Source organism: Bufo gargarizans, chromosome 3, assembly GCF_014858855.1.
Source record: "Bufo gargarizans isolate SCDJY-AF-19 chromosome 3, ASM1485885v1, whole genome shotgun sequence".
NCBI lineage: Eukaryota > Metazoa > Chordata > Amphibia > Anura > Bufonidae > Bufo > Bufo gargarizans.
This window is the reverse complement of record NC_058082.1, coordinates 95,823,300-95,967,478: the sequence shown is the minus strand read 5'-3', so window position 1 is coordinate 95,967,478 and position 144,179 is coordinate 95,823,300. Positions and strand designations below refer to the sequence as shown.

General features: G+C 44.4%; 1 protein-coding gene across 3 annotated transcripts; it reads left to right on the top strand.

Moving 5' to 3' along the window:
• Positions 1–33,511: 33,511 nt before the first annotated feature.
• Positions 33,512–116,366, top strand: PFKM (phosphofructokinase, muscle). 3 transcript variants are annotated; one of them, XM_044284528.1, is made up of 24 exons: positions 33,512–33,648; positions 37,957–38,013; positions 50,805–50,900; positions 57,041–57,114; positions 57,226–57,303; positions 67,206–67,395; positions 70,189–70,354; positions 74,588–74,632; positions 75,273–75,381; positions 75,748–75,843; positions 75,936–76,028; positions 78,655–78,780; positions 81,500–81,564; positions 82,831–82,894; positions 84,825–84,971; positions 89,677–89,747; positions 94,678–94,765; positions 102,589–102,741; positions 106,244–106,408; positions 107,796–107,857; positions 108,677–108,788; positions 112,975–113,074; positions 113,160–113,265; positions 114,793–116,366. In XM_044284528.1, the coding sequence occupies exons 1-24, from the start codon at positions 33,525–33,527 to the stop codon at positions 114,935–114,937; spliced, it is 2,532 nt and encodes an 843-aa protein (XP_044140463.1). In that variant the 5' UTR covers positions 33,512–33,524; the 3' UTR covers positions 114,938–116,366. The 3 variants fall into 3 exon arrangements, with proteins under 3 accessions (XP_044140463.1, XP_044140464.1, XP_044140465.1); XM_044284529.1 differs by having other exon boundaries at positions 33,516–33,648; positions 37,960–38,013; XM_044284530.1 differs by lacking the exon at positions 33,512–33,648 and adding an exon at positions 33,689–33,706 and having other exon boundaries at positions 37,960–38,013.
• The last annotated feature ends 27,813 nt before the right edge of the window (positions 116,367–144,179 follow it).

The window sequence follows — 144,179 nt, the reverse complement described above, 5'->3', positions numbered from 1 at the left end:
GGCACCGGCCTCTCCATAACTTCAGCGCATCCAGCGCCAGTGTAAATGCATATCATCCAGACTGAATCCTGACCCGTTATCTTCAATAGGTCTGTGTGAGGGGCACATATCTGGCCATAACTACTGTATGGAGGCACATATCTGGCCATAACTACTGTATGGAGGCACATATCTGGCCATAACTACTGTATGGAGGCACATATCTCGCCATAACTACTGTTAGGGGGCACATAATCTGGCATAACTACTGTGAGGGGGGCACATATCTGGCATCATAACTACTTTGAGGAGGCACATATCTGGCCATAACTACTGTGGTGGACACGTATCTGAGCATAACTACTGTGAAGGGGGAACAACATTTGGGTATAGCTACTGTTAGGGGCACATATCTGGCCATAACTACTGTGAAAGGGGGACAATATTTGGGTATAGCTACTGTAAATGGGGCACATATCTGGCCATAACTACTGTGAGGAGGCACATATCTCGCCATAACTACTGTTAGGGGGCACATAATCTGGCATAACTACTGTGAGGGGGCACATATCTGTCATCATAACTACTGTGAAGGACACATGATCTAGGATAACTACTGTGGTGGGCACGTATCTGTCCATAGCTACTGTGAAGGGGGCACAATGTGAATATTACTACTGTGTGCTGGCACAAAGGGGCAAAATTACTATGTAGGAGCATTAACCCCTTAATTGCCAGAATGCATTCCGCCGTACATGCACAGCGCGATGATTGAAGCAGTGCGCGCCCGATCACTGCAGGGGTCCGGCCGTATCCGCCGGCATAAGAGGGCTTATTTTTTGCGGGAAAAGATGCATTTTTAATGACAACATTTAATTTGTCTTATATTGGAAAACAGGAAAAATTTATTTGGGGGGTAAAATTGAAAAAAAAAAATTGGGGGGGTTTGATATTGCAGTGTTCATTGTGCGTTAAAATAACATGTCCTTATTCTGTGGGTCAATACGATTCCAGTGATAAGAACATTTTTTTTTTTTTTTTTTTTGCAGAACCAACTGTAGTTTTTATTGGTACAATTTTTGGTGTATCTACAACTTTTTGATCACGGAAGGAGGGGGGGTGAGCACATAGCCCCGAAACGAGGCGTATCAAATGCGATGCATCTATAGTATTGAAGTAAATCTCTCATTCCACTCAAACCAGGGAGACCACAATGTAATAAATTCATCATGGGAAAGTGGTCCTACTCTAAAGTTCATGGAAGTAGATCTTTGTTGCCAGGTTTCATAGACCCTCCCCCTTATTGGTGTAGAAACTGCATGGCCTGTTTTAAGCCCTATGTGCACACGCCACAAATTAGTTAAATCGTTGGGTGATAACAGATGTCTAGCGATTCGGCATCCTAGCTTAGAGGAATGCTGATTAATTAATTCAGAGTGAAGTCTTAATTGTATAGCCTTAGGCCTCATGCACACAACCGTTGTGTGCATCCGCGTCCGTTCCGTCATTTTTCACAGTTTAGCAGGTGTCCCATTTATTTCTATGGAGCTGTGGAAAAAAAACTGATAGTCCTCAGTTTTTTTTTCTCCGCATCCGTGATTCCAGTCCGTCAAAAAAAATAACCTGTTCTATTCTTGTCAGTGGAAAACGGAGGACGGACCCATTCAAGTCAATGGGTCCGTCAAAAAAAAAAAAAAAAGATGCACAATTTGTATGTCCCCTGTGTCCGTGTACTTTTTTTCTACAAGACCTTGGTGCATATGCTGTGAAGATACGAGATGTGCAGCACCTGACACTATGGATACTGGAAGCCTGTGCTAGCATTTCTCCTGCGGTGTTGCTATCAGTGTGTGAAGAGTGGGAGAAGAGGCTTGCATTGACAATCCAACACAATGGGCAGCACATTGAACACATTTTATAAGTGGTCAGAAACTTGTAAATAACTCATGAAAGAATAAAGTTACTTTACCATTGTTTTTCTTGTGAAATTCCCTATAAGTTTGATGTGTCACATGACCCTCTTCCTATTGAAAAAACTAAAGTTGGATTCAAAATGGCCGCCATGGTCACCACCCATCTTGAAAAGTTTCCCCCCTCACATATACTAATGTGCCACAAACAGGAAGTTAATATCACCAACTATTCCCATTTTATTAAGGTGTATCCATATAAATGGCCCACCCTGTAGATAAATCTTTTAATTGCTGTTTAATACTGGACAATAACTCAGTGTAATTTATTTGGTTCCATTGACCGGGGTCTTTAGAAATGTTAATTCCTAGATAGCTAATGTGTGAGGCGGCCCATTTGAATGGATATGTCTCGGAAAGTTGGCACTGGGTTCGATTAGAAATATTAATTCCTAAAACCTGACATTTTGCCAAATTTATTTAGAAGTTGGACAATTGACCAAACTTGTCTAATATGGAGAGAACCGCTGGAAACGCCTTTGCAGAGTCAGTTAGAAACAGTAGTATGTCATTAGCAAATGCCGCCACATGATGGCTCATAGTATACAGGGCCTTGTTGTAGAGACTATCATCTTGTCTAATAGCACTCAGAGTCTCCAGGCAGAGTATAAAAAGTGTGGGAGACAATGGGCAGCCTTGTCTTGTTCCATTCGATATAGAGAATGAAGGGGAGAGCACTCCATTGATTCAGATTTTTGCAGAAGGGAGATGAGTACAAGGACAGCACAGCTGATATGAACTGGTTAGGAAAACCAAATCTTTGGAGAGTGGCCATCATAAAACTCAAACGCCTTTTCAGTGTCTGTGCTTAAAAATGTGAGACGTGAGTTAGTGGCTATGGCATACTCAATTGCCTTCTGCACTCTGAAGATGCCATCCCTGCACTCCCTCACTCCCTCCCTCCCTCCCACAACGCCTGATTGCTTCGGGAGAAATCAATTTCTGAAGGTAAGGGGCTATTCTGTATGCTAAGATTTTTGGCCAGAGTTTAATATCAGTGTTTAAAAGTGAGATGGGCCTATAATTTGAGGGAATTTCTGGGTCTTTACCGGGTTTGGGAAGAATGGTGATATGGGCCTCCAGAGCTTGTGGTGAGGGGTTTGTTCCTTGAAGAAGTGAATTGAAGTAAGATTCTAAACGTGGTCCCAGGGTCTGCCAGAATTTTTTATAATATAGTATTGGGAAGCCTTCAGGGCCTGGGCTTTTCCCATTAGGCGTTGATTTAAGGGCATTCTGCAGCTCTGGCAAGGTGATTAGTGCCGTCAAAGTCGCACCATCTTCTAAAGTTAGTTGCGGGAGCTGAAGAGTTATTGAAAATTATTTTATGATGTCTAGTCTAGCGGTAGTTTCACGTGGTGATTCATTTGGGCGGAGATTATAAAGAGATTAATAATAGGTGCTAAATGCTTTGGCTATTTCTGATGCAGTATCTTTACACAGGCCATCTGGGGTCTTAATCTTTTTGATGTGTGTTTGTTCTATGCGCTTTTTAATCAATGTTGTCATGGTTTTATTTCCTTTTAGCTCCATTGGCATAAAATCTCTGTTTAATCTCAAGGTAGGCTCTGGCCACCCTAACATTTAGTAAAGTTTTCAATTCCTGTCTAAGCTTCACCAGGGCCTCATGATCCCGCATTGTGAGAGTTTCCTTATGACAAGATTCTATGGCCGTAATTTGGGCCACTAGCTCTGACATACGTGCCATGCATTATTTTATAAGATGTGAGCTCAAGGCAATTAGTTCCCCACGAATGACCACTTTATGAGCTTCCCAAACATAAATGGGGGAAACCTCTGATGTGTCATTCACTTTGAAGTAATTCTGAAGTTTCTTGGAGAGATTGCTAATGTTTGAGGGCGTATATAAAATTGTGTGATTGAGTCTCCAAGTCCATTCTCTATTAGGTATCTCAGGGATGTTCAACACAAAGGAAACTGGTGCATGGTCAGAAATTGTGATATTATGAATATTAGCACGCTGAATTTGGGGCAAAACTCTAACATATATAAGAAAATAGTCCAATCTCTGGTAGGACGTATAGTCCCTCCTATCTGCGCGCAACAACCTCCAAACATCACTTAAACCTAACTCTCTTAACCCCTTGTGAACCCTTTTGAGAGCCCCATAGGAGATGGCCAAACGTTTGGAAGAGGTGTCTAAAAGAGGGTTAAGAGTAGAGTTGAGCGAACACCTGGATGTTCGGGTTCGAGAAGTTCGGCCGAACATCCCGGAAATGTTCGGGTTCGGGATCCGAACCCGATCCGAACTTCGTCCCGAACCCGAACCCCATTGAAGTCAATGGGGACCCGAACTTTTCGGCACTAAAACGGCTGTAAAACAGCCCAGGAAAGGGCTAGAGGGCTGCAAAAGGCAGCAACATGTAGGTAAATCCCCTGCAAACAAATGTGGATAGGGAAATTAATTAAAATAAAAATTAAATAAATAAAAATTAACCAAAATCAATTGGAGAGAGGTTCCATAGCAGAGAATCTGGCTTCCCGTCACCCACCACTGGAACAGTCCATTCTCAGATATTTAGGCCCCGGCACCCAGGCAGAGGAGAGAGGTCCCGTAACAGAGAATCTGTCTTCATGTCAGCAGAGAATTAGTCTGCATGTCATAGCAGAGAATGAGGCTTCACGTCAGCCACCACTGCAACAGTCCATTGGCATATATTTAGGCCTAGCACACAGGCAGAGGAGAGAGGTCCCGTAACAGAGAATCTGGCTTCATGTCAGCAGAGAATCAGTCTGCATGTCATAGCAGAGAATGAGGCTTCACGTCAGCCACCACTGCAACAGTCCATTGGCATATATTTAGGCCCAGCACACACACAGGCAGAGGAGAGAGGTCCCGTAACAGAGAATCTGGCTTCATGTCAGCAGAGAATCAGTCTGCATGTCATAGCAGAGAATGAGGCTTCACGTCAGCCACCACTGCAACAGTCCATTGGCATATATTTAGGCCCAGCACACACACAGGCAGAGGAGAGAGGTCCCGTAACAGAGAATCTGGCTTCATGTCAGCAGAGAATCAGTCTGCATGTCATAGCAGAGAATGAGGCTTCACGTCAGCCACCACTGCAACAGTCCATTGGCATATATTTAGGCCCAGCACACACACAGGCAGAGGAGAGAGGTCCCGTAACAGAGAATCTGGCTTCATGTCAGCAGAGAATCAGTCTGCATGTCATAGCAGAGAATGAGGCTTCACGTCAGCCACCACTGCAACAGTCCATTGGCATATATTTAGGCCCAGCACACACAGGCAGAGGAGAGAGGTCCCGTAACAGAGAATCTGTCTTCATGTCAGCAGAGAATTAGTCTGCATGTCATAGCAGAGAATGAGGCTTCACGTCACCCACCACTGCAACAGTCCATTGGCATATATTTAGGCCTAGCACACAGGCAGAGCAGAGAGGTCCCGTAACAGACAATCTGGCTTCATGTCAGCAGAGAATCAGTCTGCATGTCATAGCAGAGAATGAGGCTTCACGTCACCCACCACTGCAACAGTCCATTGGCATATATTTAGGCCTAGCACACAGGCAGAGCAGAGAGGTCCCGTAACAGACAATCTGGCTTCATGACAGCAGAGAATCAGTCTGCATGTCATAGCAGAGAATGAGGCTTCACGTCACCCACCACTGCAACAGTCCATTGGCATATATTTAGGCCCAGCACACACACAGGCAGAGGAGAGAGGTCCCGTAACAGAGAATCTGTCTTCATGTCAGCAGAGAATTAGTCTGCATGTCATAGCAGAGAATGAGGCTTCACGTCACCCACCACTGCAACAGTCCATTGGCATATATTTAGGCCTAGCACACAGGCAGAGCAGAGAGGTCCCGTAACAGACAATCTGGCTTCATGTCAGCAGAGAATCAGTCTGCATGTCATAGCAGAGAATGAGGCTTCACGTCACCCACCACTGCAACAGTCCATTGGCATATATTTAGGCCTAGCACACAGGCAGAGCAGAGAGGTCCCGTAACAGACAATCTGGCTTCATGACAGCAGAGAATCAGTCTGCATGTCATAGCAGAGAATGAGGCTTCACGTCACCCACCACTGCAACAGTCCATTGGCATATATTTAGGCCTAGCACACAGGCAGAGCAGAGAGGTCCCGTAACAGACAATCTGGCTTCATGTCAGCAGTGAATCAGTCTGCATGTCATAGCAGAGAATGAGGCTTCACGTCACCCACCACTGCAACAGTCCATTGGCATATATTTAGGCCTAGCACACAGGCAGAGCAGAGAGGTCCCGTAACAGACGATCTGGCTTCATGTCAGCAGAGAATCAGTCTGCATGTCATAGCAGAGAATCAGGCTTCACGTCAGCCACCACTGCAACAGTCCATTGTCATAAATTTAGGCCCAGCACCCAGGCAGAGGAGAGAGGTCCCGTAACAGACAATCTGGCTTCATGTCAGCAGAGAATTAGTCTGCATGTCATAGCAGAGAATCAGGCTTCATGTCAGCCACCACTGCAACAGTCCATTGGCATATATTTAGGCCTAGCACACAGGCAGAGGAGAGGTTCATTCAACTTTGGGTAGCATCGCAATATAATGGTAAAATGAAAATAAAAATAGGATTGAATGAGGAAGTGCCCTGGAGTCCAATAATATATGGTTATGGGGAGGTAGTTAATGTCTAATCTGGACAAGGGACGGACAGGTCCTGTGGGATCCATGCCTGGTTCATTTTTATGAACGTCAGCTTGTCCACATTGGCTGTAGACAGGCGGCTGCGTTTGTCTGTAATGACGCCCCCTGCCGTGCTGAATACACGTTCAGACAAAACGCTGGCTGCCGGGCAGGCCAGCACCTCCAAGGCATAAAAGGCTAGCTCTGGCCACGTGGACAATTTAGAGACCCAGAAGTTGAATGGGGCCGAACCATCAGTCAGTACGTGGAGGGGTGTGCACACGTACTGTTCCACCATGTTAGTGAAATGTTGCCTCCTGCTAACACGTTGCGTATCAGGTGGTGGTGCAGTTAGCTGTGGCGTGTTGACAAAAGTTTTCCACATCTCTGCCATGCTAACCCTGCCCTCAGAGGAGCTGGCCGTGACACAGCTGCCTTGGCGACCTCTTGCTCCTCCTCTGCCTTGGCCTTGGGCTTCCACTTGTTCCCCTGTGACATTTGGGAATGCTCTCAGTAGCGCGTCTACCAACGTGCGCTTGTACTCGCGCATCTTCCTATCACGCTCCAGTGCAGGAAGTAAGGTGGGCACATTGTCTTTGTAGCGTGGATCCAGCAGGGTGGCAACCCAGTAGTCCGCACAGGTTAAAATGTGGGCAACTCTGCTGTCGTTGCGCAGGCACTGCAGCATGTAGTCGCTCATGTGTGCCAGGCTGCCCAGGGGTAAGGACAAGCTGTCCTCTGTGGGAGGCGTATCGTCATCGTCCTGCCTTTCCCCCCCAGCCACGCACCAGTGATGGACCCGAGCTGCGTTGGGTGCCACCCCGCTGTGACCATGCTTCATCCTCATCCTCCTCCACCTCCTCCTCATCCTCGTCCTCCTCGTCCTCCAGTAGTGGGCCCTGGCTGGCCACATTTGTACCTGGCCTCTGCTGTTGCAAAAAACCTCCCTCTGAGTCACTTCGAAGAGACTGGCCTGAAAGTGCTAAAAATGACCCCTCTTCCTCATCCTCCTCCTCCTCCTCCTGGGCCACCTCCTGTTCCATCATCGCCCTAAGTGTTTTCTCAAGGAGACATAGAAGTGGTATTGTAACGCTGATAACGGTGTCATCGCCACTGGCCATGTTGGTGGAGTACTCGAAACAGCGCAACAGGGCACACAGGTCTCGCATGGAGGCCCAGTCATTGGTGGTGAAGTGGTGCTGTTCTGTAGTGCGACTGACCCGTGCGTGCTGCAGCTGAAACTCCACTATGGCCTGCTGCTGCTCGCACAGTCTGTCCAGCATGTGCAAGGTGGAGTTCCACCTGGTGGGCACGTCGCATATGAGGCGGTGAGCGGGAAGGCCGAAGTTACGCTGTAGCGCAGACAGGCGAGCAGCGGCAGGATGTGAACGCCGGAAGCGCGAACAGACGGCCCGCACTTTATGCAGCAGCTCTGACATGTCGGGGTAGTTGTGAATGAACTTCTGCACCACCAAATTCAGCACATGCGCCAAGCAAGGGATGTGCGTCAAATTGGCTAGTCCCAGAGCTGCAACGAGATTTCGCCCATTATCACACACCACCAGGCCGGGCTTGAGGCTCACCGGCAGCAACCACTCGTCGGTCTGTTGTTCAATACCCCGCCACAACTCCTGTGCGGTGTGGGGCCTGTCCCCCAAACATATGAGTTTCAGAATGGCCTGCTGACGTTTACCCCGGGCTGTGCTGAAGTTGGTGGTGAAGGTGTGTGGCTGACTGGATGAGCAGGTGGAAGAAGAGGAGGAGGAAGCCGAGAAGGAGGAGGTGGCAACAGGAGGCAAAGAATGTTGCCCTGCGATCCTTGGCGGCGGCAGGACGTGCGCCAAACAGCTCTCCGCCTGGGGCCCAGCTGCCACTACATTTACCCAGTGTGCAGTTAGGGAGATATAGCGTCCCTGGCCGTGCTTACTGGTCCACGTATCTGTGGTTAGGTGGACCTTGCTACAGATGGCGTTGCGCAGTGCACACTTGATTTTATCGGATACTTGGTTGTGCAGGGAAGGCACGGCTCTCTTGGAGAAGTAGTGCCGGCTGGGAACAACATACTGTGGGACAGCAAGCGACATGAGCTGTTTGAAGCTGTCTGTGTCCACCAGCCTAAATGACAGCATTTCATAGGCCAGTAGTTTAGAAATGCTGGCATTCAGGGCCAGGGATCGAGGGTGGCTAGGTGGGAATTTACGCTTTCTATCAAATGTTTGTGAGATGGAGAGCTGAACGCTGGCGTGTGACATGGTTGAGACGCTTGGTGACGGAGGTGGTGGTGGTGGTGTTGGTGGTACATCCCCTGTTTGCTGGGCGGCAGGTGCCAACGTTCCTCCAGAGGAAGAGGCCGAGGCGGCAGCAGCAGAATAGGCCGAGGCGGCAGCAGCAGAAGAGGTAGCAGGGGGAGCCTGAGTGACTTCCTTGGTTTTAAGGTGTTTACTCCACTGCAGTTCATGCTTTGCATGCAGGTGCCTGGTCATGCAGGTTGTGCTCAGGTTCAGAACGTTAATGCCTCGCTTCAGGCTCTGATGGCACAGCGTGCAAACCACTCGGGTCTTGTCGTCAGCACATTGTTTGAAGAAGTGCCATGCCAGGGAACTCCTTGAAGCTGCCTTTGGGGTGCTCGGTCCCAGATGGCGGCGGTCAGTAGCAGGCGGAGTCTCTTGGCGGCGGGTGTTCTGCTTTTGCCCACTGCTCCCTCTTTTGCTACGCTGTTGGCTCGGTCTCACCACTGCCTCTTCCTCCGAACTGTGAAAGTCAGTGGCACGACCTTCATTCCATGTGGGGTCTAGGACCTCATCGTCCCCTGCATCGTCTTCCACCCAGTCTTGATCCCTGACCTCCTGTTCAGTCTGCACACTGCAGAAAGACGCAGCAGTTGGCACCTGTGTTTCGTCATCATCAGAGACATGCTGAGGTGGTATTCCCATGTCCTCATCATCAGGAAACATAAGTGGTTGTGCGTCAGTGCATTCTATGTCTTTCACCGCTGGGGAAGGGCTAGGTGGATGCCCTTGGGAAACCCTGCCAGCGGAGTCTTCAAACAGCATAAGAGACTGCTGCATAACTTGAGGCTGAGACAGTTTCCCTGGTATGCATGGGGGTGATGTGACAGACTGATGGGGTTGGTTTTCAGGCGCCATCTGTGCGCTTTCTGCAGAAGACTGGGTGGGAGATAATGTGAACGTGCTGGATCCACTGTCGGCCACCCAATTGACTAATGCCTGTACCTGCTCAGGCCTTACCATCCTTAGAACGGCATTGGGCCCCACCATATATCGCTGTAAATTCTGGCGGCTACTGGGACCTGAGGTAGTTGGTACACTAGGACGTGTGGATGTGGCAGAACGGCCACGTCCTCTCCCAGCACCAGAGGGTCCACTAACACCACCACGACCATGTCCACGTCCGCGTCCCTTACTAGATGTTTTTCTCATTGTTATGGTTCACCACAACAACAAATATATTATTTGGCCCAATGTATTGTATTCAAATTCAGCGGGATATAAATTTGAGGCCTAGTATTTAGGCGCTGGGTGACCGGTATGGATTTAGTGACAGAATTAGACTTGGAAATGCACAGAAGCGTGTGTGTGAAGTTATTCTGAATGACCCAATGTGCACCTTGAATATTATATACCCTTTTTGGGATAGATTTCAAATAGCTCTGATATAGCAGGAACCACTAAATTATGAAATTGCTAAATTGGGAATTGTACTTCAACCCAGAACAAAAAATGTGCTTTGACGGGCACTAAATAACTTTCCCAGCTACAACAGTACAGCGGTAACGAGAGATTTAGAGGGATTTAAATTTGAGGCCTAGTATTTAGGCGCTGGGTGACAGGTATGGGTTTAGTGACAGAATTAGACTTGGAAATACACAGTAGCGGGTGTGTGTGAAGTTATTCTGAATGACCCAATGTGCACCTTCAATATTATATACCCTTTTTGGGATAGATTTCAAATAGCTCTGATATAGCAGGAACCACTAAATTATGAAATTGCTAAATTGGGAATTGTACTTCAACCCAGAACAAAAAATGTGCTTTGACGGACACTAAATATCTTGCCCAGCAACAACAGTACAGCGGTGGGTAACGAGAGATTTAGAGGGATTTAAATTTGAGGCCTAGTATTTAGGCGCTGGGTCACCGGTATGGATTTAGTGACAGAATTAGACTTGGAAATGCACAGAAGCGTGTGTGTGAAGTTATTCTGAATGACCCTATGTGCACCTTCAATATTATATACCCTTTTAGGGATAGATTTCAAATAGCTCTGATATAGCAGAAACCACTAAATTATGAAATTGCTAAATTGGGAATTGTACTTCAACCCAGAACAAAAAATGTGCTTTGACGGACACTAAATATCTTGCCCAGCAACAACAGTACAGCGGTGGGTAACGAGAGATTTAGAGGGATTTAAATTTGAGGCCTAGTATTTAGGCGCTGGGTGACAGGTATGGGTTTAGTGACAGAATTAGACTTGGAAATACACAGTAGCGGGTGTGTGTGAAGTTATTCTGAATGACCCAATGTGCACCTTCAATATTATATACCCTTTTTGGGATAGATTTCAAATAGCTCTGATATAGCAGGAACCACTAAATTATGAAATTGCTAAATTGGGAATTGTACTTCAACCCAGAACAAAAAATGTGCTTTGACGGACACTAAATATCTTGCCCAGCAACAACAGTACAGTGGTGGGTAACGAGAGATTTAGAGGGATTTAAATTTGAGGCCTAGTATTTAGGCGCTGGGTCACCGGTATGGATTTAGTGACAGAATTAGACTTGGAAATGCACAGAAGCGTGTGTGTGAAGTTATTCTGAATGACCCTATGTGCACCTTCAATATTATATACCCTTTTAGGGATAGATTTCAAATAGCTCTGATATAGCAGAAACCACTAAATTATGAAATTGCTAAATTGGGAATTGTACTTCAACCCAGAACAAAAAATGTGCTTTGACGGACACTAAATATCTTGCCCAGCAACAACAGTACAGCGGTGGGTAACGAGAGATTTAGAGGGATTTAAATTTGAGGCCTAGTATTTAGGCGCTGGGTGACAGGTATGGGTTTAGTGACAGAATTAGACTTGGAAATACACAGTAGCGGGTGTGTGTGAAGTTATTCTGAATGACCCAATGTGCACCTTCAATATTATATACCCTTTTTGGGATAGATTTCAAATAGCTCTGATATAGCAGGAACCACTAAATTATGAAATTGCTAAATTGGGAATTGTATTTCAACCCAGAACAAGAAATGTGCTTGAACGGACACTAAATAACTCGCCCAGCTACAGCACTAGGGACAGATTTAGCTGGATATAAATTTGAGGCCTAGTATTTAGGCGCTGGGTGACCGGTATGGATTTAGTGACAGAATTAGACTGGGATATGGCCAAAAAATGAACAGACTATTGCTGGTTAAATGCACTTGGTGTGACAGCTTCACCCTGATGTAGGCTTTAGCCAAAAAACAACCACACCATTGAGGGTTAAATGCACTTGGTGACAGGCGCAGCTTGCCCCTGATTTTGTATATGGCCAAAAAATGAACAGACTATTGCTGGTTAAATGCACTTGGTGTGACAGCTTCACCCTGATGTAGGCTTTAGCCAAAAAACAACCACACCATTGAGGGTTAAATGCACTTGGTGACAGGCGCAGCTTGCCCCTGATTTTGTATATGGCCAAAAAATGAACAGACTATTGCTGGTTAAATGCACTTGGTGTGACAGCTTCACCCTGATGTAGGCTTTAGCCAAAAAACAACCACACCATTGAGGGTTAAATGCACTTGGTGACAGGCGCAGCTTGCCCCTGATTTTGTATATGGCCAAAAAATGAACAGACTATTGCTGGTTAAATGCACTTGGTGTGACAGCTTCACCCTGATGTAGGCTTTAGCCAAAAAACAACCACACCATTGAGGGTTAAATGCACTTGGTCGCAGCTTGTGCTGGCGCACCACAAGACACAAAATGGCCGCCGATCACCCCAGAAAAATGAGACTGACAAACGGTCTGTGCAGCCTAAAAACAGTGAGCAATTGAGGATCAGCAGCTCAATGATCCACAGCTGCAGATCGATCAGTTAATCAAGTCCTTTGGAGGAGTTAATCTGCCTAATCTCGCCCTACTGTCGCAGCCGCAACCTCTCCCTACGCTAATCAGAGCAGAGTGACGGGCGGCGCTATGTGACTCCAGCTTAAATAGAGGCTGGGTCACATGGTGCTCTGGCCAATCACAGCCATGCCAATAGTAGGCATGGCTGTGATGGCCTCTTGGGGCAAGTAGTATGACGCTTGTTGATTGGCTGCTTTGCAGCCTTTCAAAAAGCGCCAAGAAAGCGTCACAAAAGCGCGAAGAAAGCGACGAACACCGAACCCGAACCCGGACTTTTACGAAAATGTCCGGGTTCGGGTCCGTGTCACGGACACCCCAAAATTCGGTACGAACCCGAACTATACAGTTCGAGTTCGCTCATCCCTAGTTAAGAGCCATATTAAAGTCTCCCCCCAACTATTAGCAAACCTGATGAGAACATTGAGATGGTCTGCAGCATTTCACATACCCAATTAACTGTTTTCACGTTGGGGGCAAAGATATTACATAGTGTGACCTCAACATTTCCAAGGGTGCCCCTTAACAGAAAAAATCTCCCCTCCGGATCTACCATCTCTGCTGTCAAGGTAAAGGGAACATTCTTATGTATTCCTATACTAACCCCCCTGGAGGAGGAGCGATCATAACATGAATGATACCAGGTTTGATAAAAAGAATGGGACAACTTCGGTACCTTACCCTTCCTAAAATGAGTCTCTTAAAGCATTACAACATCAGCCCCGATCTGTTTTAAAGTCTGAAAGGCTCAGCTCCACTTAATTGGATTATTGCAACCGTGCACATTTAAACATGGCGAGGTAACGTTTTAAAGCCACCATCTTGTAATCCCCAAGAGATCATGTGAGAAAGCCACGTATGTCCTAACTTCAGACTGTTTAAACAATAACAAACAACAAAAATAATTATAAAGGTAGAATACAAGTTCAACATGAACTCCGGCTCCATAGGGAGTCTTGGCAGAGGGGTAGATAATCACCTTCTGTGATGCCTAATCTGCCCACTCCACCAATATATCAGCCTGATGAACAGATAAAAGCTGGGGGTAAACCTCTCCCAGACAGATGACACATATCACATAACTATGGTGGTGAAAGTAGTGTGTACCATAGCTAATACACCTTGCAAATAGATGACTCAAAATAGGACTATCTAAATGTAGGTCCTATCAATCGTTGTGAACTTGATACTCAGTCATTCGCATCTCTATGTAAGGGGCTCTTATGCTTCTTGTAAGTTGTCCAGAGTGGCGGACATGGGATCAAGGGTAAGTCTTCATCTTATGGTATAGGTAGCCATGAGGGGACTTTCACTGGTGATAATTTCAGAGTTTCCCACAGCTGCTGTAGGTCGTCTGGGGTGCGTATGATGAGGCGATGATTCCCAGATGTGATCAGAACACCAAAAGGGAAGAGCCACCTATATGGAATATGTGCTGCTCATAGCTGGTCAGTAAGAGGCTTCATGATATTCAGTTTCTGGAGGGTTGATGAGGTGAGGTCCTGAAAGATCAGTATCTTAGTGCCTTGTAAAGCCACCTCATCCAGTTCTCTAGCCTTCTTTAATATGGCCTCCGTGTCAAGGAAACTTAGAAGTCCACATATTATATCACGTGGCACGTGTGAGGGTGCAGGTTTAGGGCGTAAAGCCCTGTGTACTCTTTCAACAATGATATTGTTAGCTCTTGCTGGGCCCAGGAGATTTTGGAACAGGGTCTGCATAATGGCGGGCAAATCCTCCTTATCCGCTGCCTCTGGGAAACCCCTAATCCTTATATTCTTACGGCGGCTTCTATTCTCCTGATCTTTTAGCATTGCTAGGGAGGTATTAATCGCATTTCTGTATACCCCTAGTGTATTTCTAACTGTGGAGTTGTACATGGACAGTGCTTCCTGCGTTTGCTCGAGAGACTCCACTCTGTCACCTATGTGGCGTATGTCAGCTCTGATGGAGACGAGATCTGTAGCAATAGGGGCTAAAGCTCTCATAAGGGCCCGATTAAAGTACTCACGGGTGAGTGGTGCAGATTCCAGACCACCATGATGCGTACGAGATGTGTCTGTGTCTCCGTCTGAGCCCTCATACAGCTCCCCTGCTGACCTGTGCTCCTTCTTCTTCGGCGCCATCTTGGGAGCACATGCTGCAGCGTGAGCCGTGTCACTCCAGAGCTTTCTTTGGCTTGAATCTTCACCATAAGATCTAAGTATCCGTCATCCAGCACGGTCAGGCTCTGCCCCCGACCTGGGGTCTTTTGATCCCTTGCCCCATACACCATAATAGAGAATTATTAGGATCGACGCTCTGCCTGCTGAGCTGTGCCTGATGCACAGGTTTGCAGGCAGATTACCATGGCAGAGCTCCAGATGGCGACCAAAATGGTCGCAAATGCGACTTACAGTTAAAAAATGGCGACAAGACTTTGTAGTCTTGTCACCATTTGCGCCTAGACCCTCCGCTGTTCTGCCTCTTTAAGAATAAAGGGCTTTCAATCCAGCAGACACACTCGAGTTGCACCGACATGGCACGTGCTGCTCTCGGGAAGGGGAGAAGGAGGCAGTCCCTCTCCCTTGTGCCCCTGCCACCAATGGACTGATAGTAGGGAGGAGGAAGGGAGGGGCTGTGGCCACTGCGCCACCAATGAATATAGTTTATGCCTGAATACAAACGCAGGCTGAGGGTGCCGGCCATATCCCATACCTGGCACCCAGCCTCTATGACTACGCAATGCGATCCACCGCAATTAACCCCACAGGTGCCGCACTTGAGAGGTTAATTGCAGCAGATCACAGCGCGCAGTCATAGAGGCCCGGTATGGGATATGGCCAGCACCCGCAGCCTGCGTTTGTATTCAGGCATAAACTATATTCACTTAAATTAATGTGTTAATTATATTCATTGGTGGTGCTGCACCACTTGGTGGTGCTTCAGCTGGAGCCCTGCGATTTCACTGTGGGGGCTCTGATCGGATGTGGCTCCCTCTGCCTAACCTCACAGATGTACCATTCATTATTGAAAGCGGCATTTGAGGGGTTAAATAACTGGTGATTGTGGATAGGTGCCTGCTGTATTATAAAGCCATCACCCACCACATATGGAGCAGGCAGAGTGCAGCAGCCCACCTCATACAAGCCCTTAAGCATAATGCCTTACATGTACGGCATTATGCATTGAGGGGTTAAGATTTCCTTTCACTGTAACTAATGGACTTAGAACAACTCCTGAAATACAACCCCGTAGCATTATCCCTCCTCGACCAAACTTCAGTTTGCACAGTGCAGTCAGATAACGGTCTCCTGGCATTCGCCGAAACCAGACTCATCCATCAGACTGCTAGATAGAGAAGTGTGACTCCTCACTCCACAGAACACTGCTCCAGAGTCCATTGGCAGAGTGCTTTACACCTCTCCATATGGCGCTTGGCATTGTGCTCGGTGATACAAGGCTTGCATGCAGCTGCTTGGTCCTAGAAACCCACGCCATGAAGCTCCAGGTGCACAGTTTTTTATGCTGATGTTAATGCCGGAGGAGGTTTGGATCTCTGCAGCTATTGAGTCAACGGAGCGTTCGGGACCTTTTTGCAATATGGGGTACATTTATCAAATGTGTTACACCAGTTTTTTGGCTTAAAATTGTTTCATTTTGTGGAGTTCATCTTGGCCTCTTCATGCCACTTTCGAAAGTGTAGTGAGATTTAGGCCAAATTTGTTATGTAGTGCACTTTAGGCTCCATTCGCATGACAGTAAAAAACATCTGTCTGACCGTTATCACAGTTATTTTTAGAACAATAGAGGTCTATGGGCCTTTTTTTATTTTTATTTTTTTACGGACAGTGAAGAACAGCTGTCCAAAAATAGGACATTTCCTATTTTGGGCTATTTTCATCACGGAACGCACGGGTACAACTAAAGGGGACCATTTTATAAACGGACATGTTTCAGAAAGCACCCATTAAAAAAAGCCATTATAAATAGTCCATTTTACTGTTTTTAACTGACATTTTTTTACGGTCTTGTGAATGTACTTTTAAGGTCTCATTTATCTCTTGCAACTTTTTAAAAAGTCACTGTAACTTTATGTGGTCTCCACTTCAGGGCTGAGTTGTTGTGGTTCCTAAATGCTTCCACTAGGGGCTGGATTTTATACACCTGTGGCAATGGGGCTAAAATGAAACACCTGAATTAAGTGATTTAGAGGTGTGTCCTAATACTTTTATCCATATACTTTAGCTCAATATACCCCTTTTTTTGTTTTTGCTGCATAGAATACTGTTACCTTTTTTCTTCGCTTGGGAGCTTATGGAGATGTATGAATACACCCTAGTGTACTACTAAATGCATAACAGTTCTGTCACTATTTTATGTGTTCATTATAAGGCTCTGGTGTTCAGCTAGAGCATATGTCATGGATTTTATTTTTATTTTTTTGTGTAACTTTGCTTCTGCCTCAGAGCTACTAGACTAAGATGTGCCCACAGGACAGGCCTGCAAAAGGAAGCATTCTTGCCTGCTCCCTGCCACTGGGTTCTGGCTCCTCTCTCCAGCCTTGGCTGCCTCTCTCTGTTCCCCTGCTGTTATCCCGCTGCAGCCAATCATTGGCCTAGGTGCTGACCTACTCCCCATGAGTCATGTCAGTTGGCCATGTGTCGCAAGGGGAGCAGGTCACCACTGTCATGTGTGTCAAAGCAGATGTTAATAGCGGGGGATATGAGTAAGAAACCCAAGGCCGGTGACCAAAGGAAATAGGACCAGCCGTGGAGAGCAGGTAAGTATCCTTCCCTTTACAGGTCTGCCTAGGAGGAATAGTTTGCCCAAAAAAATCCAAAAAGTAGCCAACCCCTTTAAGAAGCGCATCATCTTGGGCAGTTCCTGTCCAGAAAAATAAATCTGTGCTTCTGGTGTAAAATCTACTGGTATGATGGTGGCCCCAACCTTCCCAGTTAACCTCACCACTTATTTGAGAGGCGTGAGCAGTGAAAAATGTAATAAAAAAATGATATTTCTATCACACTTTTTGTAGTCTTTGTTTTGACTAGTATATAGAGACAAATATTTCTGGGATATTTTTGGATATGTTAAGTGGTCATGCCATTACTTATAGATCTGTAACAAGATCTCGAGTCACATTTCTGCCTTCAAATACAGCATGCTTTATAAAGAGAGTATCGGGCACTCAAAGGGTTGGTTGAAGCAATACTTTCACAGATCTCTTGTCATTTTGTTTGAAGAAGAGATCCAACAATCATTGACCTCTGTTTTTGTAATCAGTGAGCAAAAATAAAGGGCACAGTCACATGGGGGATTTCAGCTGTGGATTTGTCACACATTTGATCATATGCATTGCAAAGAGTGAAATCCACACTGAAAATCTGCAACATAAGGCCTAATGGACAGGGCCATTGCCTGTTGGCCGTGATCCGTCGGCACCGCAAAAAAAGGCACGGAAACAACACGGAAGCACTTCGTAGTCCTTCCGTGGGGTTCTGTGCCTCCGTTCTGCACCTTCTGGATTGCAGACCCGTTCAAGTAAATGTCTGTCTAAAAATGATCATGTTTTAGGTTTCTACCACTTGCTTTGCACACATTTCGTTTTCAGTCACTAGCGATCCGCTAGTGTCTGATGTACAATACAAGCTAAGTATTATATTCTTCTGTTCGGCCGTTTGGTTTAAAAAAGCACTTTTGTATTTATGCAAATGAGCCTCTAGGTGCTATGGGGGCGTCTTTTCAGCACCTAGAGTCTCCGTCTACCTTCATAAACTGCCGCCCAGCTCGTCGCTCCAGCACGCCCATCTCCTAGTGAATTCGATCCTCCCCCTGCTTCTGGCGTCTGAAATCTCGCGCCTGCGCCGTTCGTCTCTGCATTCGGCGCAGGCGCAGTTAATGTCTGACCGCTCCCTGCTCAGACATTTCCACTGCGCCGAATGCAGAGACGAACGGCGCAGGCGCGAGATTTCAGAGGCCAGAAGCAGGGGGAGGATCGAATTCACTAGGAGATGGGCGTGCTGGAGCGACGAGATGGGCGGCAGTTTATGAAGGTAGACGGAGCCTCTAGGTGCTGAAAAGACGCCCCCATAGCACCTAGAGGCTCATTTGCATAAATACAAAAGTGCTTTTTTAAACCAAACGGCCGAACAGAAGAATATAATACTTAGCTTGTATTGTACATCAGACACTAGCGGATCGCTAGTGTCTGAAAACGAAATGTGTGCAAAGCAAGTGGTAGAAACCCTTTAATAAGGGGTTCTGCACTTTGTTTTAACTGATCTCTGGATAGATCTAGAGTTGTTGCGATACCAAATTTTTGATTCGGTTTCGACACCATAAAAAAGTATTGCGATACTCGATACCATTCGATACCACGCAAAGAAATAAACCCAAAAAGCCACGTGCATTCCGCATTTTAAAAAATATTGAATTGTGCAGTTTTTACTTATTTTTTTTCTGTTACGGCGGTCACCGCCTAGATTTTTTAAAATATTTTAATAGTTTGGACTTTTCTGACGTGGCGATATGTTTATTTATTGTTTATACATTTTATATGTGAAATTGGGAAAGGGGGTGATTCATACTTAATATGATTTTTATTTCGTTTTTAGTTTTTTTTTTTACACTTTTTATTTAATAACTATTTCCCCCCTTAGGGGCTAGAACCTGGGATTTTTTTCATCCCTTGTCCTATTCACCCTGATAGAGCTCTATCAGGGTGAATAGGACTTCACACTGTCCCTGCTGCTCTGTGCACACAGCATCAGGGATGTTACTCACCCAGTATGGATGGACTAGATTTAATATTTGACTAATCCATTGATAAACATCTACCCCTAGGATCCGACATGAATTAAGACCCACCTGTCATGGATATGAACCAGATGTCCGATTGTCGGCCCTTAGAGCACGTATCAAGGGACACTAGCTACCTGGGTGTGAGCAAGAGGAAGCTTGAGTACATCTGTTCACATATGGCAGAGGGCTGAGAAACCGCAGACCACTACTGCCATGTAAACGCCATTTAAGCAACCATCAAAAAACATATGTCTGCCCCCATTAATTGCTAATTGGGGCTTACACTGCTGGGGCTCCGATCAGAAGTTGCCACTGCACCACCAATGAGGGGGAGGGGAGAGGACCCTGTGGCCACTGCCACCAATGATTTTAATACTGGGGGATGGGGGGAGGGGGCACTGTGCTACCAATGATTTTAATGGGGAGGGCGCACTGCGCCACCAATGATAATTACCCCTTCATACAGGAGGCGGGTACTGGCAGCAGATCAGCGGCAGTTAACCCCGCAGGTGCCGCACCTGAGGGGTGAACTGCTGCTGATCGCAGCTCCCCGTCAGGGTGTTGGCAATGCGATTCTGCTGTCGGCACCCGCCTCCTGTATTATGTGTTAAAGTCTGGACCCATATAAGGTCGTCTTTAAGTATTAGGCTACACAGAGCGGCGCCCAGAGATGTCCCAGCACTTACTGGGCTCCACTCCGTTCACCCGCTGTGCCCCATTACTGTCTCCTCTCCTGCTCCATATGCTAGTTACTATCGGAGCAATGGGGAGGAGACATCAGCTTCTCTAGTGGGCGTTCCTTCTCCCTGCGCTGTAGCGCTGTCCAATTGCAGCGCAGGGAGAAGGAACACCCACTAGAGAAGGTGATGTCTCCTCCCCATTGCTCTGATAGTAATTGGCATATGGAGCAGGTAAGTGCTGGGACATCTCTGGCCGCCGCTCTGTGTAGCAAAAGTCCTATCATTGGTGGCGCAGTGCGCCCGCCCCTCTCTCTGTTCATTGGTGGCAGCGGCAGCACAGGGGGAGGGAGAGACTGCTTTCTTCCCCCCCCCGTGCTGCTGAGGGAACATGAGCGCGCTGACAGCAGCGCACTCATGTTCAGAGATACTAGATTGCGCAGCATCGCAGCCCAGTATTGAAAAAATAGAAATCCCAGTATCAATACGATACTGGGACAAAAGTATCGATTCAGTATCGAAATTTCGATACCCGCAATAACCCTAGATAGATCATCTGCTTCTGATCGGCAGGGGTCTGACACCCGGGACCCCCCGCCGATCAGCTGTTTGAGAAGGCAGCGGCGCTCTAGCAGTGCCACGGTCTTCTCACTGTTTACCGCCGGCCCACTGACGTCACGACTTGTATCAACTAGCGTGGGCGGGGGTAAGCTCTATTCACTTGAATGGAGCTTAGCCCCGCCCACTCTAGTTGATACTAGTCGTGACGTCAGTGGGCCGGCGGTAAAAAGTGAGAAGGCTGCGGCGGCGCTGCCTCCCCAAACTGCTGATCGGCGGGGTCCGGGTGTCGGACCCCCGCCGATCAGAAGCTCATGATCTATCCAGAGGATAGATCATCAGTTAAAAAAAAATAAAGTGCAGAACCCCTTTTAAGTAATAAAATCACTCCATACATGTAGTTTGTAGATAGTATGAATAGGATAGCTATGTCTGTTTAATTATATGTGCAGATAGGATGGTGTATGATAGTATTTACCACAAACTGCACAACAATATATAGGACTATATACAGTATATAACTATAGCTAAACTTAAATTATAAAACAATAGGATCACTGAACACAATAAGTAATAAAGCCTAAATGACAAAATAATCCTGGTCCAATTGCAGCCAAAGTGGGACCCTGTCATATATGGCTGCTATTTATTGAATCGTATTGAATAATGCTGGAAAAAAATTCATGAAATCCGTAGTGCATATACTGTTATATATAGGCAGATATCAACTGGCGCTTCTCACTCACTTCCTGATAGTATAGTTTGTGCTACTACTACGACCGTAAAAGGTCCGTGCCCCTATTGCGGCCCTCAAACAGCGAGTCCACAATAAACGGGCACTGGCCGCGTGCGCACGTACTGTATCACGGATGCGGACTTATTCACTTAAAGAAATTGCCCTGCAAAATAGCAATATAGGTGGGTGCATGTAAGTTAAACACTTGTATCCTGTTCTTGGTACTGCAGTCCACGCCACCATTATGGGCCTTGCGGTTCTCCGAGTGGTAGTTTTGCGGCAAACTTTGCGCGTTAATGATACGCTGAACATGCGAACATATGGCGGTGTCTGCCGGCGCCATATTCTTTTGCATTGTGCCAAACGTTGACCCATGACACATCCATCAGGTAGGACAGGACAGCCGATTGAGACATTTCAGCACATGGACACACCCCCACCCTATAAAAGAACCCGATCTGGCAGCCATTTTACATTCAGTCTTTTGCCAGTGTAGGGAGAGGTTGCTGTGTGGAGCAGGGACAGGCTGTTGGGGACACCAAACGCTAGCAAATAGGGCCACAAAAGTCCTTTTATGGACTGGTATAGGTGTGATATTCTTATAATATACTTTCTAACATAGAAAGTATATTATAGTGCATTTGTATTGCGCAGCAGTTGTGTGCGGTTCTGCTGCGATACCGCAGCTATATAGAGAGACAAGCGCTATTGGAACAACTATTTGCAACGGGTGTGATATACCTGTTGCCCCCCCCCCCCCCCCCCCAAAAAAAAAAATGATTGAGGGGTATGATATACCTGTTTCCACAAAATACTGATTGACGGCTGCAATGTACCTGTTGCCCCAAATAAACAGGGTGTCGAGGTATAAATGTTGTGGCAAAAAATAATAATTGAGGGGTGTGATATACCTGCTTCCACAAAATACTGATTAAGGCTCCATTCACATGTCCGCAGAATGTGTCCGCATCCGTTCCGCAATTTTGCGGAACGGGTGCGGACCCATTCATTCTCTATGGGGACGGAATGGATGCGGACAGCACACAGTGTGCTGTCCGCATTTGCGGTGCGCGGCCCCGATCTTTAGGTCCGCAACTCCGCAAAAAGATAGAGCATGTCCTATTGTTGTCCGCAGCTTGCGGACAAGAATAGGCTTTTTTTATGGGGGTGACGGGCTGGTGTGTTGCGGACCACGGACATGTGAATGCAGCCTTAGGAGTTTGATATACCTCGAGAGCAGAGAACAACCTCTCTACAGTGACAACACAGGCAACATCTGTGACAATAAAATAAGAGCCTTAGGCCTCTTTCACACTACCGTATGGCTATTTCGGTGTTTTGGGGTCCGTTTTTCACGGATCCGTTGTTCAGTTTTTTTGTTTCCGTTTCTGTTCCGTTCCGTTTTTCCGTATGGCATATACAGTGTACAGTAAATACATAGAAAAAATTGGGCTGGGCATAACATTTTGAATAGATGGTTCAGAAAAAAACGGAACGGATACGGAAGCCATACGGATGCATTTCCGTATGTGTTCCGTTTCTTTTTTTATTTTTTTTGCGGACCCATTGACTTGAATGGAGCCATGGAACGTGATTTGCGGGCAATGGACATGTTCTATCTTTCAACGGAACGGAAATACGGAAACGGAATGCATACGGAGTACATTCCGTTTTTTTGCGGAACCATTGAAATGAATGGTTCTGTATACGGAACGCAAAAAACGGCCCGCAAAACGGAGACAAAAAACGTTAGTGTGAAAGAGGCCTTAGGCTTAGTTCACACTTAAGTTATTTGGTCAGTTTTTCCCATCAGTTATGCCTCATTCACTCGTCAGTGTTTTGGTCAGTGATTTCCATCAGTGATTGTGAGCCAAAACCAGGAGTGGAGGCTACACAGACATAAGGGAAAGATCTGCACCTGGGTGGGCTCAGAATCGCTGATGGAAATCACTGACCGAACACTGTGTGAATGAGGCTTTATTGTGAGCTAAAACCAGGAGTGAAGCCTACTCAAAGATAAGGTATAATAGAAAGATCTGTATCTGTTCTGTGTTTTTGACCCGCGCCTGGTTTTGGCTCAAAATGAACTAGGCCTTATATTGATAGAACATAAATTTATTTTATTATTAACAATTATACAGTATTAGACTTACATGCACATGACCGTATGTGTTTTGAGGTCCGCATGCCATATGCCATCCGTCTTTTTTGTTTTTTTTGCGGATCCATTGTAACAATGCCTAAAACAGAATAGGACATGTTATATTTTTTTTGCCGGGCTACGGAACGGACATACTGATGTGGAGAGCGCACGGTGTGCTGTCCGCATTTTTTGCGGACCCATTGGAATGAATGGGTCCACATCCTATGCGCAAAAAAAACTGAACAGACATGGAAACAAACAGTGGCAGGACACCATGCTTGCTGAGACACCGTGACGTGGTGCATGAGGGGCTCCGATATGTTCCTGACTGGAAGATATTGGCAAAGTTCTCAGCTTTTAACATCAGCTTGAGGAATTAGCTAGTATTGTCAGTTGTGTATCATTTTGGTATACTTTTTGCAGTGATTTGTGTGTATATATTTTTTTTTTCATCTGCACAATGTATCATTTTGTGTAAGATGTCCTTGCAGTCAGCCCCGACCTCCTCCATTGTACGCATTTTTTGCTGGGGATTGCCGTTATCTGTGGAACGCATGTGGAGGAATTTTTTCCCTTGGTTATAGACACTCTACAGTGTCTCGGTTTGGAGCATTTCCACCCGTTTAGGCCACTATTTTCAGTGAGTTTTTTTTGTCTTTGTGTATGGAATGTGCCACTTCATTGTGGTGGTAACATTCTTCTGCACCTGGTAGCTTCTGTGTCACATGGTCTGTTGTGGGTGCGGCTCACAGCTTTATCCTACCTCACAGTGCACTGGTGATACCACTATGGAGGCAGGTGAGAGTCTGGCTGTGAGTTGGTTTCTAGCACTGTTCAAACCTTGTTCACACACCACGGGCAGGTTATTGGTAGGACCCCATACGTGCTGAGACACAGTGACGTGGTGCATGAGGAGCTCTGATATGTTCCTGACTGGAAGATATTGGCAAAATTCTCAGCTCTTCACATCGGCTTGAGGAATTGGCTAGTATTGTCAGTTGCGTATCATTTTGGTGCATTTTTTTTCAGTGATTTGTGCAGCCAATCATTGGCCTCAGTGCTGATCTGCTCCCCATGCGTCATGTCAGTTGGTCAGGTGCCGCAAGGGGAGCAGGTCACCACAGTCATATGTGTCAAAGCAAATGTTAACAACGGGGGACATGAGTAAGGAACCCAAGGCCGGTGACCGAAGGAAATAGGACCAGCAGTGGAGAGCAGGTACGGTAAGTATCCTTCCCTTTACAGGTCTGCCTAGGAGGAACAGTTTTCCCCCCCAAAAATCCAAAAAGTAGCCAACCCCCTTTTAAGAAGCGCATCATCTTGGGCAGTTCCATGTCCAGAAAATTTTAATCTGTGCATCTGGTGTAAAATCTACTGGTATGATGGTGGCCCCAACCTTCCCAGTTAGCCTCACCACTTATTTGAGAGGCGTGAGCAGTGAAAAATGTAATAAAAAAATGATATTTCTATCACACTTTTTGTAGTCTTTGTTTTGACTAGTATATAGAGACAAATATTTCTGGGATATTTTTGGATATGTTAAGTGGTCATGCCATTACTTATAGATCTGTAACAAGATCTCGAGTCACATTTCTGCCTTCAAATACAGCATGCTTTATAAAGAGAGTATCAGGCACTCAGTCAAAGGGTTGGTTGAAGCAATACTTTCACAGATCTCTTGTCATTTTGTTTGAAGAAGAGATCCAACAATCATTGACCTCTGTTTTTGTAATCGGTGAGCAAAAATAAAGGGCACAGTCACATGGGGGATTTCAGCTGTGGATTTGTCACAGATTTGATCATATGCATTGCAAAGAGTGAAATCCACCTTAAAAATCTGCAACATAAGGCCTAATGGACAGGGCCATTGCCTGTTGGCCGTGATCCATCTGCACCGCAAAAAAAGGCACGGAAGCACTTCGTAGTCCTTCCGTGGGGTTCTGTGCCTCCGTTCTGCACTTTTTGGATTGCGGACCCGTTCACGTGAATGTCTAAAAATTATCATGGGTTTATTATTGAGTAATAAAATCACTCCATGCATGTAAGTATGTAGATAGTATGAATAGGATAGCTATGTCTGTTTTGTTATATGTGCAGATAGGATGGTGTATGATAGTATTTACCACAAACTGCACAACAATATATAGGACTATATACAGTATATAACTATAGCTAAACTTAAAGGGATTCTGTCATGACATTTTAGCCCTATAAACTAAACATACGGCCAGGTCCATACAAATAACATGAATCCGAAACTGTACTTATTAAATCTGCCTGTGGCTCTATTAGCACATAAAACAGGTTTTTATAACCGGTCAATTGCTTACCTAAGGTGCCCAAAGGAACGTCAGTTAATACAGGCTGCCCGGCCGTCTGGTGCCCAGCGCCTCCTTCCCAGTCATAATCGCCGCCTCCGCCAGATCCGGCCGTCCCTCTGCTAGATCCGACACCTGCGCACTATGCTCAGCCTGATGCGCTCAACGAAGTCGCTGCCAGGAGTCCGCTGCGCATCAGGCTGAGCATAGTGCGCAGGCGCCGGATCTGGCGGAGGCAACGCTGAGGTGAGGAAGGCGGCGATTATGAATGGGAAGGAGACGTTGGCCACCAGACGGCTGGGCACCCTGTATTAACTGACATCCCCTGCTTAAAAGTCAATGGGGGACGGATCCGTTTTCTATTGTGCCATAATGTGTCCGTGAAAACTGATCCATCCTCATTGATTTACATTGTGTGTCAGGACAGATCCGTTTGCCTCCGCATCATCAGGCGTTTTGGTGTCCACCTCCAGAGCGGAACGGAGGCAAACTGATGCATTCTAAACGGATCCTAATCCATTTAGAATGCATTAGGGCAAAACTGATCCATTTTGGACCGCTTGTGAGAGCCCTGAAACGGATCTCCCAAACGGAAACCAAAACGCCAGTGTGAAAGTAGCCTAAGGGGTTTGATATACCTGCTTCCACAAAATACTGATTAAGGGGTTCGATATACCTGTTTCCACCAAATATTGATATACCTGCTTCTACAAATACTGCTCTTCTATAGGGACTTCTATAGGCACAGGGTCATTTTGAAAATGACAGGCAGAGGAAGAGGCAGGCCATTCCACAGGGGTGGTAGTGGTCGGGCAGGTGCGCCAGGCTGGAGCCTAAGTGGGAAGTTGGAGAAGGCGCATGCGATTACTTTAAAGGACGCACCAGAGTTGGTTGAGTGGCTCATTCAGCCTTATGCTTCTGCACCCTCCACATCCTCTGTATATGCACCCTCCTCACTCTCTGCTGTGTGCACCCCGAAAGACAACACCATAGTCAGAGGAATTATTTTCCCATCCATTCGCAGACCTTACCGATGCACAGCCATTCTTGACATCGGATGAGGAAGAGGAGGTAGCAACGGCCGCCACCCAGCGGTCTGACGACAGTACCCAGATCCACCATGCACGGTCACTTTTGGCGCTTTTTTTTTAACCTGTCAGCTGCTGACAATAGTGTTGCCATCTGCAGCCTGTGCTGTCAACGCATAAGTCGCGGTAAGCCCAACACTCACCTAGGGACGACCGCCTTAAGAAGGCACCTGGCCACCCATCACCAAGCCCAGTGGGAGCAACGCCGTCAGAACCCACAAAGCCACACTCCCTGCGCTCCACGTCTCTTCTCTCTCTCCTCCCATTTGTCCTCCACTTCACCGTCCACAGTGCCGCCGTCGCGTTCATCTGGCAGAAGGCAGGCTTCCGTGGCCCAAATGTTCGAGCGTTTATGACACCGGATAACCCTCTGACCTATGGCTTGTTGGAACAGCTAGCCCACCAACTATGGCCATATAAACTGGTGGACCTGGAGGCCTTTAGAAAATTTGTGGCCATTGGCACACCGCAGGCCCTTAGAAGGAAATATTTCTCCCAGAAGGGCATCTCAGAGCTATATGGCCATGTTCAGTGGCAAGTGAATATATCTCTGGCACACAGTGTCCATGCCAATATACATCTGACCATAGACACGTGGTCTAGCAAACACGGGCAGGGAAGGTACATAACTTTTACTGCCCACTGGGTGAACCTTCTGACGGCCGTCAAGCATGTAACCCGTGGCTCCCGTGTGGATTCGGTGTTACCGCCACATATTGCATGCAGGCCTGCCTCTTCTTCTCCTCCTCCTCTTCCACTGCTACCGCCTCTTCCGCTTCGCTCCCCAGAAACAGTTCGACGTGCCAGGTGAGACGTTGCCCTGCTGTGCTGCAGCTGTTGTGTCTGGAAGCCAAGAGCCACACCGGTCCTGCACTGCTTTCAGCTCTGCAGTCACAGGCCGATTAGTGGCTAACCCCGCTCAATTTAACAGTTGGTAAAGTGGTGTGCGACAATAGTGCCAATCTGCTGAGCGCGCTTAAACAGGGCAAAATGACTCATGTGCATGGCACACGTCCTAAACGTAGTCGTGCAGTGATTTGTTGCCAAATACCCCTGGGTCCAGGACGTCTTGCGGCAGGCCAGGAAAATCTCTGGCCATTTTAGAAGATCTTACATGGCCATGGCTCGCCTTGCTGACGTTCAGCAGCGACACCACCTGCCTGTCAGACGTCTAACTTGTGACAGCCCGATGCGCTGGAACTCCACCTTGTATATGCTTGATAGGCTGATCCAGCAGCAACGTGCCTTTTAACGACTACCTGTACAAAGTCAGCAGCAGGACAGGTTCTGGGGAGCTTGTGTTCTTTTCACCGCGCCAGTGGCTTCTGAAGCGTGATGCATGCAGACTTCTGCAGGCATTTGATGAAATCACCAAACTGGTCAGTCGCAGCCAGGACGCCATCACTGATATCGTACCTTACGCCTTCTTTCTGGACCGTGCTGAATGAATTCCCAGGGAGGGGGGGGGGCTACTCCTTCTGAGACGAGTCAGCAGGAGTCTGAAGAGGAGTCAGGAGGATGGTGGCTGGGGGGAGGAGGGGGAGCAAGAAGAGCTTTGAGGGGGACTTTAAACTTTTCAGTGATCCCTGGTGTTGTCCGTGGCTGGGGGAGGATACGGACGACGACATTCTTATGGGCGATGAGCAGGATTTCCAGGCCTTGCTGCGAGAGATGCTGTATTCTGCTGTTGCAGGTGCTGGCAGAGGAATTTTCACCCACAGCGAAACGGGTACCAATCCTACCGTGCCTGCAAAAAGAGGGCGGTTTGAAGATGTGTTGGTCATTTCGGATATGAGATCATTTTTGAAGCCAACCCATCGAGAGCTGCCCTCCGGATCCAGCCTCAGGGAACGCATAGACCGACAGGTGTCCGACTACATCGGGTTAACAGCCGATGTGGACACTCTGAGAAGCGAGGAGCCCCTGGACTACTGGGTGTGCAGGCTGGACCTGTGGCCATTGCTGGCACAATTTGCCATGGAATTCTTTGCTTGCCCCTCGTCGAGTGTCCTGTCAGAAAGGACGTTCAGCGCAGCAGGGGGGATCATGACCGATAAGCGCACTCTCCTAGCTCACGACAGTGTGGACTACCTCACATTTCTAAAAATTAATGAGGCATGGATCTCTGAGGAATTTAACACCTGTGACGATCACATATCCGCCACCACCCAGAACAAAGAATGGTCCTTGTCTTATGTATATACAGCGGCATAAAAGGCCTTTTCTTTGAGGTGAATGCCTAATTTTTGGGGCCTGTACGCTCGTGGCCTAAAAAAATAAAATTCGAGGCTCCATCAGGGCACATTTTTGAGAGTTTCCCTTTAAAATTTCCTTTTTGCCAATGATCCCTCTCTGGTATGTCACTGTCTATGTTGTGGGACTATTTGTGCACTTCTAGTAGGTATTTGATAGCGAACGCGCGTTTGCGAACAGTCCCGGCCGATGTTCATCCATCACTAATTACTGCATCTTATACTCTGCTTCCAAATGCGTTTCGGAGCTGGCTTGCCACTTCTTAAGTTGAAATAAATATAGAAATATATACTGTGGTGCAGATTTACTAATGTGGAAAAGACAAAAGTAATAGTGGCTTACTGTGCCTTTAACAAAGGAGTGGTGCTACAAAGCCAAAACCAACACAATAGTAAATCTAGAAAGTTCAAAATTGGGCTGAGCACTCAAATACTGGAATACTGCATGTATAGGGTCATAAATTATTTATTCACTGCAAAGCATACACAATAAAAACAATATAAAAACTGACATATATAGCAATTACGGACTTAAAATAAATGTTTCCAATTAGATAATGGAATATAATCTCAGTTGATCCTCTCACATGAAGGGGTTAAATGCATGTAGTAGTAGAATCAGCAGGTTTGGTGTGTGTATCCACCTCAGGTTATAATGGTGAGTGTGTATACACCTCAAGTTCTCAGTGTATTAATAGATTAATTGTCAGGTGTGTTCCTCCACCTGCAGGAATATACCCACTCTATTCCAAGACGGATTGGTAACAAATGAAGTGGTCATAGGTAATCTGTAAAACAATCCTAAAATAGGCGATATGGCAGAAAGATTTGCGGTGTATATGTGGCGTACCACTATACTGCACTGCCTAAAATGCCTTTTACCTTTCCGGACGGCTTCTATAGCTGTAAGTTTCCTTTTTGAACGGGCCCGTTCATATGATCCTCAATTGACCAGGTTGGTGGTGAGTATAACAGGGATCTCAAGGTGTGTAATGCAGCCAACGTCCGGCAACACCAGGGAGTCGGTGGGGTTCCAGAGGGATATCTTTCAATCTGGATTTTTCAAAGAAGACAGTGGATAAAGGCTAAATATGTTGTTGTTCATCCATACATACAGCAGGTCCTAACCAAACGCGTTTCGGGGTTTCCACTTTACCCCATTCCTCAGTGGTGACCGTGTGTATGGCAGTTGGTTTATGAAGAGAAAGACTTCCAGGCTTGTATCGGCTAATGCAGGTCATTTTTGAGGAATATCTCAGGAACTAGAGAGCGGAGACCCCCACAATATTTCTTTCCAGGTAGCAAGGGATGTGTATACCAAGTTTTGTTGAAATCAATTGTTACATTTTTGAGTGATCGCGGAACATACATACATAAATATACAGTGCCTTGCAAAAGTATTTACCCCCTTGACTTTTTTTTGTATTTTGGTGCCTCACATCCTGGAATTAACATCGATTGTTTGAGGATTTGCATCATTTAAAGGGGTTCTGCACTTTTATTTAACTGATGATCTATCCTCTGGATAGATCATCAGCTTCTGATCGGCGGGGGTCCGACACCCGGGACCCCCGCCAATCAGCTGTTTGAGAAGGCAGCAGCGCTCCAGCAGCGCCGCGGCCTTCTTACTGTTTACCGCCGGGCCGCCCGCCCACTGACGTCATGACTTATATCAACTAGAGTGGGTGCGGCTAAGCTCCATTCAAGTGAACAGAGCTTAGCCGCGCCCACTCTAGTTGATACAAGTCGTGACGTCAGCGGGCGGGCGGGCGGCCCGGCAGTAAACAGTGAGAAGGCCGCGGCGCTGCTGGAGCGCCGCTGCCTTCTCAAACAGCTGATCGGTGGGGGTCCCGGGTGTCGGACCCCCACCGATCAGAAGCTGATGATCTATCCAGAGGATAGATCATCAGTCAAATGAAAGTGCAGAACCCCTTTAATTTACAGATCATGCCTACAAGTTTGAAGATGTTTGTTTGTTTCACAATAAAAAAAACAAATAGGACAAAATAGCAGAAAAAGTCAATGTGCATACCTATTCACCCCCCCCCCTCCCTAAAGTCAATACTTTGCAGAGCCACTTTTTGCGGCAATCACAACTCTTTGGATAAGTCTCTATGAGCTTGCCACATCTTACCACTGGGATTTTTGCCCATTCCTCCTTGCAAAACTGATCCAGCTCCTTTAAGTTGGATGGTTTGCGCTTGTGAACAGCAATCTTTAAGTCTGACCACAGATTTTCTATTGGATTGAGATCTGGGCTGTGACTAGGCCATTCCAACATATTTACATGTTTCCCCTTAAACCAGTCAAGTGTTGCTTTAGCCGTGTGTTTGGGGTCATTGTCCTGCTGGAAGGTGAACCTCCATCCGAGCCTCAAATCACGCACAGAGTGGTACAGGTTTTGCTCAAGAATATCCCTGTATTTAGCACCATCCATCTTTCCCTGAACTCTGACCAGTTTCCCAGTCCCGATTCTCCCCCCCCCCCCCCCAGCATGATGCTGCCACCACCATGTCTCACTGTGGGGATGGTGTTCTGTGGGTGATGCGATGTGTTGGGTTAGCGCCAGACATAGCGTTTTCTTTGGCCAAAAAGTAAAATTTTAGTCTCATCAGATTAGAGCACATTCATCCATACATTTTGTCGTCCTATGTACAGATACTCCAGTCTCTGCAGCTCCTCCAGGGTTACTTTAGATCTCTGTGCTGCCTCTCTGATTAATGCCCTTCTTGCCCGGTCCGTGAGTTTTGGTTGGCGGTCGTCTCTTGGCAGGTTTGCTGTTGTCCCATGTTCTTTCCATTTGGTTATGATGGATTTGATGGTGCTCCTGGGGATCATCAAAGATTTGGATATTTTTTTTTTTGTAACCTAACCCTGACTTGTACTTCTCAACAACATTGTCCCTTACTTGTTTGGAGAGTTCCTTGGTCTTCATGGCAGTGTTTGATTAGTGATGCCTCTTGCTTAGGTGTTGCAGCCTCTGGGGCCTTTCAAAAAAGGTGTGTATATGTAATGACAGATCATGTGACACTTAGATTGCACATAGGTGGACATCCTTTCACTAACTGTGACTTCTGAAGGTAATTGGTTGCACCAAAGCTTTTTATGGGCTTCGTAACAAAGGGGGTGAATACATACGCACATGGCAATTTTCTGTTTTCTATTTCTAAGCAATGGTGTTATTTATATATTTTTCTCATTTCACTTCACCAACTTAGGGTACTTTCACACTTGAGTTTTTCTTTTCCGGCATAGAGTTCCGTCCTAGGGGCTCTATACCGGAAAATAACTGATCTGTTTTGTCCCCATGCATTCTGAATGGGGACATTCCGTTCAGGATGCATCAGGATGTCTTCAGTTCAGTCTTTTTGACTGATCAGGTAAAAGATAAAACCCCAGCATGCTACGGTTTTATCTCCGGCCCAAAAAACTGAAGACTTGCCTGAATGCCGAATCTGGCTTTTTTTTTCCCCATAGGAATGTATTAGTGCCGGATCCGGCATTCAAAATACCGGAATGCCGGATCCGTCCTTCCAGTCTGCGCATGCGCAGACCAAAAAAAGGTGAAAAGAATAAATGCCCGATCCGTTTTTTCTGGATGACGCCGCAAAGATGGCTCCTGCATTTCAATGCATTTTTCTGACTGATCAGGATCCTGATCAGTCTTACAAATGTCATCAGTTAGCATACGTTTTGCCGGATCTGGCAGACAGTTCCGGCAACGGAACTACTTGCCGGATCACTCTTCCGCAAGTGTGAAAGTAGCCTAAGACATGTTCAAGGAATTAGACTATTGTGTTCTGGATCCATCACATAAAATTCTGATTAACAAAACATTGAACTTAAGGCTGTAATGTACCAAAATACAAAAAAAAGTCAAGGGGGGGGGGGGTGAATACTTTTGCAAGGCACTGTATGCATCTTTCTCTCTCTCTCTCTCTCTCTCTCTCTCTCTCTCTCTCTCTATCTATCTATCTATATATAGATTATAATGTGTAAAAGGTTCTAATATTTCTGCTTTCCAGCATTGATGAAAAATGCTGTATCACTTTGATGGCTGCTGTGCTTGAGGGTTATTTTGGCTGTGCCTGGCATGTAACTCATGTTCCCAATATCACAGCTATGCCCCGTCTCACCAGTAGGAGGGGCTTTTCCAGCAGCTGCTGCTGGCTTCAAAACTGCTGCTATAAATATCAATGAGCCAATGAATGCAGCCACGGGCTATGTGTGCTGCTATTGAACTTGATAGGGTTTTAATCAAACTTCTTATTTCGGTGAGCGTCTCACTAGGAATCTACCTCATCTTCGCCTTTTTCCAGCTCAACAAAAGAAAAAATCACTTTACTGGTCAGTATTTTAGGATCGTCATTCATTTAATCTTGATGTAGCAGTAGCCTTATGTAAGGTAATGTATAGAATTATTATTACATTCTTTTACGTGTTAACTGGTTAATGCAGTAGCTAAACATGCAATGTTAGTAAATTGTGTACGTGACGTGTACACCCTGTGGTCTATTCACTAATACTGTTGCACCACTGATTGGCACACAAATGTGCAGTTTACATGCAATTCTTATTCCTCAGTACGGCACATCATTTAGTGCAGCGCTTGACTCTTGAGTAAATTTTTCAGAAGAAGCTGCCATATTGGTGTACCTTACGAATTACACTATTTCTGGCTATTATGTGAATTGTACCTGGCATTTTGTAACGGTCTTAACGATCTATCTTTAATACAGATTTCTTTTTCTGAGCTGGTGGTGGAGACTATTTGGCATTACATCTGCCCATACATTACTCATAGACAAGCAGGGCATCCAGCATCCACTGTAGCACACCCAAAGAAGCAGCATCAGTAACAGAGGATCTTATACAGCAGACCTAAGCCGCTTAGATTCACTTACTAGCAAGCAGCAGTCTCTGTGTCAGTCTCTCGCTGCCTGTCTGCAGCAGCCTCTCCCTCCTCCCCTCCACTCTCCACAGACTTCTGGTCCTTCTGATCTGGCAGCCAGTATTCACTGAAGACAGATCTGAGCGGAGATTTAGTGAAGGGAGCAGGAGATGAGTCTGATAAGAGGAGAAGGAAGCATCTTTCTCTGATAAGATATATGACAAAGTTTTTTTTTTATATTTGTACTATTCATTTATGAAAACAAATAAACAACAGCTACTCTTTAGGGAATGTGGCAAGCGCCTGAGCTACTAGTCTTACCTGTTGTAAAGCTACCTGTGTCTGCTGATGGACTGACAAGAAATCCACTTTTCCTCTCCTTTTCATATGCTCTATGGGCGCAACAGGTGAAATGCAAAGTTCACAGCAGCTTCACCATCATACACCGCTTTAGGCCTCTTTCACACGGGCGTCATGTTTTTTGCCCGGATAAGAGGTGGGTGCGTTGCGGGAAAATGCGCGATTTTTCCGCGCGAGTGCAAAACATTGTCATGCGTTTTGCACTCGCGTGAGAAAAATCGCGCATGTTTGGTACCCAAACCCGAACTTCTTCACAGAAGTTCGGGCTTGGGATTGATGTTCTGAAGATTGTATTATTTTCCCTTATAACATGGTTATAAGGGAAAATAATAGCATTCTGAATACAGAATGCTTAGTATAATAGTGCTGGAGGGGTTAAAAATAATAAAAAAGTTAACTCACCTTCTCCTCTTGTTAGCGTAGATCCCGGTCTGTTCTTTAGCTGTGGGCTGAATGACCTGAGGTGACGTCAGATCACATGCTCCAATCACATGGTCCATCACCATGGTGATGGAGCATGTGATCTGACGTCATCAAAGGTCCTTCAGCCCACAGCTAAAGAACAGACCGGCCTCTACGCGAACAAGAGGAGAAGGTGAGTTAACTTTTTTATTATTTTTAACCCTTCCAGCACTATTATACTAAGCATTCTGTATTCAGAATGCTATTATTTTCCCTTATAACCATGTTATAAGGGAAAATAATACAGTGAATAGACTGTCACCTAGAACCCATGCGTGAAAATCGCACCGCATCCGCACTTGCTTGCGGATGCATGCGATTTTCACGCAACCGCATTCATTTCTATGGGACCTGCGTTACGTGAAAAACGCACAAAGAGGAGCATGCTGCGATTTTCACGCAACGCACAAGTGATGCGTGAAAATCACCGCTCGTGTGCACAGTCTCATAGAAATGAATGGGTCAGGATTCAGTGCGGGTGCAGTGCGTTCACCGCACGCATCGCACCCGCACGGAAAACTCGCCCGTGTGAAAGGGGCCTTATACCTGTAGTCTGTAGAGCTGGACTTGCAGAGATCAGCTGACTGCTGTATTGGCTCTCATATTAAGTTTTAATGTAATCAAAGTGTTCTGGCTTTAGCCCCTTAACTCAATGCTCTGTAATGGTATATGTTGGTAAACGGGTATGTTCCGCATCCCCAATCCGGGCCTTTTACGCCTTTTAGGTGACACAGTTAATGCTGAGTGGCCTCACACTGTCATCCCATCTGCTCCCTGTGACTCAATCGCACATGGCCGCCAGAGACCTAACAATGACCCCCATGTATCTAATCCAAATTTAACCTGCCAGAAATAAGCCCTCCTACAACTATGTTGATGAAAAAATAAAAAAATTATAGCTTTCAGGATGTGGATTTTGTGGCAGAATTATTCAGCCGTTGACTGAAGTTCCAGCTCGCCTGTGCCGTCAGCACCTGCAAGGATCTCAGTGCACATCCTTACTAGATTTAAGCAAGTAACAGCATTCAATAATGTTCTCCAGCATCACAATAAAATCCAAGATTTTCTTTACTGAAGACGCAAAGGATCACAGCAGTACATATTGGGGAGACAGCACCCCCGACAACACGAGTCGGGGTTACTGTCTCCCGAGTATGTATCACTGTGATCCTTTGTGTCTTCAATAAAGAAAATCTTAGATTTTATCCTAATGCTGGACAACATTATTGAAAGCCATTTACTGCAGTATGCGCCCGTCCAATGTGCCCCTGAAGTCTGCGCACTACGTAGGCGCCAGAAACAAATGAGGATGGCACAAGCGCAGGACATTTGTCACATTGCGCCTGAAGAAAGAAATAACAGCTGTCTGTTGAGAGTGAAGGAGGCAGGAAGGGGGCAGGGCAAGCTTGAATTGAAGCATGAAGGCCCCCATCCCCTTGCTTATTTGGGTACACAGATTGGGGGAAATAAAGGTGTTTTTCTGCAAATTTGGCCATCAGATCCCACAACAAAAGACTGCATTGGAGACAAGATAACTTGAGCGTTAAGGTGCTATTCGCGGTTGGGGGCATTATGGTGATGTCAGGTTTCCTTTAAATCGGCTCTGTCACCAGGATCAACCCTATACAACCAGGCATATAGCTTGGTAGGGTTGATGAAGCTGAACAGTGACGTGAACGGCGCATGCGCAGTATTTATATTCGCTATTCTAGAAGCAGCCAAAGATGAAGGCGCTGCCACTACAGTTAATTGACGTGAACCGTAAGCAGCCAAAGGCGTTGTGCACAGATGCAAGGTAGCACTGTCAGTCTAAGGGGAGGCGGGGGGGTGTTTTTAAGGGAAGAGGCGTTAGTTTCCTCCAATAGCTCATTTGCATATCAATAAAAGTTGACATTTCTCCTGAACACTAGTACCTAGAGGTACCATTTTAATCCGCTTCATCAACCCTACCAAGCTATATGCTTGGTTGTATAGGGTTGATCCTGGTAAAAGAGCTGCTTTAAAAAACAAAATCGCCAAAAATTCTAAAAAATAAAAATATGTTTATCATAAAAAGATGGTTTAAACAACAGGTCAATTTCTGATGACACTTTGGGGGACATTTATTAAGACTGGCATTCCCTTTTGGCAGTCTTGATCCTCTGTACACTTGAGAAAGATGCGCCTAATTTATTAAGAAGCAGATGCATCTAAATAAATCAGGCGCATCTCTGACAAATAAATCGGGTGCATCCGTGACACTCCATGCATTAGAAACTCAAATCTATGTAAGCCAGGGGCCAGCTGAGCTATAGTTAATCTGGTGGGCAGTGATTGGCCTTTACCGCTAAGCCCTGCCCCTTCTCTCGATACTTTTTCTAAAGGTGAAAAAGCCCCAATATGGTGTGCAACTTTTTAATGCCACAATAGTTGCATGAAGACACTGATAAATGCCCCTTCATTCTCAGGCTCGTTGGGTTTCTTCAGCTTCTGAGATGAGACAAGCGCTTGAACAGTGGTGTGTTGTAAATTGTTCAGAATCCGTTTTCATTTTAATTATGAAAGAAATTGGGTCAAATTCAAGAGGACACAGATCATTTGTTTTATTTTTTTATATTACTAATTATTAGGTGTTGATGAGCTGCATAATCTTTCAATGTCAATGTTTGGCTGCCTTTTCTGCTGTGCCTGACCAGATTACTGAGCGCTGGTTTCTTTGTCTCTACTGCCAGGCGTGAACCTTCTTGAATAACGTCTATTATCTGCTTCAGCACTTTTACCGTGGTTTCTTGCTTGGAGTCTGTGTTCGTTTAACAGTTTTGCAATTGTGATAATTGCAATCTCAAGTAGAATGATAACTTAACTGGTATCAGGCTAGAAAGTCTTTCAAGAAAGGGATTATTTTTAAAAGATTACCTAGGAGAGAACATGTCTGGACTCTGAACATCTATGCTTTTTTTTAGCAGGTAGTCTAGAAGAGGAGATCTTCACCACTGAAAACCCCAGTGAGACAAGAACTGGTAAGATGAAAAAAAAAATGTTATCAGTTTTGACTGCTTGTTGTTAATTTCTAACTTTACAACAAAAAACATTCTTTAGAAACCTAATTTATGATTCTAATTTCTTGACAATCATATATTTTACTGTAGCTCTAACTAGAAATTTGGTCATAGACCGTATATTGTGGGAGATCCCCTCTCACTGCCCGTTGCCACCTATAAATATTGCAGCTGCTGCTCATCCTGGACATGGCCTTCCCATACATTGCACAGAACAAAGCTTGGTCATGTGACCTTGTAGCATACAACTGCAGCATTTAACCTCTTCCTGACTAAGCAATTTTCCTTCTGTTTTTGTTTATTTAAAATGTTTTACTCTCAGAGCCCTAACTTTTTGATTTTTCCATTCACATAGTCGTATGAGGGCTTGTTTTTGCAAGATAAGTTTTTTTTCTCTAATCACACTATTCGATATTACATAGGTGGGAAAAAAATTCAAAATGGGGTGGAACTGGAAAAAAAATGCAATTTACTACAGTTTTGTGGGTTTCGTTTCTATGCAATAACACTGACCTGTAACTTTGATTCTGTGGTTCAGTATGATTACAGGCATACCACATTTTTATAGTGTTTTTCTTGCATTTTAATTAGAGATGAGCGAATTTCTCAAAAATTCAATTCGGCCGGTTTGCTGAATTTTCCCAAAAGATTTGATTCGATCCGAATTTATTTGCGGCGAATAACGTTAAACAGCTATTTCCTGGCTACGGAGAGCCTGTTTAGTAGAACACTGTGCCTTGCAGTAACACTGGGTCAGCATTTGGTCAGTAATCCATCAGTATTGCTAAAGCCCAAAAAAAAAACAGGAGTGGATCCAAAACAGAGGTGACACGTGAATGGAATATTTGCATGTCTTCTGTGTTTTGTACCCACTCCTGCTTTTGGCTTCCAAATCATAAGCCAATTCTGATGGGACCACACAGGCCTTACAGCTGCTACACAGACGGGATACGTTGTGCGTCTTATTTTTCCTTCCTTCTGACAGATCAGAAGGGTCAAATAAATGATGATGTCAACCAGTCCAAAAAGGCAAAATAGTGTCCCAGTCATGGAGTTGGGAGGGTGGGGGAACAGCATGAGGAGACCACAGAGTGTCCATTTACATAATGTTGAGGTGGCAGCAGCATGAGGAGGCCACAGAGTGGCCCAGTGACAAAGTGTTGATTTAGCAGCAGCATGAGGAGACCACAGAGTGGCAAGGTGAAGTAGTGTGAAGGTGGCAGCAGCATGAGCAGGCTAAAGACTGGCAAGGTGACATAGTGTGGAGGTGGCGGCAGCAGCAGCATGAGGAGACCACAGAATGGCATAATGACATAGTGTGAAGGGGGCAGCAGCATGAGTAGACCACAGAGTGGCCCAGTCACATCGTGTGCAGGTGGCAACAGCATGAGGAGGCCACAGACTGGCAAGTTGACATAGTGTGGAGGTGGCAGCAGCAGCATGAGGAGGGAGACCTGAGTGGTGAGGTGGCAGCAGCATCAGGAGACCATAGAGTGACCCGGTGACAGAGTGGGGAGGTGGGTGGCAATAACAGTACCCGCTGATGATGGTGGATGTAAGAAGGAGCACTTGGCATCAGGTGGGTGGCAGCAACAGAATAGTAGCTGAGGCAGGTAGCCAGAAGAAACCGGTCTCTTTTGTCAAGGTTTGGGTGAGGCAGCATGGATGATCTAATCTGATGCATCAGGCATTGGTGGGTGGAAATCCTGGCTGATCCATGCCTGATTCATCTTGACAAACGTCAGTCTCCCCACATTTTGGGTGGACAGGCGAGTTCTCGTTAGGGTAACTATGGCCCCCGCCGCACTAAACACCTGCTCTGATGCCACACCACTGGCCTGGCAGGACAGCTTTTCCAGGGCAAACTCGGCCAATTGCGGCCACAAATCCAGTTTGGCTGCCTAGTAGTCCAGCGGATCTTCAATGTGGGGTCAGGCGCATACATACAGGGGTCGCAGCGGTCGCAGTTGCGACTGGGCCCGGCACTCCAGGGGGCCCGGCCGCCTGTGGACCCCTGGCCCCTGCAGTAGTGCTGTACCCAAGAAGGCAGCTGGGGCCCGCAGATTTTAAAAGTTTTAATAGTATATGGCCGGTCGGGCCCCGGCCTCTATGCCTGGCCGGTGGTGCAGCACTGCACACTCGCAGTAAGTAACTTACGCGGCGGCCCCTCCTCCATCCAGGGCTGCTGCCAGTGCCTCGCTCCAGACCCGTGACCTTCGCACCAGGTCTCGCGGGATCACGCTGCTTGACGGGATGACGCGGCCGACGCACGCCAGAAGACTGGATTATGAACAAGATGGCGGGTTCAGAGTAGGTAAGATTATTATTTTTTTTTTTTTTTTTTTATAACACAGGGAGCATCTGGCACAGTGGGAATTGCAGCAAATCCTTCATAGGGGCCCTATATACAGAGGGGGCAAAATATATATATATATATATATATATATATATACAGACACACACACAGGGCCCCTGTATATATATCCATGTTGCCCCCTTTGTATCTATTCAGTTTTTTGCCTGTAACTGAGAGGGACACATATCTGGCCATAACTACTGTTAGGGGGACACATATCTGTCCATAACTACTGTAAGCGGGACATATCTGGCCATAACTACTGTAAGCGGGACACATATCTGGACATAACTACTGTAAGCGGGACACATATCTGGACATAACTACTGTGAGGGGGACACATATCTGGCCATAACTACAGTGAGGGGGCCATATCTGGCCATAACTACAGTGAGGGGGCCATATCTGGCCATAACTACAGTGAGGGGGCCATATCTGGCCATAACTACAGTGAGGGGGCACATATCTGGACATAACTACTGTAAGCAGGACACATCTGGCCATAACTACTGTTAGGGGGACACATATCTGGCCATAACTACTGTGAGGAGGCACATATCTGGACATTACTACTACTACTGTGAGGGGGCACATATCTGGACATTACTACTGTGAGGGGGCACATATCTGGCCATAACTACTGTAAGCGGGACACATATCTGGACATAACTACTGTGAGGGGGGCATATATCTGGCCATAACTACTGTGAGGGGCCACAAGGAGGACATAACTATTTTGAAGGGACCACAAGGTGGGCTTAATTACTGTGAGGGTCCATAAGATGGGCATTAGTACTGTGTAGTAGTACTTAGGGGAAATGTATGCTATACATTGGCATGGCTCAGTGTTACAGGCCAGCACAGCGCCCCCTGCTGGTGATTTGACAGAGGCAGTCACCATCCCTTCCTTATGTGATTATTCTTTTTTCTCTATCACCACAGGGACCTTGTTCTGGATCCAGCGGACTACACGCCGACCCCAGCGACACCCTGGGTGAGGTAGGACCAGATTTTATTAGGGCTCTATTGGGCTTAGGGCTCTTTCACAGGAGCGGATGCCGTGCGGGTAATCTGCTGCTTGAAAGAGAGCCATGCCCCGTCCCGGACAGCCGAGATACGGAGCATTAACACGATTAATAATGCTCTTTGCCTCTCTGTGATCTATTTGCTACAAAATCACAGTGACAACTTTATCTCACTGTGATTTTGTAGTAAAAAGGTCACAGAGAGGCACGGAGCATTATTAATCCCAATCCAGGGGGCCCAAGTAAATTCTTGCGGCAGGTTGGGGGGGCCCCATGGATCAGTTTCGCACCGGGGCCCCATGGATTTTGTGTACGCCACTGTGTGAGGTGGCAGGGTGCTGTCCAAGTATGCCACCACCTCCTATGTAGGCAGTGGCCAACTGACTACATAGGATGTCTCTATAGTAGTTCAGTTTGTCCTCCCTCTCAGCGGGTGTAAAAAAAAAAAAAAAGGCCCCCATTTTGGACCGGTAGCGAGGGTCCAACAAGGTGGAGAGCCAGAAGTCGAAGTCATCCCTTTGCCGAATGGTGAAAATTCGGCTGTCACTACCCAAGCAAGTAAGCATGCAGCAGGCCATTTGCGCAAGTGACTCGGAGGGACTCCCTGCCTCCATCTCCACTGCATACTGCCACGGTGTGCCTGGGTCATCTCCCTTTTTGCTTCTTTGGCTGCTTCTCCTCTCCTGTCACCTGTGTAGAAAAACTACCCATTTCGCTACACATTGCTTGTGCTCCAATGTCCTTCTCCTCCTCCAGTTCAGCCCCCACAGGCTCATGAGATATAGGCGCCACGTCTCCAGTCCCCTGACCGGCCAGATTGACCACCATCTGTTCCAGGATATGAAGCAGTGGAATGACGTTGTTCATCCCGTAGTCCTGACAAATAACGTGGCATCCTCAAAGGGCCTGAGCAAACGGCAGGTGTCACGCATGAGCAGCCACTTGCTGACATCAAAGTTACACAGGGGAGTACTCCCTTCCGCTTGGATCATCAAGAAATCGTTTATGGCCTTTCTCTGTTCGTATAGTCGGTCCAACATATGGAGGGTGGAATTCCAACGGGTGGAAACGTTGCATATTAGCCTTTATCGGGGGACGCCTTTCTGCCACTGCAGCTCAAGGAGGGTGTGCTTGGCGTTGTACAAGTGGCTGAAGTGCATGCAAAGTTTCCTGGCCATTTTTAGGATGTCTTGCAGGTGGGTGGAAGACTTCAGGAACCGCTTGACAACCAGATTGAACACTTGCGCCATGCAGAGTGCATGACGCAGCACCGACACCATGTTCTTCCCATTGTCGGTCACCATGGTTCCGATTTTGAGTTGTCGCTGAGAAATCCAGGATTCGAATTCTTGATGAAAGACACGGAGCAGTTCCTCTCCTGTGTGACTCTGTTTGCCCAGGCAAACAAGGTGTAGAACAGCATGACACCGCCGTGCCCTGCACTTAAGGTATGCTGGAGGAGCACATTGTCCCTGCAGTGGAGGCTGACGACACGGTGGAGGATTAGGAGGCAGAGGCGGACATTGTCGCAGGACCAACGGCATGAGAACGTGGAGGCAGAAGTGGCATCACCTGGCCAATTTGCTGGTTTGGCTGCGCAGGAACCACATTTACCCAGTGGATCGTAAAGGACATATATTGTCCTTAACCGTAGTTACAGCTCCAGACGTCGGAGCTGCCGTGCACTTTGGCAGACGCCGACAGGCTCGAGGACTGGCCCACCCTCTGTTCTGCATATTTGTGCAGGGCTGGTACTGCCTTTTTGGCAAAGAAATGACGGCTACGGACTCTCGGCACAAGCCATCAGTTCTCTGAAAGGTGCAGAGTCCACCACTTGGAAAGGGAGGGACTGCAGCACCAGCAACTTGGTCAAAAGCACGTTCAGCTTATGCTCCGTTGGAAGAGTGCACGCATAGTGTTGTCTCTTGGCAATCACTTCGGTGATCAATTGCTGAACGAATGACTGACTAGGAGCAGGAGCATCAGGACCGGTAGATGATGGGATGGACAGACAGCTCCCTTCGGCTGAGGTGGTGGAGCCTTGACTGCCTGAAATCGGGTGCGTGCTGCTGGGTGATGCAGCGGCACCCTAGCCACGCTTCACCCTCTGTCCACAGATTCGGCAAATGGCCATGTTCACCTCCTCGGGCGGCTTAACAAAAAACTGCCACACCACTAAGTTGGTGATTTTACCCCCAACACTCAGCACTAACTGACTGCTACTGCTGCTGCCTACGTGAACCCCTACACCACTACTTAATGGGCAGGTAGACTCCTGCGAAGCAGGAGGTCTACCCCGGGCACGTTTGTCTCCCAACTTTCCACTGCTGCCACCATGCTGACTCCTGGCCACGCTACCAACTTGCTGGCTCCACCACTGCCTCACGTGCAAGCTGCCACCCTCTTCTCCAGATGATAATGAAGCCCCTTCGTCACCCGGCTCCCAATTGCGATCGGCTATATCGTCATCGAGTACTGTCTGCACGTCACTGATGTCCTCCTCAACGGTCTCTGAGCCAGGAGCCTGAACGCTCACAACACCAGCTCCCACGCCACTCTCCTCATCACTACTTTCCTGCCGAAAGAAGCGCCGGGTGTCTCCTCCAGATCTTGGCTGGGCGTAGCTGCTGACTATCCTCTAGTAGCTCGTCCTCGCTGTATAGTGGATCTGAGCCCACAGCATATAATAATTCTCTGGCTGAGGGAACAGAAAAGGACAGAGGCAGGTTGAGGACAGGTGAGGGCACAGGGCCTGCTCCCGGGCCATGCCAACTAAGGGTTGTGTCAGAGGAACCCACCGACTCTTGGCTGGGGGTGTCCGATGTCACTTGGGATGAAGTGAATAACCGAGTCAACCATTCAAGAACCGCTGGGTTGCTGGTCAAGACACGACCACTAGATGACACCGGGAGCTCAGGCCTCTCGAAGAGACCCTTGCTGCCACACCCCCTTACTCTGCTGCGACCTGTGCCTGCGCCAGAAACATTTAGGCCTCTGTCACTTCTCTGTCTGACATACTGTTAGATAAAATAAGTAAATAAAAAGGCAAATAGTATACCCCAAAAAAGGCTGCAATTTTGTCACTTCACCACACAATGGCAAATAATACTTTTTTTGCCAGTAATACACACAAAAAAAGCTTTAGAATATATAACTTTGTGGGACATTCGCCTTTTTGATCACTTGGATTTGCACTTTTTGTGATGTAAGGTGACAAAATGGCTTTTTATGACACTGTTTTTTATTATTATTTTGTATGGTGTTTATCAGACGGGGTGGATCATGTAATATATTTATAGAGCCGGTCGTTACGGACACAGCAATACCAAATATGTTTTTTTTTTTTTTTGTTTTTGTTTTTTTCTATTTTTAACCTTTTTTTATTACTTGATTGGGGATTTTTTTTATTTATTTTTTACATGTGAAACGTTTATTTTTTCATTTTTTATATTTTTATTTTATTTTACACTTTGCGTCCCCCATAAGGTCATACAAGACCTCTGGGGGACATTTAACTTCACTTTTTTTTTTTCACTATTGATTTCTCCTGTAACTGGGGCTCACATAGTGGCCCCAGTTACAGGGGAAATACAGCCCTCAGAGAGGCTGGACAGCAGAATACAAAGCTGTACAGCCTCAGTGTAGGGCTGATCGAGGTCTGTGGAAGACCTGACAGCAACTGCACTCTCTCGACCCCGGCGGTCACATGACCACCAGGCCGGGACAGGAAGTGCATAGCGCTTCCTGGTCTGTATACACAGCGCTTGTTGAGCACTGTGTATAAACCGATCTAGAAGGCAGGGACACCTGGGAACTGTCCCTGCCTTCTCTCTGGGTTGCCCTGCTGTCACTGACAGCGGGCAACCCGATCTGCAGCTGCACGATCAGCGTGCAGCTGCCATTAGTGTTGAGCAAACTTGTGTTTTAACTTCGGCATCTAACGTTCGGGTTATCGAAGAATCGCGTTATGGATTCTAAATTCCATTATGGTCCGTGGTAGCGGAATCCATAACTCGATTCTTCGATAACCCAAACCCGAACTTTAGATGCCGAACTTAAAACACAAGTTCGCTCAACACTAGCTGCCATCTCTGAATGGACGTTCCAGAACGTCTGTTCAGAGATAAACATCCACCCATAGAGTGGATGTGAAGTGGTTAAAAGGGTTGTCCTACCATAATGACCTATCGCCTATCTACAGGATAGGTGATAAATATCACATTGCTGGGGTCTGACTGCTGAAACACCCACTGTCAGACCCAATTACATTACCGCCAATCTATGTACACAAGAGTCTTAAGACCACATTCCCTTGATCATGGGGGTCCCAGCAGTCAGACCCCTATCAATCAGACACTTATCACCTGTTGTGTCATGGCTGTTGGACCTTTTCACATTCCCTATCTTTAAAGGTTTTCTTTGGGTGTAAAAAAAAAAAAGTCAAATAAAAAATCTGGCCTAAAATATGTGTCAAACTAAAATAGAAATGCTCGCCTGTTAAAGGACCTGTGTCCACTTTTCTACTTATACCTGATCCTGTGGATAGAGGATAACTAAGTGATCCGTGGGGGTCTGAACGCTGGAGCTCCCACTAATCCCCTTTTTTTGATTGAGTGACAGGTCCAGCATATGCTCTGCCTCTCCATCCATTCTATATGGGGTCGCTGGAGATGGCAGAGTACAGCGCTGGCTATTTCCAGTGGTCCCAAAGAGAATAAATGGAGCAGCAGCGCATATGTGTGGCCTGCCACACCATCAAAAAGGGGGAACAGGACCCGTTCCTGGAATCAGTGGGGGGGTCGCAGAATCGGACCCCACAAGTCATATAGTTATGCCCTATGGTGTGGAGAGGATAACTTGTAAACCTGGACAACCTCTTTCAATCCTCCACCACTCCACCAGTATCTCTTTACATGGCAGCAGTGATGCCTGTAAATACGGAATATCATCACTGCCACCATGTAAACCATTTGTGTCAATACTGAAGAATGTGACGCAATGTGCACATTTTTTCAGTCATAAGTACAACCCCCTTTGCAGGTCATAACCTTTAACAAAGCCCAAGCAAAGGTGCTAGAGGAGCAATGGTGAGCAAAGGACACAAACGGAGTGTCATAACTGAAGCAGAGGCATTAGGGTCACCTGAGGCAGGGTAATAGTGGTGATCCTGGAGCAGGGGTAACTGGAGAAGAGGCAATATTAGTGGTGCATTTAGCGTGGAGGCATCTGGATCTGGGGCACTAATGGGGGTGCACCTAAAGCAGAGGCATTAGGGTCGCCTGAGGCAGGGTAATAGTGGTGATCCTAGAGCAGAGGTATTAGGGGGGCAACTAGAGAAGAGGCAATATTAGTGGTGCATTTAGAGTGGGGCATTGGGGGACATCTGGAGCTGTGGCACTAATGGGGGTGCACCAAAAGCAGAGGCTTTGGGGGGACCTAGGGCAGAGTCCCCCCAATGCCCCTCTGAACTCTGCAGAGAGCAGCACACATTCATAGATCTGTGTCTGCTATAAACAAATCCCCTATTTCCTCTTTACAGTCTCCTACAGCTCACTACTGTCACACACCTGACAAATCAGCCCAGCACCGCAGAGGAGTCTTTCTCTCCAACAGCCAGTTTTCTGACAGCAGAAAGGGCAGAAGGATGGACAGACATGTTCTCTCCTCCTTCACTGTCAGCAGCGGGGACGTTTAGAAGATACTGTGGGGCCTCAAGTACAATTTACACTAGTAGGAGGCTGCATCGCTGTGCGATACTGCCACCTAGTGGCTACAAGAATTATCTCTCCTGAGAAACAAGAGAGTAATTACTCCTCAGTCTTTATCTCTGGGCGCAGGAGACTGGGGACCCACTGAGGAAGCCCCCGCCTCCCTGGTGGGCCAGTCCAAGCCTGGTATCATCTATTGCAAACCTGAAAGCAGCAGTATAATTGCAATTTGGATCCCCAGTCGGAGCAGCAAGGTGCAATAGAATTGTTCCTATTACCCAGGCTGTACACTCCCCTACTGGACCCTGTTCTGCTTCAATACTGTGAAATAATTCCTCCCTATCCTTTCCATACACTTCTAAGGGCTGTTTCACACGAGCGAGTCCATTGCGGGAATCGCGCTCCATGTTTGGGTGTGATCCTATGCTCTGGGCTTGCAGGAGCGCACGGCATTATCATGATCTATTTGACCTTATTTCTACAGAATCATACTGACCGCTTTATGTCACTATGATTCTGTGGAAAAAAGGCCATGCAGAGGCACATAGCGTTATAAATCATGATAATGCAGTGCGCTCCTGCATGTGCAGAGCAGAGGATCACACTCACACGGAGCGCGATTCCCGCTATAGACTCGCTCGTGTGAAACAGCCCTAATGGTTTTTTACTGAACTTCTATTCCACAAAATAAAAGTTTTCAAGTTTTTCCTAGCACTTTCCCAAACGCCTGCCGACATCTCTCCCTGCGCAGGATAGGTGATGAGTGTATGATCCCTGGGAATCCGACCTCTAGGATACACTGATTATGAGAACAGTGTGAATGGAGTGGTGATGCACACGTGTGACCACCGCTCTATTCACTTCAATAGGACTGCTGGAGATAGCTGAGCGGTGGTCAGGCATGTTTACCGAGAGGACACCCGTTCTTCGAATTGGTGGGGACTTTATCGGCTAGACCCCAGCGATCATACATTTATCACCTATGGGAAACCCCCTTTAAAGATTAGGTGCACCAATGCACATAAAATAATAAAGCAACTTTACAAATAGTCTGGAATAAAAATGTATTGCTAGCTTGTGTGTACACTCCATGGATACAGACTACAGTCGAACCTGTGTAGTCTCATCTTGCAGCCATATGCTACCCCTCTCCGTCTGATCCCTGCTTCTGACAAGCCCACCGATGGTGGTAGCAGGAGCAGATGTAATGGATTAACACGTGACTACAGGATAAGACTACACACAGGTTTGGCTGTAGTCTATTACTATGGAGACACATAGTTCTGCACAGGAGGCAGACAATGGTTGGGTGTATTGGATTTCAATATGACTGATTCTTTGTTCCTTCAAAGACAAAAATGCAGCCAGGTGTATTTAACCTCTTAAGGACCAGCTATTGTTTTCAGCTTTACCTCTCCATGTTTAAGCAGCCATCATTTTGTTTATTTTCATTGACATTGCTGCAAGAGAAATTGCATTTTTTTTGTGCTGCTTGAGGGTACATATAAATTACTTCATAAATTAGAAAAATAGATTTTTGCCTTTTTTTTAATTTTTACTTTATTGTTTACACTGTACATATTTCACACTGAATAACCTGTTAAATGAGTTGTTCAGGTCATTTCGATTGTTTATACCTAATAAGTGTTTTGTTTTTGTTTAGCTTTTACATGTGTTTGCAGAATGAAATTTGTTTATGAATAAAACTATTATTTTGTGATTTTTTTTTATTTATTTATTTAATTTGTTTTATAAAATTTTATTGTGGTGTTTTTTTGTTTTTTTTATAATTCCATTAAGGGATAATTGCATAATTATTTTATACTTAAAATATATTCGCATACTCCTGAATGCTAATACATTATGCTCTGTGTCTGTATGGCACAGGCTGCAGTTAGGGCAACACTAGTGGCACACAGGTGGATTACTGAATTTACAGTAGTGACTGCTGATGGCTCATATTTGCCATTAAGGCCACTGCAGCCACTTTTAATGTAATCTGCCACCAATCTAATTGCAGATATTTGCCTGAGGTCTGCTGTTGGGGGAAACATTGATGGGACAAGTTGAGTTTTTCCTGTCCTGTTATATTAAAGATCTTTAAAGGCTATGGACACCTTTTGGGCTAAAAATTATTTTTGTAATAGGTTCCTAGTGCACTGTTTTGGCTTTTGCAGCTTCTATGTTTCACAATATCTAGTAGCTGCAGAAAGCCTGATTGCTTACTCTCCATCCCGTCTCTAATATCTCCTTAACCATCTTCTATGCTAATTTGTGCCCCAATTAAAGTTCAGCTTTGGTCTGCATATAAATTAGCTTACAAAATGGTTTTATAAGAGGTCAGAGGGCTGGAGAATGATTTATCACAGCTTTCTGTAGCTGTATAATTGCCAACAGTCCCGATTTTGCAGGGGCTATCCCTAAGGCTGGGTTCTCACCTGAGCGTTTTACAGCGCGTTCCTACGCGCTGTAAAACGCACAACAGGCAAGAACCAATTATTCCCTATGGGAATGGTTCTCACCTGGGCGTTTTACAGCGCGTACGATCGCGCTGTAAAACGCCCGACGCTCAAACAAGTGCTTGAGCTTTTTTTTGGGCGTTTGTCGCGCGTTCCCGCACATAGAAATTCGGGAACGCGCGACAATGTGTGAACGGCAATCTCTGTATGCGCGATTGTAAACGCCCGTACAATCGCGCATACAGAGCGCTCGTTTCCGAACGCTCAGGTCTGAACCCAGCGTAAGGCCTCTTGCACACGAACGTGTGCACCCCGTGGTTGTGCTGCGGGCCGCAATGCACGAGCACAGTCCGTGGGGCAGCCGCAGCGGATCGCGGACCTATTCAGTTTAATGGGTCCGCGATCCGGCCATGCCGCAAAAAGATAGGACATGTTTTATCTTTTTGCGGAACAGAAGTACGGGACGAAACCCCACGGAAGCACTCCGTAGTGCTTCCGTAGGGTTCAGTTCCGTGCTTCCATTCCGCATCTCAGGATTTGCGGACCCATTGAAGTAAATGGGTCCGCATCCGTGATGCGGAATGCCCACGGAACGGCACCCGTGTATTGCGGATCCGCAATCCGTTCGTGTGCAAGAGGCCTAATTTTCAGAGACGGTCTCTACAAATTTGGGATTTCCTGAGCCAAAAATGGGCAGGGCTTATTTAAGTCCTGCCCATAAGTGGGTGGTCCCAGTCTGGTTGTTCCATGGTTGGTAAGTATGCGGCCGCTATGATTACAGGATTCCTTTTTTTTTTTTTTTCTCCCAAAATACATAGCCATTAAATCTTTATTAAAAATCCTTACTATTATAGCACCACTGAGATAAACAGGCATTGATTTTACACTGCAATGCTAAGTGAGTGTCTGTCTGTGTGTATTGATATATGCAGTCTACCGCCATATTCATGTAGCTGTGGACTAGTCAACAGCTTCATTATTATTTGCTTATTTGAACCTTACAAGCTGCGTGGTATGAATGGAGGATTATGTTTGGCTGACTCTGCATAGAAAGTAGCAGCGACATTTTCACTTGTCATTCTGAAGGATACTGTGACTTACAAAACACCGCAGGATCCTTCTCCCTGCCTCACTCCGCAGGCTGCTCGGAAGGATTCAGGCTGTCAGTATCTGCTTTCATGCAAGGATTGTCGTTGCTTTACAGATAAGAAAATGTTGCGAGGATCTAAGCACCATGATGCCCAGACTCTGGGAATTGGCAAAGCTATTGCAGTACTTACATCAGGAGGAGACGCTCAAGGTAATTCTTATTGTGTGCTATCCCTTTACTCTACTGTTCTTCATTGTTTTGGTTCCTTCTCGGCTTAAAGCGACTCTTTGGAGAAATGGCATGGCGCTAACAACCCCCCTCTGTGCAGGGCACTGCAGCACAGCTCCATTCATGCAAATAGATCATCAGGGGTCCCACAGTCGGACGTCCACCGATCAGGAAATGGTGACATCTCTTAGTTAAATGCCTCTCTGCATGTTCTTTCAAATCTGAATGAGACTGAAATTGTTAGACTCCCGACTAATATTGCTGGATGCCTGTGCCTTTATGAGGTATCTACATATGGTATACATTCAAATTCACATCTCGTTCCCCAATACATATAGTTGTAGATCAGTGATTTTAAGGGCTCATGCACAACAAACGTATTTTGTTTCCGTGTCCATTAGTTTTTTTTGTGGACCGTACGTGAAACCATTCATTTCAATGGATCCGGAAAAAAAACGGAAGTTACTCTGTGTGCATACTCTGTGAATGGTTCCGCATATGGGCTACAAATAAACTGAATATGGTTGTGTGCATGAGCCCTAAGAGCTTATGCACACAAATGTATTTTGTTTCCGTATCTCTTTAGTTTTTTCAAAAAATGCGGACAACGCTCCATGTGCTGTCTGTTCCGTAGCCCCGCAAAAAAATAGAGCATGTCCTATTCTTGTCCGTTTTGCGGACAAGCATAGGCATTGTTACAATGGATCCGCAAAAAAAAAAAAAGTATGCAACACGCATATCATCCTTAATATTGTTACTACTGTGCTGGTGTGAGTAATATCAAAAGCTGGTGAGGGAAGCCTAGAGATTTTGGTTGGGAAGAGCAATAGTGTTCAGTGTGGTTACAGTAGACTGAGAAATCTACAGTGAAAAATGGCCAATTCTCATAGACCACAATTAATTCAGGACATGTCAATCCAGCCCCTCTCCCCACCACTGACTGCTATCGGAAGAGAGCTGTCAATCACTGGCAAGGGTTGGGGTTCTGATTGCTCATAAATATGAGGACTCCCAGGCGCGGGCACTGTATCGAGTGGACTACAGCAGTCGGCCTGCGGTGATGCTGCTCAATACAGTTTGGTTCATTCTAGAAAGCAACCCAACATTTTGGGCAAGTCCTCTGTCACTTCAGATAGGGCAGCATAAAACTGCTGACAAATTAGGACTCCTTTATTTTTATCTCCAAGCTTGAGAACATCTTATGCAGAGGAAGAGATATCCATTCCTCCACACTGACGACTTGAGAGAGGGTAGTGACAACCACGCTGAAACCCCATTCTTGTCACTTTTTAGCCTCATGGGGCGCATACTGATATTCTCTAAGATGAAAAATAGACTTGTGTGAATGTAATGGTGATAGATATAAGTGATTACAATGTTAGATCAAAAGGATACGTTTATAGAGGACCCTATTGGGCCGCCTCTAGCCTCAAGCTGAGATATGGTTGGGCATGGAGGTTCTGTATCCCATCCTGCCGCATATTTGCCCACAAATGTTGCAGCTGGGCCCATAGATACTGCACACTCGTAGGTTGCCGAAGCTGGCGTCCCATAACCGGTCCCATAAATGCTCGATTGGGCCGCCAAGGAAGTGTTGCAGTCTGACATTCCTGTGAAACCCTTGCTGTGTGCGGACGAGCGTTAGGCTACTTTTAAACTTGCTCTGTTGTTTTCCGGTATTGAGATCCGGCAGAGGATCTCAATACCGGGGAAAAAAACGTTTCCATTTTGTCCTCATGCATTCTGAATGGAAAGAGATTTGTTCAGGAGGCATCAGGATATCTTCTGTTCTGGCAGCATTCTGTTTTGTGACCGGACATAAAAACGGGGGGAAAAACAGATCCGGTACTGAAAACAAGGTAAGTCACTGATGACGGGTCCGTTTTTAGGAGCCTAAAGGAGCTCCATCACTAAATACATTGAAAGTCAATGGGTGACGGATCCATTTTTTTTTTCCCCATTCTGATTTCACACAACCACATCCTAACGGAACGGATGCATCCTGATGTGCAAAATCTAAACGGATCCGTTTAATTCCGGTATTGGGATCCTCTGCCAGATCTCAGTACCGGAATTAACAACACAAGTGTGAAAGTAGCCTTACCCTGCTGAAAAATGCCGGTTGGAAGGCCTGCCATGACGCTTACATTTCTGCCTGGGTACGTTATTTTTTTTGCCAATCAGTGTATTTGGATTCTTTGTGAGGCGCAATATAAGAGCGCCATGAATAACAATGTGATAGTGTTACTATGCTGCTGTAATAACAAGCTGTGGATTATCCGAAAAATTTCTGGACATTGGCGTCCCAATATACAGGGAAACGTACTTGTTATGTCTTGTTTTTTCCTTGCACAGATAACGGCTGCAGTATCTCTGGCCTCTTAAAGGGGTCCACAGTATAGGTGATAACTGTATGCTCACTGGGAGTCCGACCGCTGGGACCAGATATGGCACAATTTGGCAGCCAGAAGGGGTATATATTTAGGTACAGTTAATATTCAGCATTCCCTGTTACAATTCCACTATGTTACCCAGCTTTCCTGGGATCCTGAAAGGCAAATATCACAAAATTTGGGGGAAAGAATGGGCTTTTCTTTTAGGTACATTGAGCATCCAGTAGTCCCCATTACAGCTCCTGATGCTGTTACCCAGCTTTCCCGGGATCCTGAAAGGACAATATGGGGTGGTGTCATATTATTTGGGAGCAAGAAAGGGGATTTATTAGGTATATTTTGTATTCAGTAGTCACCATTATAGTTCCAACATGCTATGTTACCCAGCTTTTCTGCAAACCTGAAAGGCAAATATGGGAATCTGTCCTACTACTACTACTACTACTGGTACTAAGGGAGATTCTTTTTAACAAAATGGCCACGTTCACTGTGTAGACAAAGTATGGAATCTAAACCCAGCCATTTCCTTCTAACATTCCTGGCTCACATGTTCTAGCATCAGATAGGGAGAACACATGCTGCATCCGAAAAGAAGAATACTCCGATTTTCTGTTATATTTTTTATAGTCTGCAGTTGTGATGTAGGACAGGAGAGGAGCAAGAGAAATAAAGAGATTGTTACATGTTGTCTGTTCTTTTCCTAATTGTTCATTTGTTTGGATTATGGTTTAGTGTCCCTTTTAAGGATTAATTTGGACTCTAATCTTGAACTCTGTTAACAAGATTTCTGAGGCTGGTGACTAGAATAGACTGTACAGTGGAGGCAACTGAGGCCTCATTCACACGATTGTTGTTTGGGTCCGCATCCCAGCCGCATTTTGTGCTGCTCGGATGTGCACCCATCCACTCCAATAGGGCCGCATCCGTTGCTCCGTTCCGTGGCCCCGCAACAAAAAAATAGAACATGTCCTATTCTTGTCTGTTTTGCGGACAAAAATAGGCATTTCTATTATGGGCGGCCCGTTCCGTCCAACAAATTGCGGAACGCACACAGCCAGCGTCCGTGTTTTGAGGATTCACAATTTTCAGACTGCAAAACACGGCGCGGTCGTGTGTATATAGCCTTAGTCTGCCTTTCCTGAGTGGAGTCTGGCAGCTGATTTTTCCCTTCACCCGTTTATTACATGTATATGCTACGCCAAGCCAAAAATGCACATGTATCGAGGACTGGGAGAGTTAGTTGTTGGCAGACAGCTATCTCCTATGTAGGGCTGTAATATGCTGCCCAATGTTCGAGCAGCGCGATTGCCGATAACACATCCATCAGTGCTCGTTTTCACTGGCCTGATTACACAGACCGATACAAACTGAATGTTGGAGGAACGATTGCTCCTGCATTCGATCCTCCCTTATTCAGTTCTCTTGATTATCTGCGGCACATCCCTGATTACACATTGGAGATGTGCTTCTGATAGCTGATCATCTTTCATCCTGAAGAAAGATACCTGTCAGCCAAAAAACAAGAGTTTTGTTTATCAGATGACCACCTCACGATGGAACTGGCCAATTATTGGGGACAAACGTTTCTATGAACTCTTGTTCCTGATAATTGGCCCAAAAATTGTACGGTCAATAGAGTCGTAAGGGAGAGGAGAGAACAAAGGAGAGGTGATAACTAATTTTCTGTTGCTGCCTCAACTTCCCAGTTATCGGTTATTTAATAAATAAAACCTCTCATATTTATATTATTAAAAAACAATACAAAGCACTCTGCAAACATAGACTATATGAAATAATGCTATATTTTCAATTTAAATGAATATGAGAGACTTAGATTTGATCAAAATTATTTTTGCCCATCCACAACGTCATGGTGACCTTTCATCTGGATGGGAACCTACTCTATATGATGCCTCTCTCTGTCCCAACAGGCCTCTAATGTAGGGAGAGCAAGCTCCACATGTATAGACTGTGTCTCCTCTATTTATTACCCCTTTATGTGCCAGCAGGCCTCAAGTGCATTCAGAGAGAGCAGACTACAGCTATACATACTGCACTCATTAAAAACAGCCATTGTTGCATTATGTTTGCTTTTACTCTAGGCCTGTTTTACACTTGCAGTAGAGAAGCTGGAAAAAAATTCCAAATGCAGGGGAATCAGAAAAAAACACAATTGTGCCATAGTTTTATGGGTTTCGTTCTTACGGTGTTCCCAGTGTGGTAACACTGAGCCGTTCCCTTCATTCTGCAGGTCATTACAGTTACAGCAATAACACATTTATAAACTCTTTCTTGTTTTTTTTAATGCTGAAAAAAATATACTTTGGAAAAAGGTCTCAGCTCTCTAGGAAGTACCGTTCCTGAGGTATTCCCCCCCCCCCCCCCCCCCCCAAAAATGCAAATATGGCACATCACATGACCTACATTACCCATAGAAGCCTGCAGGTCTTTCTCTTCATATCCCGCTGCCATACACACAGTCACATGACCCTTATCAGCAAATAGTAAGCTTTAAAGGGGCAGGACGTTGTGGATGACACTGTTAAGGGAGCGGAGTGCTGTGGAGGTCACAGTTAAGGGGGCAGGTAGGGTGGCCATTTAGGCCACCCTCAAAAGACGGACTTCAAAACCCCACCCCCGCTGTGAAGGTCATAGTTAACGGGGTGGGCTGCTGTGGAGGTCCCATTTTATGGAGACTGAGCACTGGGGGGGGGGGGGGGCTGTGGAGGTCACTGTTAAGGGGCGGGGTACCGTAGATGCCACTGTTATAGTGGATACTGTCGATATCTTTTAACGACACACACACAAACAATAAATAAAATAGATTAAATATACCCGCGCAAAGCCAGGTACTTCTGCTAGTGTTAAAATAAAAACATCCTATTCTCACCAGTGAATTCCCCGCTGTTTCCAGTGCCTCAGCTCTGGTACTCCACTGTTAAGATCTGTTAACATCACTGCAGCGATGACATGCTATATACCGAACGTCATGGCTGCAGCCAATCACTGGCCTCAAAGTTATATGGCATGAGACCACTGAGGCTAGTGATTGGTGGCAGTGGTCATGTGACATAAACTACCCGTCACCACTGCGGCCCTAAAAACAGACCGGAGTTGAGGACGAGAAAAGCCTGGGAATTAAAGAGGTTGGCCCATCTGGGACATTGATGGCATATCATTATGATACACTATCAATGTCAGACTGCTGTGGATACCACCTCTGAGACCCATCCCTATTTAGAGCACGGGGCTCTTGAAGTGAAGGTGAGCATATTGCGTATGCGTAGCGTTCTTTATATTCATCGACTTGCCTATTTTTGGAACTCCCCTAGCGGTGAATAGAGAGCGCACTGCGCAAGCGCCGTTACCTCACCATTCACTGCTATGGGATTTCTGGTAATAGCTGAGCCAGCGCTCACCTATTTTTGGAAATCCCATAGCTTTAAACAGAGGATGGCTGCTCTCTGTATACGTCAGGGGTCCCATTCTGGAGATTGGACCGGTTCTCAGAGGTGGGAGCTGCACCTATCTCACACTGATGGTATATCCTAGTGATTTGCCATCGATGTCCCAGATTGGAATACTCCTTTAATTGGTGAGTATTGGATATTTTTTTAATTTTAACACATTTCGTTTTTCTGTAAAGTTTTAACTTGTGTGCAGTTTTTAATAATGTAGTGCATTTTCAAGACATAGGAAATATTTAATCCATATTATATTCATCACCAGGGATGAATGCAGCTGTACGAGCGGTGGTGAGAGTGGGAATTTACACAGGCGCCAAAGTCTTCTTTGTACATGAGGTCTGTATCTCTGTTTCCACACTGGTTTGCTGCTTTTGAATGGAATTTTGCTCTATACAATTTGATGGTATGATTGCGATGAATCCTTATTAAAGATTGTTGTTATTGTAGGGTTACCAAGGACTGGTCGATGGAGGTGAGAACATTCGAGAAGCCACTTGGGAAAGTGTCTCAATGATGTTGCAGTTGGTGAGTTTGATGGACTCGGTAGCTTCGTCATGTCTGTCTTCAAATTTTGTCTTGCCCATAAAACTGGTCAAGTACAGGTACAGTCTATACAGTTCATGATCAATGCTATGCTGCTATTTCCAACAAAACAAAATAAAATTAAATAACGGTTTAGAGCATGACGTTTGTGTCCCTCAAGTTTCTTATTATGTCTGTTTAGTGTCTGTTTTGCCCGAATCTCTTCGTGTTGCTTTGACTGTGAAATATTTAAAATGTCCACAAAAAATTTAGTGTTTGCCAACCTCTAACTATCAAGAAGAGCAACAAAAATCCTGCTAATACAAGGAGTAGAACAAACACTAGCTAATTGGTCTTCTTTACTCACCGTGTATATGCCCATATTGCCCAGCAAATAATGGGACCTATGACAAGAAGTGTTACTACCACGGCACCATTGTTAAACTACTGTGCTGGTGACAAGCAGGGCAGGACAATGGCAGCACTGGAGCTGTATAATAGAGATCACGATAACCATTTTGTAATTTCTGTAAATTGCCCCTAGACTGTGTATTCCAGCCTGAAAGGAAGTCTGTCGTCAGGACTTTCACTGTTAACCCAGGCACAAAGTCTTGTAGGGCTAGCTCATGTAAATGGAATGATGGTTTTTACTTGGTAGTCTGCTTCATTCTTGCTAAAAGGTGCTTTTAGTCTATATGCAAATGAGCAGTTAAGTGCACCGACGGTGGGCCTAGGATACTCTGTTCACCCTTGCTCCTCCTGCTTCATCTGCCAGCCCTCCCTCTCCTTCCTGATTATCAGGGCCAGGCAAAATGACTATGCATGATCCTGGCCCTGTCAATCAAGAACAAGAATGAGGGTCTGTCTCCGTCCATTCTGTAGTGGATGAAGCTGGTTATTGCAGTGCTGCTCCCATGGAAGTGAATCAGAGGCTAGGCCATCAATATGAATGTACCAGAAAACGCCCTAAAGAGGCAGTCCCTTTTCTCCCTACTGCTTCCAGCGCTGAGCTCCTGTTCTCCACACCACTGACGTTATCTTCCAGGATGCAGTGGTAATGTTACATGCACTCAGGTCACAGTGCAGCCAATCACTGGCCTCACCAGTATATGGGACATCACCACTGAGGCCAGTGGTTGACTGCAGCCACAAAGAGGACTAAAGCACAGTGTAGGGAAGCAGCAGAGAGAAAAGGGGTAAGTATTGATTTTTTTTAATTTATTTTTTTACCAAAGGTACAGAGGTTGCCTGAGTGTTTTTTTAACTTGGACAGCCCCTTAAAGGCTGTGGACATGAGGCACCTTTTTTATAATTGGATTTTAGACATTTTGCACAAATTTTTATTTTATTTTTCACTTGGTCTTTATCAGATTTTTTGCAGCAGTTTCTGTGGTACATATGGTTATAAAATCAGTCTATTTGAAGACTATCTCTCCTGAGTTCCATGTAGAGCTTTTGTCTGTGATTTTTGTGACCTTATAAACACTGATAATAGCTAAACTTTTATCAAACTGATAAGATTATGAGGTAACAGATAAGAGTTCTACATGAAACATCAGCTGATGAAACAACATGAAGAGAGAGTCTGAAAACAAACTGATTTTTAAACGCATGTATTATAGAAACTGCTGATTATTTATTTTTATACTAAAGACTAATTGAAAAAAAGTTTTTTAGCCCAAAATGAGTAACACGCAGCTTTAAATATTATACTTAAATATTATATCAAAAACAGCCCATCCACAATAATATTTCGATGTGGAGACAACACATGCTACCTGACCGGCATCACCTTCCAGCTTCCTCAGGGGTGTTTCCTAGAGGACAACCCTTGAGGAAGCAGCAACAGAGTGCAGCAGATTCCAGAGAGCAACAGCTGAGACCATCTCCATGAAAATAATGGGTCCAGTAGAAGCCTCCACCATTATACATATTCCTTGCACATATGAGAGGTTTTGGAAACAACGAGAGGTGAGCTAATCAGCCATGAGCTTTATGCTCATGGATTCATATAAATTCCATCGGTGTTTTGTCCATAATTCACCATTCTCCCCATTGACCACTGCAGACAGAGTGGTCCTGTCCTATATCATATGACCATCTCATGAGGTGAATTATATTGAGCTATATCTGTCCCGTCATCCATAGCTGTATTTATTTTTGGATCCTTCATTCACCTTCATCATCGATTGTTTATAAATTGTAGTGTTAGATTTTTTTTTACCTCTTTTTTTCCTTGACAGATAATTCTTAATTCCCAATAAACTTAAAGAAGATGACAATTGCTTTTCTGGAAATTTTTAAATAACTTTCACAGTTGCTTGTGAGATGTTTGCCCTATTAAAGTGGCATTGAGACAACTTGACATTTCTTTTGGACTACCGCTTGTCAGGATAGGATACTTAAGTCTGTTCATCTTCCCTAGCCAAAGAGTTACACTCAATGTCAATGTCAAAGACAAAAATAACTTGCCATTTTAGTGCCAGACGAGGTCAAAGTTCTAAGCGGAGTCTAGTTTCAAATGGCACACATAAATAGACTCGATACCTTTGACCTTTGCAATTAACACTGGTAACGTACATACCAGTACTTTTAGAAATACATAATCATCAGACTGGAGGTACAGATCCTGTATGATGATGCATAAAGGTCCATTTGCAGATAAACTGTAAAACTCCTTATTAGCATTGATGCCTTGTAAATGCTGTGCTGCAATGTATGATTATAATGAGTACAAGAGACAGTTTTCTGCTACTTCTGACTGTGATAACTATAGATTACAGTGAGTAACTGCCATTGAAGGTGGCCATAGCCGTAGAGATCATTCTGAAGTTCTGTTTTATTTTAGTTGTCCATCTTTTAATATAGGAGGGGTGACCTACGGAACCAAGGTGGACAGGAGGTGATCTAATGGAATGTTTGTGTATAGGGGTGATCTGGGGTGTATAATGGGTGAGTTGATGGAATGTTTGGTGTAGCAAGGTGATCTGGGGTGCAAAGAGGGTGATCTATATAAGGATGTGTGTACAGGGGGTGATCAATGGAACTTTGGGTGTATGGGGGTGATCTGATGGAAAGTTAGATGTATAGGGGTGTTCTATTGAACACTGGGTGTGTAAGTGTTGTCCTGATGGAACATTGGGTGTATAGGAGGTGATCTGATTGAACGTTGGGTTTATAAGGGGTTATCTGTGGAACATTGGATATATAGTGGGTGATCTTTGGAACGTTAGGTGCATAAGGGTTTATCTATGGAACATTGGGTGTTAAGGGGGTGAACAGATGGAAGGAAGAGGGTACTCTGAGATAGGCAAGGGCTGCAGTGTAACTAAGCACAGTCTGTCCACCATCCCACCATGTATTGACTGTCTCCAGTGAGTGATAGAGTTCCCAATGCCGTTATCCCCAACTGTCTATTTCTATTCCCTGAGGATAGGCCATCACCCCTTTAATTTAGTAGTTATTTGTTCCTTCTCTGGAGGCAGCCATATTGGAGACACGCCCTTCCTGTGTTGCCAGTATTAGGATCAGCACCATTTAGGAGTCAAGTGACAGAGAAATGTCATTGATTATTATACAGTAGTCTGCCGTAAGCAATAAATACAACGCCCTCGTCCAGAGACCTGGGAGTTACAGGGGAGCTGCATGCAAAACCTAACCTGTGTGTATGGTGTTACGGCCCTTTTACATGGGCTGATGATCTGGAACAAACATTTATAGAAAAGTTTATTCAGCCAATCATCAGCCAGTCTAAGCCCCACTAATCAACCGACAAACCCTTTTATGCAACCACAAAAATCACTGCTTGTAGGCATCATAAAAAAGGGATAATGATTACTCCGTAAAAGCCTTTTAAATGAGTGCTGATCAACTCGTCATATTATCAGTCATGCTCGTTATGGCATAGGCCATTAGTAGAGAACTGTAATTAAGAAGGTATTCTGGTAACTCCAAGTTATTTTCTATCCCTTGGGATTCACACCGATCATGAGAATGGGGGCTTTGTACCCCTCAGGTCCTCCCAGATGAATGGAGGAGCAGCAGGTTGAGCATTTGCACCACTGCTCCATTCCTCCATCGCAGTTGGAGATGAATGGAGTGGCAATGCGCATGCTCAACTAGCCGCTCCGTTCATTTCAGCGGGCTTTGCAGGGTGTGAGGCACATGTTCTTATCAGTGGGGGTCCTATGGCTGGATAGGGGATAACTTGAAATTACTGGAATACTCCTTTAAATATCCTAGTCTCTAATGATAAGACTTGTTTGAGACAACCACCAAAAATTGCATTCAAAATCTAGAGCCTTATATAGAGGTGATCCTCTGAAAAAAACAGTCTAATAATGTGTGTAAAAGAATTGAAAATCTATCACAGAAATTCTGGTGTTAAAGGACTAGGCAATGTAAATGTTATCACGCTTCGCCCTGACTTCTCCTAAAGTCTTGCGCTGCACCGTGCGCTTCAGTATCCGTCACAGGAGCAGTACAGGAAAGAGGCTTGCTGGCAGTTCTCTTCTGTACTGCGCCTGTACCGGATACTGATGCACACAGTGATGCACAAGACTTTAGGAGAAGTCGAGGCCAGGTGTGATCATGTTTTCACTGCCTGGTCCTGTCAATCAAAGTGCCGAGGGAGCTGAGTCTCTAGGTGTAACGGCAACGCCCCCATTGCTCCTAGAGGCTAATTTGCATATTTTAAAACATAATTTTTCTCAGCAACGCGGGCACATATTAACATGGGACCAACACAGATGCCTTCAGCTGCCAAGCGCACATGTAACAGGTCAGCCAGTGTCATAGGTACAAATCTGCAGACAGATGCCCTTTAACCGCTACAGGACCGCCGTACGCAGGATTGCGTCCTGCCGGCGGCCCTGCTCTTCTGGGTGGACGCATATACGCGTCCTCCCGCGAGAGCCGAGATTTCCTGTGAAAGCGCGCACACAGACGCGCGCACTCACAGGAACGGAAGGTAAGCGAGTGAATCTCCAGCCTGCCAGCGGCGATCGCTCGCTGGCAGGCTGGAGATCTGATTTTTTTTAACCCCTAACAGGTATATTAGACGCTGTTTTGATAACAGCGTCTAATATACCTGCTACCTGGTCCTCTGGTGGTCCCTTTTGTTAGGATCGACCACCAGAGGACACAGGTAGGTCAGTAAAGTCGCACCAAACACTACACTACACTACACCCCCCCCCCCCCCCCCCCCCGTCACTTATTAACCCTTTATGAACCCCCTGATCACCCATGATCACCCCATAAAAACTCCCTGATCACCCCCCCGTCATTGATCACTCCCCCCTGTCATTGATCACCCCCCCCTGTCAGGCTCCGTTCAGGCGTCCGTATGATTTTTACGGATCCACGGATACATGGATCGGATCCGCAAAACACATGCGGACGTCTGAATGGAGCCTTACAGGGGGGTGATCAATGACAGGCGGGTGATCACGCATATACACTCCCTGATCACCCCCTGTCATTGATCACCCCCCTGTAAGGCTCCATTCAGACGTCCGCATGATTTTTACGGATCCATGGATACATGGATCGGATCCGCAAAACACATGCGGACGTCTGAATGAAGCCTTACAGGGGGGTGATCAATGACAGGCGGGTGATCACGCATATACACTCCCTGATCACCCCCTGTCATTGATCACCCCCCTGTCATTGATCACCCCCCTGTAAGGCTCCATTCAGACGTCCGCATGTGTTTTGCGGATCCGATCCATGTATCCATGGATCCGTAAAAATCATGCGGACGTCTGAATGGAGCCTTACAGGGGGGTGATCAATGACAGAGGGGTGATCGCCCATATACACTCCCTGATCACCCCCTGTCATTGATCACCCCCCTGTAAGGCTCCATTCAGACGTCCGCATGATTTTTACGGATCCATGGATACATGGATCGGATCCGCAAAACACATGCGGACGTCTGAATGGAGCCTTACAGGGGGGTGATCAATGACAGGCGGGTGATCACCCATATACACTCCCTGATCACCCCCCTGTCATTGATCACCCCCCTGTAAGGCTCCATTCAGACGTCCGCATGTGTTTTGTGGATCCGATCCATGTATCCGTAAAAATCATACGGACGTCTGAATGGAGCCTTACAGGGGGGGTGATCAGTGACAGGGGGGTGATCACCCTGATCACCCCCTGTCATTGATAACCCCCCTGTAAGGCTCCATTCAGACGTCCGCATGTGTTTTGCGGATCCGATCCATGGATCCGTAAAAATCATGCGGACGTCTGAATGGAGCCTTACAGGGGGGGTGATCACCCTGATCACCCCCTGTTATTGATCACCCCCCTGTAAGGCTCCATTCAGACGTCCGAATGTGTTTTGCGGATCCGATCCATGGATCCGTAAAAATCATACGGACGTCTGAATGGAGCCTTACCAGGGGGGTGATCAATGACAGGGGGGTGATCAGGGAGTCTATATGGGTGATCACCCCCCCTGTCATTGATCACCCCCCCTGTCATTGATCACCCCCCCTGTCATTGATCACCCCCCCTGTCATTGATCACCCCCCTGTCATTGATCACCCCCCCCCCCCCCCCCCCCTGTAAGGCTCCATTCAGACATTTTTTTGGCCCAAGTTAGCAGAAATTTTTTGTTTGTTTTTGTTTTTTCTTACAAAGTCTCATACTCCACTAACTTGTGTCAAAAAATAAAATCTCACATGAACTCCATACCCCTCACCGAATCCAAATGCGTAAACATTTTTAGACATTTATATTCCAGACTTCTTCTCACGCTTTAGGCCCCCTAAAAAGCCAGGGCAGTATAAATACCCCACATGTGACCCCATTTCGGAAAGAAGACACCCCAAGGTATTCGCTGAGGGGCATATTGAGTCCATGAAAGATTGAAATTTTTGTCCTAAGTTAGCGGAAAGTGAGACTTTGTGAGAAAAAAAAAATAAATAAAAATTTCCGCTAACTTATGCAAAAAAATTTAAATTTCTATGAACTCGCTAGGCCCCTCACGGAATACCTTGGGGTGTCTTCTTTCCAAAGTGGGGTCACATGTGGGGTATTTATACTGCCCTGGCTTTTTAGGGGCCCGAAAGTGTGAGAAGAAGTCTGGGATCCAAATGTCTAAAAATGCCCTCCTAAAAGGAATTTGGGCACCTTTGCGCATCTAGGCTGCAAAAAAGTGTCACACATGTGGTATCGCCGTACTCAGGAGAAGTTGGGGAATGTGTTTTGGGGTGTCATTTTACATATACCCATGCTGGGTGAGAAAAATATCTTGGTCAAATGCCAACTTTGTATAAAAAAAATGGGAAAAGTTATCTTTTGCCAAGATATTTCTCTCACCCAGCATGGTTATATGTAAAATGACACCCCAAAACACATTCCCCAACTTCTCCTGAGTACGGCGATACCAGATGTGTGACACTTTTTTGCAGCCAAGGTGGGCAAAGGGGCACATATTCCAAAGTGCACCTTTCGGATTTCGCAGGCCATTTTTTACAGATTTTGATTGCAAAGTACTTCTCACACATTTGGGCCCCTAAATTGCCAGGGCAGTATAACTACGCCACAAGTGACCCCATTTTGGAAAGAAGACACCCCAAGGTATTCCGTGATGGGCATGGCGAGTTCCTAGAATTTTTTATTTTTTGTCACAAGTTAGCGGAAAATGATGATTTTTCTTTTTTTTTTCTTTTTTCCTTACAAAGTCTCATATTCCACTAACTTGCGACAAAAAATAAAAAATTCTAGGAACTCGCCATGCCCCTCACGGAATACCTTGGGGTGTCTTCTTTCCAAAATGGGGTCACTTGTGGCGTAGTTATACTGCCCTGGCAATTTAGGGGCCCAAATGTGTGAGAAGAACTTTGCAATCAAAATGTGTAAAAAATGGCCTGCGAAATCCGAAAGGTGCACTTTGGAATATGTGCCCCTTTGCCCACCTTGGCTGCAAAAAAGTGTGACACATCTGGTATCGCCGTACTCAGGAGAAGTTGGGGAATGTGTTTTGGGGTGTCATTTTACATATACCCATGCTGGGTGAGAAAAATATCTTGGTCAAATGCCAACTTTGTATAAAAAAATTTGAAAAGTTGTCTTTTGCCAAGATATTTCTCTCACCCAGCATGGGTATATGTAAAATGACACCCCAAAACACATTCCCCAACTTCTCCTGAGCACGGCGATACCAGATGTGTGACACTTTTTTGCAGCCAAGGTGGGCAAAGGGGCACATATTCCAAAGTGCACCTTTCGGATTTCACCGGTCATTTTTTACACATTTTGATTGCAAAGTTCTTCTCACACATCTGGGCCCCTAAATTGCCAGGGCAGTATAACTACGCCACAAGTGACCCCATTTTGGAAAGAAGACACCCCAAGGTATTCCGTGAGGGGCATGGCGAGTTCCTAGAATTTTTTATTTTTTGTCGCAAGTTAGTGGAATATGAGACTTTGTAAGAAAAAAATAAAAATAAAAAATCATCATCATTTTCCGCTAACTTGTGACAAAAAATAAAAAGTTCTATGAACTCACTATGCCCATCAGCGAATACCTTAGGGTGTCTACTTTCCGAAATGGGGTCATTTGTGGGGTTTTTCTACTGTCTGGGCATTGTAGAACCTCAGGAAACATGACAGGTGCTCAGAAAGTCAGAGCTGCTTCAAAAAGCGGAAATTCAAATTTTTGTACCATAGTTTGTAAACGCTATAACTTTTACCCAAACCATTTTTTTTTTTGCCCAAACATTTTTTTTTTATCAAAGACATGTAGAACTATAAATTTAGCGAAAAATTTATAAATGGATGTCATTTTTTTTTGCAAAATTTTACAGCTGAAAGTGAAAAATGTCATTTTTTTGCAAAAAAATCGTTACATTTCGATTAATAACAAAAAAAGTAAAAATGTCAGCAGCAATGAAATACCACCAAATGAAAGCTCTATTAGTGAGAAGAAAAGGAGGTAAAATTCAGTTGGGTGGTAAGTTGCATGACCGAGCAATAAACGGTGAAAGTAGTGTAGTGCCGAAGTGTAAAAAGTGCTCTGGTCATGAAGGGGGTTTCAGCTAGCGGGGCTGAAGTGGTTAATTATGGGGTAGTCTTTCTCAAAGAGACAGTCTTTTGCAGATGTTTTATTGTATATACAGCAAAGCTGAAAAATTAGCTGTAGAGAACAGTAAAGGTCAGCCTACTGTGCTAATCTAGTGCTCCGTGGGAAAACTGCAATTATTTGGTATGGATAGTCATACCCAAAAAAATAAAAAATCGGAATATATTATTAATGCATATAAATGTGTATTCCTCATGCCGAGGCAAATATTGTGCACACAGCAACCAGGATTCAGATATTATACCATACTTTTCAAATGGCAGATCTTGCTATATTTATGAGAAAAATGGGGGTTCAAGTAAAGGGACCCCCACCAATCAATAATTCTTAGAAGTTAAATATAAAACACCTGAAAGCACCTAAATGTGAAATATCCCTAAAATTACCAAACCTTATACATAACTTTACCAGCATTAATTATAAAGCGTGTCTTTGGGAGGCAATTGGATCAGCAATATTATCTTTGTCCCTCTTCGGTTGCACATCGGTGTAGTGAAGCTGTCATTATCACCTCCAAAAGCTGAAGAAGAGAAATCTAGGTTTTGTAATATAATGGATTGCTGAAAAACCTCTTCTACCTGTGTCATCATGGACAGCTACAACATGGGCATTTACCTGCTTCCTGTGTCATCCTGGGGCATTATTGGTATTACATAGATTGGGCTAATTTCTCGTACGCGTTCTGTCTGCTACCCGCAGTTGATTTTCCTTCTCTTTGTGAATGTAGAGGTGACATACAAGCGTCATTTATTTATAATGCTTTCATTCATTTGATTTATTCCAACTATATCTCTATATTTATAGGGCGGTACAGTAATAGGAAGTGCTAGATGTCAGGATTTCCGGAGCCGAGAGGGCCGCCTTAAGGCAGCATGCAACCTAATCAAAAACGGGATTACCAATCTTTGTGTCATTGGTGGAGACGGCAGCTTGACCGGAGCAGATACTTTCAGAGCAGAGTGGAGCGGACTGCTTGCTGACCTGGTTAAAGCAGGTAAATCCTCTGAGATTCAGATGGTCTGCCGAACGTTTAGAAAATAGCGAGCACAATGAAGGATAATGCAGCAGAGATGGGAAATGGCATGGCTGCCTCCCTCATCTGCCGACATCAGAGTCGCTGAGATACAGGTTCTAAATGGGTTTGTCCGGCAACAGGTTCCTAGTAGCTAGAATAAGTCTTCAACTAAAGAACTTAAAGATGGTTTGTCATCTCTACTGAAAGGCCTTGCATTCATTCCCCTTGTAATAATGACTCTGGAGCATCTATTCTGATGACTTTATTATGTTACATTCCTTTATAATTCCCACTAGAAGTTCTGATTGACTTACTAGCAGTTTTTAATGAAGACCTAGATGGGTGTTACCAGTTGGGGGTCTCCCTGCACAGTCTGACTTTATCCAATCAGTGCTGCCAGTGTCGGACTGTGCAGGGAAAGCTGACTGGGAGCAAACTCCTTTGCCGGCTGAAAGGATCTTGCTGATAAAAATATCCTTAAAGGGGTTTTCCAGGCTCCTATCCACATGATAAGTTATCAATATTCAATCAGTGGGGGCCCTACACCCCACACCCCCAATAAGTTAGCTGTTCCCTGCACCTCCAGCCCTGGAACTAGCACTTTGAGTGGAGCAGCTCCATTCATGGTGTAGTGGATATGCCAGGTCACTGCAGCTTCCATTTATTTCAGTGAGGCTGAGCTGCAGTAACCCAGCACGGCCATTACATTTTCAACGGAGATGTGTTTCCTACTTCATTCAGGAGCTAATTCCAGCACCAGAGGTTGTGGGAAACACCTGATTGATGGGGTGCGGGATGTTGAACCCTCGCTGATAGGTCATTTATAGCCAATCTTGAGAATAGATCATCAATAATAATAGTATGGTACATCCAAAGTCGATTCCCCAAAAAACGTATAATACAGTATGGAGTTTCCGCTCTGTACAGTATTAAAATGTACTGGCACCATTGAGCCGAAGTTATTACTTCACGAAGTCGCTCGAGACTGTTTAATAACTTTGGGAATTAATTATTACTGTAAAAAAAAAAAACCTTGGTACCAAACTTTGGTTCGGTTCTGAGGTACCACTAGGAACCGAACCGGAGTTCAGTATCGAGGTTTTTTACAGTAATAATGAATTCCCAAAGTTTTTACATGAAATACCATCCGAAGTTGATTCACTCATCCCTAATCATCAATATCAGGAGCCTTGAAAACCCCTTTAAAGAGAATGTGTCATCAAAAAAATAGCCTATTGTTTGAATCAGATGAACATATTTTAATAATTAATACTTTTCCATGTCACGGTCAATATGTAATAAAAAATTAAATCCTGCAGTTTTCACCCTGGATCTTCATGTTAAGACACTTCCTGTTTTGTTGAGATCACTTCTCAGTAATCTTCTCTTTATCATCACAGGTGGGATTACAATGAAAGGCAACACCTACATATAGACTCACACAATTCACAATAGGTGATGGTCACAGCCCACATCCTTCCCCCTCTCTGCACAATGTCCTCTGCACAGACCACTGAGCATGACCACAACTCTTTCCCCTAGAATCAAATTAGTTATCTTCAGTCTGCAGGTTCCTATAATTCATGTGGCTTCTGTAAAGAATATCTCAGAAGTGTTGCTGCAGAATCGGCTCAGGCAAGATGGTCAAGCCCCCCATAATCACGTAGAGATAATACAATGTAAAAAAAAAACTAACTTCAGTCAGAAAATAAGAACTGTCTGGGGGAAAAAAAAAGAATTTGTAATAGCAACTGGCCTAAATAAGTAAAACAAAATGTAAGTGGTACATTACCTGAAATTATAATAGCACCTTTATTAGCTCAGACTCGAAGCAGAGAGGGGCAAGGCTTGTTGGGCCAAAATGACAATACAAGTCAGAGCGGGAGAAGAAAAGAAGAGGGTTAGTCACTAGACCTTCGAGTCGAGGGTCCTGGAATAACTTTGCAGGAGGGCAAACAAGGGGGGGCAGAAGAAGGTTCTGCTAAATTAGGCAAAAATAAAGGTCGAGTATAGGCGGGCAGGCTGCCACTGGTCTCAACCTAACCTTGATGACCTCAGGGTAAGTGATAGAGAAGAAAAGTGGTGTTGCGTAGAAATGCTAAAAAAAGACCAGGGGGGAGGCGCCAAAATCCCTTGGATACGGATTGAGGTTGTGTGGATTCCTTCAATAGAATCTATGGAGCCTGTGGTACTTACATACTCTGAGAGTGTGTGCACTCAGAATCGGTATGTGGTATCTGCTCCTGATGAAGGGTACCCATCTAGAGGCCCCGAAACGCATTGAGGCGTCCACTCCCCCTACCCTAGCTTTGGAATAAAAGGAAAGAAAAAGGAAAAGACTCCTGAGTGTTTTTTGTCCGATTCTGACATCTCTACGGGCGACCCAGGCACAGGAGGTGTGGTGTGGGTGTCTTGAGCTTTATCCCACATTACCCTCCTGGGTGAAGTGAGTCACTAATATTTTTGATTTTATACGTTATTTACATTAGTACTTGATTTCATATTCTCTGATTCTGAGGGCACACACTCTCTTAGAGTATGTAAGTACCACAGGCTCCATAGATTCTATTGAAGGAATCCACACAACCTCAATCTGTATCCAAGGGATTTTGGCGCCTCCCCCCTGGTCTTTTTTTTAGCATTTCTACGCAACACCACTTTTCTTCTCTAAATGACAATACACCAGTATGATGTATTGGAGTGACCATCATACAAACTTTTTACTGCTCAGTTTCACGTGTGGACATTATTTTTGTCTGTTTTATTCTATAGGAAAAATTACTTCTGATGAAGCCGCCAAGTCTAGTTACCTAAATATTGTTGGGCTGGTAGGCTCCATTGATAATGATTTCTGTGGAACCGATATGACAATCGGAACCGATTCCGCTCTTCACAGAATTATGGAGATAGTGGATGCCATTACTACAACAGCACAAAGGTAAGACTGAAGATGCGTTAGAATGAACTGGAACTACATCAGTGGTGCCTTATTTTAATGCAGCCTTCAAGAAGACATTAATTTCATTTTTTTCTACACATTAATTTAAAGGATAACTGTCATAATCTATTTTAACATATGTTACTGTTGCAGCAGCATTATGCATAAAGCAATATTTAGTTTCTTCACATACCACTGTTTTCCTTGAGTTTTTCCCTTAGTTACGGCTGTTTAAACATTTACAATGGTAGGACCTTCTCAAGATGGCTCCTCTACCAGTTCTCTGAGGCCAAAACTGCTTTCCCTCACTTCCAATACACACTTTCTGTAGCCAGCAGCTCCCTGCCAGCCAATCAGATCGGATTACTGAGACACGTCTCCTCACTCTGAAGCCTAATGCAGGCATGCAGTGTGAAGGACCGCCCCTCCGTCTTCTGTTTATACTAAAAGGAAGACAGACAAGACCTAGCAACAGTCTTTTAAGGGAGCAGTGGAAAGGGACAGTAGACATTAATGAAAGCTGGTATTATAAGGTAATTACAGATCTTTTGACAATCATTGACAGACTAACTCAGGTATACATGCCTAGCTCTAATAAACTAGCAAATAAAATAAAAAATATGACAGTTATCCTTTAAGGAACGGGCGTAGTCCCTTGCTTCCAGATCGGTGCAACCAAATGATTTGGACTTTCATAAGATTATCTTATGCATATTTTGCTGGAGGATATACAGTGTATACTATTTACTTCTCTATTTACTTCTCTACGTTCTGATAAGAGAACTGTGGCACTTGATAATCAGGTTTCAGTCATGCCAGAAATTTTACTTGCATACTGTCCCCGTTCACTCTACAAACATGTTGAACAGAAGCTTGTTCTTCGGAGGCAGGGCTGACCCAGTTCACTCAAGGCTTTCTCCATTTAGTGTGCTTACTCCCATGTTGACCTCACCTACGTCTGCAATACATCCAGGGTAAATGAAAAGCTGCATCTTGCCGGGGGACCTGCAAGGTGAAAGATATCCAACTAAACTAGGTAACCCATAGTTGCAAAATTAGAACTATACCGGAAGTGAGATGTTTACTTTCAAAGAGAATGTATCATGTATATATTTTTTTCTAATCATTATTTTTTTTTTTCTGATGTTTATATATTTTTTTTCTTATTTATTGTACATAATTATGAGCACATCTGGGCTGCAGTTAATAGCATTCAGATATTTGCTTGGACCAAGATTGTTGTAAGCATGCTTTGTGACCTGTGCAGCGGTCATTGTGCAGAGAAGGGGGAGATAAGCTTTGTCCATCACCTATTGTCAATGGTGTTATACTGTGTTATCTGACACATTCACTTTAACATAAACCTCTATCTTTGAATCAGTTGCACTAAAGACTCTTCTAATAAGGGTGCACTCACACAACTGTATGTATTTTGTGGTCCGCAAAAAATACGGATGACGTCTGTGTGATCCCTGTGTTGCATCTGTTTTTTTTTTTTTTGTGGACCCATTGTAACAATGCCTATTCTTCTCTAGTATTGGAATTGTTTCGGCTTATATTTGCTGTTATTCTGGTAATAACATTATAGTATTCAAGGTAAGGTGTAAATGCTTAAAGGGATGTTCCTATCTTAACCCTTTTGCTCCATATGACAGATATATCTGTCTTAGGCTGGGTTCACACGGGCGTGTCCGGATTAGGTCCGGATGCGTCCCGGTGTATTGCAGCAAACCCGTGCGATTAGGTACGCAATTGCAATCAGTTTTGACTGCGATTGCGTTCCGATGTTCAGTTTTTATCGCGTGGGTGCAATGTGTTTTGCACGCGCGTGATAAAAAACCGACTGTGGTACCCAGACCCGAACTTCTTTACAGAAGTTCAGGTTTGAGTTCGGTGTTGTGTAGATGTTATTATTTTCCCTTATAACATGGTTATAAGGGAAAATAATAGCATTCTGAATACACCTGCTCCTCTTGATCGCGTAGTTCCCGGTCTCTTCTTTACTTCTTTAATGATGAACTGCCGGCTAAAGGACCTGTGGTGATGTCAGATCACATGCTCCAATCACATGGTCCATCACCACGGTGATGGACCATGTGATTGGAGCATGTGATCGGACGTCACCACAGGTCCTTTAGCCGGTAGTTCATCATTAAAGAAGAGACTGGGAACTACGCGATCAAGAGGAGAAGGTGAGTTAATTTTTTTTATTTTTTTTTAACCCTCAGTTGATCACCTACTAAGCATTCTGTATTCAGAATGCTATCATTTCCCTTATAACCATGTTATAAGGGAAAATAATACAGTGAATAGACTGTCACCTAGCAACCATGCGTGAAAATTGCACCGCATCCGCACTTGCTTGCGGATGCTTGCGATTTTTTACTCTGGCCCCATTCACTTCTATGGGGCCTGCGTTGCGTGATAAACGCACAATATAGAGCATGCTGCAATTTTCACGCAACGCATAAGTGATGCGTGAAAATCACCGCTCATGTGCACAGCCCCATAGAAATGAATGGGTCCAGATTCAGTGCGGGTGCAATGCGTTCACCTCCCGCATTGCACCCGCGCGGAAATCTCGCCCGGGTGAACTCAGCCTTAGGCCTCATTCACATGTGTTTTGGTCAGTGATTTCAAAACTAGGTGCGGCTTTAAACGCAGAACAGGAGCAGATATCTTTCCCTTATACCTTATGTCTGTGGAGGCTCCAATCCTGGTTTTGGCTCACAGTCACTGACGTGTGTGAATGAGACTTTACACTCACTGGTTATGTATGTAGCGCGCTCACAAGCCCACTCCTTACATGGTGAGTGCTGCTGTATAACACAGCTGACACCTGCCAGCAATGACCAGGATCTGAGATCCTGGTCATTTAAACCTTCAGGTGCCAAAGTCGGCAGCGACTGTCTCATCTCACTGGCTACAGAAAAGTTTTTAAAAAAAAGTTATGGCTCTTAGAAAGAAGGAAGGAGAAAGCAAAAAAATGAATGTGCTGCTTCCTTAAAATAGCAAAAAAAATCATGGAAAATATAAGTGATATCCAAAACAGTGAGGGTCAGAGTTCAGGGTCTCCAGTCATTCCTTAAAATGAAGGGACTGAGGTTTCTTCGCATTGTACCTGCGCTTCCAGACATCTGCTGGAACACTGCTCCATTCCAAGTGAAGCATTACTGTGTCTGGAAATCTGTACAGGAGCCGTTCACAGAAAGGGGATCCTAAGCAGGGGCGTAACTAAAGTCTCATGGGCCTTGGTGCAAGAGTTCAACTTGGGCCCCCCTTCCCTTACCCTGGGTTCACACCTGAGCGTTTTACAGCGCGTTCCTACGCGCTGTAAAACGCTCAACAAGAAGAAACCAATGATTCCCTATGGGCATGGTTCTTACCTGGGCGTTTTACAGCACGTACGATCGCGCTGTAAAACGCCCGACGCCCCAAGAAGTACAGGAGCTTCTTTGGGGCGTCTTGTCGCGCGTTCCCATACATAGACTTTTGGGAACGTCTCTGTATGCGCAATTGCAAACGCCGGTACAATCGCGCATACAGAGTGCTCCATCACAAACGCTCAGGTGTGAACCCAGGGTTAGAGCTTTGTGGCCAGGGGCAGGGAATCACGTAGCCTTTATGCTGCCTGAGGCAAAAATTCAACCCCCCTTTCCCCCCCATGCCAAATACCTGACCTAACCCCCTTTCCCTCTAGCCAGAGGTGTAACTTGCACTTTCCTGCATGCACTTTCTATAATAACGGTGTCTTCTTTTGTGGCACAAGGCACCATCTATAGCTTTTACCTCCTATAGATCCTAAGGGTAGGACCCCATTTTGTATGTCAAAGCAGGAAAGCTCTAACAAAGAAGAAGTCTCACATATGTGACCCATCCTTGTATTACATGGTTGGCCATTCATTTGTATGACCTGCTGTAGCTTTAGAAGTCAGCTGTTATCACCAGTAGCATCTGACGTGCACCCATAGCTATCGGCTGCACAGTGAGCTGACTGCAGTTTAAGCAGGGGTTCATGAGAAGGCCTCTTAATCTGTGAGACACAGAAGTACTTGGGATTTGTAACTCCAGGGATCGAGGTAGAAAATCCAGCTTGCACAAACCAATAATGTCTCGCAGTAGTTGTAGGCCATTGAGCCTTTGTTGGCTTTACATCCAGTATACATTTCTGAAAATATATTATAATAATTCAATTTTTCATGTGTAAAGCTCAAAATGAATTTTGTCTTACAGTCACCAAAGGACCTTCGTCCTAGAAGTGATGGGCCGGCACTGCGGGTAAGTCCTTACATAGGACCTCTCACCAGTTAAATATTTTATCTCTGCTGCTGGCTGTGCGTCCCTCCGCTCCCCGATGTGACCGTGAGAGCACAGCGTGGTCCTGCAAGATAAGGTACTGTATATCTTGTGCGATCACTCTGCACTTGCCGCTCTATCAATGTACACAATCATTGGATAGCATCAGAGCAATGACTATCGCTGATGGTCACCCCTTGGATAACCACTGCCAATTTGGATATTAGGGGCAACAACAAATAAGCCTGTTTAACTGCGGGGTGACACAAAGGAAAAATAACAACAGAGGACTTAGGATCAACCCCAATTGCTGCAGGTACACAGTTTAAACATTTTTAACTGGTGAGAGGTCCTCTTTAAAATATAAATTCTATACCTTCAATTGTGCTATATTTTAATGAATGGAAGATAAATTATTTAATAACAGTCCTATTATATTCTTGTGTCGTAAAATAAACACCCGCACCTCACCTCCATGTTCACTAATAGGACTTATGGTAGGGGGTTATCCACCTAACCACGTTCATCAACCACAGATCCTTTACCTTTGAACTCATTCTATGTCATATAATGCCATGTCAAGAGTAAACCATTTGGAGTTCTCTTCTCTGTCACCTTCTAGGTATTTGGCTTTGGTAACTGCACTTGCTTGTGGAGCAGATTGGGTCTTTATTCCAGAATCCCCACCAGAAGAAAACTGGGAAGAACATCTTTGCAGAAGACTGAGTGAGGTATCCAAAAAGTTTTTTATGGCATGGCTTTGTAATGGGTTTATAAAACCCCTCACTATAAGGCCTCACGCACATGAACATTGTTTGAGGCCCGGATGTGGACCCATTCACTTCAATGGAGCTGCAAAAGGACATATTTTATTCTAGTCCGTATCACGGACAAGGATAGGACTGGTCTATTGAGGGCTAGACCTTGCATTCCGCAAAATGTTGAACACACATGGCTGATATCCGTGTTTTGTGGATCCACGATTTGTGAACTGCAAAACATGGTACGGCCGTCTGCATGAGGCCTAAACCTGTAGTTTCAAAATCATCAAGTGCACTCTCTGCTGGTCAATATGCTAATGACACTTTTACTTTTAGACCAGAGGCCGCGGATCAAGGCTGAATATTATAATTGTTGCTGAAGGGGCCATTGACCTGAATGGTCAACCTATCACATCAGAGGATGTTAAAAAAGTAAGTGATATAGCTGAAATGCAATCCTTTCTACCGTCACAGTGGACTATCCCCCAATATTACAGTTTTAATTTTTCTAATAATTTTAACAGCTAGTTGTGAAGAGTCTTGGCTATGATACAAGAGTCACCGTCCTAGGACATGTCCAGCGTGGTGGAACACCTTCAGCCTTTGATAGAATTCTGGTAAGAACTTTTCTGGAGGGGGGTTATAGGGAATTAGATATTGCCAGGATTACTAGTTACAGACCGGTACATTCTTATCTTTACAATCTGTTAATTATTGTTCAGCTTGTTTTTTCTATTGTTGAAAACATAAAAAATTTCCCCCAAAAAACCTGCAAATTAATTCAATTTGTATGGTCACTGTCTTTATTTCCATGTATTAGGGCTGTGGAGCTGATAAGCCAAACCTCCGACTCCAACTGAGACTCCTTTGTTTTTCCATACTCTGACTCCAGCTTCTACATTAATGGCTCATGTGTGATAATTAGTAATAACGGATTTACTCTAGTAAGATTGTTACATTGGGCTTTTCTTCAGCTTTATTAAGTACTAGCCCTAATACAGTCTTCCTTTTCTGTCTAGCGGTTCTGAGATGACTGCAGGTATGCCCAGTGGTCTGATCTGGTCTTTAGAGGAGAAACTTTACTACTGAGTAGCACAGATTCATTTTAACTAAAGGCCTCGGAGCAACAGCATGAAGTTATTTAGTATTAAGCTGGCCATACACATTAGGGTTATGTTGTGTTTGGCCAACCATCTAACTTGTATGGGGACTCCTGACCTTCCATCAACAGCTGATGTTGGGAATGATAAGGGTCATACATGTTTGATGTCAACTGCCCAATCCTTTTGTTCTCGCAAAGAGAAGCCAATGCCAGAGGTGTCTGGCAGCGGCTTTCTCCCCTCTCCCTATTCACTTTATATGCATACTCAGTATGTGAGGGTTGGGAGAGATAGTTGCATCCAAACTTACAAGTATGGCCAGTCTAGAAGGGAAATGGCCTGTCAAGCCAGTGATAGGATGCTGAAGCAGCAATAGAAAATCAGTTATCACCTCTCATTTGTTCTCAACCCACCCTTAAAATGGAACCCTTTACCAATGAAGGACTATGCTCAGGATAGTGTCCAACACTCTGCACCTAGGCTGATCAGCTCTGATGCTGGAACTACACAGCTCCGTCCGTTGTGCAGTGGGCAGATCTGGTTACTGCTCACTTTGAAGTGATTGGTAGCGGTGTTGCAGTAACCAGCTCTGTCCACTGCACAATCGACTGAGCCGTGTAGTTCTTGTCCAGGAGATACTGTAGATCAGCTGATCGGCTTGGGTGCAGGGTGTCCGTCCCCGCCAATCAGATAGTAATGGCCTGTCTTGAGGATAAGCTTTCACTAGTAGTGGGTTGGACACTGCTTCTTAGTATGATTAAACATTTCTAAACTTTCCTAAGTTCCCATGAAAGTGAATAAAACAATTCTGCTTTCATATTAGTAAGGTATAATGTTTAATATTTTTATTTTGAAACTTGGGAGTTGGAGTCCGTAACATTTTTACCAACGCTGACTCTACCTAAAATTGTCTCCGATTCCACGACTCTGCTCCACAGTCCTGATTAAAGACGAGGCAGGAGCAGTCCATCGTTTACTTGTTTTTTGTGTTTTTTTTATATGGTGAAATTTTAATCAGTTGTTTCGTAGTATTCTTCATCTTGCAAGTACTGAAGTATAAACTTCTTCCTTTGTTGTAGTACATTGTTTTTATAAAATCATATAGAGTTAGGTCTATGGTTAGTCAGGTTTATGCTTATGATGAGAACATTAACTGGGTGCGACTGAACAATATATAACTACAATACAATTTCTGAAATTGACTTCATTCACAATTTTGTAGGCATCCAGGGTGAAATCTCCCAGCATTCCTTGCTGACTCGATAAGTATTCAGGCTTTACACTAGTCATTTGCATCCTGGGAGCTTTACAGTAATTTAAAGGTTTCTGTCTCCACACTTTTCACTATTAAATAGGCTGACATTATAAATCTGCAAATGTCACCTGAATTTAACTCTGCTATTAATTTTTTTTCAGTGTACCCCCTTTTTTGTGCAATGATAACTTTTTGTATATGCTAATTAGCCTCTAGGAGCAGGGGGGGTTGCACCTGCTCCTAGAGGCTCTGTTCGACCACCTCTTTCCACTCCCTTCTACTCTTGATTGACAGAGCCAGGCCAGCGTTGGTCTCCTCCTGCTGGCCCTGTCTGCCGGGGAAATCTCGCGCCTGCGCCGTCCCTTTCAGTATTTGGCCCAGGTGCAGTGAGGGAAGGACTCTCGCCGGACTGCCGGCTTCCTCACTGCGCCTGCGCGCTTACTACTGAACAGGCGCAAGATCTCCCCTGCAGACAGGGCCAGCAGGAGGAGACCAACGCTGGCCTGGCTCTGTCAATCAAGAGTAGAAGGGAGTGGAAAGAGGTGGGCGAACGGAGCCTCTAGGAGCAGGTGCAACCCCCCCTCCCCCGCTCCTATAGGCTAATTAGCATATTATAAAAGTTATCATTGCACAAAAATGAGAGCACACTGAGAAAAAAGAATAGCAGAGTTAAATTCAGGTGACATTTGCACATGTATAATGTCAGCCTGTTTAATAGTGAAAAGTGTGGTGACAGAAACCCTTTAATAGGGATTTCTCTGATGTCAATGGGGAAGCTGACAAGGAGAGTGCCTTCTTTCATAGTTAACATATATTTCTCCAGTGGAGCCCAGTTTGTGAATATAGTGGAGTTAGCCGCACTAATAACAGGTCGTTCTGCTTATCTAGGGAAGTCGCATGGGAGTTGAAGCTGTGATGGCCTTGTTGGAAGGAACACCAGATACACCAGCTTGTGTGGTCAGTTTGTCTGGGAATCAAGCAATCCGCTTGCCTTTAATGGAATGTGTTCAAGTGGTAAGACGCTGCTCACCTTATAAATGCTCTTTAGATAGAAATGTTTATCTGTAGACTTATTCACCAGAAGTAAACCCTCTGTATAGTCTGCTTTATTGCCTTATTACCCTGTATAGTCTGCTTTATTGCCTTATTACCCTCTGTAGTCTGCTCTATTGCCTTATTACCCTCTGTATAGTCTGCTCTATTGCCTTATTACCCTCTTTATAGTCTGCTCTATTGCCTTATTACCCTCTGTATAGTCTGCTCTATTGCCTTATTACCCTCTGTATAGTCTGCTCTATTGCCTTATTACCCTCTGTATAGTCTGCTCTATTGCCTTATTACCCTCTGTATAGTCTGCTCTATTGCCTTATTACCCTCTGTATAGTCTGCTTTATTGCCTTATTACCCTCTGTATAGTCTGCTTTATTGCCTTATTACCCTGTATAGTCTGCTTTATTGCCTTATTACCCTCTGTAGTCTGCTCTATTGCCTTATTACCCTCTGTATAGTCTGCTCTATTGCCTTATTACCCTCTTTATAGTCTGCTCTATTGCCTTATTACCCTCTGTATAGTCTGCTTTATTGCCTTATTACCCTCTGTATAGTCTACTCTATTGCCTTATTACCCTCTGTATAGTCTGCTCTATTGCCTTATTACCCTCTTTATAGTCTGCTCTATTGCCTTATTACCCTCTGTATAGTCTGCTCTATTGCCTTATTACCCTCTGTATAGTCTGCTTTATTGCCTTATTACCCTCTGTATAGTCTGCTTTATTGCCTTATTACCCTCTGTATAGTCTGCTTTATTGCCTTATTGCCCTCTGTATAGTCTACTCTATTGCCTTATTACCCTCTGTATAGTCTGCTCTATTGCCTTATTACCCTCTGTATAGTCTGCTCTATTGCCTTATTACCCTCTGTATAGTCTGCTCTATTGCCTTATTACCCTCTGTATAGTCTGCTCTATTGCCTTATTACCCTCTGTATAGTCTGCTTTATTGCCTTATTACCCTCTGTATAGTCTGCTTTATTGCCTTATTACCCTCTGTATAGTCTGCTTTATTGCCTTATTGCCCTCTGTATAGTCTACTCTATTGCCTTATTGCCCTCTGTATAGTCTACTCTATTGCCTTATTACCCTCTGTATAGTCTGCTCTATTGCCTTATTACCCTCTGTATAGTCTGCTCTATTGCCTTATTACCCTCTGTATAGTCTACTCTATTGCCTTATTACCCTCTGTATAGTCTGCTCTATTGCCTTATTACCCTCTGTATAGTCTACTCTATTGCCTTATTACCCTCTGTATAGTCTGCTCTATTGCCTTATTACCCTCTGTATAGTCTGCTCTATTGCCTTATTACCCTCTGTATAGTCTGCTCTATTGCCTTATTACCCTCTGTATAGTCTGCTCTATTGCCTTATTACCCTCTGTATAGTCTGCTCTATTGCCTTATTACCCTCTGTATAGTCTGCTTATTGCCTTATTACCCTCTGTAGTCTGCTCTATTGCCTTATTACCCTCTGTATAGTCTACTCTATTGCCTTATTACCCTCTGTATAGTCTGCTCTATTGCCTTATTACCCTCTGTATAGTCTGCTCTATTGCCTTATTACCCTCTGTATAGTCTGCTCTATTGCCTTATTACCCTCTGTATAGTCTGCTCTATTGCCTTATTACCCTCTGTATAGTCTGCTCTATTGCCTTATTACCCTCTGTATAGTCTACTCTATTGCCTTATTACCCTCTGTATAGTCTGCTCTATTGCCTTATTACCCTCTATATAGTCTGCTCTATTGCCATATTACCCTCTGTATAGTCTACTCTATTGCCTTATTACCCTCTGTATAGTCTGCTCTATTGCCTTATTACCCTCTATATAGTCTACTCTATTGCCTTATTACCCTCTGTATAGTCTGCTCTATTGCCTTATTACCCTCTATATAGTCTGCTCTATTGCCTTATTACAGACTGTAGGAAAGGTGACAGATGGAAGAGAAAGTAAAGGTGGCCATACACCTTGGCCATCGCTTCACACCTATTCCCTTTGACTTCCCCATACACTTACACACTCAGCTCGGCCGTGCATGCATGTGTTTTCAAGGAGCTGGAAGTAACCCGCTGCCGAGCACTGCTGGTGGTGGCTTATTTCCCTTGAGAACAAAATTGCCAGGCTTGCTAAAATCCAATACTTTGACCCATATTTTCCCTGACATTTGCCATTGGGAACACTTGGGACACCACCATACACATTGGACGGTTGGTCGCTCCTACAAAAATTGTCATGTTCAACCAACATTGGTGGAGGCTTCTGCCTAGCAGTGTTCCCGGTGACATCACCGGCACTAATGGGCGATACAGCGCAGGGTGAGGAAGAGCATCCGAGCATGAAATGCTCCCATGCTTATCTCAGAGGGGCTGTCTGGGTGAAGAAGGGGATATGTCCGGGTTCAGTTCTGGACCCGGACAGCCCCTTTAAAATGTCATTAGCCCTATCTTCTGTTAGAAGCTGTGGCAGTTACAGGGAGAGAGCTGCAGCAGAGAGGACACCCCCCCCCCCCCCCCCCCCCCCCCGAGAATTACACACACCCTGAGCTGCCAGCTTGAAATAAATCTAGCAGAACAATTGGGGTAATGAATGGGGAGATCTCTGGACTCATTTAGCTTTTTTTTTTTTTTTTTTTTTTGCAAAAAAAACTTGATGGTTGTAATATCCTGTTGTTTTATGTTTTCAGACCAAGGAAGTGACGCAGGCTATGAATGAAAAGAGATTTAATGAAGCCCTTAAATTAAGAGGAAGGTGAGCATTGAGGAATCATTTACTGCTATCACATACTGCAATTTCAGTATTGTTCTTTTCTAATAGCCACATGGCAGACGCTGCCTGTGTACAGCTATTTTATACTGTAGGGGGAGGCTAGGTTAACTCATTATAGCACCATATCAATGGGACTCTCAAATGGGAATATCGTACATAATAAAAGTAGACAACCAGTAAATCACAATCTACTATTAGAGATCACAGTAGCCGGCCATACACTATAGATTTCAGTTTTCTAAACGACTTGTCTTTCATGGTCTTCCAGTGAAGCTTGTCATTCTAGGTGACAACCCGTAAATTAAAAAGACACAAAAACTCAACAACATGTGAGCTCAGATGATTCACAGATCAGTCTTGTAGTCCGTGTTTACCTTAGTCCTTTACTGTCATTAGAAAACGGTTATGAACAGCAAAAGGTGGTCAAGATCAAACATTACGGGTGACAAAAATCACTAGTATAAGGCTAGGTTTAGTTCATTTATATGGTTGCTTGATGCACATCGAGGTGACTCGGAGCAGCACACCATATGTGCGGTGTCTGCGCTCCTGAACATAGGAGCTCAATGGCTTAAGTAGGTTTAGCGTAGGACCCGCCTGACCTGAGACCACCTTGGCGCTTGGTAGGCGGGCACAGATCTGTTTTGATCAAAATATATTGGCTAAGTGTCTCAGATTTTATCCGTCCCCATTGACTTACCTTGTGTGTCATGAAGGATCCGTTTTGCTCCGCATCCCATGACAGATAGAAAACCGCAGCATGCTGCAGTTTGATCTCCAATATGGGGACGCAACCAAGCGGATCGGAATGCATTTTGGAGCATTCTGTTATGTTCAGTTATGTTTTGTCCCCATTGACAATGAATAGGGACAAAACTGAAGCGTTGTTCTCCGGTATTGAGAACCTATGACTGATCTCATTACCGGAAAAGTTAAAAGAAAGTTTGAAAGTTGCCTAAAGCACATAATAAACCTGGCACAAGGCAAGTTTGCTAGTTTTGTGGAGGAAATTGAGCAACAGTTCTGTTAGCTACCCTACTTGTTGGTGGTTTCCATGTAGTAACAGAATGTTTGTTACACTAAACCTAAAACAAGTAAACACATTTAAAAAGGTCATAACAAATATGCTGGGATGTGGCATTTACTGGTTATATAGGCAGTGTTATCATAGCATTAGGAAGACTCGTTTTATGTACAGTATATACAACCATAAACTTCCACCTCAGTACATACTAACTTGTTTTTCAGGAGCTTTGAAAACACCTGGAATGTGTACAGGACACTGGCTCACATACGACCACCCGACACCAAGGTCTGCAATGTTCTCGGTGTGTTATTGTAACATTGGTGACTTGCACAGCATTCAGATCTTTAAGGTCGTTCTGGTTAGAGACGACAGGATCGATTCTAATAAACCAGCAGGACTTCACCTGTGGGGGGGCTGTTCCCGTAGATTTACAGGGACAGATACATGGCACGGCCCTGACAATTTTCTGCCTACTTCGCTGCTCTGATTAGCAAACCGGTATTTTTATTGTATTTTTATCTGGGACATTGATGGGATATCATTATGATATGCCATCAATGTCTGAGAGGTGCAGGTCCCACCTCTAGGACTTGCTTCCCTGTCCAGAACAGGAGGGTCCCCCAAAATGAACTGAGAGCAGCATGGCCGGCCACCCCCCCACCCCCCCCCCGTTCACGGTTTTGGGAGTTACAGAAACAGCTAAGCGCTAATTCGGCTATTTCCAGCAGTCCCAAAGCGGTGAATGGAGAGGTGACAGCGCTTGCGTGGCTTGCTCTCCATTCACCACTATGGGACTTCTGAAAATAGCCAAGCCAGCGCAGTCAATCGGAGGGTTAGTTCTGCAAAATTGTGAATCCCACACATGGAACCTGCACCTATCTGACATATGACCCTTTCGCTACCAGCGGCGTACATGTACGGCGCTGGAGTGATAGGCAAACATGGCACAACCCTTTCGCTACCAGCGGCGTACATGTACTGCGCTGGAGTGATAGGCAAACATGGTACCCGCTCGCACATGCAGCAGGCATCATGGCCGGCAGAGACCCACAGCTGATTACGGCGACCGGCAATAATTAAAGGCTTTAGATGCCGTGATCACGTGAGATCATGGCATCTAAAGGTCACAAACCCAGAAGCTCACGCTTCCGTGGATCATACCGGCATCCTCCGTGGCCAGTGAAGATGCCAGTAATTGGTTTAAATGCTCTCAGCCTCGCTTAAGAGGCTGACCGTATTGAAGTTGCAATTCTTATTTTGGCCACCAGGTGACAGGCCAACATAGGAAATGAGCAATTCTCAGTAAATCCATTTTAAAATCCATGATTGTTCAAAATAAAAAATGCATTTTGTACACTCATATATGAGCTTTAGAATCTTTACAAAGAAATAAAATAAAAAAATATAAAAGTTTAACTCACCCCCTTTCTGTATAATAAAAAATATAGATATAAACATCATGGATATCACGCGACCGAAAACACCCGTACTATCACAATATGAAAATATTTTTCCAATACGGCAAATGGCCCAACGGAAAAAAGGGTCAAAATGGCCAATTTGGCATTTTTTCATTGTTTCTCTTAGCCCAAAAATGTGATCAAAAAGTCACACACTACAAAATGGTATCAATAAAAACTACAGATTGTCCCGCAAAAAATTAGCCCCCCGCACAGCTCGGTGGATATAACTATAAAAAAAGTTATAGGGGTCAGAATATGGTGATGTAAAAAAAACTTTTTTTCTGTTTCAATTTATTTTAGACATAAAAAAAGAATAAATATGTGGTATTGTAATCGTACTAACCCAGAGAATGAAGGGCATCGGTCAGTTTTGCCGGAAACGGAACGCCATGGAAACAAAACCCGTAAAATGGTGGAGGAATTGCGTTTTTTTTCCAATTCCAATTTTTCTTTTTACTGCTTCTCACCACATTGTATGCCATAATTAATGGTGGCATTAGAAAGTACAACTTTTATCACAAAAAATAAGCCCTCATACAGCTAGGTGAACGGAAATATAAAAATGTTAGGGCTCAAGGGTGATACGGAAGAAAAATTAAAACGGAAAAATGAAAAAACCTTTGGTATCCTAAGGGTTAATGACCTATCCTAGCCATATTCCAGATGGGGTTATCCCTTTAATTCTCATATAAATGCTGTAATTTAAAGCATCTACTTAGAAAAGCTGTCCATTTTTTTCTCATCACTTGCAGAGCGGATACAACCTGGCTGTGTTGAATGTCGGAGCCCCTGCCGCTGGCATGAATGCTGCCGTGAGAGCCACTGTCAGAATTGGCATTATCCAAGGGCACAGGATGTTTGCTGTCCATGATGGATTTGAGGGCCTTGCTAAAGGACAGGTACATTTTATAATACATTATATAACCTAGAGCCTTTGACAAGTGTCTCATACCAGAAGCATTGACGGGTGGTGGCGTTGGAGGCTGAATCATGTTCCTCACGCTTGTCTTTTTGAGACGGTCTCCTGTAAACGTAAATTTTTTTACATCTGTGGGCAATTAAAGGGAACCTCTCGCCATGAATATTCAGTGCAATCTGCACGCAATGTGATAGAGCAGGAGGAGCTGAGCTGAATCATATATAGTCTTATGGGAAAAGACTCGTTACAGCTTGTATGTAGGTGGTCCTACTTACCGATTGACTGTGATATATGCTTACTCATGCAGGGTTAGCTGTCAGTCACCGAGAAGGACCATCCATATGAGTCCTCAGCAAAGAAGGAGCAACGTTTTAATGAATACAATACAGGTTATACTGAATCTTTCCCCATAAAACTATATAACGATCTGCTCCGCTCCTCCTGCTCTATACCATAATGATTGCAGATTGCACTGCATTTTGCGGACAAGAATAGGAATTGCTCTATATTTTTGCGGGCCCGCGGAACGGAACTACAGATGCGGACAGCACAGGGTGTGCTGTCCAAATCTTTTGCAGCCCCACTTCTTGGGCGCATCCAGCGCCAGTTCTAGATGTAAGACAGCTTCCTAGCTGTCTTACATTTAGACTATTTTCTACGCCTAATACCGTTTTCTATGCCCGCGCCACACTGACAATTTTAGAACTGGCATATTTCAGATGAGTAAATGACCCCCTATGTGAAAAGATGTTACTTCACTGACTAACAGGACTGCTAGTTTTCCTTTAGTAGGACATTCCCCACTGTTGACCACTAGATGGCAGCGCTAATAGCCCACTGAGATTTGAGGGTGACCTTCTATTTCTATTCTCTTACAGTGGAACACTTTGTCCAGGTGTACACAGTGACACTTGTAGTGCTTGGGGTCTGTTCCCATCCGCGTATAGCATTCTGTCAGGTACACAGCACTATTTTTTGCAAAATGACAGAATCCTTGAACATCGGCTGACCACATTATAAGTCAGTGGTCCATCGGGCACAGTTTTATGGCTTCCATTACAAATGGTGGCTATGGCCCAGATGTGTATACAGCCCTAGTTTTACTTAAAGAATTGTTGTGGCAGCTGCTACATGTGGACAATGAAGATTAGCCCACATCCTCACAACTGGAGTGCGGTATGAAGCGGCGCCCATGACATTCTGTGGGGCCATACTGTACATACTGTTTTATACGGAGCACACAGAACATTTTTTAACATGGTCTCTGTGATGAAAAAAATAGTTGCAAGCTAAATCACGTGTGTGTCACGCCTACAGACTTGAATTATGTGCTGCTGTACAGGGTCTGTGCCTGAGCCGTGTCTTTAGCCTCTTCTCAGATAAAGACTGCGGAGGTCATTTATTATCTGATTTATGCCAGTTTTCGGCATAATTAGGTCGCAGATTTTGTCGCAAAAGTGTTTGGAGGAGGAGTGGCGTGGGTGGGGAAGAGGGCAGGCGGCCGGCCTGTCTCATTCTTCATTATCCACTTGAGTTTATGACATGGAAAATGGCCTTAAAGGGAACCTGTCACCGGGATTCTGTGTATAGAGCTGAGGACATGGGTTTCTAGATGGCCGCTAGCACATCCGCAATATCCAGTCCCCATAGCTCTGTGTGTATTTTTATTGTGTAAAAAAAAAACGATTTGATCCATATGCAAATTAACCTGAGATGAGTCCTGTACGTGAGATGAGTCAGGAGCAGGACTTATCTCAGGTTAATTGGATATGTATCAAATCGGGTTTTTGACACATTAAAAAAACACAGAGCTATGGGGACTAGATATTGCAGATGTGCTAGCGGCCATCTAGCAGCCCGTGTCCTCAGCTCTATACACAAAATCCCGGTGACAGGTTCCCTTTAAACTACGCCAGCCAGGGAGCTGGCATAGTTTTAAAGCATGTCGCACGGCTGGCGGCAGCAAGAGCCAGTTATGTAGAGGCCTGCGCCTCTACATAACTTTTGGCGCATCCACCAGTAGCGCAGAGGGATTAAGACCGGCGTATAATTTCAGGTCATAGCCAGGCTATGAGCTGTGCGCTGCGATTGGCCAGCAGTGCAGCAAGGGACACGCCTCCTACAAGAAATCAGTCAGAGGGAGCGCAGACACCGGAGCCTATACCGGGCGAACGGAGCGGCGCCCAGACTTACTAGTAAGTGCAGGGGGACCCCTGGGCGCCGCTCTGCCCACAGGTATAGTTAGTTTTTCGTTTGTAGAGTAGTGAAAGGTCCTCTTTAACAAATGTCCCCCTGTGTGTATATTAAAATAAATACATCCATATAGTACATAGTTTAAGATGATACCAGTAGCTCAGGTGTAATTATTGGGCTCCTTGGTCATAACTGCAGTGCTGAGAGATCCGAAAAAGTACATTTCCTAAATAACATAGAATCACAAACATCATTTCAATGAAGTTCTTAGTCTCTGGACCTTCTTTTAACGTTGCCAGGGGTGAGGATTTCAGTGTTTTTTTCTTAGATCAGAACCACGTCTTAAAGGGTTTGTCTCATCTCTCGGTTACTGAGGCGAGATGAAACTAAGCCCAGGTGGTCGGGAGACAGCAGAGCTCCCATTGCAGTGCATAGTGTCAGAAGAGTGAAAAGAGGGTGTAAGTGAAGGAAACACAGGGCTTGCCTGGACGTTATCTGGATCCTCAATGCACTCCCGCACTCGCTGCATCAAGTGTCCGTCAGCACTTAGTCGTCTAGGCGTTTATATCATCATAGAATAATATTCCAAATGCTCGTTGTTAGTTTTATAATATATGAAGTAGATCTTTACTACTGTGCCCAGTATAAGCACAGGGTACAGCATGGTGGTTAGTACTGTTACAAACTGTATCACTGCAAGTAAGAGTATATATACACAAAGGTCTTACATAACACTACTACAACCCCCGCAGTCTGCCAACCGCTCACACCCATCATTATCATACTGGTCATTCAACAAACAGAAGTCCCTAGAATCTTCCTTTTAGTTTACTGGAATGATTTTAACTGGAAGATTCTAGACTGGTCAGCCAGGAAAACTCTGGAACTTTCCTTTACTGGTATCTGACTCCATTTTGTCTGCATTAAACCTCACATCTCTTACTCCTACACATAGTACCTACGTAAACAGCATAGCACAGAAACCATGCTATATCCCAAACTCAGAAACAGAATAGCTTGCTGTATAGGTCCAATGCACTGGCCCGCTCCACTGTTACATGGCCTCCTGGTGATCGGAGCTTAGTCCCATCTCGCCTGGGACAGGGTGATAGATTCCCTTCAACAGCAATAACACATGATCTTACACTATACTGTAATCAGTTTGGCAAAGTACAATAAGTGTGGCCCATATAATCATTATGGGATCTTTGTCTAATAGTAATTGGACTATTCAATTCCCCCCACACTGAAAACCGCTCCTGGTCCCTACACCGCTGCTGCTTCTCCCCGTGCATGGATGAAAAGATCCAGTGTCGGGAAAGGGGAACAGCCAATCGCAGACGGGGACGAGCCTCCCTAGCATCCCGGCTGACGCTAGGGAGGCTTGTCCCTGCCTGCCATTGGCTGCTCTCCCCCGACACCAGATGTTTTCATCCTCGCACGGGGAGAAGCTGGAGCGGCGCAGGGAGCCAGGTAAGTTCATTGTGAGGGGCCTGGGCATATGGGGGGAATTAAATAGTCTTGGATAACCCCTTTAAATTAAAAATTTATTTTGTCACTTGATTACCTTTAATAGAAAGTACAGATAAGTACAGTGTTAATGGGAAAAATGATTAGCATTCTAGTTATACATATACATACATACTGTATAGATATGTAAATTAACATGTTTCTTCTCTGTGAAGACGTCATCACAGTGAGGGCAAAGACAACACCCACTGAGCAGGGATGAAGTTTCCTCCTCCCTATACCAGTATGTGGCCCGATGCCACATCATCCAGGGCCCGGGACCGGTCCGCAGCTCAGTCATTGGGAGTCGGGACCACTGCTATACAGGTGAAACTCCAAAAATTAGAATATTGTGCAAAAGTCCATTCATTTCACTAATGCAAATTAAAAGGAATTGCATTAATGCAGCTTAAAATTAGAATATTATGAAAAGGTTCAATATTCTAGGCTTAAAGTGTCACACTCTAGTCAGCTAATTAATCCAAATCCCCTGAGCAAAGGGGACCTGAGAATGGGGTTTCATAAGCTGTAAGCCATAATCATCCAAATTATAACAAATAAAGGCTTGGAATATCTCGCTTTGCATGTAATGAGTCTATCTCATATGTTAGTGTCACCTTTTAAGTTGCATTACTGAAATAAATTAACTTTGCACGATATTCTAATTTTTCGAGTTTCATCTGTAGAAGGTGTCAGACAGACAGACTGTCTAGACCTGCACCAGATTTATCACAAGGGCTCAGGCTGGAAGATTCTGGTGTAGGGAGAGATGCTTTCGACTAGCTTTATACCAAGAATTGGTTGGCTTACTTTCAGAGTTATGGAGCACTTTTGGCGCAAAACCTTTCTTGTAAAGCTATGCCCTTCCTGCCAATCCACACCCATGTTTTGAGCAATTTTAGAAAATTGGAGAAACCCTAGTTGTGCCAATGTTATGTTACTATCACATTTGGGGTTGAATTTTTTCATTTTTATATAACTAGATTGAAGAAATTGGATGGGGAGGTGTTGGCGGATGGACAGGACAAGGTGGTTCACGTCTTGGAACTAAAAGGTAACATTTTTATTCAACTTTTCCAACTTCTTACTTTTAACCTCTTACTACATACTGCTGTACATAAATGTACATGGGATTGGCTCACATGCCGAGTTCACCCCATACATGGCAGATGTCAGCTGTATACAATAGTAGACACTCGCCGGTAGTGACAGGAATCTGCGATGACAGCAGTCTTTGTCATTTAACCCCTCAGATGCAGATTGTCAGTAGCAACCACAGCATATGTGGGATTACATCAGAGCCCCATCGGCGAAATTGCAGGACTATCATCAGTTCCAGGGATCCAGGCTCCCAGTGATGTCATAGCTAACTGGCTGCTAAGCAATGTCTCTGGCACAGGTCGGCAGGTGGCCTGTCAGAATCCCAGCAATAGTATTCTGATGCAGTCCATGGTAAAAGCAAGATCAGAAGATAATATGTACAAGTCCCTCCAAGGGGACAAAAATTACAGTTAAAAGATTTGTAAAAAGCTAAAAAAAAAAAAAAAAAAAAAAGAAAAGTAACAAAAAAAAACATAAATATAAAAAATCTAATAAACAATAAAAAAAAAATAACCCTAACAGGTCTGAAAATGTCCAGACTAATATATATTTTTCCTGCACAGTGAATGGGAAAAAAATGCACGATTTGCCATTTTTGGTCACCTTGTTCCCACAAAAAAATTTCATAAAAAAAAGATCAAAAAGTCATACGTACCCCCTGAAAGTTCTTACATGTTGATTAGAGACAGAGGTTTTGAGATCCAGCAGATAAAGCAGCCTCTGTCTTCCCAAGCAGTTGACCCACAACACAACTTCTTGTGCCTTCAATCCCCTTGGGAAAAATGCATTACACCGTCATTGTACTTATACCTGCACCTTATATCAAGGCAGTATCTGCACTTGCACAGACTACTGTGGTTACTCCCACATTAAACCTGTGGGTCCAGTATTGCACCAATCCTGCATACTCTGTCCTCTTCTAGCTCTCCTCCATCTCAAGTGGAGTATTAAAAGAACACCAGATACTGTGGCCGCTACTGTATTGCCCTCCCCATTTTAGGTGCAGTGTTTGCGTTCGCCCTCATTGAAGTGATTCCTTCCTGACATAATGCATTTGCACTAGGCGCTGGATCTGTAGTTTCTAACAATATTATCCTCTACTCCATGCAAAGTATCTGCCTTGGCATTGTATGCTGTAGGTGCTAACGCATTCCCTCTTCTATAGGTGGAACCTTCACTCTGGTCTTAGTTGTGGTGATTGTGTCTACTTTTCCTTCTCAGGTGGACCTCCTGCTCATTTTACGCTACCAATGGATGCCGTAGCTCTGACTACTGGCACTTGGGGTCATAGCTAATAAGTCTGCTCATTGCCGCCATCAACAGTCTTGGTATTTGCAATGGTATGAGATGCTATAGCTGAGGAGTCTACTCACTTCGGCTGAGGGTTCTTCAGCTGACATTGGCGCTAACAATATATGTTGTGACAGCTTCAGCATTGCCTCTTTTTTGGGGAAATGATGTAATTGCCCTGACATCCTACTGCAGCGAACATACTTATTCAGTTCACATGCTGTGAGTCACCTACATTACTCCTCCTCAATGGATGGAGCGGTGGTGTTGTAACTCTAGGTCTCATGGTGGCGTCAAGGGAGGCTGTGCCTTACTGAAAGTTCCACACCTGTCGTCTACAGAGGGCAATCCTCAGGTCTTGGGACAAATCTATGACCTCCCTGGATCCCTCCCATTCTTCTCTCAGCTGGGTCTCTCCACTCACTCCACTGGTGGCTCCACCCCTCCAACCTGTCCAAGGGCAGATCCTTCCTCCCTTATTGGTCAGTCCTAACCACACATGCGAGTCTAAGCAGTTGGGGAAGTATTTTCCTTAACCACATACTCTAGGGCCAATAGTCCCAACTAGAGGTGAGGCTCCCAATCAACATCTGGGAGCCCCAAGCCATTCTTCTAGTTCTCAGAACACTGGACTTAGTTTTTGATAAGCCTCCCAGTCCAGCTTCAATCCGACAATGCAACCGCAGTGGTCTACCTAATCAAGGAGGAACTCGTAGCTAAGCTGCTATGGAAGAGACAGAAAAGATCTTTAAGTGGATGGAGAAGACGACTCCAGCTCTATCAGCAGTCCACATCCCAGGAGTGGACAACTGGATAGCAGACTGCCTGAGCAGCGAATGCATGCACCCAGGAGAATGGCCCATTCATCTGGATGCCTTTGACGACGTCCACAACAGATGGCATCTTCCTGATGGTGTCCAGGCTGAACAACAAGGTGCCACGCTTCGTAACCCGGTCCAGGACCCCCGAGCAGTAGCGACCGATGCCCTGGTTATTCCCTGGAACAGGTTCAAGCTCCTGTACATATTCTCCCTCGCTGCTGCTTCCAAGGGTTCTCAAAAAGCTCAAAGCAGAAGGCATCCCAGCAATTGTTTTCGCTCCGGATTGGCCCAGTTGGTTGTGGTACATTGATTTGGTAGGAAAGATTCCATCTCCCAAGGTCCAATCTTCCACCCGCATTCAGACACATTTCGTTTGGTGATGTGGTGGGTCAAACCACAATCTTAAGAGATTGCGGTTTTTCAGGTACAGTGATCTGAGCGAATGTGGCTGCTAGGAAGCCGACTTGCTCCAAAATATACTGTCGTACATGGAGGTCTTTCTTTTGCTGGTGTAGTTCAATTGTCAGGAAGGTGGGTTGGCCCTAAGGTCCCTCAAAGGCCAGTTGTCGGCCCTTTACATTTTCTTTCAACACCCCGTAGCTTCCATCTCAGCAGTCCATACATTTATCCAGGGCGTTGCGTGACTATTTCGCCCATACCATCAGCTTACTCTTCCATAGGACCTCAGTTTAGTCCTGGACAACTGTCCCCCTTAGAACACAGAGATTCCTCTCCGCCTTCTTTCTTGGAAAGTTGCTTTTCTTGTGGCCATCACATCTATACGGTTAGTGTCTGAGCTTGCAGCGTTTTCTGCTAAGCCCCCGTTTCTGACTCTACATCAGTTTCCTCTATACTGCCAAGGGTGGTCTCCTCTTTCCATCTGAACGAGGAGATAGTTCTTCCTTCTTTCTGTCCAGCTTCGGCCCATGCCAAGGGGGAAGCACTCCACACCTTGGACGCGGTCTGAGCACTCAAAATATATCTGGACAGAACGGCATCGTTTTGCAAGTCAGACTCCCTCTTTGTAGTTCCTGACGGTCCTCGGTGAGGTCTGGCGGCCACCAAGGATGTCTATCAGCGAGGCTTATTGTTTCACGGGCAGAGTGCCGCCCCTTCAGGTAACGGTCCATTCCTTCAGAGCAGTTGGTGCCTCCTCCCTACACATTTTCACAAAAGTACTTTTGCATCCTCCAATGTGGCGTTTAGTTGCAGGGTGCTGCAAGTGGCGGACAGCCCTCATGCTACTTAAGTTATTTGTTTGTCTTCCCACCCATAGGGACTGCTCTAGAACGTCCCAAGGTCTTTGCTGTGTCCCCCAATCACACGAATGAGAAAATTTTGTTACCGTAAAATCCCTTTCTTGTCTCATTCATTGGAGGACCACCCCTCTGCTATATTATCTGTTATCTACACTGTGCACTGCACATGGTTACCTTTGTTGGGTTGTTTTCCCGTGGTTCGGATAGGTTATTGGTTACATAGGTTCACTTTCCTTATTCATGTTTTACTTCTTCCGTACAAACTGATTACATCACTGCCTGCAGGAGGGGTATAGCTGGTGGGAGGGCTTAACACTTTTTGCTTAGTGTCCCCCTCTAGTGGCAGCAGCTATATCCAAGGTCTTTTCTGTGTCTTCCAATGAATGAGACAAGAGAGGGATTTTACCGTAACAAAAAAAATCTAATTTTTCATAAAATTATTAACCAGTAACCAAGCTATTTGTTCACTTTAACTCTTTGCTGAACTTAGTAATACAAGATATCTGAGGTAGAAATACAAGATATCTGACCGGGACAACATGGCGGACCCACAGGTAGTATCCTACAACACCAAAATGGTACCAATAAAATCTACAGTTCACCCCACAAAAAAAACAAGCCTTTACACAGCTCTATAGACAGAAAAGTTATGGGTGTCAGAAAATAGCGATGCAAAAAAAATGTTTTCGAAGGTTTTTATTTTTCAAAGTAGTAGAATTTTCTAATAGTAAAACAAAATACAATCTACAGATTGGTTATTGCCATAATCGTACTGACCCGTAAAATCAGGTTTTCATTTTTACTGCATAGTAAAAGCTGTAATAACAAAACCTCCCAAAAATGGCAAAATTGTGATTTTTATTTTATTTTTATTTATTTTTTTCACCCCAGAAAGAATTTTCCCATTTAAAAAAATAAAATAAAAAAGATATGGTAAATGGTGCCATTAAAAATGCAACTTGTCCCATGAAAAATAAGACCTCATATGATTATGTGAATGAATGGAGAGTCACAAGTGCAAATTTTATCCAGTATAACAGAGAAATGGTGGTAGATTTGAATATATTGTAGATGCATTTTCATTTTAAAGGGTTGTCTGGCAGGTAAACATTTCTAATAAAGGGCTCAGAATGAGAAACACATCAGAGTCAATACTCGCCTCACTGACACCAGTTTAAAATTTCCCAGGTTCCCCACTGGTCTCCCCTTCCTGGTCACATGACACACAGGATATGACCACTTAGCCAATCATTGAGGTGGGTCAGTGCGATCAGTGAATGGCTGAGAGTTTATTTCTTCTGTCTTGAAAGAGGCCAAAAGGAGAGACCGGTAGGGGTCCTGAGAAGCGATGCAACAGGCGCAGTGGGGATCAGGTAAGTATTGATCTTTTTATTTTTGTAACCCATTCTAAGCCTTTTGTAAAACAGTTTACCTGCCAAACAACCCTTTGAGGTTTAATTACACATGTAAGCATTGATTTTACTCTTTCTATAATACTGTTCTGCTTGTATAGGGTGCTGCCTAAGAAATACCTTGAAGAAATCAGTGCCAATATAAGCAACTTCAACCTACATGGACTGATCATTATTGGGGGTTTTGAGGTAATGTTTAAATTTATAGTTGAAAATATTATTCCATCTTTCTGTCTAATATTCACAGTGCAGGTAAGAAGAACAGAACATCAAAATACGAGGGTAATTCACACAGTAATGTCACAGTACAGTAACCATGATCACGATCTATCACTATACAGGGATAATCTACATAGTGATGTCACAAATTAGGATAACAAACATAGTGATGTCACATTGACATCTTCTCTAATATATATATATATATATATATATATATATATATATCTCAAAAAAACGGAGCAGCACCTCCTGAGACAAATCGCAGGTGCAGGCTACCCGGCATAATACAGCAAACAAAAAACAGTAGCAGCACACCACTATATGCGCTAAGACTAAGTGAACAGGTAAATGTGTGAACAGGGTCAAATACATGACGCCATATAGTTACTGCAAAGCAGTGGAGAAGCTCTTAGCGCATATTATTGATCAAAAATATGTCGGGCCCACCTACCAGACGGCAAGGTCGCTACCGTGACGCGACCTCTTGGATGGATTTTTTGCGACTGTCGTGTCGCAGTCACAGCATATTACATGTCGCAGTGTGACACCATAGCCTATCATTCTAAAAATTGTTGTGACACATGTCGTCGTGTCGCCCTTGCATTAAAGGGTCAGCTGCTGTGGAGGTCACTGTTAAAGGCGCGGACACTGTGGAGGTCACTGTTAACGGGGCAGGGGCCAGTATTATAGGGGCAACTGCTGTGGAGGTCACTGTTAAGGCAGCAGGGTACTGTGAGGTCACTGTTAAGGGGGCGGGCCTCTGAGGAGGTCACTGTCAAGGGAGTGGGTTGCTGTGAAACTCACTGTTAAAGGGGTGGGCTGCTGTGAAGGTCCCATTTTAAAGTGGTGGGCACTGTGGGGGGGTCAGTGTTAAGGGGTGGGGGACTGTGGAGTTCTGTAGAGGTTCTGAGTGCTGTAGAGGTCACTGTTATGGGGAATACTGTCTATATCTTTTAACGACACACAAAAACATTAAAATGAAATAGATGAAATATACCCGTGCGAAGCTGGGTCCTTCTGCTAGTTGTTTAACAACAGGGATTATATGTACAGTGATGTTACAGCTTAATGCTAACAGCCACAGTGATATCACAGCACTGGCATAATGAACACCGCATCATGACACAAGAATAATTCACACAGTGATGTCACAGCACTGGTATACCATAATAAATGTGAAAATATGGTAAAGGTCGGCTCACCCCTGGTTCCTGCTGGCAAGGTGCTCCACCCCGATGTCGTACCCCGATCACCAGAAATAAAGCAATAATAGTTGTAAGGATGGGCACTCTAATATCTGGATCGCAGAGTAGGCAATGTGACAGTAATTTATTTATTTATAACAATGCAAGTATCAACCAAAACAGATCAAAATCCTATTAAAACGCAATACATAAATAAAATTAATAAAATTGATAAATATACTTGATAAAATATGCTGCAAATAGATCCACTGGTATTACTAATAAGTGAGGATATAGGCCTAATAGTACTGGCCAAGGATCATGGATATGGCAACCGTAGGTTCTGATTGTGTACAGACTATATTGCCAAGTATATTTGATTCTCTGGAGCAATGGCTGCAACCGATTAATAACTCCACACTGTCAAATAAAACGTGAAATAAGTGACCAGTGCATACAAAATATAAAAATCAAAATTGAGTGATAAAACAAAGATAAGTGCAATAATAATACGTGTTCAAATGGTTGCGATAATGGGCAACCGTGCAAAATGACTGTGGAGATTTATCCTCGAGCTCAGTCTTTCTAAATGTAACAATAAAGTTCCTGAGAGTCGACTTAGTATTCCAGTATGTGATCCGGAAATATACTCTGTTATACAATGTAACAGTCCGGCAAGTCTCTGGTTAACACCGCTATAGAACGCAGCAGCAATGGTTCATTGTTTCAGCAGTGAAGCGATTGAGCGGAAATATATGCACATGTAATCAGTTGGTTAGTTATTTTGTTACTCACATGCGGACTTTCTGCCGTCTTCACCGTGGCGTCCCACGTGGTGGAAGTTCTGGATAAGATATATCGCTGGGCCCCAGACAGCAAACGGCCTAGCTGTTTAGATACAGGCTCATATGGTGTATTACCGTGCTTTTCCAGGTCCGGCTGTGAGTAGCAGTGCTTGGTGGTATTCGCTCTGTTCCACTGCAGGTTCACCTTAGGTTTCCTTAATTGGAATACATGCTCCACCTCTCTTTAGTGCGGTCACGTACATAGGTGGCTGCTAGATGGCCATAAAGCTTTTTATCCTAGAAAGCGCTTTCTTTTGTCCAACATCAAATGGCAAACTGTTGCAGTTTATAGTCAGGTCCAATTTGTCCACGCCAGATGCGTTTCGAAGGGTATCCACCTTCTTCCTCAGTGGCTCTGTTGGATCTGACTAGTTTGCCCTCTTTTTATTCATTATGGCTGCCAAGGGGTGTTCTATAGAAAACCCGGAGAGGATCGAGAGAGTCTAAATGTCCCGGATCCAGATTATCGTTTAATGCGGTATCAATGCGGTTTATATGCGTTTTTTTTATGTGACCCTGCGTTTTCTTGTTCAATAAAGACTAGAATTCTTCTAGACCATTGTACATACTTAGTTTTCTGCATAATTAGTTGTGTTATCCTTTTATATTAATATACATTTGTAATGCATAGAATTTGCTGCGGTATAGAATTGCATAGAAGAATAACAGTAAAATCCTATTGTAACTTATTCTTACTATGATTTTAATCATTATATCTTCATAAAAAATATCTTATAGATACAGATAAAAATAAAAATAGAAATAAAAAAGATTTCTTATGGATAAAACTGTAGATTCATATATAACAACTTTACAAAATTTTTATTAAATCAGGTCCTATCTAGTGGGCATCTGTTTTGGATCAAAAAATGAAAATAGTAAATTCTAAAATATCGAGTTTTAAAATATCCTATATTTTGGGATGTATGCTTCCATGTATAGCAAGATCCATCCAGGGAATGACATAAAGAAATTTACAGACGGGAGAGAGAGCTGGAGATAGATGGCATCCTGACTCGGTGGGGCCAAATGTCTGGTTGTAATGTACGGACTGTAGGGTGACTAGATGGTATAGGGGTGGAGACCTGCAGCTCAGGAGGGGTCATAGTGCTGATAGACAGCCCGACTAGTACCCCTCATGGGCCGAAGGCGTCCGACCCCTCACAGGAATCCAAATATTTCCAATTCCGCATTGAGCCCAGCCGGAGCCAGGCTGCCAAATTCAAAAATTCTTCTAGATTCAGCCCTAGACATTCGGGCAATGTGGTTGCCTCCCCTCCAATTGCTCTCTATCTGTTCAAAAGCTGCAAAGGTCAGAGTTTTAGGGTCTTGATTGTGTACCGTTTTGAAGTGTTTGGATAGTACATGTTTTTCATAGCCCTTTTTAATGTTATTTATATGTCCTGCTATCTTAATTCTTAAGGGTCTTTTGGTCCTGCCTATATATTGTTTTGCACATGAGCATTCGATAATGTAGATGACATTTGAACTGTTGCATGTGAGAAGAGTCTTTATCTCAACTTCAAAGGTATTTTGTGTTGATTTTACCCATTGGGTCTTCTTTGCAAAGGACGTATTTTTACAGTTCACACAGCATCCACATCTATAGAACCCACTCCTATTTAACCATTTGTTAATAGAACCGGTTTCTCTTGTAATTTGTTTTATTGATGGTGCTACCTTCAGACCTAAATTAGGGGCCTTCGTATACACAATCTCCGGTACTGGTGGGATCAGGGGACCTATAGTTTTATCCTTTTGGATTAGGTGCCAATGATTTTTGATACTTTGCTCAATTTTCTTATGCTGTGCACTATAGGGCAGTATAATGCGGAATTTATCGTCCTCCTTGGGCTTATCAATCTTCTCTTGATTAGTTTCAAAGAATTTTCTCCTATCCATCAATCTGACCTTTTTTAGAGCGTTCTCGACTACTGTCTCTGGATAGTCTTTTGCCAAAAATGTATCTTTCATATTAATAGCCTCTTCCTCAAACTCTGACTGATTTTGTACAGTTCCTCTTAATTCTTCGGAACTGGCCAGTTGGTATATTCAATAGCCAAGAGGGCAAGTGACAGCTAGAGAAGAGGATGAAGCTGTTCTTAGCTACCTTTTTCTGAAAGGTGGTACACACAAAGTGGTCCATCTGGGTGGTAATCCGTAAATCAATGAATTCAATGGAGTCTTGATTAATATTGGAGGAGAAATGCAAGTTATATTTATTTATATTGATTTCTTCTAGGAAGGTGTGGAGGCTAGTTGTATCTCCCTGCCAAATAAAAATTATATCATCGATGTAGCGCTGCCAGAGCACCAGATCCGACCCCAGCCTGGGTGAGATGGTCTCCTGTTCCCATTGTGCCATAAAAAGGTTGGCATAGCTGGGGGCGAATCTGGTGCCCATGGCAGTGCCCCGAATCTGGAGATAAAAGGCCCCCTCAAAGAAAAAATAATTATGCATTAGTATATGTTTCACACCTTCCACCAAGAAATCAATCTGTTTCTCTTTAAGACTACCATGGTTTCTCAATTGCAAACTCATACTATTGGTGCCCTGTTCATGCTCAATCACGGTGTAGAGGGATTGGACATCCAAAGTCCCTATCAGCCAATGTGGCTCCACCTTCAGATTTTCCAGAATCTGGACAATCTGGGTGGTGTCTTTCAGATAAGCTGGAGTGGTCTTCACTATTGGTTGGATAAGTTGGTCTATGTACTGGGACAAATCTCAGCACCTATCTCCTGTCTTGGGAACTTCTTTAATTTAGGTCTGAGAGATGTATGTTTAATCTCTGTATCTTCACATTCAACTATATTCTTTAAGGTGGGATTTTTCAGGAAATATTTTTTCAAACAGTTTCCTCACAAATTTCTCTATACCCACATAGGTGTCAAATTTGTTCAATTTAGCTGTCGGTGCAAATTTGAGGCCCCTGTTTAGTAGTCTTGTCTGGGAATCAGTCAAGACCACGGAACTGAGGTTTACTATTGCTTCTGATTCAACTATCTGTGTTTGTTGTAAGGTCCTCTTTTTTCTTTGGGATCTTCGTGTCTTTCTCTTAGATCTAGGTTCCGTTGATATCTGTGTGTTCCCTCTCTCAAATGTTTGGGTATGTATTGATGTCTGTGATTCTGTGAGGGCCTGATCCTCTGTTGTGGCTCCTGATCTTCTGGCCTGTTCCTCAAGTTCTATGTGTGTGTCGGCATTCCCTGTCGGTGAATCTGATCTCTGGATGGTGAGCGTGATCTGTGTCTGGTTCTCATACTGTGGTGTACTCCTATCTGTTGAGGTTGGACATACTTGTCGTTGGGGGTCTGTGATCTCTGTCTCATTCTTGTCTTGTGATGGGGTGGAGTCCTGTCTAAAAAATGGTTATAATTAAATGTCTCAAATCTGTTGCTCACAGGGATTGTATATCTAGGAGGATAATCATTGTCATCAGAATGGCCCAAAGCTCTAATATCTGAATCTACTTCCTGCGAGTTTGCTCTATAATTGTAATCTTCTGTTGGTTTGGCATTAAATCTATATTTTCTAGTTTTCCTATTAATTATCTCTGACTCCATCTTATCAAGACTTTTGCATAAACGTTCCTGCCACATAGTTAGCTCCTCACTGGCTGGTAGCTTATCGACCACAATTTTAATTTGTTTTATTTTCTCGTTTAACTCTTCCAGGATTTTACATCTCCTTTTAATAATGAGTTGTACCAACATTATGGATTGGGAGAGTAGTAATGCTTCCCATTCTTTCTTAAATTCCTCATTGCACAAATCTTGTGCAGGGATCTTGGATAGCATTAATCCCTTAGGGATTCTTTTCTCCTCAATACATAATTTCAGCGACTTGATTTCCCACTGTTGTCTAAGTTGTTTGAGCAACAGTGGTTCAAGTTCCCTGAATATGTCTTCCAATGGCTTCTCACATCCAATAATGTTTAGGTCATGAGTACTGGAATCATCAAACCTGTATGTCTCTACCTTTTGTCGCTTGCTTTCTATGTGAGTCCAGATATCCATTATAGAAGCAGAGGGAGCTCTGACCTTATTGGGTACGTTAATAGTAAATGTGAAAATATGGTAAAGGTCGGCTCACCCCTGGTTCCTGCTGGCAAGGTGCTCCACCCCGATGTCGTACCCCGATCACCAGAAATAAAGCAATAATAGTTGTAAGGATGGGCACTCTAATATCTGGATCGCAGAGTAGGCAATGTGACAGTAATTTATTTATAACAATGCAAGTATCAACCAAAACAGATCAAAATCCTATTAAAACGCAATACATAAATAAAATTAATAAAATTGATAAATATACTTGATAAAATATGCTGCAAATAGATCCACTGGTATTACTAATAAGTGAGGATATAGGCCTAATAGTACTGGCCAAGGATCATGGATATGGCAACCGTAGGTTCTGATTGTGTACAGACTATATTGCCAAGTATATTTGATTCTCTGGAGCAATGGCTGCAACCGACCACCGGTTATGCATCGGTCACTTATTTCACGTTTTATTTGACAGTGTGGAGTTATTAATCGGTTGCAGCCATTGCTCCAGAGAATCAAATATACTTGGCAATATAGTCTGTACACAATCAGAACCTACGGTTGCCATATCCATGATCCTTGGCCAGTACTATTAGGCCTATATCCTCACTTATTAGTAATACCAGTGGATCTATTTGCAGCATATTTTATCAAGTATATTTATCAATTTTATTTATGTATTGCGTTTTAATAGGATTTTGATCTGTTTTGGTTGATACTTGCATTGTTATAAATAAATTACTGTCACATTGCCTACTCTGCGATCCAGATATTAGAGTGCCCATCCTTACAACTATTATACCGTAATAAACCATCATAATACGAGGATAATTCACACCGATGTTACAGTACATGGACACTAAACACTCAGTGATGTTACAATGTTCTCCTCGTGGCAAGGCCATTTTGTTTGAACCTTTCATACAGTATGTTCAGTCATATTCCTATGGCCACTTTCACACAGTAAGTGCAAAGATTTGCTCTTAGTCTGTGTTTTTTTTTTTACCCATATCTGGTTTTGGCCCAGAATTGCTGATGGAAATAACTGACTGAACACTGAGCATTTTTTGAAGTCTGATGCCTTCTCTAGGATTTTTTCTAGACCCTGCCCAAACAACATTTCACGATGAAAAGGAAGGCCACATAGTTTTATTTTGGAAGACACATCTCCCTCCCCCAATTTCAACCATAGAGCCCTCCTTGCTACAACCAACAGGGCTGTAGACCTAGCTGTCATTCTCACGGATTCTACAATAGCATCCGAAAGAAAATCAACTGCCTTTAGCAGTAGAGGAAAGGAATCCTTCAGAGCATCATAAGGGGTGTTTTCCTTCAGCAGAGACCCGAGCTGGCCTAGCCATTTCTTAAGAGATCTTTCAACAAAGGTCGCTGCTAAATTAGGTTTAAACAGACTTTAAACGTCTACCTTCTTATCCATGGGCTCCTTTAAGGAACCCTTGTCCTCGAAGGGTGACGCATTTGTATTTTTAACCAGTTTGGTCAAAGATTTGTTGACTTTAGGGCATTGAGTTAGTAGTGCCTGGTCTTCCTCATTAAATGGTAGTCTACGTTTAAGAGTTTTGGGAATGAATAGCTTCTTATCTGGAACCTTCCAAAAATTCCATAACGCAAATGTGCCCATAAACCATAATTCATTTAGCAAATGCCTTCACCTGTTTTCTCATTTCTTTGTAATGTGTGTTTCCTGCAGGCCTTCACAGGCTCATTGGAGCTGATGGAAGCACGTTCCAAGTATGAAGAGCTGTGTATACCACTTGTTGTTATTCCAGCCACTGTTTCAAACAATGTACCTGGATCAGACTTCAGCATTGGGGCCGATACAGCCCTTAACACAATTACTACAGTAAGTATTTGCCTCCACCTTGGTGGGTTGGTATGTAGGGGTTAGTACCTACCAAAAGCAGTCCAAGTAAAGACAACTGGTGACAGGATCTGCTGTAGCACAAATTGCTAAAAAAGAAAGAGTGATTGTCTTGCCAATGATTTTTTTTTGTTCTGTAATGTATTCTAGAACACTGACATAATGCTGTCAGTGTTATTCAATACATTCAATGCTATGTGATCAGTACTACGTAGTTGAGGACGGGAGTTCTCGCAGACACGCTGCAAGTTCAACGCATTAAACTTGCTCATGTAAAACCAGCCTAAGTCTCCGCATGACATTAACATGGCATCACATTATGAGAACGAGGGATTGCTTTTGTGAGCGCTCGACCTCATACAGCTGCATTGCATCTGTGCAGCAGAGTGTTTAGCCAGCACGATCTCCAGCCCACAAACGATAATTTAGGTGCCTGCACGAACGACAATTTCACCCCAAAGAACGAGTGTTTCGCTTGTTCATCAGGTGATAGGCTTCACCTTCAAACGTGTAGATTTTCGGGATCGAGCAGAACGTTCGTCCCCGATAATCTGCCAACCTGTCGGGCCATGTAAATCCACCATTGGTCTGGAAATTCTGATGATGTGGACATGCGTCAGAGCATGGAACAGTCATAGTCTCTAGTGTTAGTAGACCTCTTAACTAGTGTTGAGCGAACTTGTGTTTTAAGTTCGGCGTCTAAAGTTCAGGTTATCGAAGAATTGCGTTATGGATTCTAAATTCAGTTATGACCCGTAGTAGCGGAATCCATATTGTGATTCTTCGATAACCCGAACTTTAGATGCCGAACTTAAAACACAAGTTCGCTCAACACAACTTTTAACATGTTCTGTTCTATTGTCAAATTAATTTTGTTTGAAAAGGCTCACCCGCTAGCGAGGGTAGGGTGGGTGCCTTTGACAAGACTGACTCACCCTGTCAGGAAAAAGAAATAAATTGCATATATAGTGTTTGTCGGGCACTCGCAACAATGGTTCACTCAGAGAGCAGGAGATTGAAATATAAAATCCTATTTTATTGTTCTATAAACATATATATATTAGGTTTGGCGATTACAAAAAATATACATACAATATACATAAAAACACTAAATTAAAGATAATGAGTAATACATAAAACTTTTAAACTTCTATGACACACTGTTGGTTTACTCCTATAACATACAATTAATAAAGCTCCTATGATACACTGTTGGTGAGAGTTGGTGGTATATTTTTCTTATGACCAACTATTAGTAAAAGTTGCTAGTGTATTATGTTTTGGACACTAGATGGCGCTTGTGTTGTACTTTCAGTTTGAACGGCAATGTATTTTTTGGCTGCAATGTACTTCACATCAGCTGTGTACAGATCCTACTCATAGATTACTTGCAGAGTTTAGTTGGAAAATGTATATGCATATCAAGTGTTACTTGAGATTATTGAAAAGTCAAAACGTTGATTTATCCTCTATGGAGAGGTGCACATGTGCATTTTATATGGATCTGTCCATGGAGGTAAATAATTTAAGTGTACAGTCTTATTGTGCTATATAGCCTTTTAACTGTCGCGGCGTCCCACGTGTTAATATAATATTAAATACCTCTTGTTGCCCTTGATGGCTTTGTCTTGATACCAGGCTTATTACTTCTGATTCCCAAAAGGTCGGCTTGGCTTCAAGTCTCTATTGTTCAAGGCCTTCCTGTATGTAGGATTTCATCATGCCTCCATGTGGGTTTAATATGAAATAGTAGAGACCTGAAGCCAAGCCGACCTATTAGGAATGAGAAGTAATAAACCTGGCATCAAGACAAAGCCATCAAGGGCAACAAGAGGTATTTAATATTATATTAACACGTGGGACGCCACGACAGTTAAAAGGCTATATAGCACATTAAGACTCTGCACTTAAATTATTTACCTCCATGGACAGATCCATATAAAATGCACATGTGCACCTTTCCATAGACGATAAATCAACGTTTTGACTTTTGAATAATCTCAAGTAACACTTGATATGCATATAACATTTCCAACTAAACTCTGCAAGTAATCATTTACGAGTAGGATCTGTACACAGCTGAACTTTGCAAGCAATTACCTATGACTGCAAGGACTAGCGCCATCTGGCTGATAATAAATACATTGCAGCCGAAAAATACATTGCAGCTCAAGCTGAAAGTACAACACAAGCGCCATCTAGTGTCCAAAACATAATACACTAGCAACTTTTACTAATAGTTGGTCATAAGAAAAATATACCACCAACTCCCAGCAACAGTGTATCATAGGAGCTTTCTTAATTGTATGTTATAGGAGTAAACCAACAGTGTGTCATAGAAGTTTCAAAGTTTTATGTATTACTCATTATCTTTTATTTAGTGTTTTTATGTATATTTTTTGTAATCGTCAAACCTAATATATATGTTTATAGAACAATAAAATAGGCCTTTTCCGTATCAAACACGCCAGGTTTCTTATTATTTTTTTGGGACTTACCCTTAAGCTTACTCAGTTGGTCCTGCTTGCGCCATTTGGTCATTGCAGCTAGGTCCTGTATCCTAGCAAAATGGAAATCTCCTGTTCCACCTGCCACTGAGCTTTGGGTACAGAGAATGGAGGAACTCATGACGTTAATGAAGAATAATCATAAAGCTTATGTTACTGCCTGGACTCCTTGGTTTGTCTTTCAAGACTCCTCAGAATACCAATCCTTACTGACCTGAAGAGGTTATTTCTACCCCTGTTACTTGCTTCATCCTATTACTGTCTTTTCTTACATTATTTGGCCTACCTTTCCTCCTGTGTGTTAGTCTTGTTATCCCCCTCGATCTGTTCAGTCATTATTATGACCCCCCCCCTTCTCTTATTCCTCCTTTAATTTAGTTGGATTAAGTTCTAATATTTTGTACCGCTCACTGAGTGGTTGTATTGCTTTCTCATGCTAGTCCTTTAATAAGACGGCTGTTGTATCATACATACATTTAGACAGGATGTAAATGTGTTACTTATGACTTGTTGTTGGCCAGGTGTCAGCATATCCATCCTTTTACCTGTAGATTAACATGTTGTAACCTTAACTGTATTTGCGAATACACATAAATAAAGAATAAAAAAATAATAATAAATAAAATAGGATTTTATATTTAAATCTCCTGCTCTCTGAGTGAACCATTGTTGCGAGTGCCCGACAAACACTATATATATGCAATTTATGTTCTGTTCTATATCAAGAGTTCAAAGACCTAGGTTCTCAGCCTGTGGTAAGTCTACTCCATGGGGACTTTCCCAGGAAACGTTCCTTGACACTCGTCATTGATATTTACAGGGATTGTACAAGGTGGCAGACACTCTTTCCTTTGGCACCTATGTTTTTTTTTTGTTTTGTTTTTTTAATAAGATCTCTAAAAAATATATATCATCTGTCAGCATTCAGCATGGACCCTTTTTCTGTTTGTATGTAAATGTATTATCTGTCTCTGTAGACATGCGATCGGATCAAGCAGTCAGCTGCTGGGACAAAGAGGAGAGTATTCATTATTGAGACCATGGGAGGATACTGTGGATATTTAGCCACCATGGCGGGCTTTGCTGCAGGTGCCGACGCTGCTTACATCTATGAAGAGTCATTTTCTATACATGATTTACAGGTAATACAAAATCACAAAAGAATTCTTCACACCTTCCATTTTTTGGTTCTGGGATGTCAATGACCAAACAATAGAACAGGTGATTTTCTCAGTTGCATGTGTTCCTAGGCTTTCTGAGTTCTCTCAGTCTTCACCTTGATTGATAAGACCAGAAGAACTAATGCAGTCCACGCAAAACATCCACAGATTAATCTTTTTGGATAACCCTCAGGGTTGCTGCATTGTTCTAATTTTTGTTTGATGTTTCTGCTTGAGATATGTATAATTTTAAGAAATGTCCAAATGTAAATGTACAGCAGTGGTGTCAGCGTGGCATTCTCTTGAGTGCTGTATTAACCTTTTTAGAGTTCTGCCCAAGTTCTCCAGCAGCAGGAGGAGGAGCGAGGGCTTCTTTTCCTGCTCATATCTCTGGATTGGTAGCAGCTACAGAGGGGTCTTGTTTGAAAGCAGTAATTTCAAGCTTTCAAACAATACCAGAATCACAGCATTATCTCAACTACATTGGAAGAAATCCCTGTTAGAAATCGGGATGACAGTGAATGCAGCTGAAAGTGAAAGTAAATGCAGATTTTACAGTGTTTATTCCCAATTTGATTTCTAACTGGGATATCTCCTGCTGATGTTGCTAAATGCTGTCATTCTGGTATTGTGTGAAAGATTGGACTGCCAGCTTTCAAACAAGACCAGGCCTATGTCTCTAGCTGCTACCAATCCAGAAACATGCAGCTAAAGCAGCCCCCCTTCCCCCTGCTGTTAGGTGGTTAAAGGGGTTGTCATATATATTTATTTCAAATCCTTACCCAGCAGGACCTGTGAAGGGGACTATACTTATTTGTCCCTCACGGCTGTACTCTGGTTTTATAGATCACAGGCTGTCTTCACTGCATTTCCGGCCCCCACATGTAAACTACCTGCATGGATTGGGTCAGGTGAGCCGCTGCGGACTAGCCTGTCCCCGAAGAGTATGTGACCCTGCAATAATGTGCCGTTTGGGGGACATGTGGCTTATCACTGGTTACAGTGGTACACATGACTGTCCATACAGGACGTTTATATGTGGGGGCCAGAAGTGATGGGGAGTAAGGGCTGTATTACATCAACAGATTATCAGACAGATTTTCTGACCAATCATTGGTCAGATGGTCAATTACACACACAGATCTTTTGTTATACACACCAACTATTGGTCTGATTGAACAGAAGTTGGTCAGATAATCTGTTGGCGTAATACAGCCCTAGTATAGTTCCCCACCTTGGAATTTAAAGAAAGACCAATCTTGAACAAATTGCATTGAGATATATATATATATATATATATATATATATTCTTTTTTTTTTTATGTAATGTACGGTTATGATACTAAACATTGTTCTGTTTTTGTAACAGGTAAATGTTGAACATCTCACAGAAAAAATGAAGACTACAGTGAAAAGAGGCTTAATTTTAAGGTACGTAACTAAGCTGAACTCTTGAGTGCTGTGGATTTTTTTAAATTTTTTCTAAGCTGAACTCTTCTTCATGCCTCATTAACGTTGTTCAGCGTCTTATTCGGATACAGTAATTTATGCCAATAAACAAAGTGACGTGATAGAAGTGAGACAAAGTAAGTCTTGCGATATTTGCAGAAACATCAGAAAGACCTCTGTGGAGGACATACATTTTAAGTAAGACGGAGCCCATATTATTAAAGTAGTATTTAAAAGAATCCGATTCGGATACAGCAATCCGAACCAGATTTACTCAACCTTACTAGTTAGTGATAATCTGCCTGTGTAAAGGCTCGTTCATTAGGCAATGGGATCTTTCCTGTGGACACCTAAAACACTGCTTGCCGGCAGCAGATCATGCCATCTCAACAGCACTCTGCTGCCAGCAAACAATGATTCTGTATGGGGACAAGCGATGGCATTAGCGATCACTCCTCCCCATACTGTGAAGGAGATCGCTGCATGTAAATACAGCAGTCTCCGTCACTGACGAGCAGGCGATTGTCGGGAATTAACGCTTCTGCGCAGTTGAGCAGTGTAAAGGGGCCTTTAGTCATACCTGTTTTTGGAAGACCTTTGGTGTAAGTATTAAGTGTAAAAGGGCCTTAAGAGTTTTAAAGAAGTCATTTCTAATAGACCTATTCCCTGGGTTCTCAGATTGTGACTACTGTATGCAGGAAGACTATTTACCTGTGCTCTTTACAAGTGTCCTAACAGATTTTCTGCATGGAGCTACATGTATATGATGAGTTACCTTAACTATGTTTTTTGTCATGATAGGAATGAAAAGTGCAGTGAAAATTACACAACCGACTTTATATTTAATTTGTATTCAGAGGAAGGAAAGGGCATCTTTGACAGTAGAAAAAATGTTCTGGGTCACATGCAGCAGGTAAGAAGGTTGCAATGGTTGGTCACCTAAACAGTGCATACATTATCACTACATATTACAGGATCTGCTGAATTCACAGGTAAAGGGTTAGCAATATCCTGATGTCCGTCATAGACAAGGGCAAAGACTATAAAAGGTCCTCTTGATTTCCACGTACCATTTGGGTGATGTCTTAGATTTACTGTGACATGGGATTACTATCCTAGCTGCTGTTAGAAGATGCCAGCAGACCTTTTTGAGGCAGGAGATGGATTCTCTGAGCATAGGGAGTAATAGTCAGCAAGCTGAGGGAACTGCTCTAACCCTGAAAGCCACTAGAGAGATAACACTTACTTCTTCAATGACCGGTTAAGGCCTCTTGCACACAAAGTTTTTTTTCTTCAGTTTCCGTTCCTTTTTTTGCGTTCCTTATACGGAACCATTAATTTCAATGGATCCGCAAAAAAAACGGAAGGTACTCCGTATGCCTTCTGTTTTTGTTTTTACGTTCCGTTCAAAGATAGAACAGTACTATCCTTGTCTGTTATGCAGACAATAATAGGACATGTTCTATCAGGGGTGGAGCGCCGCCTCGTCTTCAAACAGCTGATCGGCGTGGGGGCGGGTGATCAGATATTGATGTCCTATCCTGAGAATAGGTCATCGATATCTATTGCTGCACAAACCCTTTAACGTAATAATCTACAAGCTACAAAGCTTACAGGTGTAAAATACTGATGGACAGTCGCATCATAAGGTGGTGGCTGCTTAGTACGTGCAATTGCACACGGATGAGGTTTCCTAAAAGTGCCGTCACATGGTTAGCTGTACTGCACTGTGTTGTTTAGCAGCCTAACCCTAACACCCATACTGTTCAATAAACTAATCTCTATGCCAAAAATAAACCCCAGGATATCCAAAATCTATTTTATGTTAATTTGGGGTTTTAAAGTACCGTATTCTAACCATAGTGGACTGCCAAACGACTTAACATATCCAACTGGTTCACACATAGCTCTTCATGGACATTTCTGTTAGAAACAGCTAGACTTCTCATAGAGAAGGCAGTGACCGTTTACCATCCCTGCATTCCAGATCACAAGATACACAGGGCTTAAAGGGGTTGTCTCAATTCAGCAAATACAAAAGTTAATACGAGGCACTTGCTAATGTATTGTTATTATCCATATGGCTTCCTTTGCTGGCTTGGTCACATTATCCATGGTTACGACCACCCTGCAATCCAGCAGTTGTGATCGTACTTGCACACTATAGGAAAAAGCACTAGCCTATGTGCACTCGCACAGTCCCGGCCACCAGAGAGGCCAGCACTTTTTCCTATAGTGTGCAAGCACTGATGGATTGCAGGATGGTTGTAACCATGGATACGAGCAGTGTATAATGTGATAGAAAAATTAATCCAGCCAGCAAAGGAAGCAATATTGACAATCACATTACATTAGTAAGTGCCTTGTATTAACTTTCTCTAAATGATAAATTCCATTTGCTGAACTGACAAAACCCCTTTTAATGAACGCTGTGTATATACAGATCAAGAAGCAGCCATGACACTACAGACTCCTGTCACATGATCACTGAGCACCTACAGCAGACCCATATCAGCTCTGCAGTGTATGTCAGGAGGCTATATTCTCCCTTTAACTGGGTTACCACAAAAGGTCTGCCCCAGATACAAGGAAAAACAGCAACACATTTTTTTAAATGCCCCAAAGGCATTTGACCTTATGGGCGTTAAAATGGCTAAAATAAATAATTCAAATCAATAAATAGCCCCAACTATAGCCTCCAGCCCTGCCCCTGATATAAAAATAAATAAATAAAGTATTTAAAAAAAGCAAAAATTATTTGAATGGTATTCGATGTGTAACTTTTGTGTTTGCACTATGTAATCCAGGATTAGGCAGCACATAGAGATCACAAGCTGAGCCTGCACCATACGTGGTGGGTTCTAGTTGTGTACAGTAATATAGCAACCGCAGCATCTGGAAGGTTATTTAATGGGAAGGGCCCCCTTTGACCTCCAATAGGCACCCCCACAACAAAATCATGGGATACCGGTCAGCTGATTTGGCAGCCTGTGGCCTTGTGACGTCTTCCAGGCCTGCCATAGCGAACTGCCTGTTAAGCCCTGTAGCTAGGCTTAATAGGAAGTACGGAGAATCCCTACGGCTAAAAGAAAAATAAAGGTATTATCAAAGTCCTCTTTGCTTTTAAATATAATTTTTATTTTATTTTTTAACTCCCTCCCTCCTTTACTAGTTTAACCCCTTCGCGACCAGTGGCTTACTTGTACAGCGCTGGTCAGGGCTTTAAAGATGGCGCTCGCTTACGAGCGCAGCGGGCGCCATAGCCGCCAGGTGCCTGCTGCATAGCCGTCGGGACCAGCTGTAATGCTGATGGCTTTTAACCCTTCAGATGCCATGGTCAAACACCTAAAAGCGTGTGCTTCCGGGCTTGCTGTGGCTCCCCAGGGGAGCCGGATTCAGTGCACGGTAACCTCTGTCCTCCTGAGTGACAAGAGGCTACCACACAATATATATCTCATACATTCCCATGCTAATACATTAAAGTGTATGAGAGAAGGGCCTTTGCAGACAAGCGTGAGCGGTTTAGGTCCAGATGCGTTGCAGATGCGTTCAGTGAAAAATGCGCGATTTCGCAAGCAAGTTCATTCAGATTTGTATGCGATTGCGTTCAGTTTTTACCGCGCGGTTGCAATACGATTTAAGGCGTTTTGCACACGCGTGATAAAAAAATGAAGGTATACAAACAACATCTCTTAGCAACCATCCGTGAAAAACTCATCGCATCCGCACTTGCTTGCATTCACTTCTATGGGGCCAGCGTGAAATACGTGAATATAGAGCATGCTGCAATTTTCACGCAACTCACAAGTGATGCGTGAAAACCAACGCTCATGTACACAGACCCATTGAAATGAATGAGTCCGGATTCAGTGCGTGCGCAATGCGTTCGCATCACGCATTGCACCCACACGGAATACTTGCTCATGTGAAAGGGGCCTAATGATTGCTTGGTATAGTTCCCTATTTATTTTTTATTTTTAAATATGTAAAAATTCAAATCACCCCACTTTCCCCAAAATGTAAATAAAAATACATACATTTTTTTTTTTTTTAAATACACATCATGGGCATTGCCCGGTGCAAAAAATGCACGTACTATTAAAATATAAAAATATTTATCCCATACAGTAAACGGGGGGGGGGGGGGGGGGATTCGGAATTTTTGGGTCACTTCACCTACCACCAAAATAAAAAGTGATCAAAAAGTCAGACACTTGGTATTAATGAAAAGTACACATCGTTCCGCAAAAAATGAGCCCTCACACATCTCCATACACATAACTTCAAAAAAGTTATAGGAGTCAGAGTATGGCAATATTTTATTTTTCAGCTTTAAAACGCAAGAAAAATTATACATATGCGGTATTGCCGTAATCGTACTGATGAAAGTAACTGGTCAGTTTTAACGTATAGGGAATGCCGTAAAAACAAAACCCATAAAACTGTTGCAGAATGTTTTTTGGCCAATTTCAACCCATTTAGATTTTTTTACAACTCTGCACTACATCGTATGCAATATTAAATGGTGGAATTAGAAAGTGCAACTTGTCCTGCAAAAAATAACCTCATATATGGTAATGTGAATGAAAAAATAAAAAAGTTATTGCCCCAGAAAGGCAGGGAGTGAAAAACAAAAAGGAAAAAAAACCGACAACAAACACCACAAAAAGTGGCAGAATTGCAGGTTTTTTTTTTTTGTTTTCACCCTACAAAAAAGATTTCAGTACACTATATGGAAATTTAAATGGTGCCATTAAAATACAACCTGTCCTGCGAGAAACAAATTCTCATATTGCAAACGGAAGTTACCTGAAAATGTAGGGTGAAAAAAAATGCGATAAGATTTTGTTTGACTTTGTCCCTAAGGGGTTAAATAGAGCTGAATTTTGTATGTCAGCACCAAAAGAATATAAAGACCCCAGCTAATGCCGGGTGTGATGGCTGCAGACAAAATAGTCTTCACCAGGAATAATTCGGGCACAGAAAGCAGAATGATAAATCCATGACGTCACTAGAACTGCTAAAGATTCATTAGTTCTGTGCATGGAAACCATATTACTGCATGGAAACGTATAACCTCTCCTTCCTCTTCTGTCAAGGGGGGCACCCCTACACCATTCGATAGGAACTTTGGCACAAAAATGGGTTCAAAGGCTGTGCTGTGGATGACTGGAAAAGTGAAGGAGTGTTCCAGACATGGTACGTGTTTCCAGGAATCCTATCCTGTGTCTTCACGCTCAGTCCACAGTATTGCCCTTGTAATGCAGCATCTTCCATCTTTCAGGTCGTATATTTGCCAATACTGCCGATTCAGCCTGCTTGTTGGGAATGCGCAAAAGAAGTCTCGTGTTCCAGCCACTGGTGGACCTGAAGGTCGAAACAGATTTTGAGTATGTTGTATCACTGGATTTTAATGATAATAGTTGTCAACAAACCTGTAAGTTTCTCATGGGCAAGCACATGTTTTCAGGCAAGTCGCCATATTTGTCTAACATGCCCATAGACCAATTATCTTAGCTCTATTTCTGTGGCATGGAAACTTTGCAAATATTGCCATTTGGCAACAAAATCAGCTGATTTTTAGTTTTATTCTGACACCCTTGCTTCTCCTCCAAAAAGTGGGCTGGAGCTGGCAGGACATGGGCGAGACGGCCAGAAAACGAGTGCCCATTACACCAGAGATTTTCTCCAGCCAACATGTTCTGACATACTGACAGCAGAAGATAGGACAAATTAATAGAGAGTTTTTACTAAGAATGGCTGGTGAAATGCTGGTTTTTAGTAAATGAGGCTACTATTTAGGCTACTTTCACACTAGCATTTCCACTATTGAGATCAGTCATAGGATCCCAATAGCGGATGAAAACGCTTCAGTTTCCTCCCGATTCATTGTCAATGGGGACAAAACTGAACCGAACAAAACAGAGTGCACCAAAATGCATTCCGTTCCGTTTGGTTGCGTCCCCATCACGGACAGAATAATGATGTGGTGTAGAGCAAGACGGATCCTGACACACAATGTAAGTCAATGGGGACGGATCAGTTTTCTCTGACACAATAGGAAACAGATCCGTCCCCCATTGACTTTCAATGGTGTTCATGACGGATCCATCTTGGCTATATAGGATATTATACAACCGGATCGGTTCATGACAGATGCATGTGGTTGTATTATTGTAACGGAAGTGTTTAGCCTTAGCCAGATGCATGCCAAAAGAGTGTCCTAGCTGGTATACTGTATGAATGCTGCTGTATTTGTCCTGCACTTTGGACAGAATCTGCAGTGGAGGCTTCTAATGGACCCTCCAATGCAGATGTGCACACGTAAGATGGGGAGAAGGACCTACATAGAACAGTAAAGACACCGGGATGCTAGGACAGGGGGGCATACATAGAACACTGCCCCAGCAAATCGGGGCAGCTCGGGTGAAAGAGAAGCAATATACATAGATAAAGCGGCACAGGGGCAGCTACTGTGAAAGAGAAGCAATATACATAGATAAAGCGGCACAGGGGCAGCTACTGTGAAAGAGAAGCAATATACATAGATAAAGCGGCACAGGGGCAGCTACTGTGAAAGAGAAGCAATATACATAGATAAAGCGGCACAGGGGCAGCTACTGTGAAAGAGAAGCAATATACATAGATAAAGCGGCACAGGGGCAGCTTTTTTAATGGGATAATATTTTGCAGTTCCCCAGTATAGCATGTAAAATACATTAAAACTGGACGAACTGCCTACAAATATATAAAGAAATTTTGATCTTTGTTTGTGACACATGAAGGACAAACCTCAAGGCAGGATTACTAGTCTGACCGCACCAAATTGAAGGCAATGTATAGTTAGCAGCAAAGCAAGGCCACAAATTACGCAAGTTGTGCTAATTGTGATTTATATTCTTTTTTTTTGCTTTCAGACATCGTCTTCCCAAGCAGCAGTGGTGGTTAAAACTTCGCCCTATCCTCAAGATCTTGGCCAAATACAACATACACTTGGACACATCTGAAACTGCACATTTGGAACATATCACCAGGAAGACATCTGGGGAGCCTCACATCTAGTTGGACAGAAGATGCAAGCACAATACGGGGTCCTCAAACCCTCTGGATTATGGCCTGGGACTAGAGTGTACCAGTTACCTGTACATGGTGTTGTGTTCTCATTCTTACAGTGCTAGGAACACGTGTCATGGTTATTCAATGGGCTATAAAAAATGTAACTAGCCATAGACATACAATAGCTGGTGACCTAATAATTGTCCAGCAGTTACCCGTACAAGCCCTCATTATTTTTAGATAGATACACAGCTCCCGCTGACACTGCTTTTCTGGAGGGAAAGAAAGGATTGGACATGAACATCCTAAGGTGCTTGATTCAGATTTTTTTTCAGACATAAGGCTAAGGCTCCATTCACACGTCCGTACTGTGTTTTGTGAATCTACTTATTCGTGGATCTGCAAAACAAGGACACCGGCAATGTGCGTTCCGCATTTTGCGGACCGCACATCGCCGGCACTAATAGAATATGCCTAATAGAATATGACAAGAATAGGACATGTTCTATTTTTTTCGGGAACAGAAATGAGGACCCGGAAGTGCGGCCCCATAGAAATGAATGGGTCCGCAATTCCGTTACCCTATTTAAATTGCGGACGTGTGAATGGACCCTAAAGGTTTGACCATACACCTCAGACAGCTGTCAGCTGACCCCCCCCCCCCCCCATCATATGCATACATGCTTGGATCAGCCAAGCATGCATGTGTTCTGACCGGAAATAGGGAAGTAAGCTGCTGTCAGACACCTTTGTTCGGAGCTTATCTCTCTAAGAACAAAGTGGGTATGTTGAAATGAAAAAGCTTGATCCTTCTTTCCCCTGACATTTGCTGGGCATTGGGACACCTCAATACACTTTAGATCATTGGTCCCACCAAAACTGGTGGTTTGAATAACATTAATATAATGTGTATGGCCACTCCAAACCCATAGACATCTGATTGCAGAATTTTTCAATCACAGCGGTCATCATTACACGCCCTTGTCAGTTGAAATTCAGATTTTTCTATTCAACATTCGACCTCCCCCACTGTGTGTAGGTGATGGGTACACTTTAATGCCGTGCCTCATGTATTTAATGTTAAATTCATTATATTTATAGTACTTTTGTTCTCAGCATGTAGGGTGACAATTTTAAAAATTATGCCAAGACGTTAAATACTCAACATTTCACTTTCCTGTGACCACCCAGCCGATCACATACAAATAACACACAGGGTTAACCAACAACTTGTGAGCATCCAGTAGTAGATTTCGGTCATGTTAAATCAAATTCAGTAGAGAATATGGCCTGACAGCCAGTAACCTAACATATAATATAGATTAATGTAGTAACAAAGTTGTTCTGTACAATTTTCCTGTTGGTCGTTGGGGGAATATAAATAATGAGTAGACGTCTTGTTTAGTATGAATAAATTTAGGACTAAAGTAGAAAACTAACGTGGTAATTTATTACAAGATTTCACATGTGTATAATATGGTGTGCATTGTATTAAAGGTAGGCTTAAAGGGGTCTTCCAAGTTACTCTCATTGATGACCTATCCTCAGGCTAGATAAATGCAGACGGTATCAGCAGCATCTCACATCATCGACTTTTATTTGGACTTCAAAGCAACAATACACATGGCAACGTTTCGGCTGATAACATACATCAATTTATAGTAAAAACGAGTGCGTATCCAATTGCAGACAATGGTACCAGCTGACCAATGAGAATGTGTATTTACATAGCCACTCTTTAGCCTAATTCACCTCTATGTCTCACCTGAGTGTCCACCAAGCAACCTCGGCACCATCCTACATTAGGGACACGGGTCACTTTCTGACTAAATTGAGTGAAATCAGATTACCTAAGGAGTTTTTGCTAGTCAGTTTTTATGTTGTATCATTATATACATCTATTGACCATGCATATGGGCTTAATGTCATAGATGTAGCCCTGGCCAGCACAGCCTCTCCTGGGGCGTGCCGGTTGATCCTCAACCTCCTGGAGGTGGTCCTGAGGAGGCATTATTTCCTCTTTGGTGACACCTTCTACCAGCAGAAGCGTGGGGTGGCCATGGGGTCCAATGTGGCCCCGACCTACGCTAACATCTTCATGGCGGAGGTCGAGGATCGACTGGTGTATCGCTCCCACTTTTATGAGAGTCCTCTGCTGGTGGCGCTACATTGATGACATTTTTATGATTTGGGGGGGGCAACACCCTGGAACTAGAAGAGTTTCACCAACATTTGAATTCTGGTGTCCAAGGACTTCAGTTCACTGTGACTGTTTTAGACAGTGAGCTGCAGTTTTTGGACGTCAGGGTGTATCTGCAGGATGGGGTACTTAAAACCGATCTCTTTCAGAAATCCACTGATAAAAACACACTGTTGATGTATGACAGTAATCATCCACACAAGATGGTTGACTCGTTGCCACTGAGCCAATTATTGCGAGTACGCCAGATTGTGTAAGAAGACGATATCTTTGAAAAACGTATTGATGAGATGTGTAGGAAGTTTACAAACAGGGGATATCCCAAGAGGTTGATTGGACGCACTAGGAAGAGAATTACAATATTGAACGCAAGGGCACTCTAAATGTGAGCCCTCACAATAAAATTGAGACGAGGATCCCTTTTGTGTCCATCTATGGGGAAGATGGTGGCAAAATTGCCACAATCCTTAGAGAAGAATGGCAGATCCTACATAGTGGCCTGCCCACCATTAAGGAATTTGAATTACCTCCCATGATGGCATATAAAAGGGGTCCTAATATTCGTGATCGAGTTGTGAAGGCAGATGTCTGAGGAAAAGATTTAGACAACTACTCCTGGACCCCAAAAATATGGGAATTTTCCTGGTCTGTCATGCTGCAACTACAGTGGCATCATGAGAGGCGACCGCTTCCCACATCCATACAGTGGTAAAATATATAAGTTGAAAGGATATTACACGTGTAGATCCAGAGATGTCCTTTATATGATACAGTGCCCATGTAGTTTCATATATGTTGGTGAGACTACGATGGAATTAAGAGAGTGGATCAATAAGCATAAGAGCACAATAAGGAAAGGTATGATTGATAAACCTGTAGCAAAGCACTTTATTAAATGTGGGCATTCCATAAATCAATTACGTTTTCGGGCAATAGATGGGGTAGGTTATCTCAGAAGGGGAGGGGACAAGAATAAGAGTCTGAGGAAAAAAGAACTCAAATGGATACACAATTTGAAGTCACTCCAACCCTATGGATTGAACATTGAGTTAAGCTTGGTTGGGTTGTGTGATTTCTTTGTGGGTGTACAATGCTATCATTGTTTTTACATACAGTGGCCTTTTCTCCATCCAGGATTGTCTGAGGGAGAGTATATGGTAATTCTGTCTTGTGACAATGGCGGAGCAGATGTTGGGGCCCGCGTGTGTTGTTGGGGGGACAGAATTAAGCGCTGAGGAGTGTATATAGTGACATTAGGACATGGTTTATGCCTCTGCAAATTAGAATACATATGGGTTGTCCTGATCGCACTTGTGTGTCTGACATTGCTGTAACATGCGGATCTATTTCCTGGACAGACTGGGGTCACTATGCCATAATCTATACTCTATAGTGTGGATTGGGGTGACTGGGGGCTCCCTCTGTGTACGTGGTTGATCACTTTCTAAAGTCATGGGACTTCTGTGGATCCCTGGATACCTTCGGTGGCGCTGTGGGTTGCCGTGGCAACATTGGAACGCCCTTTGTGAGGTCAGTTAGTTGCGTGTCGATGCCAGGATGATGTAATTGGGAGCGCTAGTCGCGACCGGATGACGTCGGCAGTGGAGGACGGAGCAACATGACGCTTAGGGGCGGACCCACGTACGCATTACGGGGATCATAGATGATGACGTGAATGATTAAGACAGCTGTGTATACATGCGCACTGAGCAGTAAGGAACGCCAAACATGGCAATTAAAGTTTTGCTCTACATTTGGTGCACAGCAGTTACAGACGTCATGCGATGATGGGGTTGACCTTTAGGACGATTGGTGGACACTCAGGTGAGACATAGAGGTGAATTAGGCTAAAAAGTGTCTATGTAAATATGCATTCTCATTGGTCAGTCTGTACCATTAACTGCAATTGGATAATCTGGATGGGGGGGGGCACTTGTTTTTACTATAAATTTATGTATGTAACACAATGTGACTAGACTTGACAAAGGCTGTGTATCAGCCGAAACGTTGCCATGTGTATTGTTGCTTTGAAGTCCAAATAAAAGTCGATGATGTGAGATGCTGCTGATACCGTCTGCATTTATCTATATACTCCGTCCGTTGGATCCAAGGCCATCGGTGAGGCTGTTGCATCTATTTGGATACATCAACAAGCACCGGGTGGTGCTGCTTCTACACTTTGTTTATTGCTATCCTCAGGATAGGTCGTCAATATCAGATCGGCGGGATCAGACACCTGGCACTCCCACCATTCAGCTGTTTGAAGAGGAGGTGTGCACCGTGCCACAGTGCTGCCTTCTCTCCATTGTTTATCTGCTCACCGTCACAAGAACAGCGGTGACATCTGTCATTACACCTAAGCTTGTATAGTAACTAAACTCATGGCTTTTTTTTAACGGAAGTAAATGTCAGCCATTCCTTTTTTTTAGCATTCCATCAAAAATAATGGAAAGGGGTTATCCGGTTTCCTATATTGATGATCGATTCTCCCCCCTACCGATCAGCTGTTTGAAGAGTATGCAGCGGTCATGCAAGCGCTACATTCTCTTCACTGTTACCTGCGTGTCGTTGTGTAATTACAGCTCCTCTGTCCCATTCACTTGATTGGGAAGAAGCGTATCTACAACTGCTCCTTCCAATTCAAGTGAATGGGGCAGAGGAGCTGTAATTACACTGCGCACCGCAGTAATGTCGACAGCAAGCAGGTAAACAGCAAAGAGAATGCAGTGCTGCTTTCTCCTCAAACAGCTGATCGGCAGGGTTGCCGGAAGTCGGACCCCCGGTGATCTTGAGAATAGTTCATCAATATGTGAGAAAACCATACAACTCATTTAAAGTCTATGGACACCTTTGATCATTTGTTTTTTACTGCATTTATTTTGGGCAAAAAATTATTTTTGTCATAAATGAGTGTCACGAACTAGCGGGTGTGAACCCACTGTGCCGCATAACCAACCTCCTCTATGGGGGTTGTCTGAGTGAACCCCTAGTTTTTCACAGTATCCCTGATTGTGGGGATAGACTTTCCAAGAGGAACACTAGGTCGCTACCTCTTGAGGTGGATTCGCACACAAAGCAGCTGGTCCAGGCGTAACTAAAAGCGACAGTGCAGGAGCGAAGGATGAGGCAGAAATGAAGTCAAACAAGCAATGGGTCAGGGTAGACAGCTCAGGTACAAGTCAGGCAATCCGGGTCAGCAACAGGAGAGACAAGACAGGGTAAAAAAGGATCAAACAAGAAGCTAAGTTCAGAATACAAGCACGGGTCAAGAATGCAGGAACACAGGCACAAACAACAACAACATTTGCAGAACACAAGGACCTTTGACGCTCAGGCACCTGGAAAGAGGGCTGGACCACTTATATAGATGCAGGGTGGCTGGGATTGGAGAGATAGGTCACATGTGAAAAACCTTTAAATCACAGAAAGTGATGTGTGCTGGCCCTGAACAAGGTGCTAGAGGGAACAGGCTGGGTTCAGGGCTGGAAGGGAACCCATGGAGCAGAGGACGACGCCTGCAAGGACAGAGCCCAGGACCGCAGCAGTGAATGGAAAGACACTGGCAGCAGATCACCGCAGCTACCTGCCCTGTAATACAGCCAGACGGAGGCGGCCAGGGGGAACAGTGCTTGTGCGAACATGGAGACAGGGACCGCGGCCATAAGTAGGGTCAGCAACTGCCATTAAAATGAGAAAACTGGATAACTCCTTGAATAAAATTACATCTAAAAACATAATGAAAGTTGAGTATTTTGGGGGAAGACAGCTTATCAATTCACTGATATATACATAGGATCAAATATGACCATGATGCCTCCATGTTGAGCAATTGTTCAGCGAGTTTACAGTCTGTGCTCCCATGAATATTGGCTCTGGTGACTCCTCACTGTTCACTGATGCACCATGGAAAATAATCAATGTGAAACGCAAACCAGTCTTCTGGAAAAATCCATATTAATAGTGATGTTTGTAGCATGCAGCCAGGTACATCAGCATTAAAAAGCTAATTGGAATGATTTTCGTTCAAACTAAATATGAATTCCTTGTATGTGGTATCTTGGTTGCAGAGGCGTAACTACCATAGCAGCAGACCATGCGACTGCTAGAGGCCCAGGGCAAGAGGGGGCCCAGTTGGAATCATCCAGGCTTCCACTGGGGGTGAACACTTGGACAGGACTCTACCCTCTAAAGGAACAACTTTTAGCAAATGAGGCAGTGGAAAAAATGGTCTAAGGGTCATTGAAAAGGGTTTAGGCAGAAACCCTTCTGTCCTGTGTGGGGGGCCTGGTTTGATCCTTGCTATGTGGCCCTTCTCTATGTACGCCACTGCTTGGTTTTCACCAGTTTCATATCACAATGACAGATTCCTTCATTGCAAAGAACCATTTTTTACAGAGAAAGCATGGCTTTAAAGGAAATATGTCACCACATATTCTTCGCTACCAAACGTACAGGAGAATACAGCACCACATACCTTTTACTTCCAGTGACATCTTCTCCATTCGGACCAGACCGCCATGATGACTTCTTTCAGCCATGTCTTGTCTCTGCAGAGTTTTCCACACAGACATCTTTGTTTTCTACTTTTCAATCAATACTTTGCCCGCTGTGCTCCCCAATACCATACTTCAGAAATAGATAGTTCCCCTGAAAATACTAGTAACACACAGATAGTGCCTCTTCAATGCTCCCAAAAGTCCCATAAATATGAACTCCTCTCTCTCACATCCTCCCTTGAGACTGAATTGAGCTGTCTCTCTGGAGAATCTTTCCAAGGAGCAGGAGCTCCGAAGTGTGCTTCTTCTCCCTTCAAAGGCTGCATAGGCACTCCCCCTCCTGTCAGGAAACAGGACCGGTCCATTTCTACCAAAAGGGGAGAACAGGGTGGTTAGCACGTCTCCTGACAACCATTTGCCATCCACTCCTCTGCTGGAACGCACAGCCACAACACTAAAATTACATTCCATATAAAACATTAAATTGCAGATACCCCCAGGTATGGGGTACTGCACCAGCAACCAGCAATGAAACACTGCTTTCTGCTTGGGTAGTCCCACATACCCCTCACTCTGCAGTACATACCCCTTAGGGAGCATGTACTGCAAGGTTGAGAACCTCTACCATAGTGTAGGCACACTTCACATGTAGTAAGGCTGAAGCAGATCGGGTCAGCTCCAGTCTATCGTCTCCTATGCCTGCCTTACCACATCTGTGTATGTGTTGTGCACTGACACTACACAGATGCTGTAGCCCTCTGTTAAGGGAATTATTAATTTAACCCTTAGAGGACCCGGCTATTTTCCTTTTTTGCATTTCCATTTTTCGCTCTCTGCCTTTCTAGACTCATAACTTTTACATTTTCGGTTGACATGCGAGGGCTTATTTTTTGCTGGGCAAGTTGTACTTTCTAATGGCACTATTTACGGTTGCATACAATGTAGTGGGAAGCAGGCAAAAATTCCAAATGGGGTGGAATTGAAAAAAAAACGCAATTCTGTCTGGGTTTTTTTTTTTTTATTTGGGGGGTGGGGGTGTTTACAACGTTCACTATGCGGAAAAATTGACCTGTTACCTTCATTTTCCAGGTCAGTACAATTAAATCAATATCACACTTGTATACTTTTTTGTATAATATTTTTTTCATCACCATTCTGACCCCTGTAACTTTTATTTATGTGTACGGAGGGCTAATTTTTTTTTTGTGGGGCAATCTGTACTTTTCAGTAATACCATTTAAAGTTTTTTTTTCTGTTATGCCATTAGCCGTATGAGATTAATATTATTATATTTTAATATTACGGGTGTTTTTGCACTTGGCAATGGCCATGATGTTTATTTTTTTCTATTGGTTAAGTATTTTGAATTTTGGGGAAAGGTGTGACTTGAACTTTTATATATTTATATATATATATATATATATATATATTTATTTATTTTTTCTTTTTTTTTTTTTTTTTTTTTTTTCTTTAAACTTTTTCTTAATTAAAAAAAAAACCTTTTTGGCACCCTAGGTCAGTGTTTCCCAACTAGTGTGCCTCCAGCTGTTGCAAAACTACAACTCCCAGCATGCCCTCCACAGCCGAAGGCTGTCCAGGCATGATGGGAGTTGTAGTTTTTCCACAGCTGGAGGCACACTGGTTGGGAAACACTGCCCTAGGTGACTATAACTGGCAATCTCTAGATTGCACATTGTGTTCATTGATGGCTATATAGCCATCACTGAACACTTCATTTTCAATATACTGTAACAATACAATTCTGCCACCTAGTGGCCTGTTTTGGTATATTCCACTAACAGCTGCCAAAGCCTGCTTGAAGCTTCAGGCTATTAGTATAGTGTAATAGGTTCCCCGAGGCACCAGCTTCTAGACTGCTCAGATGCTGTGGGCACATTTGACCATGGCATCTGAGGGGTGAAATGTATGTGATCAGTCATACATGTGCTGCGAGTCTAAAAATAAAAATGGGTCACTTTAACCATGCATAGATTACTGCAGACTAAACAAAATAGCGGTGAAGAACAAGTACCAGCTACCCTTGATTCCAGAATTGTTTTATGGATTCCAGGATCTTCACTAAACTTGATCTACATGGAGCATACAATCTTATATGCATCCAGGAAGGAGACAAATGGAAAACTGCCTTCAATACCCATGATGAGCACTATGAGTACTTGGTCATTACATTTGGACTCGATAAGGATCCAGCAGTGTTATAAGAATTTGTAAACAATATATTCCAGGATCTCCTCTAGTCCTGTGTTGTGGTATACCTTGACCTTGTCTGATCTGACCTCTGACTGCAGGCACGTCGCACTGTACGGCAGAGCCTTAGAAAATAGATCAGATACAAAAAATTTGAAAGTGTATCTTTAAGAAAACCTTCCTTCCTGGGTTATATCATTTCTGATCAAGGACTTCAGATGGATCCAGAGAAGTTGTCAGCTGTGTTAAATTGGCCTCGACTCGCCAACTTGTGTGCAATTCAACAATTCCTGAACTTTGAAAATTACTATATATAGTTTATTACTCGCTTCTATTAAAACCGCAGCAATTTCTGACTTGACCCGCAGGTAAATGATGCCATGCAATGGACACCGGAGGCTGATTGCGCTTTCCAGACCCTGAAACAGGCCTTTCCCTCTGCACCTGCCCTCCAGTGTCCAGATGTGGCAAAACTATTTGGGTAGTAGTCTACTTTTTTCTTGAAAATGGCACACTTTGTTCCCCTGCCTGGACTACCTTCTGCAGTGCAACTGGCTCACATGTTTATCAAGCATATCTTTTGTCTGCACAGTCTTCCTGAAAGTATTGAGAGGTACAGTTCACTTTTAAGTTGTTGAAAGTGGACCTGGATTTCTCCTCTGCCTATCACTCTCAGTCCAATGGAAAATGAAAAGAACTAACCAGATTTTGGAGAATTATCTGTATTACTTTGTCTCCCCCAATGGTTTCCCTGCTCCCTTGGGTCAAGTTCTGCCAAAATAACCACTCCGAACCACTGCCGAAAAGTAACTTTTCCTACTTTTTATGGTCAGCATCGCCGTCTTAGGGAACCTGTCACCGGGATTTTGTGTATAGAGCTGACGACATGGGCTGCTAGATGGCCACCAGCACATCCGCAATACCCAGTCCCCATAGCTCTGTGTGCTTGTATTGTGTAAAAAACCAGATTTGATACAAATGCAAATTAACCTGAGATGAGTCAGGGACAGACTCATCTCAGGTTAATTTGCATATGGATCAAATAGGTTTTTTTACACAATAAAAGCACACAGAGCTATGGGGACTGGGTATTTTTTACAGATCTGGCAAGAAACAAAGGCTTTCTTGACTCAACTTCTGCCTCTAGTACTAAACTGTTACTCCAAACCTTCTGTTCCTGTCAGTGCTGAGGATGAGTTTAAGGTCAGCAGTATATTGCATGTGAAGAAAGTCAGGAGCAAGACATTCTATCTACTAGATTGGAAGGGTTTTGGTCCTGAGGAGAGGTCTTGGGAGCCTGAAGAAAACATAAATGTTCCAGTTCTGCTGAAGAAATGCCTGGCACTGTCTCATCCTAAGAAGAGAGGATGTTAAAGGGAGGTTACTGTTATGATGGTGGCCCACGGCCTCCGCTCCCCCAGTTTTCAGAGTGAGCATGGATGCAGCGTCACTTAACCCACTCTCCAATCTGCTTACCAGTGGTCCAGATCTATGTGCTCTCCACCATCTGCAGTGGGTCCAGACGCCAGTGTTCCATATGCCCGCTGCTGCCCTGCTCCTCTGTTGCAGGCCGTGGCCTGTGCTCTCTTATCAGGGCTTCTGCCTTAGGGCCTACGTGCGTGCTCTCCCTGGCTCCAACAAGACTAGTGTGTGTGGGAGGGAAGCAGGTAAGTAGGGATTTCTTCACAGGGACCAGTCTGGGGGAAAATTTAAAGAAAAACCTGGACACCCTCTATAAGGTAAAACTATGCCCCCAAGTTTAGCCAGAAGCAAAATGATTAAGTGGTTTCACCCTATATGTAGAGGCGTGATAAATTCAGTAGTTAAAAATTCAGTAGTTAAAATTGAAAAGTCACACTACAAACTCTAAAATGCTTCCTTTTACAGGGGGTCTTTAGGCCTCATTAAACCCTTCCCAACATTTGACCTAAAGGCATATCATAATTCCAGTAGGGCTGCAGCTAACGATTATTTGAATAATCGATTAATTGTCGATAATTTCATCAATTAATCGGGAAAAAAACACCAAAATGACAAAAAAAAAGGGGTGTATATGATTGTACTTGAAAAATTATGTTTAAAGGCCATATTAAAACAATGTAAGAGTTACATAATTATAAAAAATTTGCATTACAATGTAAAAAAAAAAGACAACATGTCTACATGGTCAGGGCTGAGGCTTGCTCTCTTCTTACATGCTATGTTGCCGGTAGCAGAGAAGAGGCGTTCCGATGGTGTGGATGTACTTGGGATAGACAAGTATGATCTTGCAAGTTTAACCAATGTAGGATACCTGTCTTCGTTAGACTTCCACCAGCTCAAAGGGTTGCCATCTTTGTGGAGAGGCTTCTCAGCAAAATAGGACTGTACTTCATTTCTGATGACTGTGTTAATATCCTCCTCCATGTGTTCTTCCTCTATGTCCTCTTCACTGCTGCCACCAGACTCAAGGAGAGTCTCCAGTATCGAGGATGTTCTTGATGTTGAAGGTCCTGGCTCAGCATTAGCTGTAGAAGTAGACATGGTCGTTTCTGAATCCTGCTGCACCTCCAGGATCTCGGTTCTTCTTAGAGCAAGCAGCTCTGTCTGCACTTTTGCCTGCACATTTATAATTTGTTCAGGTGTCAGAAACTTCAACTTCCTAAATCTTGGGTCCAGCGCAGCGGAAATAATGACAGGATTTAGAACCTGTTCTGATAGGATATCATGCCATCTGCTGTGAATCTGGTCCTTTACAGTGGCTTGGAAGCTCCTCATGGCCGCGGTTTCAAAGGAATCCGCTCACTGGACCTCAACAACAAGTGCAGGCATTGAAGATAGAGATGGATACTCTTGCCCACTCATGAACACAGTGGCACACTCAAAAGGCTTAAGCGCAGTACAAAGCTCAATAACAGTCCACTGTTCTGGCTTTAGGTCCCGATAATGTTTGCCCTTTATAGTAACTGATGGGTCTGACAGGGTTGCAGTAACTGGCCACCTTTGCTCAAGGAGTCTGTCAGCCATATAGTAAGTGCTGTTCCATCTGGTGCTGACATCTTGCACATGCTTATGTGCTGCGGTACCCATTTGCTTCTGCTTCTCTTTCAACTTGGTGCTGGTTAATTCACTTTTTTTAAAGTGTTCAACCAGTCCTCTAGCAGCACTGCCAGCTCTATCAATACCTGCATTTTTCACTGCAGCATTAATAACAAGCTGCAAAGTGTGGCCAGTGCAGCGGATACTGGACCATCCATGCTTCTCCTCCAGGATGTTCGCAGCAGCCACCATGTTTGCAGCATTGTCATGGACAAGGGCAATAATCTTTTTAGGTGGAATTTGAAATCTATCCAAAACCTCCTCTCACCATTCTGCAATGTGTGCAGCTGTGTGTCTCTCCTCCAGGGGCATGGTTGTCAGACAGATGGAATATATCTTCCAATCATCCCCTATGTAGTGGCATGTAATGCCAAGGTAAGCCTCAGTTGCTATGCTGGTCCATATGTCTGCAGTCAACGCTGTTCTGCTCTCATTATGGTGAATGGTATCCATCACATGCTGAAAGGTCTCCCTGTACTTCCTCTCCATTAGTGTGGTGAAATGGGTTCTTGATGGGAGCTTGTATGAAGGATTTAGTGCACTCAGTGGCGTAGCGTGGGTTGCCAGCACCCGGGGCAAGCCAAAAATTGCGCCCCCCCCCCCCCGCGCCTACCCCAGGCACGCCACTTTTAACAGATACTGTAGTAGATCACTAGCAGTCCTATGTAACACCACAGATAACACAGTGATAACTCTGAGTACAGATAATGTAGTAGATGGGTGTGAGGCCCCAGAATTCTGAACACGTACAGTGTGACCTGAAGTCTGGGGCCAGAATGCGGCAGTATGGGCCAAATTCTCAATCTTCTCCCCCAACCCTACCATGAAACAGATATGTGGATGGACATTATTATTACAGTAGAATACCGCACCATACCTGTTACATCCAGTGACGTCTCCTGTGATGTAGGCTCTCCTCGACGTCTTCATTCAGAGATAAGACCGCCATGATAACTTCTTTCAGCCGCTTCTCGTCTCTGCAGAGTTTCACCGAAAAAAATTTAGGTTCCTCACTTTACTATCATGCTCTCCTTCCTTCAACACTGTCATCCTGCTGCCCCCCAATACTGAGCTAGAGCCAGACAGATAGCTTTCATTCCCCCTGTATATTATAATGGCCCCCTCTTTATTATTAATGTACTGGCCCCCTCTTTAATAACAAAGAGGGGGTCATTACATTCATAACAAAGAGGGGGTCATTACATTCATAACAAAGATGGGGTCATTATATTAATAATGAAGAGGGGCCATTATATTAATAATAAAGAGGGGCCATTACATTAATAATAAAGAGGGGGTCATTATATTAATAATGAAGAGGGGCCATTACATTAATAATAAAGAGGGGGTCATTACATTAATAATAAAGAGGGGGTCATTACATTAATAATAAAGAGGGGGTCATTATATTAATAATAAAGAGGGGGCAGTACATTAATAATAAAGAGGGGGCATTACATTAATAATAAAGAGGGGGCCATTACATTAATAATAAAGAGGGGGCCATTACATTAATAATAAAGAGGGGGCCATTACATTAATAATAAAGAGGGGGCCATTACATTAATAATAAAGAGGGGGCCATTATATTAATAATAAAGAGGGGGTCATTACATTAATAATAAAGAGGGGGCCATTATATTAATAATAAAGAGGGGGTCATTACATTAATAATAAAGAGGGGGCCATTATATTAATAATAAAGAGGGGGCCATTATATTAATAATAAAGAGGGGGCCATTATATTAATAATAAAGAGGGGGCCAGTACATTAATAATAAAGAGGGGCCATTACATTAATAATAAAGAGGGGGCCATTACATTAATAATGAAGAGGGGGTCATTATATTAATAATAAAGAGGGGGCCAATACATTAATAATAAAGAGGGGGTCATTACATTAATAATAAAGAGGGGGTCATTACATTAATAATGAAGAGGGGGTCATTACATTAATAATAATAATGTACTGGCCCCCTCTTTATTATTAATATAATGGCCCCCTTTTTATTAATAATGTACTGGCCCCCTCTTTATTATTAATATAATGGCCCCCTTTTTATTAATAATGTACTGGCCCCCTCTTTATTATTAATATAATGGCCCCCTTTTTATTATTAATGTACTGGCCCCCCTCTTTGCTAATATAATGTCCCCCTCTTTGTTATTAATGTAATGGCCCCTCTGTTATTAATGTACTGGCCCCCCTCTTTGCTAATATAATCGCCCCCTCTTATTGCTGTGCCAATGCCTGTGAAGCCTTTCTGCTCCAGTCCTCTCTTCTCCTCTCCTTTCCCACCCCCCATACTGCTGCCAGAGCCTCTGCAATTAGGTAAGTTAACATTAAAAAAAAATACTTACCTATCTCCATCCCCGCTTGTTCCCGCCGCAGGCGGTCACGAACGCCTCACTGTGCCTTCCTGCGCCGCGTCATCGCGTCATCTCGCGAGACCCGATGCAGGAGGTCACAGTGAGGTTATCGTGACCGAGTCCTGCGTCCCTCGCCTCTACTGCCTTATAGGCTTCAGGCCTAGTGGCCTGAAGCCTATGGGGCATAACGGAGGGGACGGGAGCCATAGGCTCCCGTAGCCCTCATTGAAATTTCGGATGCCTGGCGCCCCCTGCAATTTGGCCACCGGGGCAACGGCCCCTCCGGCCCCCCCCACGCTACGCCCCTGAGTGCACTGACCATGCTCTGGAATCCTTTGTCTTCAACCATGGACAGTGGTCGCATGTCAGTGACTAACATTTTTAATACAGCATCTGTGAGAACAGACGCTTGTGCTGGTGTACATTGGGGATTCACATGCGCAAATTCACTCATGGAGCGCTGCCTCTTACTGAAAATGATTGAAAAGCAATATATTAGTAAAAAAAATCTACGGTATTTCTGTCTAACTTACTCACATTCATATATATGAGTAGGTTTGACAGAAAGAGCTTTTTACCTGCCTACTATATCATATTACTTACGGGGCTATTCCTTCCTCTGTGACGCCAACATGCTTCCTTCCCAGGCGCTCGTTCATCGTGGTTATGCTTCCGTGCCACGCCAGTGCTGCTTTGCAGATTTTGCAGACAACCAACTTGTTGGATGGATGTTGAGTGAAGTGCTCCCATGCCTTGCATGGCTTTGTCCGCACGCTTTTCTCAGGCGTCACAGTCTCACCAGCGTCGGCCATAATGCAGTTCTGTAATTGAAGCAAATGCTTAAAATTAGTGCTGGTGGGAGAGGGGTTAAATAACATGACATAACTTACACAGCAGAGCAGTGTACACCTGTCTCTCACAACCGCAGTCCCGCACCACTGGACTCTGGAGGTAGTAGACCTAATAGGGACAGAAAAAACTGCAGCAGCATATAAAAAAACCCACTACTGACTTCCCGCACACTCACCACGGCCCTTCCTCACCTTGCAGTGTCTCTCAGGGGGATTCTCACTACTGCACCGTGACCGCACCACTGGACTCTGGTCAGGAGGGAGAAGACCAACAGCTTATTATTGCACATTCAAGCTCCAAGTACTCCTCCTAATACTATTATCCTGTGGATGACACTGTTATGGGGGCATCTGTAGATGACACACTGTTATGGGGGGATCTGTAGATGACACATGACACTATTATGGGGGATCTGTGGATGACATGACACTATTATGGGGGATCTGTGGATGGCGCTGTTATGGGTAGGGGGATCTGTGGATGGCACTGTTATGGGGAGGGGGATCTGTGGATGGCACTTATGGGGAGGGGGATCTGTGGATGGCACTGTTATGGGGAGGGGGATCTGTGGATGGCACTTATGGGGAGGGGGATCTGTGGATGGCACTGGTATGGGGAGGGGGATCTGTGGATGGCACTGTTATGGGGAGAGGGATCTGTGGATGGCACTTATGGGGAGGTGGATCTGTGGATGGCACTGTTATGGGGAGGGGGATCTGTGGATGACACTATATAGCATCTTATGCTATATGTGTCATCCACAGATCTCCCCCATAACAGTGTCTCTCGAGTCCCAATACACCGGCACTGCCGCTCACAGCAATACCTAAAGATTATTCCTTAACCGTTACCCTGCAGTAACTTTTACTTAAACTTTAAATCAGAACTATGAATTGAGCTTTAATACCTTACAAAATAAAATACAATGAAGCTCCGGTAACAGGCAAAGCGGGGGGCGGCGTAATGTCACTCACTCATGTGATGCGCCTGCTCCGCCCACTTTATGAATGAAGCAGGCGGAGCAGGCGCGTCACGTGAGTAAGTGACGTTACGCCGCCGCCCGCTCTGCCTGTCACTAGAGCTTCATTGTAGGGTAAAATAAAGATGCCCGCCTGCATAGCAACAAATCGGTGAATATTCCATAACGGGATTCGTCGACAACTAATCCCGTCATCGAATATTATCGATAAAGTCAATTAATCGTTGCAGCCCTAAATTCCAGAATGCTATATGGTGTGGACTCAACTGCTCAAGAACTGTGTATTCCTGTAGTCTGGATGATCTTGTAATCTTAAAGGGGTTCTCCGCCTCTTTCTTACTGATGATCTACTTTTGGATAGGTCATCCGCATCTGATCAGCAGGGGGTCTGAGACCAGCTGTTTGAGAAGGCAGCGGCGCTCGCAGCAGTGCTGCTGTCACAACCAGACAGCTGAGAAGCTCTGACAGAGGCCTTTCAGAACCTCCTCCTTGAGTTTTCTTTGTTGTGGTATTCAGTTCCTCATCTCGTTAGCCTCTCTCAGCTGTCATGTAGTTGGACTGATTGCTTCCCTTTAAATTCCTCCCCATAATGCTTTACTGGGCGGCTTATACTTCTTCCTGGAGTGTGTGTGCATGCTGATCCTGTTTCCCAGTCTGCTACAAAGTTAAGTGCTGTACATTTATCTGTTATTTTCTGTTTGCTGGATCCCAGGTGACCCTGACTCCCTCCGTGTCTGGTGTAGGGAGCCGGTGGTCGTGTCCCCTCACTATTGTAGGGTGTTCAGGGGTTATATAGTCAAGGTACGTGGATATGCAACCATCCACCTTTGGGATCTTTGCATAGGCTGAGCAGCCAGGGAAAGTGCTAGGTCTTGTGCAGGGGTCTCCCTTTTGGTTCCTTAGCTTTGGATCCAGTGAGTCATATATGCATGTTGCTTTGTCTTGTTTCCTGTACACCGTCCGTGACATTATAAGCCGCCAAAACCGTCTCAAGCATGGATCCGGTTTCACTTTTGGCTGAACGCCTTCAGGGTCTTTCATTGGAGGTAGCTGATCTCCGCAGGACTTTTTCTCAGCTTCAAGTGACCGGTTCAGCTGGCGTTCATGGAGTTTGTTCTGAGCCTAAGATCTCGCTCCCGGATACGTTTTCCGGGGGTAGTGAGAATTTTGTGCGTTTTAGAGAGGCTTGCAAACTCCATTTTCGCCTTCTTCCCCATTCCTCTGGTGATGAGGAACGGAGGGTGGGGATCATTATATCGCTGCTCAGGGGTAACGCTCAGTCCTGGGCCTTTTCGCTGCCGGAGGGGGCACAGCCCCTCCGTTCAGTGGATGAATTATTTTTAGCCCTGGGTCAGATATATGATGATCCGGATCGTATTGCTCTGGCTGAGTCTAGACTACGTCTATTATGCCAGGGTAAACAATACGCAGAGATATACTGCTCAGAATTTCGGAGATGGGCAGCTAATACTGGTTGGAATGATGCTGCACTCCGAAGTCAATTTTGCCATGGTCTTTCAGAGGGATTGAAAGATGCATTTGCCTTTCATGAAAGGCCTATTTCCTTGGACTCTGCTATGTCTCAGGCCGTTCGTATTGACAGGCGTCTTAGAGAGAGAGGAGAGATCTCTCCTTCCTGTCTTACTCAGTCCCAGGACAGTGCAGCGGTCCCATTCTGTGCGCAGGGGTCTCAGTCGCTGTCAGCCCCTTCTGAGCAGGAGCCCATGCAGCTGGGGTTAATTGCTTCTGACAATAGAACATTCAGCCCGCATGGGAGGGTTTGTTTTTGTTGTGGAGGTATAAATCATTTGGCAAATGCTTGTCCCTCTAGAAGATTCAGGCAGTTCTCTGGGAGTAATAAAGAAACAAAGAGGAAAAAATCTTTTAAAAATGTTCCGTCTGTTACTATTGGCAGGGTTGAGGCGGAAATTGAAGGTTTTCCGTTTGCTTGTAGTTCCCGTTTTGTCCTGCCTGCTAGGGTGGCGCTAGAGAGCAAGAGCATTTTTTGTGAGATTTTTGTGGATAGTGGAGCAGCGGTCAATCTCATTGATAGTCAATTTGCAATAACTCATGGTTTCCAGGTGTGCACTTTGGGAAAGGATATTCCTGTTTTTGCTATTGATTCCGCTCCACTTTCTCAGAAATCATTAAAGGGCATAGTTCACAATATCCGTTTAATTGTGAGTGATGCTCATGTTGAGGATGTGTCATGTTTCGTCCTTAGCGGTTTGCCTACTCCTCTAGTGTTGGGGCTACCCTGGCTCACTAAACATAATCCCACCATTGATTGGCAAGCGAGGCAAATAAATGGTTGGAGTGACTTTTGCAGAGAGAATTGCCTCACGACATCTGTTTCTGAGGTTGCTACTAAGACTGTACCATCTTTTCTCTCTGAATTTTCGGATGTCTTCTCTGAGAGTGGCGTTCAGGATTTGCCCCCGCACAGGGTGTACGATTGCCCTATTAATCTCATCCCAGGCGCCAAGCTGCCTAAATCTCGTTTGTACAACCTCTCCCAACCTGAAAGGGTCGCTATGCGTGCTTATATCTCTGAGAGTCTGAGAAAAGGACAAATACGACCCTCGAAGTTACCTGTTGCCGCTGTTTTTTTCTTTGTTAAGAAAAAAGATGGTTCTTTAAGACCTTGTCTGGATTTCAGGGAGCTGAACAGTATCACTATTCGTGACCCTTATCCGCTTCCTCTAATCCCGGACCTGTTTAACCAGGTTGTTGGGGCTAAAGTCTTTTCCAAATTAGATCTAAGAGGGGCATACAACCTGGTCAGGGTCAGAGAAGGAGACGAATGGAAGACGGCCTTCAATACCCCTGAGGGCCATTTTGAAAATTTGGTCATGCCTTTTGGTTTGATGAATGCCCCAGCCGTTTTTCAGCATTTCGTGAACAGCATTTTTTATCATTTGATGGGAAAATTTGTATTAGTGTATTTGGATGACATTTAGATTTTTTCTCCTGATTTCAAAACTCATAAGGAACATTTACGTCAGGTCTTGCTCATTCTGCGGGAGAATAAATTATATGCGAAACTGGAAAAATGTGTGTTTGCGGTTCCAGAAATTCAATTTCTGGGGTTTCTTCTCTCCGCTTCTGGTTTTCGCATGGACCCCGAGAAGGTCCGCGCTGTGCTTGAGTGGGAGCTTCCTGAGAATCAGAAGGCGCTGATGCGTTTTTTGGGCTTTGCCAATTATTACAGGAAGTTTATTTTGAATTATTCCTCTATTGTTAAACCACTCACTGATATGACCAGAAAGGGGGTAGATTTTTCTTCTTGGTCGGTAGAGGCGCGTAAGGCTTTTTCTAAGATGAGTTTTGCTTCCGCTCCCATCTTGGTGCAACCTGATATTTCTTTACCCTTCATAGTTGAGGTTGATGCTTCTGAGGTGGGTGTGGGGGCGGTCTTGTCTCAGGGTTCCTCTTCTGCCAAATGGCGACCGTGTGCCTTTTTCTCGAAAAAACTCTCCTCCGCAGAGAGAAATTACGATGTGGGAGATAGGGAATTGTTGGCTTTTGAGGAATGGCGCCATTGGCTGGAGGGAGCCAGACACCCTATTACCGTGTTTACTGACTATAAAATCTGGCCTACTTGGAGTCAGCCAAGCGTCTGAACCCGAGACAGGCCATATGGTCTTTGTTCTTTTCAAGATTTAATTTTGTTGTCACGTTCCGCCCTGGAGTTAAGAATGTGAAGGCAGATGCCCTGTCACGTTGTTTTTCCGGGAGGCGGGAATTTTGAAGACCCGGGTCCCATTTTGGCTGAAGGTGTGGTGGTCTCTGCTCTTTTTTCTGAATTGGAGGCAGAGGTGCAGGCAGTCCAGTCAGAGGCTCCTGATCTTTGTCCTCCTGGGAGGTTGTTTGTGCCTCTCGCTTTAAGACACAAGATTTTTAAGGAACACCACGATACGGTCCTTGCTGGGCACCCGGGGGCAAGAGCCACACTGGATCTCATCGCTCGGAGATTCTGGTGGCCTGCGCTTCGTAAGTTGGTTGAGGGTTTTGTGGCAGCCTGCGAGACTTGCGCTTGTGCCAAAGTCCCTCATTCACGGCCATCAGGTCCTCTCCTTCCCTTACCCATTCCTTCCCGTCCTTGGACACATCTGTCCATGGACTTCATAACGGACCTGCCTCGTTCCTCGGGGAAGACTGTGATTCTGGTGGTGGTGGACTGTTTTAGCAGAATGGTGCATTTCATCCCTTTTCCTGGTTTGCCCAATGCTAAGACGCTGGCGCAGGCATTTATTGATCACATTGTCAAATTGCACGGTATTCCTTCAGACATAGTCTCTGATAGGGGCACGCCGTTTGTTTCCAGATTCTGGAAGGCTTTCTGTTCTCGCTTGGGGGTTTGGTTGTCATTCTCTTCTGTTTTCCACCCGCAGTCGAATGGCCAGACAGAGCACGTCAATCAGAATCTGGAGACATATCTGCGCTGTTTTGTGGCGGAGAATCAAGAGGATTGGTGTTCTTTTTTGTCCCTTGCTGAGTTTGCTTTAAATAACCGTCGTCAGGAGTCCTCTGATAAGTCACCATTTTTTGGTGCATATGGGTTTCATCCGCAGTTTGGGACTTTCTCGGGAGAGGGGTCTTCTGGTTTACCTGATGAGGACAGATTCTCCTCGTCTTTGTCATCTATTTGGCAAAAGATTCAGGATAATCTGAAGAGCATGAGTGAGAGATATAAGCGTGTGGCAGATAAGAGACGTGTGCTTGGTCCAGACCTGAATGTTGGTGATCTGGTGTGGTTGTCTACCAAGAATATCAAGTTGAAGGTTCCCTCCTGGAAGTTGGGTCCTAGGTTTATTGGGCCTTACAAAATCCTGTCTGTCATCAATCCTGTTGCCTACCGTCTTGATCTTCCTCAGACTTGGAAGATCCATAATGTTTTTCATAAGTCCTTATTGAAACCTTATGTTCAACCCATTGTACCCTCGCCTTTGCCTCCTCCTCCGATTATGGTTGATGGGAATCTTGAATTTTAGGTCTCTAGGATTGTGGATTCGCGTCTTGTCCGCGGTTCTCTTCAGTACCTTGTTCATTGGGAGGGTTATGGTCCTGAGGAGAGGATGTGGGTCCCAGTGACGGACATTAAGGCCTCTCGTCTCATCAGGGCTTTCCATAGGTCCCATCCTGAGAAGGTGGGTTCTGAGTGTCCGGAGTCCACTCGTAGAGGGAGGGGTACTGTCACAACCAGACAGCTGAGAAGCTCTGACAGATGCCTTTCAGAACCTCCTCCTTGAGTTTTCTTTGTTGTGGTATTCAGTTCCTCATCTCGTTAGCCTCTCTCAGCTGTCATGGAGTTGGTATCACGATCGGCGTGACTATCACATACGTGACACAGAGGGAGGGAAAGAGGAAGGCCCTGCCCAAGTGAGAGGGAAGGTGGTGACCCCTGACTCACCTTGCGGCTGGCACCTGGCTGCCCTGACGTCCCTAGACGGGTTCCTCACCCGTACGCCGATCACGTGCCTAAAACCCTGGCTTTCCCTAAGATGAGCCCTAGATAGTGAACAGGGCGGTGGGAACACTAGTCCGCACCACTAGCTCTAAAGGAAAACACCAAGGGGAGGACAGACAATACAGACTCAACATATAATCCCAGGTGGGCGACAACAGGAGACAACAAAAAGCCCAACAGGGATCCGGAGGGTAGCACTCTGGAACAACAACCAGGATTCACAGCTCCAGTGGGTCAGTATAGAAGTCCAGGCAGGAAGCTCTATAACTGGCAACTAGAGAAGTGTGAGAGGAGAATATAAGGAGGTTGGGAGTGGCAGACAAGAAACAGCTGAGGAGGAGAAGCTACGGATCCCTGAGTGAGACAAAAAGGATAGCAAGGCAAACACAGAAAGCAATCACTAAGAAACAACGTGATCTTTAGACATAGAGCGCGCAGCCACCCGCTGCGACTTCCTGACCCCGGGTATAACGGAGTCAGACGTGGCTCTTGACACCCTCGTGACAGTACCCCCCCTTTCACGAGGGGCCTCCGGACACTCAGGACCAGGTCTCTCAGGATGAGAGGCATGGAAAGCCTGAATTAACCTGTTGGCGTTTACCTCTGACGCTGGAACCCACATTCTTTCCTCGGGACCGTAACCCCTCCAATGCACCAGATACTGAAGAGAGCGGCGGACCCGACGAGAATCAACAATTCTGGATATTTGAAACTCCAGATTACCATCCACAATAACAGGAGGAGGGGGCAGCGGTGATGGTTCTAGAGGTGGAACATACTTCTTGAGTAACGACTTATGGAAGACGTTATGGATCTTAAAAGTCTGAGGTAGCTCCAGGCGAAAAGCCACAGGGTTAATGACGGCTACTATTTTATAAGGACCAATGAACCTAGGGCCCAGTTTCCAAGAGGGAACCTTCAACTTAATATTCCTAGTAGACAACCACACATAGTCATTCACTCCTAGGTCCGGACCTGGCGACCGTTTCTTATCGGCCATGCATTTATATTTACCACTCATCTTTTTCAAGTTAGCTTGCACCTTCTGCCATACCGATGAAAGAGATGAAGAAAACCGTTCCTCTTTGGGAACCCCAGAAGACCCCCCCTCTTTGAAAGTACAAAATTGGGGATGAAAACCGTATGCACCAAGAAATGGTGACTTGCCAGTGGATTCCTGACAGCGATTATTTATGGCAAACTCGGCTAACGGTAAATATGATGACCACAACTCTTGGTTTTCAGACACAAAACACCTTAAATATGTTTCTAGGTTTTGGTTGGTACGCTCAGTCTGTCCATTCGACTGAGGATGGAAAGCTGAGGAAAAGGACAAGTGTACCCCCAAACGGGAACAAAAAGCTTTCCAAAACTTAGAAATAAACTGGGTTCCCCGATCCGAAACCACATCGGAAGGGACCCCGTGAAGCTTCACGATTTCACTGATAAACACCTGAGCAAGAGTCTTAGCATTAGGAAGTGCGGGTAGCGCAATAAAGTGTACCATTTTGCTAAACCTGTCTACTACTACCAAGATAACTGTTTTACCCGCAGACAACAGTAGGTCAGTGATGAAATCCATCGACAGATGTGTCCATGGCCTATTGGGGATGAAAAGTGGCAATAAAGACCCTGCTGGACGTGTATGAGAGACTTTTGCGCGTGCACAAAGAGAACAAGTAGACACGAAATCCATTACATCCTGACGCAACCTTGGCCACCAAAAACGACGAGACAATAGCTCCAAGGTTGCTTTACTACCCGGGTGCCCAGCAAGTGCCGAATTATGATGTTCCTTTAATAATTCAAGACGCAGGTTTAACGGTACAAACAATTTCTCTGAGGGGCAAGAGGCCGGGGCGTCCCCCTGGGCCTCTAACACCTTTCCCTCTAGAACAGAGTGTACAGCAGAGACAACCACTCCTCTTTGTAAAATAGGTACCGGATCACTAACATTACCCCCTCCAGGGAAACTACGAGATAATGCGTCTGCCTTGGTATTTTTTGCCCCAGGACGATAGGTGATTACAAAGTTAAATCTGGTAAAGAATAGTGACCACCTAGCTTGTCTAGGGGTGAGACGCTTAGCCGATTCTAGATACAGAAGGTTTTTGTGATCCGTAATCACTGTGACGGGGTGGATTGCTCCCTCTAAGAAGTGACGCCACTCTTCAAACGCCAGTTTAATCGCCAACAGTTCCCTATTTCCAATATCATAGTTCTTTTCTGCAGTTGATAACTTTTTGGAAAAGAAAGCGCAAGGACGCCATTTGCCAGGAGACGGACCCTGAGACAATACAGCCCCCACTCCCACCTCTGACGCATCTACTTCAACAATAAAAGGCTGGGAGACATCAGGTTGAATTAGAACAGGTGCCGAGGTAAATCTCTCTTTAAGAGAGGAAAATGCAATTTTAGCGGCGTCAGACCATTTAGAAAAATCAGTCCCCTTCCTAGTCATGTCAGTAAGGGGTTTAACGATCACTGAATAATTTTTAATGAATTTTCTATAGAAATTAGCGAAACCCAAAAACCGTTGTAGAGCTTTAAGGTTCTCAGGAAGATCCCAATCTAAAATTGCCTGGACCTTCCTAGGATCCATACGGAAACCTGAAGCAGATAATAGATATCCCAGGAACTGTATTTCCTGAACGGCGAAGACACATTTTTCAATTTTCGCATATAATTTATTCGTCCGTAGGACCTGCAGTACTTGCCTGACATGTACTTCATGTGTTTTCAGATCAGCCGAATAAATTAAGATATCATCTAGGTATATGACTACAAACCTGCCGATGAGATGACTAAAAATATCATTAACGAAATGTTGGAAGACAGCAGGGGCATTGGTCAGACCGAAAGGCATGACTAAATTTTCATAATGCCCCTCAGGGGTGTTAAAAGCTGTCTTCCACTCATCCCCTTCCTTGATACGAATCAGATTGTAGGCCCCCCTAAGATCAAGTTTGGAGAACCACCTAGCACCCGCAATCTGATTAAAAAGGTCAGGAATGAGAGGAAGAGGGTATGGGTCTCGGATGGTTATCCGGTTTAGCTCACGGAAATCTAGGCAAGGACGCAGGCCCCCATCTTTCTTTTTAACAAAGAAAAACCCTGCAGCCACGGGTGAAGAAGAGGGTCTGATGTGTCCCTTAGCCAGACTCTCGGAGATATAATCTTTCATGGCTTGTCTCTCGGGACCCGAAAGATTATACAACCTGGACTTGGGTAATTTTGCACCGGGAATCAGGTTAACCGGGCAATCATAAGGACGATGAGGTGGTAGCTTCTGACAACCCTTTTCAGAAAAAACGTCCTCAAAGTCCGAAATAAATGTAGGTAGGGAAGCTATGGAGGCGATTAAGCAATTGTTATTTAAGCAATTCTCTCTGCAATGCTCACTCCACTCCAATATCTCCCTGGCCTGCCAATCCACCACTGGATTGTGCGCTACCAACCAGGGAAGACCCAATACCACAGGAGAGGGAAGGCCCTCCAGAACGTAACATGAAAGACACTCATTATGGTGGTCCCCTACCCGAAGGTGTAAGTTATGGACAATGTGAGTGAGGTTTCTCTGAGACAGAGGAGCAGAATCTATAGCGAATATGGGAATAGGTCTCTGCAGCGTACAGAGAGACAAACCCATCGTGCGGGCAAAATGGGCATCTATCAAATTTACCCCTGCTCCACTGTCTAGAAAAAAAGAAATAGACTCCGTCTTAACACCAAAAACAATAACCGCTGGCAACACAAATTGAGATGTTCGTATGGAGGAAACGTATACCCCCCGGCTGACATCCTCCGCACAGCCTGGGGTTAGTAGTTTTCCGACGGTCTTTTGTTTTTGAGAAAGGAGGGACAGACATTAATGAAATGACCCCTCCCCCCACAGAAAAAAACAAGCCCCCCCCCCTACGGCGAACCTCAGGAGGACGGACCTGACGAGAAGTTCCTCCTAGCTGCATAGGCTCATCTAAGTCAGTACAGACTAACTGCTGCTTGGGAGAGGTAACCAATTGCTCAGGAATTTTCAATCTCTCCCTAAGACGTCTATCTATTCTGATAGAGAGGGACATAACAGCATCAAGGGAAAGGGGGGTCTCATACAGCGCCAGCGCATCCTTAACCCTTTCGGATAACCCAGAGCAGAACTGACTCCTGAGAGCCGGGTCGTTCCACTGAGTATCCGTAGCCCACCTACGGAACTCTGAGCAATATTCCTCTGCTGGCCGATCTCCCTGTAGGAGTCTCCGTAACTTCGACTCAGCCAGGGCGACTCAGTCAGGGTCATCATATATGAGACCCAAAGCCCCAAAAAATCCCTCCACTGACCGGAGAGCCTGGGAACCAGAGGGTAACGAGAACGCCCAGGATTGTGAGTCCCCCTGAAGCAGGGAAATAACAATCCCCACCCGCTGTTCTTCATTACCTGAGGAGTAAGGGCGCAGCTTGAAATATAATTTGCAGGCCTCACGGAACGTCACAAATTTGTCCCTTCCCCCAGAAAATCTGTCAGGAAGAACAACCTTGGGTTCTGTAACAACCTGGTTACCCATAGCAACCGCTGGGCTTGCGGTCTGCTGCATTTGCTGCTGTTGTTGGAGGACAGACGCCTTCAATCCTGCCACCTCCAAAGACAGGCCTTGAAGCTGTTTTGCCAAAGCAGCAATAGGATCCATATTGGATTCTAAGTAGAGAGAAAAAAAAAAAAAAATTTTTTTTTTTTTCAAAAAAATAAGGGCCAGTTATAATATCACGATCGGCGTGACTATCACATACGTGACACAGAGGGAGGGAAAGAGGAAGGCCCTGCCCAAGTGAGAGGGAAGGTGGTGACACCTGACTCACCTTGCGGCTGGCACCTGGCTGCCCTGACGTCCCTAGACGGGTTCCTCACCCGTGCGCCGATCACGTGCTTAAAACCCTGGCTTTCCCTAAGATGAGCCCTAGATAGTGAACAGGGCGGTGGGAACACTAGTCCGCACCACTAGCTCTAAAGGAAAACACCAAGGGGAGGACAGACAATACAGACTCAACATATAATCCCAGGTGGGCGACAACAGGAGACAACAAAAAGCCCAACAGGGATCCAGAGGGTAGCACTCTGGAACAACAACCAGGATTCACAGCTCCAGTGGGTCAGTATAGAAGTCCAGGCAGGAAGCTCTATAACTGGCAACTAGAGAAGTGTGAGAGGAGAATATAAGGAGGTTGGGAGTGGCAGACAAGAAACAGCTGAGGAGGAGAAGCTACGGATCCCTGAGTGAGACAAAAAGGATAGCAAGGCAAACACAGAAAACAATCACTAAGAAACAACGTGATCTTTAGACATAGAGCGCGCAGCCACCCGCTGCGACTTCCCCCGGGTATAACGGAGTCAGACGTGGCTCTTGACACCCTCGTGACAGTTGGACTGATTGCTTCCCTTTAAATTCCTCCCCATAATGCTTTACTGGGCGGCTTATACTTCTTCCTGGAGTGTGTGTGCATGCTGATCCTGTTTCCCAGTCTGCTACAAAGTTAAGTGCTGTACATTTATCTGTTATTTTCTGTTTGCTGGATCCCAGGTGACCCTGACTCCCTCCTTCTCTAGTGTAGGGAGCCGGTGGTCGTGTCCCCTCACTATTGTAGGGTGTTCAGGGGTTATATAGTCGAGGTACGTGGATATGCAACCATCCACCTTTGGGATCTTTGCATAGGCTGAGCAGCCAGGGAAAGTGCTAGGTCTTGTGCAGGGGTCTCCCTTTTGGTTCCTTAGCTTTGGATCCAGTGAGTCATATATGCATGTTGCTTTGTCTTGTTTCCTGTACACCGTCCGTGACAGCTGCGGCCTTCTGGCTGCTTCCCGCAGGCCAGTGACGTCACGACTATGTCACATGGCCTGATATAGTTTTAGGTCACATTTTCGCCTCAGTCTGGCAAATGTTACACTATGGACATATTTATAATGCATGTCAGGCGCTTTCCTAGCTTACATGCTAAACATATCGTACACATAGCCTAACAAATGACACACCAATCAAAAATGATATATAAGAATATCAGTTTTATTAAACACATCAAAAGAAAGGGTACTATCAAGGACAATTTAAAGCACAGTGAATGGAAAAGGGAGGCCAATGCCAGGTGCTGTAAATTAGAATAACCACCTAATATAGCCAGTGCCACTACAGGTGAAACTAGAAAAAATGGATTATCGTGCAAAGGTCCATTTATTTCAGTAATGCTAATTAAAATTAGAATTTTGTGAAAAGGTTCAATATTCTAGGCTCAAAGTGTCACACTCTAGTCAGCTAATTAATCCATACCCCCTGAGCAAAGGGTACCTCAAAATACTGAGGAGAAGCCGCAAAAACTGCGGCTCGGATGCGGACCAAAACAACGGCCGTGTGCATGTAGCCTTAGGGACACTAAGGTAGTTATTTTGTAACTCCGACAACCACTAAGATACTACCAAATACTGAGGCAAATACTGGATGCATGATGGCATTAGGCACTCTACAGGCCTTCTGCGAACTCTGTTGCAGCCATCGTTAGTTACAAGGTAGAACCTGCTTTCTTCACTGAACACTATTGTTTTCCATTGATGGCCGCATCAGAGTTCACACTACCTACCACCTTCATTCCAAGTGCAGAGACACTCACAACCAACCCCAGGTGGCCACTCCTGTCTGGTGTCCATGGATGGAATGTTGACTAGCCTTTGGTATATCCAGAACATTATGGACTCGGTCCAACTACATTTTTGACTCAGGAGACGTGGTGTTCCAACAAGATGACACCCGCCCATACAACACATGCCTTTCAAGATCTCTAGTAGCTCCCTGGGATAGCTCAATTACCATCTAAAACGCCGGTCTTAATAAATGTGCCCACAAGTTCCTGTAGAACTAAGGTGAGGCAATCCTGTACCACTCCTGAGCTGGGAGCGCGCGCTCATGGTCTTTAACTTCCCACATGCCGTGGTCACATTTGACCATGGCATTTGAGGTGTTAAATGTATGCATTCGGCGTTATAGTCAACTGCATACACTAGCCCCGGGTGCCTTCGGGTTTAGAACAGTAGGTACCCCACGGCTTTTAAATGCCTGACAGTCCACATAAATTTACGTGGGGGCGGTCAGGAAGGGGTTGAAGGCCTGTGCAGTGTCATGATATTGATAACCTACACTTAAGTGAGGTCGGAGGTCCGATTCACGCCAGCCCCGCCAATCAGCTGGAAGAAGCTGTAATTACACTGCACCACCGCAAAAAGCTAGAGGGCGTGCAGGTACACACTCTCGGCAGGGGCGCAGTGAGCCAGACCCCCTCCCATCTGTCATGCATTTTCTTGACACATCTGATACTGATGGCCTATCCTGAGCACAAATGATGCTTAAAATAAACTTTTCAAGTAGGGTTTAAAATGGAGCCTTTTATTTCCATCTTTTTGTTCCTCTGAAGGAGCATGTGCTATAACTACAGAATAATAGATGGTGCGGATTCCGCTGTTTCACAATGAACCCTGCCACTGGTAAACATGCTGATTCACGGCAACTACTATACATTAACTCTTTAGCAACCATAGGGCTGCTGAATTCTTGCACTTCTGC

Excerpts from the sequence above, each read along its gene's own strand:
- PFKM (XM_044284528.1), top strand. The coding sequence starts at position 33,525 with ATGTGTGCTGCTATTGAACTTGATAGGGTTTTAATCAAACTTCTTATT. Across the intron at positions 75,844-75,935 it reads CATCAGAGGATGTTAAAAAA|CTAGTTGTGAAGAGTCTTGG; the intron begins GTAAGTGATATA and ends TAATTTTAACAG. Across the intron at positions 78,781-81,499 it reads TAATGGAATGTGTTCAAGTG|ACCAAGGAAGTGACGCAGGC; the intron begins GTAAGACGCTGC and ends TTATGTTTTCAG.